Source organism: Patella vulgata, chromosome 3, assembly GCF_932274485.2.
Source record: "Patella vulgata chromosome 3, xgPatVulg1.2, whole genome shotgun sequence".
Lineage (NCBI taxonomy): Eukaryota > Metazoa > Mollusca > Gastropoda > Patellidae > Patella > Patella vulgata.
In genome coordinates this window covers 52,488,686-52,632,864 of record NC_065881.2, presented here as the reverse complement: position 1 = coordinate 52,632,864, position 144,179 = coordinate 52,488,686, and the positions used below count along the sequence as shown (strand labels likewise).

At 36.1% G+C, this 144,179-nt stretch overlaps 3 protein-coding genes across 3 annotated transcripts; all 3 read left to right on the top strand.

The window, feature by feature from the left end:
• Positions 1-17,632: 17,632 nt before the first annotated feature.
• On the top strand, positions 17,633-18,908 carry LOC126816028 (uncharacterized). Its single transcript, XM_050542162.2, has one exon. The coding sequence runs from the start codon at positions 17,713-17,715 to the stop codon at positions 18,862-18,864; it is 1,152 nt and encodes a 383-aa protein (XP_050398119.1). The 5' UTR covers positions 17,633-17,712; the 3' UTR covers positions 18,865-18,908.
• A 6,084-nt stretch (positions 18,909-24,992) lies between these two features.
• LOC126816020 (neogenin) lies at positions 24,993-101,000 on the top strand. Its single transcript, XM_056099279.1, has 7 exons — positions 24,993-25,131; positions 49,209-49,568; positions 61,153-61,300; positions 86,273-86,436; positions 96,387-96,518; positions 99,487-99,651; positions 100,822-101,000. The coding sequence occupies exons 1-7, from the start codon at positions 25,062-25,064 to the stop codon at positions 100,998-101,000; spliced, it is 1,218 nt and encodes a 405-aa protein (XP_055955254.1). The 5' UTR covers positions 24,993-25,061.
• A 404-nt stretch (positions 101,001-101,404) lies between these two features.
• Positions 101,405-121,566, top strand: LOC130012140 (protogenin B-like). Its single transcript, XM_056099407.1, has 13 exons — positions 101,405-101,530; positions 103,914-104,069; positions 105,544-105,714; positions 106,342-106,533; positions 109,366-109,488; positions 109,646-109,831; positions 110,218-110,500; positions 113,727-113,854; positions 114,341-114,505; positions 114,807-114,932; positions 115,726-115,828; positions 116,160-116,286; positions 116,761-121,566. Exons 5-13 carry the CDS (start codon positions 109,398-109,400, stop codon positions 116,887-116,889), a joined length of 1,338 nt encoding a protein of 445 aa, XP_055955382.1. The 5' UTR covers positions 101,405-101,530; positions 103,914-104,069; positions 105,544-105,714; positions 106,342-106,533; positions 109,366-109,397; the 3' UTR covers positions 116,890-121,566.
• Positions 121,567-144,179: the final 22,613 nt, after the last annotated feature.

The window sequence follows — 144,179 nt, the reverse complement described above, 5'->3', positions numbered from 1 at the left end:
AAGGACGAGTAGGAAATTTTATTTATCACCCAACCCCTTCTTACATCCACAAATAGATAAATATAATTCTTTGCTGTAGATTTCACTGTTACTGAACATTACGGCGTAGTGATACATCATTTTTTGACAGCAATTCAACCATTGCAGAGTCTTTTATATTGACCCAGTGTTCCCATCAAGGTCAATTGAATAACAATAGTTCATTTTTAATAATAAAAAAAGCAATCTGATTAAAACACAGATCCAATTTCGTTTCGTTTTTACAGTTCAAAATTTCGATTTTACTTGTCTCTACCACACTTGGATCTGGAAGCGTTGTTATTTAACTCGTGTTCTGCTTGAAATGAGGGGCCAGCCAATCAAATGGTCTGTCGAATCGAGCGTTTGACCTTTTTTGCGCGGAACTGTGGGTAGACATTAGCGGCAATAGAAATCAAAACAAAGCAAAAGTAGATAAAAAATTCATGGCGGTTGCTAATTGGTTAATCGAATGACTGGCGTAATCGGGTCAAATGTCGCTTGCTTGGTACCTGACGTCATAGAACGTGAACTCCCACTATAACTTGTTAGATCTACATGTAGTGTAGGCCATCGAAAGTATAAAAAAACGTAACGAAATATAGATCTATATTTTAATTAGATTGCTGTTTTTGGAAACGCTGGCTACGAGAGTTCTTTAATATCTGGTTTCGGTATATCTGGCTCTGCAATCAACCTTCTCAGATCCTATTTAACAGATAGAAAACAATGTATTGTTGTCAGTGGCAAATCATCTGAAGATGTTGGCCTTTTATATGGTGTCCCACAGGGCTCTGTTTTGGGCCCAATTCTGTTCAGCTTGTATACCTCACCCCAGGGTAAAATAATTAAAAAGTATAATATCCAGTATCCAATTGTTAAAGATGGCTTCGTTTTAACTAAGTTTATTTTAGAATCTTGTATCAATGAAATAACGACAATGGATGTCAACCCATTTTTTAAAGCTGAACGATGATAAAACCGAGTATCTTTTAATTAGCTCACCAACAGTTCAAGCAAATTTTTTTTAGATAACATTGATATTTCTATCGGCGACGTTTCTGTGTAGCCAGTAAAAACTGCTAGAAACATTGGTGTAATGTTTGATAGTCACCTAAACTTAGAGTCTCGTGTAAATAATTTATGTAATATTAGTAAAATTCACAATAACCTCTCAACTGACGCAATTCAAACACTTATAAGTACCTTAATTACCTCCAGACTGGACAGTTGCAACTCCTTCTTGATTGGTCTTCCGGGTCGAACAATTGATAAACTCCAAAAAGTGCAGAATTCAGCAGCAAGACTGATCACACGCACGAAATATAATGGGCATATTATCGCAGTTTTATTTGAACTGCACTGGTTGCTTATTGTTTTTAGAATTAAATATACAATACTTTTATTGACTTTTAAATGTTTTAATGACATGGCGCCCTTTTACTTGTCCTGTCTTTTGGATATTTATAAACCTCGAACGTTACAGTCATCCAGAGACAACTTTTTATTAACGGAAAAAAGAGCCAACCTTTTAATTTCAAGTTGTGGAGAGCGATCGTTTTCGTTTCAAGTACCAAAGCAGTGGAATCTCTTGCCTTTTAGTATCCGCAGTTGTACCTCTTTAACAACTTTTAAATCTAAACTTAAAACTTTCTTATTCGAAGAGACCTTTAATTGTTGAATTAATTTTAAATCTTCACCATATGTATTTTATAGATATTTATTTATTTATTTTTGTACTGATTTTATAGATACACTCAAAGCCATTAAAAGCGCAATGCCTAATTCGTGAAATATTTCTGGTAAACGTTTTCTTGGGCTTTCCTATCTTGTGTCACATAATATGTGAAACTTGTGATTGGTCTCTTTTTGTGGAGTTCTGGGTTTGAACCCAATATCAGTTCTCGGTAATGAACTTTGTTCCTGCAAATGCAACACTTGTCTTTTTTCACGATTTTAAGCAGTGCCATGTTGCACGTTTTGCACGTACATTCCCTGCACTCTGGCCCTTTAAATACCAATCAAAATTTCAACATTCATCACTTCGGAAAAATGCCACGCCTTACATAAGAAAATAGGAACAGAGCTATTGGCATGCTGGATCAGGGGGCTTAATAGGTAGCCGTCGCCAGACACTTTAATGTCCACCCATCGACCATTGCTCGCCTCAGACAACGCTTTTTCGCCACTGGAAGAGTTGCCAATCGACCCCGACCTGGAGCACCACCTGTAACAACCGCGGCTCAAGATCGCCACATCTGACTATCTTCAATAGCCCGATTGGTGCAGAAAAGTAGGAAAATTGAATGAAATGAAATTGTGTTTAACGTCCTACTGTTCTGCTCTAACTGGTCTAATGAAGACGGGCATACGCTATACAGTGTACTATGAGGGAAACTTTGCTCGGATAGCGGCGCTGCGGCCTACTCTTATATTGAATTCCAACTGCCAGGGGGTCTTTTACGTGGTCGCTTATATGTACACGGAACCTCGATGTTTCGTCCCATCCAAAAGACTATACGTTATACCCTGTCAGGCCCTCTGTCCTGTACCACTGTAAAGTGGGATCACGCCGGAAAATTCCCGATGAGCTTTCTCGGCCAACGCGGTTATCGAACACGAGACCTCAACGTTAGCGGCGTGCTGTATCATAACGCCTGTCATTGAATCAACTGGCGTGGTTTCGAATCCCCGGTTGTACGTGACAAGGAGTAGGGTCGTCTGTCCAACCTCGTGGGTTTTCTCCGGGTCCTCCGGTTTCCTCCCACTGCTAAAGACCCCTACGCGCAAGCGAATTATGTAAATAAAATTAAACCATATGTTAGTCCCGAAATGACCTAGTTTGTGTCGAGTGGACGGTAAACCTCATTTCTCTCTCTCAACGTTAGCGAACCAACGTCTTACTCGCTGAGTCATCGTGACTACCAGAAAAGTAGGACATTAAACCCTATTCCCGGAGTGATTCCTCTTTGACAGTGGTGCATGACGGGGGGGGGGGGGGGGCTGGCATGGCATTAACGTATAGTCGTTCGGATGGGACGAAAACCCGAGGCCCCATTTACATATTGGCGTGTACGTAAAAGACCCCCTGTCAGTTGGAATTTAATGTAAGAGTAGGCCGTAGCGCTGATATCCGTGTAAAGTCTCCCTTATAGTACACTGCATAGGGTATGTCCGCCTTCATCAGTCCAGTCGGAGCAGAACGAAATGAATTGAATTGAAATGGAATTTAACGTTCTACTGTTCTGCTCCGATTGGGCTAATGAAGACGGGCTTACACCATTCAGTCTGCAATGAGGGACATTTTAGTAATTTTACTCGGAAAGCGGGCATACGGCCTACTGTTTTATCGAATTCCAATTGTCAAGGGATCGTTTACGTGCACGCCAATGTATACTGGAGACCTCGGTTTTTCGTACCATCCGAACGACTAGACATGCCCTCCTTCCTGGACCCCTGACAGGGGAAACCACGCCAGAAAATATTGATAAACTTTCTCGGCCAACACCGGGAACGAACCCGCGACGTCCAGGCTAGCGAGCCAGTGTCTTACTCACTTAGCCACTTACCAATCGGACCATTGAAGATAGTCATACGCTATGCATAGTGATATGACGGAAATTTCCAATGGACCATGGCATTTCTTCATCGAATTTCAACTGTGAGGGATTCTTTTATGTGCACGCTAATGTGTTCTTTGCCAGGACCTTTGTCCTGCACTACCGACATGGAGAAACCGCGCTACCAAATCCCGGGGAACATAATCATAGTATTGAGAGCAATATGGCCGATAACCCGACACCACGACAACCCGACACCTCGACAACCCGACATCACGACATTTTAACGCGACATTACGATATTTTTAATGTCGTGGTGTCGGGTGAAAATGTCGTATTGTCGGGTTAAAAATGTCGTGGTGTCGGGTTAAAATTTCGTGTTGTTGGGTTGTTGGGTTGTCGCCTTATGAAGGGCGACACCACGACATCCTGACATGATACTAATAAGCCACCATACACAGACGATCCACCGACTGCCAAGAGCCTCGAAAATTGGGAGCCGCCGGGGGATTAAATCTCCAATCGATGCTCTTAGTAGAGAGTCCACTTCCAATCCTTGAATTGTCCAACTTAAACAAATTTTAAGTTCTCGATTTGCTCCCACAAAGTTAGTCCCATTGTCACTCAAAAACGAAAATCGATTTTCCTCTCCTGCTAACTAAACGATGGAGGGCCAGTAAAAATGAGTGACTATCGAGTCCCCAGGCCATTTCCAAATGGACCGCACTAGACAACAAGCATGTAAACAAACATAGGTACCGTTTCGTCCTAACTTTGCCACGTCCTTGTTTTGTTACAAGAGGGTCTGCGAAATCAACACCAACTTCCGAAAATGGATGTGAAGGGGTACCTATTCGACACAAAAGAACCGGTGCCATTAATTGCTTTGCCGGCTTACATTTTCTCCTTCGACACTCGGGACGATGATGTTCTACGGATTTGATCACTTGTCTAACGCGCAAAATCCAATACCCTTCTCGAATTTTGCTGATACAATGAGAATTTCCTAAATCGTGGTTTCCTTCAGCATGAATGTGCGTCGCAATTAATCGCGCCACATCGTGGTTTCGTGGTAGTATTACAGGAAATCTCGATTCATACGAAATGTGGTCGGCTGGTCTCAAACAATCGTCGAAAGGAAATACACCCATTCTCATCGAGACAAGGATTTATACCCCCATTTCACTGAGCTGCGGAAAGCTGCGGTACTCACGGACGTCCGCGGAATGGCTCCTACGGAAGAGCTTCGGCATTTTTACGCGGAAAAGTGGAAACAAAATTATACGGAAAATGTCCATTTCACACGCTCTCGGAATACCTTCGGAACAGTCACGGTATCTTCGGAACACATACGGGTAAACTACGGTACAAATCACGGCGAAGCGGCGGAGAAACTGCGGAACATTTAGGAATGCGCCCGGATCATCACGGAAGATATTCGGACAACTTGCGGGCTACACTCGGCAATGGCGGAAAATACGCGGGATAACTGCGTTAGCTGGCGGTACTAATCCGTTTGGCAAGGTAGAACTTCGGACTGCGGAACAAGCGCGGACCATCTTCGGCAACCGCGTTTCGTCTCGGACCAATCGCAACGTACCTGCGGAAAATCGGTACAGATCAAAGGATGACACCGGATTCCGCCGATGAAATCACTGTTTTGAAGACAGAAAGCACGGACTTATATCCCCATTTCACTAGACCGCGGGAGACTTGCGGAAGCAAATCCGCAATTATACCGCAAAGTACCGTATGTCTTTCCTGTTGTTCCGCAAGGAAGCGCAGTGAATCCGTATTCATTCCATATCATCCGCAGCCTTCCGCGCGCCCAAAATTTTCCACAAACGTTCTTTTGAACATGTTCAAAAGAACGTTTGCAGAAAAATTTGTTCGTGCTCTTCCGCAGTTAAACCGGGTGCGATCCGTAAAATTCTCAAGTTTTCCGCTGTTATTCCGTATACAAACGCAGTTGCCGCAAGTTGTCCGCATGTAAAACGCAAGTAGTCCTCGCGTACCGCATGCAGTACGCAAATGACCCGTATATTAACCGCGCCTAATCCGTAACTAATCTGTCGTCAGGCCGGCTATCCCTCGTTCTTGTGCGTCTCATCCGCATCTTTTCCGTAAACATTCCGTGATATACCACGCTTTCCTTTCGCAGGCGAAGGTCTTCCGTATTCTTCCTTATATGAACGAAGGTCATCCGTAACCATTTAACACCCGCGGAAAGTGACGGAATGCCTGCGGTATACATGCGGACAACTTGCGGCAACTACGTTTGTATACGGAATAACAGCGGAAGACTCTCGGATCGATCCCGGTTTAATTGCGGAAGAGCACGGAAAATTTTTCCGCAAACGATATTTAAAGGAACGTTCGCGGAACAATTTGGGCTCGCAAAAATCTGTGGACGACGAGGAATGACTACGGAGTGAGAGGAAAGACTTACGGACTTTGCGGTACACTTGCTGTATTTCCTTCCGCAAGTCTTCCGTGGCCCAGTGAAATGGGGGTATTAACGACGCTAAAGGAGAACGACTGTCAACCTGTTTATTTGAAAGAATGGAGTGTAGTTCACTTGGGAAACAATCATTCTGCGCGACTGTATGCCAATAAGTCTGTGAGGCTGATAACTCGTTTGTTTTCAAATATTCTTGAAAACATCTATCTTGATGCGAAACACGAATGTTCTTAATCAAGCGAAAAATCCAACTATTTATTCGCAACAATTTAATCCAGATTGAATATCAAGAAGGCTCTAATCTACCAAGATCGCGCGGTGGATCCGCGTCAAGGAATGACTTCTGAGCTGAACGAGGCTCCAATTAAGCATCTGCAGACGGAATAGAGCTTGTATTTTTAGTGAGGGGCCAATTCTCGGACGAATGACTTAGAAATAAAGGTCAATGCCATTGACGTCATATATAGATAGACCGCTCACGCCTTGTGATTGGCCAGGGCCGCCATGACACACAGCTCGAGATTTCCCTTAAGGGCAGAAGTCGCGAAAACCAATGTAAAGTAAACAATCGGCAAACTGATGGTGAACGTATATCAATTTTCGGAGGAATTTAGGGCCCCAGTCAACAAGCCCAAAGGATTAATTTATTTGATTGATACCGTAGCTATATTTTTCTATAGTTTTATTTGAATTATAAAGTGTTAAACATTTTTTCATAGGAAAATACAGACCGATACAGTGATGATAGCGCTTTTAAAGAGTATTTTTAGAATACAATAAACAAAAAATCTAATATTGACAAAATAAAATTCATTGCTTTAAAAACTTGTACTCTAAAACTCTGTATTTACAGAAATGTTTAGTTTGAAATTTTAGAACTGGTAGTTTTTGTTTAAATCGAAATTTCAATGTTCCACGCCCATTTTTTTATGTTGAAAACTTGGTACCGATATTTTATTCTATACTAAACAGCACCCCCCCCCCCCCCCAAAAAAAAAAACCCCAACCTCAGTACGATTTCAAAATCAGAGAGACATTAGTGATTAATTCATCACCATTCCAAGACATTACGAGAAGCTTTAGGGTCTGAACACAGTCTACACATCAGTATCCGGTGTATCCACCGCGAGTGTCAATAACAGCAGCGCAGCGTCTGTACATGGAGTGGATCAGACGATTGATGAACGCCATTGGCACCTGGAACCACACTCGGCTGTGTTTGGTCTCGTTACGACGTTATTAAGTCTCCTCTGAATTTCATCCCAAAGATGTTCAATCGGGTTTAAGTCCGGACTAAGGGCTGACCAGTGCATAACGTTGACACCGTTCTGCTGTAGAAAGCCCCGAGTAACTCTGGCGGTGTGGGCACGGGCTTTGTCATGCTGGAAAACGCTGTTTCGATGACGTGCGAAATGTGGTATGACGTGGGGCCTGAGAGCTTGATCGATGTAGCGCACTGCTTTCATGCCGCCTCCTCTCCCTGGATCAAGATTTTGGAACACCACAGGGCCCACTCTCTGGTTCAAGGCCGATTCCACCCCAAACAATTATGCTTGGGCCTCCCCATGAGTCTCGTTCCATGACACATTGGTCAGAATAACGCTGGCCACGTCGACGCCATATTCTGGTCTGCCATCTGCAGTTAATACGCAATACCGAGTCTCATCTGTGAACAGAACAGTTCTCCATTGCCTGTGTCGCCAGTTCTGGTGTTGTTGGGCAAACTGTAGATGTTCACATCGATGGCGAGGGGTGAGGATCGGTCCACAGTCAGGTCTACGGCAATGGATGTTCTCTCTGGTGAGACTGAGACGTCGGCGCTCTGTATCGGTACTGGTGGGTCTTCCGTGTGTTCCCACTGTCTGACGTGCTGTCTCAGATGCCTGTGTGAAGGGATTCTGCACGTGCTGACGCACAACATGGCGGTCTTGTCGCCTTGTGGTTACCCTTGGTCTACCAGTTCGATGGCCCGAAAGAGTTGCTGAAACCTGTAGATGGTCCGATCATTGACCTGGAAGTGATTGGCAACGGCTTGCAATGTGGCCAGTGTCAAGTCTTCCAAGTGCCTGGTTCCTATGAGCTGAGCTGACGTTGTAGTGTAAATTATTCAACCAGGTACGGAGGTGCATTTTATTGAGCTGGCCCCGGTGAACAGCACGTGCAGCATACCTGTAAGTTACATGAAAATCACGGAGAACACATTACGTACGATATCATCTCAAAAGGCAGGTTGCGTTTTTGAAAACATTTCCTAGGTTCAATTCTGTGTTTGGGAAGGAGCCTTATTGCTCAGGTAAAGTTAGGGATGTGGTCACAAAATATATACAATAAAAACATTTGGCAAGTTTTATGCAAAGCGTCTATTCAGAGTAACATTATACCAACCCGACGTTTCTTTTGCTGCTTAGTATATTTTCTTTTGTAATAGTAGTAATTGAGAAAGCTATTGGAAATTCTGCAACAACTTTCATAAGTATATGAAATAATTATAAACATGAAGATCGTATTTTTTTACTTATTATTTATATTTTTAAAAAGTATGCGAACACAGATGTTCTTGGAGAAAATAACTTGGAAGGTTTAGGGTCGATTAACGGAATTTTATTTTCTAGAAAAACATATAATTTAGATAACTGTGAGATGTGAGAAATGAAAAACAGCTAAGTTCTTTGTTGCAGTTTCATATTATGTTCACACAATATTTCCAACAAAGAGATGTGAGAAATGAAAATCAGCCAAGTTCAAAGCGGAGCGATTCCGAGCGAACTCAATAATTGTTTTTTTAGGCCTTTGAATATTATTAATTACAAATATGCTGTTCCTTTTTTTATATAATAAACGATATTATATTTAATATATCTCATGAAATTGTATGTAATTGGCGCGCAGTTGTATGTATAAAAATTGCAAAAGCAATTAAATTAAAATCCATCGAAAAATGAAATAGACACAATTTGTGTTTATATAATTACATGCAAAGCGAGGCGATGCGAACAACTATATTAAAAATGATAATTACATTTACATCCTTCAGGTGACCGGCCTACGTCTGGATTCTTATATAAAGGGTCGATCTGGACTATATTTTGGAGAATAAAACTGCTTAATTTTGCGTTAAAAGCCATTAAAATCTTCTACCTTTGGACCGAGCAACTAACGAGGCATTCTGAGGTTTATAGTGTCATACGTCCAACAATTGGCATGAATCCAATATGGCCGCCATTGGAACCTTAAAACTGCAATATATTGGGAATGGTTGAGTTCAGAGTTCTTCGAGAATGTTATGATAATTCACGAAAGGTGGATTTGAAATTCGACCAGAACAACTTTATCAAATCAGCAGCCACATCAATCTGCAGCAAGATTATTAAACAAAATCAATCACCCATCCAGAAAAGTATTACCTGGATCAGAAACAATGAAGTTTTTGAGTGGAATGACAAATTTTGCATCAAATTTGTTTACATTTTTTTATTTACAAGAGGTGATTGTAGGCGATAGACTGAAGAACACATCTCTCGGGCTATGTTTGGTAAAAGCGGCGAGTCCCCGAGTAATTTTATACCTATTTCATTTAGCGTTCGCGATACAGCTACATCATATTTATGGGCCAGGACTTCTGATCGGTACTTGGAATGCATACGGCTTCTGTACCTCTAACTAACAACCGACAGACCTTCTGGAGAAGCTCCAGGACTAGACACGCCAAATTTGTTAACCAATTCACCCGACACCAACTTAAAAATTCATAGTCAACCCTTCGCATGAACCTGAACCAATTGCATACTTGATACTACAGTCCCTGAAATCGTCAATAAAGAAGAATTGTTAGTAGAAGAATTCTACAATCCATAATTGAAATCCGGTCTATCAGAAACCAAGTAAAATATGCCTTTCTTGGCTGTATTCGTAGCCGTTGAAACCAGATATACCACTCTGGTCAGTCAGGCACTTTGTAGGCTGTTGCGACTAGAGACCATCTCCGAAAAAAGCCACTATACGAGGGTGTCCAAAAATAGACATGGATCCAGCCAACCTTAGCTATGTTTACTCAACCCTAACATTCATTACTGATGAATGTAATTGTCATGGTTGCACATTTTCGACCAACCATTATGATGGAAGTCTAGTACTATCATTGTGACGCGTTCTGTGTGATGTCAAAAGGCCCTGATCTTCGCATTCTTTACTTTGTAAATTGGTAAAACTCTTTAGCATTGTATTGTTCCAAGAAATACAGGAATCTGGGTTCGACGCACTTAAAACCCTGTCCTAACTTCTGAAATGCTACATGGTCTTTCTATGGACTTTGAAGGATGTTATCCTACGAATGACCAACACTGCCTAGTCCCAGCATCTAATCCCGAAGTGGCTAGTGAGAACACCCACTCCAAGTTCTCCATTTGGCGACGAAACATGTACAGTGTCTGAATAAATTGGAAGCAGGAGTCTTAGAAATAGAATAGTCCCCGGATATTAAGAGGTACCAACAACCATCTGCTAATATAAATCTGCATGCCTAGTTTCCTTAAAATTAGCTCTCAGCGGAAAGGAGTCAAAGGAAAGGATTAATGGTTAGATATCAAAAACAACGACCATAATATCTGACAATTCAGCAAACAATTTTATGTTATTGACCGAGTTTGTTTGCAAGGTACCTACACTTGTCCTAAATCTAAATGCCAATCGTTTGTAGGTAACGACTTCAATACACTGAACAGAACAACATTCTGCGAACTAAATACCCCGCATAGATACATATAGTATTGCATTATGAATAATGAGTTATCCGACTTTAAGCTGAACCGTATAGTGTTCTTGTTTGGAAAGTTTCCATACGGTTATTAGTTTTCTAGGTTTTTTTGCTGACCTTAGGGGCAGTTCTGTGATGAGACAAATTTTAAAGAAAATCTACTGAGAAAACACCGTTGGACACATTTTGAGTGGGAAGGCAGGCAACACGTGGATATTTTAAACACACTAACACTATTTAGGAGATAAACACCTCCTGTTTCGCATTTAGAGGGGTGTTATTGTCCAATAAAAATGCCCTGAGATCATTAGGACCCAAGACGCGTTAGCGTCGCGGGTTCTAATGTAAAATCTCAGGACATGTCTATTGGACAATAACACCCCTCTAAATGCGAAACAGGAGGTGTTTATCGACATTGTAACATGCCATTTTTTTAGAATTTTAAAAGAACTTATTTTATTATGTAAACTTCAAAATTCGTCTCATTGCAAATCGGTTTAAGTGACGTAAAAGCCAAAGAAATCAATTTTGACGTAATGAAAACGTCGTGACGTAGCGGGGTAACTGGCTGCTCATGTTACATTTGGCTCGCTTATCGTCTGGTTGCTATAGTAGCCGTATGAGTATAGACACACAAAAAAAACCCCTAAAATTCTCACTTCATTTTTTTAAAAGTACTTTTTGAAACAAAATTTATGTTTTTGTAATAGATTTTTGAATATTTTGTTGTTTGTAGCTGTTACCTGACAAGGGGGTGGCGTTTCAAGTTCATCTTCGGACATATCTCCAAATATTTCATCTAATTATTTAGTTCTATGATCTAATGTACCGAGATCAAAATTGAGTATCTCCATTGTGGTTATCTCCAGTGATTTTTCTAATTTAGAGGGGTGTTATTGTCCAATAGACAGTGTCTAATCAACCAATCAAAACGCAAGATTCACCCTTAAGCATGTTACAATTATGGATAAATGTTGGGGCTTTCTTTTGGTTAGATTTTTAAAATTGTATTTTCCAAGTATGGATCTTTGTTTCTGTTAAGTTTCAGCCATGTAACTGATGACCATATTAGCCCCATTTTTAGGGCGTGGTCGGGCAGACTTTAGAGCGATCTGACTTGTGGAAAGCTCCCAAAGTTTTGGTTAGATTTTTGAAAATTATATTTTCCCCGAATGGATCTTTGTTGCTGTCAAGTTTCAGCCATGTAACTGATGACCACATTATTAGCCCCGTGAGAAGATACTGGGTGTGGTCTGACTTGGGGAAACCCCTGGAAATTTTGGTTGGATTTGTGAAATATTTACTCCAGCTATGGATACCTTTGCTTCTAGAAACGTTCAGACATGTAACTTATGACTAATTTTTGGCCCCATGAGGGACTACTATGATAATGGTTGTATCAAAATCCATTCACTAGTTTCAAACAATCGTCTATAATCAGAGTACTAGTCCGGTAAATATAAATAACCTATAGAACAAATTGCAACAGAATTGTTCTCAATGGAATCTGGTAGAGTGGTCCCTGAAGATCTCCCAAGACAAAATCGTCCAAAATAAAAATATAGGTTTTCGAGTAATTGGCATAAATCCAATATTGCCGCCATTTGCACGATATAACTCCAATATCTCGGGAGTGGTTGAGTTTGGAGGGCGTAAATGTATTACGGGTAAATAGGAAAGTGGTACAGATGACTCAGAAAAACGTAGCTAAATGACGTCACTGTGACAAATATGTGAATCTACTAACTTGCCAGAGATATTAATTAATACGATATAATGCTATCATTAATTATAAGAGCAAAAATTTTAGCAATATTAATACAATGATGGCAAATCGTACCAGCGCATAGTCTCTATCATCTCGAAAAAATATTCTACGAATATTAGTCTGGATGCGTTGTGAACATTTGAGAATAATAGGTCATTGGCTAGATTATCCGGCCTTTCAGATTATCTTAAACAAAGTCTTGACGCCCATGAAATTAACTTAAGAATGCCATTCCAGAAAATCCATTTGATTGCATTGTCAGTTCAATATCCAACACACTTATTTTTTATTGTAAAATTTCTTTCATGGGCCATATCTATGTTGTTTTTTTTTGTTTTTTAAAAATTAACCCTAATTCGTCGTCATGTTAGTTTATAATAATGCAAGAATTGTGGGAAGGGGCACAACTCTTTCTTGACTTGGCGAAAAATACTGGATAATCAACCACATATAAAACCAAAATCCCGGTTACGCATGGCGAATGGAGCTTTTCGTTAAAAATTGACAACGGTCCCAGACCCTCCGGACGTTGAAGATTAGGAGGTTCTGGGTGACAGAGACTAACCAGCGCATTAACACATATATAGTCCATTACAAAATATCCACGTCTTCTTCTTCTTTAAGTGGCATTTAGTAATTGAACAGTAAACACACTAACACTATTTATGGATAACAATCACTGGTTTATTAACATGCAACGTTTGCTTGATAAAGACGAGAGTATCATCGTCGAAACGTTGCATGTTAATAAACCAGTGATTGTTATCCATAAATAGTGTTAGTGTGTTTAAAATATCCACGTGTTGCCTGGGCATATGCCTTCCCACTCAAATTTCTTTAAAATTTGTCTCATCACAGAACTGTCCCTCAGGTCAGCAAATAAACCTAGAAAACTGATAACCGTATGGAAACTTCCCAAACAAGAACACTATACGGTTCAGCTTAAAGTCGGATAACTCATTATTCATAATGCAATACTATATGTATTTATGCGGGGTATTTAGTTCGCAGAATGTTGTTCTTTTCAGTGTATTGAAGTCGTTACCTACAAACTATTGGCATTTAGATTTAGGACACGTGTAGGTACCTTGCAAACAAACTCGGTCAATAACATAAAATTGTTTGCTGAATTGTCAGATATTATGGTCGTTGTTTTTGATATCTAACCATTAATCCTTTCCTTTGACTCCTTTCCGCTGAGAGCTAATTTTTAGGAAACTAGGCATGCAGGTCTATATTAGTAGATGGTTGTTGGTACCTCTTAATATCCGGGAACCATTCTATTTCTAAGACTACTGCTTCCAATTTATTCAGACACTGTTTCGTCGCCAAATGGAGAACTTGGGAGTGGCGTGTTCTCACTAGCCACTTCGGGATTAGATGCTGGGACTAGGCAGTGTTGGTCATTCGTAGGAAGACATCCTTCAAAGTCCATAGAAAGACCATGTAGCATTTCAGAAGTTAGGACAGGGTTTTAAGTGCGTCGAACTCAGATTCCTGTATTTCTTGGAACAATACAATGCTAAAGACGATTACATTCATCAGTAATGAATGTTAGGGTTGAGTAAACATAGCTAAGGGTGACTGGATTCATGTCTATTATTGGACACCCTCGTATAGTGGCTTTTTTCGGAGATGGTCTCTAGTCGCAATAGCCTACATAGTGCCTGACTGACCAGAGACAGAGTGGTATATCTGGTTTCAACGGCTACGAATACAGCCAAGAAAGGCATATTTTACTTGGTTTCTGATAGACCTGGATTTCAATTATGGATTGTAGAATTCTTCTGCTAACAATTCTTCTTTATTGACGATTTCAGGGACTGTAGTATCAGGTATGCAATTGGCTCAGGTTCATGCGAAGAGTTGACTATGAATTTTTAAGTTGGTGTCGGGTGAATTGGTTAACAAATTTGGCGGGTCTAGTCCTGGAGCTTCTCAAGAAGGTCTGTCGCACACTGATCCGCAGTGAATATTCGCGTGGCCGCTACAATCACTGATAAGGATGACATCGATGCCACTTAATGACTACAAAATATTAACTTTTTTCTTTCGACAAATTAAATTCTGAAACATTTTTTTCATTTATTAGAAAAATAAATAAAAGTCGTTTGAATTGTTTGTAGGTAAAAATCATTTCCTATTTAGTGTAAATGGATATTAAAATAAGTAAAATTCACTATTTGGCCCGAATCCGTGACGTCTTATGTAAACAATGCACGCGCTATTGAGCCAATGATGGACGCCGCGTGATGTGACGTCACGTGTTGAAACAGTCATCTGTAACAGAGATATTAAAAAATCTCTGTGAAACAGATTGGGTCTGTCGGTTGTAAGTTAGGCTTGTGTTGCTGTTTTAATTTCAAATAAGTACAGAAGCCGTATGCATTCAAGGTACCGATCAGAAGTCCTGGCCCATAAATATGATGTAGCTGTATCGCTAACGCTAAATGAAATTGGTATAAAATTACTCGGGGACTCGCCGCTTTTACCAAACATAGCCCAAGAGATGTGTTCTTCAGTCTATCGCCTACAATCACCTCTTGTAAATAAAAAAGTGTAAACAAATTTGATGCAAAATTTGTCATTCCACTCAAAAACTTCATTGTTTCTGATCCAGGTAATACTTTTCTGGATGGGTGATTGATTTTGTTTAATAATCTTGCTGCAGATTGATGTGGCTGCTGATTTGATAAAGTTGTTCTGGTCGAATTTCAAATCCCCCTTTCGTGAATTATCATAACATTCTCGAAGAATTGTCCCGGTTCTTTGTTTAACCATTACGTCCTTTCACATTGTCTGCCCATAATACATTTGCATGCTCTAAACCCAACCATTACCAATTACCAACCAGTTTTAAGGTTTTCAAGGATGGCCGTATTGGATTTATACTAATAATTGGACTGTGGCGTTATGACGTCACATGGACGTACTTTGGCAATGTTTTTTTCTGATTCATTGGTAGCACTTTCTTATCTACCCGCAATACATTTACACCCTCTGAACTCAACCATTCCCCATATATTGCAGTTTTAAGGTTCCAGTGGCGGCCATATTGGATTTATGCCAATTGTTGGACGTATGACACTATAAACCTCAGAATGCCTCGTCAGTTGCTCGGTCCAAAGGTAGAAGATTTTAATGGCTTTTAACACAAAATTAAACATACATTATGCAAGAGCTAAATCTGCCTATTTCAGGTCTTTCTTTAGGCCTGAAATGTTATCTAAATTATTAATTAGACATTAATTAACCTATCCAGGCCATAATCAACTCTAGATGGCAGCGCTAGCCTGCGATCTTTAGTGGATTGTAAGCCGATTTACTGCATAACTTTCCTTCTCGATTAAATGGATAATCGAGACTATGCTGTTTATCGTACTAACTTTAGTAATGATGACCGAGGCTTATGGGAATTTCAGTCGCTTAGTTCTCGGTTCATAGTTGATCAATTTGAATGAAATTTTCACCAAATTGCCTTTACATTACCTAGTTTTTAACTATTATAGTTAGAACTGCCAACTCGTTACCGAATCTCCCATAATGTATCTTTAAGCAGTTTTATTCTCCAAAATATAGTCCAGATCGACCCTTTATACAAGAATCCAGACGTAGGCCGGTCACCTGAAGGATGTAAATGTAATTATCATTTTTAATATAGTTGTTCGCGTCGCCCCGCTTTGCATGTCATTATATAAACACAAATTGTGTTAATTTCATTTTTCGATGGATTTTAATTTAATTGCTTTTGCAATTTTTATACATACAACTGAGTGCCAATTACATACAATTTCATGAGATATATTAAATATAATATCGTTTATTATATAAAAAAAGGAACAGCATATTTGTAATTAATAATATTCAAAGGCCTAAAAAAAACCAACAAATATTGAGTTCGCTCCGCTTTGAATTTTGCTGATTTTCATTTCTCACATCACTTTGTTGGAAATGTTGTGTGAACATATGAAACTGCAACAAAGAATGTAACAAACTCTTTTATGCAACGAATGTCATTTCTAGTCGACTTTGCCTTGTGGTTTTTTCTCAACATAATCGCTTGAAAGTGTCACCAAATAATGTTATGCTGTCCTCGCTACGCTCGACGAAACATTGGTTTGGCTGAATCCCACCCCCAACCCTTTTGAAAAATCATGTATCCAACCTTGTGAACAGCCTCATTCTGGTCAAAATACCTCGTTCCAAAAACATGGCAATTTAAAAGAAAAATACGTTTTGGAACTCCAGACAAACGTGGCATTTTGTTTTTACCACGTTACAACGTGGCAAAATTGTGGAAAAAATTTATTAGCACGTTTTTGCCACGTTTGGACTAAAATGCCGAACGAGGCATTCTGAGGTTTATAGTGTGACGTTATGCTTTTTTGGATTCTTTGGTGCCACTTTTATATCTACCCCTAACACATTTACACCATATAAACTCAATCATTACCGAGATATTAGAGTTTGAAGGTGCCAATGGCGGCCATATTGGATTTATGCTAATTACTCGAAAACCTATCTTTTTTATTTTGGACGATTTTTGTTTGGAAGACCTTTGGGGACCCCTCAACCAGATACCCGACTATACAGCATGATGCTTGAATTTAAGCAAGTGGTTGTGATAATTATAGGAACTATCAAGATACATTCACTAGAAGTAAAGTTATGGCGTTTCAAAGAATCAATCAATCTGATTGCACAAGTAGGTATATGCGTGAATGGCGTTGATATTAGAAGGGCGAGGAAAGAATTGAAGAAACCACGATTATTCGACCCGCTGCACTGAGCTCTGCCAGGCTCTCCAACCTGCACCACCGAAAGGGGGCAAGGCCGGAAAATTCCTAGAAACTTTCTATATTCTAGTCTAACACCGGACCGGAACTTGCAAGCCGCTAGTGAATGAACCATCGCCTTACTCACTGAGAACATAAGAGGCGATATGATCACTGACTTATCTTCGACCAATCTGAACGACAGAGAAGTGACTCTGACACAGTAAATAGCCATGTTCGAATTCGGGCGTTCTACGCGATTGACTCTCGGGTTTTCCAACTCGCGAGTTACGAGAGTTGATTACCCGAACGCTCTCGAGTCACTCGGGACTAGAGTTGATCGTACGAACGTTCTCGAGTAAATTTCCAATTCCAAAATGACAGCGCCAATAGACAGATTTGCAATTTATGCTTTTCTGGAAGAAATATTGAATGAAAATGATGACTATGAAGACAGTAACATAGCTCCAATTATTCCTGCATTAATTTCCAAAAGACCAAGTGTGCCAAAAGTGGAGGGTTTCACTGAGCTTGTGATTAATTTGAATGAAGAAGATTTTAGGTATCATTGCCGACTAAATAAAGAAACATTCATGCTACTTTTGGGAGAAGTAGAAGCATATCTGGTACCAGATGTTAATTACGTTGGTGGAGGTTATGATTCAGTTCCGCCTAAGAAGCAACTACTCGTGTTTGTGTGGTATTTGAGCAACCAATGCAGCATGAGAAATATAGCCTTCAACTTTAAGTTGTCAAAATCTACTGTGCATAGTATTGTTCATCACGTAGCAGGAGTTATATCAGCTTTATCATATAAGTTTATTCAATGGCCGAATAATCAAAGGAGAAGAGAGATAAAAGGAAAATTTACGAAAATACCTGACGTCATTGGTGTTATCGATGGAACACATATAAGAATAACGAACCCAGTTGGCAATGACCGGTCTTACTTGAACCGAAAAAAATTCTGCTCAGTAGTGTTACAAGTTGTGGTTGATGATATGTTAATGATTAATGATGTTTTTGTCGGTTATCCAGGGTCAGCACATGATGCCCGTGTTCTTCGGAATAGTCCCATTTATGAAAAGGCGGAGGACCATCGCATCTTCGAAGATGATGACCACTTGCTCGGTGACTCCGCTTACCCTGTGAAAAAATGGCTAATACCCCCATTCAAGGACAATGGACAGTTGACACCCCATCAGAGAAATTTCAACTACAATCTCTCTAGTGATCGACAAGTGGTTGAAAGGGCAATCGGCCACCTTAAAGGGCGATTTAGAAAACTCCGAGACATTCCATTCACAGATCAGTGTGGAGATAGGAGCAGGCTGATGCAACATATCTGTGAATTCATCATTTCGGCTTGTGTACTCCACAATATATGTGTGTTGGCTCATGATGACCTAGATCAATACATCGATTTAGAAGTACTGGGTGATGAACCAGGACACCAACCAAACGTCCTCATCAATGCGGCTGCTGGATATCAGAAGAGAAACCGTTTAGTCGCCATCGTAAATCGTTGATCCTGTATTGAAATTTGCTCCGAAAATACAGGCCTTATAAAGAGCTTCACAATAAACTTGTTTGGAATTTATTTAAAACATTTATTTTTAACTTTTGTAATAAATCCGATATTACAATAAAATAAACATTGAATAAAAAAGCTAAACTAGCAAAAATGTGAATTTTTCATCCACGCACTAAGATACGAAATACAATTATGTGGCCTAACTGGAACATCAACTAATTCAGAAACACCGTCAACGACTCACTGTTCAACTGACATGAACAATGTTTTTCAACAAATCTTTGAACATGATAATTATGAAAATTAAAATATGAATAAAACAATTATACAATGTTCTCAACGTATCTTTGAACATGATAATTATGTACATTAAAATATGGATAAAAGAATTATACAGTGTTTTTCAACGAATCTTTGAACATATGACCATTAAATAAAATATGAATAAAACAGTTATAGTTTTTGTTATGTATCGTTTTACGTGTACGACGAATATCGCAACAAATTGTGTTCATTCCTTATCCTTATTGCCAAAAAGTGAGAGGAGCTTATCAAATCGCTCCAACTTATCCTGATGTTGTTTTTCAGCTCGGTCTTCCCGTTGTTTGAATTGCTCTTTTTGATCTTCTTGGTAATTGGAAAGCCATTTCAGAACAGCAGTGGGTTGGCCTCTAATCCGCTTTTTTCGCCCTGGAACATCTTCACCCTCATCATCCTTCTCTAGTTCAATACTGGTATCGGCGTCCTCTGTATCTGCATTATTTTTACCCTGATTCTTAGCCATACACTTGAACTTTTGGGGGGCTGGGGGTTCTCGCTTTTCATTCGCCAAAGTAAACAGGGGTTTTGCACTGTCAGAGGTACCGAACACTTCATCAAACTCATCGTAAAATTTACAGGTTATTGGATCATTACCGGTTTTGCTGTTATGATCAACACATTGGACATACTGCTTTTTTATTGCCTTGAACTTGTTAACACATTGCGTTTCTGTAGCTTCAAAATCCGAGTCTTGTTTTTTCACTGCCTGAACAACTTTTTTCCAAAGCACTGAATGGGCGCGGGCTTTCAGAAACTCTTTATTCATCAATAAACGCATGTTAAGCATGGCTTTAGTTGCCGACTCGCTCCAAAAATGCTGTTCTATCCCACTTGTACTCTGCACTGGTGCCTTACTCGCTTTCTCATTACCATTTTGGATTTCATTTAGCGTGTCTGTGATAAGCTCACAGGCTTCACATTTAAAACAAATTTCGTTCGCCGCCATTTCATTCAGAAGATCACGTGTTCCGATTCGACTCGATTCGACATGCTCCTCGTGGAATGGGGAGTATTCGTGTAGGTCACTCGAGTTGGTCACATGACCCGACATCACCGAAACTCGGAACGCGCGAACGAAATCGAGTCGACTCAAGTGCCTCGAGTTGGACCGCCCGAATTCACCCCATGATATCCATATGACGTTATCTAAACGTCACAGGTCATGAGGTCACATCAACAAACAAATGTAAACACCATCATTATGATCATTATCAACATTACAAGACACGATGTTACATTGTAAACAATAGCCTTCTTGTAGCCTTTAGGACTGTATAATCCGTACAGAACGTCTTATCGCTTCTTCCAATGATTTTTCACAAAAAAAACATCATCTACAACTCTAGATTTGATGTCGGCATATTGGCACTATTTTGTGCTCCGGTCGTGTCTATTTCAGATATACACAATCAATTCTGTTAATGTTTTTAGCGTGGGGATTGACTAAAAGTTAATTTATTTCAGTTCTAAACCAAAATTTAAAACTTTAACGCAATTTTAAAAAAATAGCCAAATTCTGGCTGGGATTACTGAGCAAAATGGCCATTCACTGTATACGTGCGGAAAAAAAAGCCAGCTACCATTTAATTTTCGTACGTTAGTTACGTACGATCTTCGAGGGCAATAAATTCATAAGACACTGCTTCCGGATATAGTGGTAGTATAAAAAGTAAAAAAGTAGCGAACACGCACACCAAGCAACAATGCAACTCGAAAAGTAGAAGTTAGGAACTTGCATTGGTGTGTGTCAGTGTCGGATTAACGCTCTTATGACCCGAAGGTACATTTTGATAGGTGGCCTGAAAAATACAGATATTTTGGGTTCACCGATAAAAAGGAAGAAAGTTAAATTTACAACAGAAAATATATTACAAAAAATTCAGAACCATTTTTTTTTTTTGACAGTATACTGTAATTACTATATATAAGATTTCAGTAGCCTGGATTTTACGCTGGCCCTAAGGCACGTGCCCTATTTGCCTAATGCTAGTTTCTTACTGTCGTGCGATGAGTCCACGATCTGCTCACCCGATTCAACTGAAGTTAGCCACTTCAAGAGGGGTTGGGTTAGTGATGTTCACCGCTTCAATAGAACCTTTATTAATGTTTCCAATGGGGATCGATTCGAGGCCCTTAGGACATGTCTCCATAACAAAATGTAGGGTGCACGCCCCATAGGAACCCATATATTGCCATAAAAGTAATATTCGGATGACTCGGGGTCAATGTTGATGACCCTGCCATTTCAATTGAGGTGGAACCAGGTATCTTAATACCGAGGTCCCGGTCTACCGATCTTCAAGAAATCGATTAATTTTGATGCATAGGTGCTGAGATATAGGGCCGTGAACATGGCTCTCCGTTTCAATGACCGCCCCACCCCCAGACGCCAAATTTGATGAAAAATACCAAATTTCCCTTTGCAAACACCTAGAAGGGCCCACGGCCGGGCCCCGGGGTTTGGTACACGTGAGGTATATTGACCCCGGGGAGTTGTCCGGTACCCTAAAAAAAAATCACTTTCATTTGCAGTGACCGGAAGTGGCTCAAACCGATCCCAAATGGTAGCCTAGGTTGACCTTGACCTTTGATGGTCAAAACACGGCCACCACGCGTTTCCCAAGGGTCGGTTTTGTTTAAGAGGCCGGGACCTCAAAATCGACGGATCTGGTTCGGGATTGCTGAGTTACCTCCCCTTTGACCAGCCCACTCATAACTCGGTTATTCTGTCTTTTGAGGTCACATTTACCAAAAATTTCGTCCTATCGAGCCAGGGTATTGTGACAAGATAGATCGACCCCACATTTGTTTTTATTTAAAATGGCCAACCAAAAGACGTGATCTTGACCCGCTAGGGTCCCCGGAAATATTTCGGTTTTCGTCCCCTATCGGTCCACCAAATAAGGCCACGATCACCGGACCTTGACATCCGGATATGTTATCTCGGCCTGCGTGACCCCGGTAGGTCAAGGTCATCTGAAAGGTTCAAGGTGACCGATATATCGACCTAACCCGGTGCGCTAGGCCATCGGCCCCAGGCCCGCGCGGCAAGCCAACGTTCACAACCTTGGATGGACAGGTCATTGATCTTTGCCATGACACTTTGACTTTTGATCTGACCTTTGACATTAGGGACAAAGAACTCCCAAAACTTCGTGATCTATCTAACCTTTAGCCGCAGAGGTTAAGGTCGAGTTGAAGGTCATAATCCGGAAGGTCTGTCACGGGGCTGTCGTGCTGTCTTAGGTCATGACCCCAATCCACCGTTGCCCTTGACCTCTGGCAGTCGAAACATGGTCAACACGTGTGTCCAACCAAAAGACGTGATCTTGACCCGCTAGGGTCCCCGGAAATATTTCAGTTTTCGTCCCCTATCGGTCCACCAAATAAGGCCACGATCACCGGACCTTGACATCCGGATGTTATCTAGGCTTAAGTGACCCCGGTAGGTCAAGGTCAAGGTGACCGATATATCGACCTAACCCGGTGCGCTAGGCCATCGGCCCCAGGCCCGCGCGGCAAGCCAACGTTCACAACCTTGGATGGACAGGTCATTGACCTTTGCCATGGCACTTTGATTTTTGATCTGACCTTTGACATTAGGGACAAAGAACTCCCAAAACTTCGGGTTCTATCTAACCTTTAGCCGCAGAGGTTAAGGTCGAGTTGAAGGTCATAATCCGGAAGGTCTGGCACGGGGCTGTCGTGCTGTCTTAGGTCATGACCCCAATCCACCGTTGCCCTTGACCTCTGGCAGTCGAAACATGGTCAACTCGTGTGTCCCCGTGGTCGATTTAGTTCAAGAGGTCGCGAGCTCCAAGAAAGGATTGTGTGATAAAATCTCCCACTCGTAGGAGATTCTCTATATACAGATAGAATCTTAACTAATAAGTATATTCAGACCCCCACCCCGGACCCCCATGTGTGACGCCCATGGAGACTGTTCAAGGTCGTCCGATCGAGCCTGGGCTTGGTGACCCGATAGATGGAACCCACATTTAGTTCATCCATTTTAAGAATGGCCAACCAAAAATATCTAATGCAACCTGAAACTCCAAATGACTTTCCTTAATGAAACCCATGCCCCATTCAAGATATTTAATACTCTTGCTGAAAAGAACGACCTTCCCCATGAAACACATCTCTTACTCCAGATATGTAAGAGCAACTTTTCCCAATGAAACTCATCCCTTACTCCGGATTTTTAATGCTTCTGCTGAAAAGATTTCCCTGGTAAAACCCACCACTCACTCCAGATATTTATGCTTTCCCCAGATACTTAACGCATCCTTTGGAAAGAGCGACTTTCCAAAATGAAACACACCCCTTACTACAGATATTTTTAAAATGCTTCTGCTGAAAAGAGCGATGCTCCCCTATAAAACCCACCTTTCACTCCAGATATTTAATGCTATACTGTTGAAAAGAGCGACTTTTCCCCAGACACTTAACGCATCCTTTGGAAAGCGCCACTTTCCCCTATAATACCTATCCCGTCTATCAGATATTTAATGCCTCTGCTGAAAAGACTTTCCCCAGATTTTAACGTATCCTATGGAAAGAGCGACTTTCCCCAATAAAACCCATCCCTTTTTCCAGATAAAGAGCGACTTTACCCTATAAATATAAAACCCATCCCTTATGCAGTGGACAGATCAGCCGAATCAATCGGCGCCGAATTTTATTCTGCCGAATGGCTGGACACACTAGCCTAGTGATTCTCAACCAATGTGCCACGGCACACCTGTGTCGCAAGATCTTCCTCAATGTGCCGCGAAATTTTGAACGGCACACTTAGAAAATTTCTCACTAAAGAAGCCAGCTATTTAACTGATGAAATTCGAAACACTGCAATAAATTAAGTTCATAGCTGTGTGGTTTTTTTTTTTATTAGTTTGAATCATATTATGTGTCTATGACTAGTCCGAAGGTTGTATGCCGTCTATGACTTGCCATGTTTTTTATTTTGCAAAATTCAAATATTTTTCATATATTTAGCCAGGTGTGCCGCAATTGTTTCGTGTAACGGAGGGCCTGACAAGGACAGCTGTCTAGTCCTTCGGATGAGACGAAAAACCGAGGTCCCGTGTATACATTGGAATGCACGTAAAAGATCCCTTGGCAGTTGGAATTCGATATAAGAGTAGGCTGTAGCGCCGCTGCCCGGGCAAAATTTCCCTCATAAGCACACTGTATGGCGTATGCCCGTCTTCATTAGCCCAGGTTAGGAGCAGAACAGTAGGATGTTAAACCCCATTTCATTTCATTTCATTTTAGTTTTAGATAGTATTTTTCCTCTTTTTTATATTTTTTAATATTTTGTAAATACTATAGGCCTATATAGATTTTCAATATGTTAAAAATTCCAAAGTTCCTAAAATTAAATAAAAAGATTAGCAACTTCATTTTTGACGTCGATCGGATTTATCTTTAAAAAAAAACAAAAAAAAAAAAACAGTTGCCGGATGAATAAAATTTAGTTCTGGTTGGAATAAGACTAATAGTAGTAATAGTCACGGACCTACAACGATTAATATGTCTGGGTCCGTTTGAAAAATCAATGACATAACCGATATTTAGGCAATTCGTTGAAGCTAGACGGCCCATTATTCATATTGCCAGGAATGACTTCTATAAAATTGTACATCTGTGAGTTGTATTATGGACAACACTTGGCGAATATAGTTCAACGCCCTGCTATGGATAAAAATACTGTTAAATAGCTGTACAGGCCTACTCAGCCAAACGTTTGTTTGAACAACTCAGTTTGTTCTGCATATCAGTGAATACGTCATAGAGTGTAATCGCTCCACGGTAATCGTACTGCAGTGCACCATGTCTAACAATTGCATACATGTTGTCAAAAGCTAGATGGCGAAAAATTATCTCTACTGGTGTTCCATCGCCGCTGTTTTTATTTTGATTACGGATTTACTTGGAGGTAAGTTTACTTAGGGAAAGGGGCTATTTTACACTGTTATTTTAAAATGCTATTTTCAGTGACCTATGGGTATGAGGTAATACCAAGATGGCGCGCAGCAGTATTTAGGTCAGATGTTATGAACTAAGACAAGCCTCGTCAAGATAGTTCAACTTGAATTGATCCACTTATCTTTCAAGATGTCAAAATGACAGCTAAATTAGTTTTTCATTTGATTAGTAGTACTAATTATTGTTGTCAATGAGCGCATATCAGTTACGCTTGATTGGTCGCTGTCTCGTTCAAGACCTCGTCGCTTCGAAAATTCTTATTCAATGGCAAACATTGGATGTAATACGCAATCCCGTGGTCCGTGAAACAGGTGTGCACGGGTGTTGCAAGGGGTGGTATTGTTTGGTATCGCCTAAAATTCTTGTCACGACTGACGTTTAATTCACCCACGATTTTTTGAGACAGTTTATGTAAACAAACCTCAGCTGGCCGAGGGATGTAACTTATGATGTAATAAATAATGTAAACAATGTGTATTTTTCCCCAGCTTTATTTCCACAACAAAACATTGTTCAATAATACATGTTGGTAATATCATTTATAATGGAATTAATTATGCACATATATTCTTATCTGTTAAATAGAGCTTGCATTTATTTGTGAGATGAAAATTTGATTTTCAGGGGGAAATGAACATATTGGAATTGTAAGATTATAGAACATCATTGCCTCTGTTCTAATTGACTTTCATATCCATATAAATTTAATGTCAGTATTTTCAAAAAATGGAGAAATTCAATTTTGAAGTTTTAAAATTCCCTTCACTTAAATAGGTGTTACTCAATGTAACGTATTTTATTCACAGGCATTCTGATAAAGAACTGTTTCTTTTATGAATAAGATCTTTTTATTTTAAATGAGTTGCTAAGGGTGGAACACAGATAGATTTATAAAAGAAATGTCAAAACTTATTTTCTTCAACATACCAATATTGACATTTCTTACAAGTATGCTGGTCATATATTGTGCAATGAATCAGTTGAATAATACAGTATGTTTTTTTTACCAATTTATTTTTGTTTCTAAATTGTTAATTTTAACCATTAATTTTGAACACTTTCTGAAATGTTAGCGTTTTGACGTTCTTACTTTATGCCATAAATTTTCAGACTTACTATTGTTGTCTAGAAAATGTCAATCAGCAAACGACAGCCGCGTCGGAGCTGGTCGCATCATTTTTGTTGCTTCTTTCTTGTATTCATTGCTAGGGTTTTCTCTGTTTTATAATTAGTCTGGTAGGTGCAGAAAAGTATGATGTTCAACCCCATTTCATTTATTCATTCAATCTCTATTTTTTTTTATAAAAATATGCACTTATGCTCTAACTTTGTATTTAATACACTTACACACACTTTTGAAATGAAATGATGTTTTAACACAAACTACTTGTTTGAAAATGTTGTGTTTCATCAATCTGATTAAAATACAGATCTATATTTCGTTTCGTTTTTTTATACTTTCGATGCCCTACACTACATGAAGATCTGACAAGTTATAGTGATATTTCACGTCGGGGGTCAAAAGACCGATTTATGACCCTATGACGTCAGACATTTGATTAACCAATCAGCATTGATGTTACTAGTGGATTACCCACAGTTCCGTGAAAAACATGTAACAGGCCGTTTCATTGGCTTATCCCTGACACCATTCAGAACACGAGTTAAATAACAACTCTTCCAGATCCAAGTGTAGTAAAGACAAGTAAAACAATTTTGAACTATAAAAACGAAACGAAATAGGATCTGTGTTTTAACCAGATTGGTGTTTGATAGGACAATATTGGTGTCAGTCATTATACACATGTGATAGAACTCGTTAAACAGGTTCCAAATATAATTTTAACACAGAGATCATTAAAGGAAGTGACGAACGCAAAAGGACATGAAATGAAATGGGGTTTAATGTCCTACTGTTCTGCTCCGAACTGGGCTAATGAAGATGGGCATATACGCCATACAGTGTGCTATGAGGGAAATTTTGCCCGGACAGCAGCACTATGGCCTACTCTTATATCAAATTCCAACTGTCAAGGGATCTTTTACGTGCACGCCAATGTGTACACGGGACCTCAGTTTTTCGTCCCATTCGAACGGCAAGACAGCTTTCCTTGTCAGGCCCTCCGTTTGCATCACTGACAAGGGGGAACCATGCCGGACAATCTGAATGAACTTTCTCGGCCAATTCAGGGATCGAACACCCGACCTCCAGGCTAGCAAGCCAGCATCTTAACTACTTAACCACCGTGACCCCCAAATGCAAAAGGAAAACAAAAGTTATCCTTCTATATAACTGACTGAAGTGACAAGTGATAACAGATACATAGGAGAATTTCTGCTCACTAATAATTTCTTCGAAGACCAAAAGTTGTTATGTGAGACTGTGAGAGGATATCTGACAATTCAAAAAAGTAATTAAATGTCACTAGATAAGAGAACACGAGAAAAATAGAAATAGTCCGTACATTCACTTGTTTTTATTCATTGTATTCTTATTTTTTTGTTTTCTTTTTTCTAGTGACAGTCAATTTCTGTTTTGAATTGTCAGATATCCTCTCACAGTCTCATATAACAACTTTTGGTCTTCGTAGCAATATGTTAAAATTATATTTGGAACATGTTAAATCACTAGTACTATTACATATGTGATAATGACTGACACCAATATTGTCCTTTAACACACCAAAATCATTTCATCTAAATCCATTCATAATTTATGAATATATATTCATGCAAAGTAACCAATATTTCTCTTGCCAAGAAAAGGATTTTGCCAATTAACCTAAATGCACTGAATTTTATCAAACACCTATGATGTCACATAGACCAAATGTTTATAATGTATATAAATTCTATTTGAAATAACCATGTGTACTGGTTTAAGGTAGCAATAAGTCTACTCAAGCTATCAAGCTAGAATAATTTGTGGTCAATAATCAGCCTTTTATGGTCCTAAATATTGAAGATTTTAAGGGTGCAATGTACTTGAATAATGTGCGTTGTTTATCTTTCTATAACATCCCTTACTATAAATTTACATTATTTTGTTAGCCAACCTATTTTAGTAATAAGTGTTTTCAAACTTTGTATTTGAAAAATGTGAAGATTTGTATGATTCAATAAGTCTGTAGGTGACTGTGGTCAGGGGCTGACTGGGCCCATTTGCCTGGATGGAAAGAAACCCTGACTTATTTTGTTCAAAATAAATAAAATTCTTCTTTTGCATCCACTGAAAAATATACTGACCAGAATCCGAGGAGAAATATGATCTATAAGTGGGGTGTAGGAAAGGTGAATCAAGCTAGTTTTGTTTTCTTGTCATGTCAGGTATTCTTGGCATACACTGAAAAATATAATGAATCAAGCTTGTTTCGTTTTCTTATCACATATTCTTCACCACGATGGGGGACCAAAGAAACCAGTTGGTCTGAGGGCCCAGAGCTACCCAATCCACCCCTGACCATAGTATTCTCTAACTCCACCATGTTGAATTGACAGGGATAGTTTTTACAAATTAATAACAATATGGCTATTTTGAAGTGTGAATGTTTCTTAATCCACATATTTCATTATTCTCTGTGTCATGTGCTTTATAAATCAGAGATTTCTATTTACTATAGAAATGAGCAATAAATAAATCAGAAACACTTAACACGAAGCTTATCTCCGGTTGCTTAATATCGATTTCACAATAAAATATTCACACAAATAAAAAAGCTATCTCTTGTAACATCCACAATTGTCTTCATAAATTCGTGTAGTAAATACAAACAACCCAGTGACTTAGGTCAGTAGGGGTGTGAAATATTATTGTAACTATGTGAAATTATTGGATTATCCCCTCCTTCTCTTTTCTCTTATTGGTGCAGAAATGTTTAAAACCCTATTCTAATTCATTTCTGAATAGGCCATAGACAGACATGTACATGGACTGATATGCTAGAATATATTCTATAATGCTCAGATTATGACTACTTTCAGTTTATAGTTGATCACCCCAACAACAGATTTCCAATAAATTTAAGTTTTGTAGGTCTAATGAACTTTATCAGAAATCCTACACTCAACTGAGGTTGTTTCAAAATATCGCAGCGTTCGTTTGTTATTTCTGTGTCTTGTTCGTAGATTTGTTTTGTGTAATTGTGTGTGGTGCATTCCCCCTGCACTTACTATTAGTGCACTTAAAAATAACATCCAACCTGCTGTCACAAGAATGTATGAGGTTGGGAGATCAAACATTAAAATGTTTGACACAGTCTAGAAACACTTCACATCCATTTATGGAAACAGAAAAAAAATATGAAGAAAAATTTTATTTGTTGGAAAATATTTTATTGTGAAATTAACTTTACATAACTAGAGATACATGTAATACCCAAGTTCTAGTGCTAAGGGCTTTAGAATTGCCCGGCTTTTGAGTAAATGAAATCTCAAATTTATAAACTTGATAGCTCTGCAGACAGTAAGCAGAATGCAGTGTAATTTGTTTTATATGAAGTAAGTGAGATAATGTAGTATAGCTTATTAAAAGTCCGGTTTTATTTTAGATGCTATTAAGAATTTGCTGTAAATGTGCCATAACATTTGATGCTCTTTTCGAAATACCTGATACTACTTTGACATCGATATATCAGTTATTTGGCACATTTCTTTAGTAAAGTTATATTTAGGCCTACTATTACAAAACTTTGTGACCGTATTTATGGATGTTCAATTTTTCTGAAAATCTGTGGCCACCTACAGCAAGTGGATTCATGGATCCATATTGAAAGTTAACTTTGGATACTAATTCCAGTATGAACACAGCCATGGATTTATTTACTGAATAGTTTTAGAGGCTTTGTAGACATTGATTTTTATACAAGAGCGAAGTAAATTGCTCGTCTAAAATAAGTTTGAATAAAAGAAATGACATACAAAGTGTATTTTCTTTCACCAAGAATATTGATAAGGAACATTAGCATATCTTTTAACTTACAAAAATATGCTGCCTGAGTCCCAGACTCATAAATATGGCACTGATTAAATTTGTGGTATGATATCAGAATATGTCCCACATTTCATTCAAAATTATAAGATAGAGAGTGAGAAGTAGGTTTTAATGCCAGTCATTTTCGTGAGTGACTAACTCAAGGGTCTTTAGAAGTCAGAGCAAAATAGAATAATCGAAAAAATCCTACTAGATTAGGCAGACGACCCTACCCCTTGACATGTACAATCAAACCCATTACTTGCATAGATAACATGCATTATCACCAGTTGTTTAATTGCCTCCTCTCTCTCTCCAAAATCATAAGAATTTCTAATCTCTAACCGATATTGACTGCACGTCAAGTACGTGTGATGTGCATGGTGGACGAATTCTTACATGTAAGTTTAGTCAAGTTTGGCTCTTAAATAATAATAATAAAGTTATTTATATATGCCGAGGCATCCTCTAAGTGCTTCTAATGTCACTCCGGATAAACTTGCTGAAACAGGGGTGTTTTTAACTTTTTCCTAAAGTCAAGTAATGTTTTGGCACTTTTGGTTCAAGTGTTTGTCATTCCACAGAGTTGGAGTAGCAATCCTTAACATTCGATCACCGTAGGTAACTGGGTTTTATGCAGGCAATTTTAGGATCTCTTTACTCGTCGATCGTGTACGGAGTTCTGAATCTTGCCGTTTTATGAGATCAGTAAGGTAGTCTGGGACAGCATTATTCATGCATTTATAGACCATGCACAGAATTTTGAATTTTACACGGAATTCAATAGGGAGCCAGTGTAGTGACTTTAGAACTGGTATGTTGTGAGCAGACTTTGGAGTTTTTGTAATTATCCGGGCAGCAGTGTTTTGTATTTTCTGAAGTCTGTTAATCTGGTATCTAGGTAGGTTATAAAGGACAAAGTTGCAATAGTCCCGTGAGAGAGCAAGGTCCAGTTTCTAACCACTCGAATATGGTCCACTTTATAATCTACAATTAGGCAGTATAAACACATTTAAGGTTAGACGAGGTCTCTCAGTCATATATACCATGATAATTTATTTCTTTATCCAATTCATTTTGTCCTATTCAGATTTGTTAAAGTCTGTGAAATGGCCTTTTTGTCTGCTCTGACTGGGCTAATGAAGACTGGCACAGAACATGCAGTGTGCTATGAGGGAAACTTTGCTCGACCAGCTGTGTTATGGCTTACTCTATACTCTATTTCGAATTCCAACTGTCAAGGTTTTTTTTTTTACATGCATGTCGATGTGCAGTACATAGGACTTAATTGCCAGGCCCTATGCCCGGCAACACTGACATAGAGAGGCCGGGGAACTTTTTTTGCCAACACTGGGATCGAACTGGTGACTTCCTGGTTAGTGAGCCAGTGCTTACTCGCTGTGTCACTGCAGCTGTCAAAAAGCCTCTGTGCTCATTTGCTTTTTTTTTTGAAAAATATAACATTTGATATTGCTTAATCCATGCTAAACTAAAATGTACTCTTAATAGTAAGTGCAGGGGGACTGCACCACACACAATTACGCAAAACAAATCTACGGACAAGTTACAATATGCAGAAATCACAAACAAATGTACATATCACATTAAGCGAATGGATCTGGCGGGGCTAGCTGTAAACGCCCAAAGCGCTGAAATTCCGGGCCAGTAGTGATACAGACTTGACTCAAAAATGAAAACTATATAACAATAAGGAGGAATATATCTCCAAAACATTTTGTAAATACTAGTACGAGTCATGATCCGCTATATGCCACATAAAATATGAATTTAACCATATTGAAGGAAAAATAATTACCTATACAAGTAACCATATCGACGAAATGTATAAAAAAAAACAGGTAGCCTACAACTAAATGGTCTATGTTATAGTGGGAAACATTATAAGCGTTTGAAAGATTTGAGGTGTATTGACTACAAAGTTAAGGCATATGTCCTATTTACCACAAAAACAGAGGAAAAAACAATACTGAATACAAAGAAGCAAACAGAGAAAGCGTGACCTGTCTCGAGGACAGTCGTCTGCTGAATGACGTGACGTAAAAGGCGGTAGTTTGCCAAATGACATCAAGAGTTAAATGTAATAAAAACCAACAATAAAAGGGGCGATAATCCAGATAAGACAATGCCAAAAGGTTAATGAACTATCAATTTAGGGCAGCTATGTAATTGCACAAAATTTAATAAGTACATGTAATACACCTATAAGAAATGCAAACTAGGTATGTTGAAGTAATCAAACTATAAAAGTGTATTTATATAAAGGCATAAACTAAGGGCGATAATCCAGACGGAATTAGGAAACTGCAGAAAATTTAAATATAATTATTCAATTAGATCATTACCCAATATGTAATCAGCTATATACTTATAAGAAATATCAAACTTGGTATGTTGAAGAAATGGAAGTTTCTAAATTTCTTTTTAAATACGTCATTGTGTGCTGCCTTTGGCAGTACACTTAAAATAAAGAGATTTTATTCCAGAAAGAAATAGTTCTTTTTCGTTACATATTGTTAAAAATTGTAATGCCTGTGAATAGAAAACATGATAGAGCGTGACATCTGGTATGTTACTATAAATTGACGGGAATTTTATAACTTCAAATCCAAATTTGTCCGTTTTGTCGAAAATATGGACATTAAATTTACTATTGATTATATTAATATCCAAGTCAAGAACAGATGCAGTTATAGTGCCAGAGTTTTCTTTATTAGGCTTTCGTCTGAAAGACTATTGTTTTTACTAAAATTATTATTATTATTATTTTTTTCCGCGCGAGCCTATTTCTCCATGATCGAAAAAAGATATCGATCTGGAACCAAATTTTCTATTGGGAAACCATGTGGTGGCTACTTGATAAAACAATTTCGAAACTTCTGCGCATACCGGAAGTAACCGAATTTTGTACTTTTTTCCGGAATTGAAAATCGGCCGTAGTTTCGTCAATTCTTTACCTATTTTCAAACAAATGACATTTTCGGAAACCCCGATACTTTTCCGAGATAATGGCTATCTCACATTTTTCAATTTCGAACATTCATCTCTGGCTTTTTTCGTTCGAATTTTAAAAATACGTTGTTTACGAGACAATTTTTGTTATTTTTCAAAATTTTCAAATTTGATCTACATTTTTGGATACCTGAAGACAATCCGATTCCAGAAATATAAGTTTCATTTCGAGTTGTCGCCCTTTATTTTTCGATTTTTTTCGAATTTTCTGCCCATTTCCCAACCCTTATATTTTTTGGAAAGGATAAATCGATATTTCTGAAAGTCCTGGAACATAAAGCTATTTAGTCAGACCGCTGCATAAAGCAATTTCAACAACGATCCTGAAACCGGAAGTAGTCGAAATAATGAAAGATATTTCGAAAAAAACGCAAAAAATGGGTGTTTGGGGGAAAAACTCGATTTCTCCGCCCAATATCAATGGATTAAACGAATTAAGCTTTCGTTCAGTGGCCCGAGGAATGGACTGTCGTATGATGCCCAATTTATACGGATACTATGACCAAGCAGCAAAATATGACAAGCTGAAAATCAAGTATTTTCTGATTTGGGGCGTTTTTGGACGCCTGTATCTCGAAATCTTAACCGCAACTTTTTTTTTAACTTTCTCTATCGAGAGTCCATTCGATAGTCTTGTGAATTATGCCATCCAATAAGACTTTGAAATGTCTGGAATACGATAAAAAAGGGACTGAAAATCGAAAAAAGTCGAAAAATCGTGAAATTTTGCAAAATGCTCTATTACTTTATTATTTAAACAAATTTTTACAAAAAGATTACAGATTCGGATAGCTGATCTAATTACGATTCTAACGATGTATAATATGTATTGAGTTATTGAAATTTAATTTTCGATATTTTGACATTTTTGCATTTTTGGCACCTTTGAACATAGGATTTGCCCAAACTGGTTATTAAAACTATTCCGACAATAATCTCCATACCGGAAGTATTCAAAAAATGAAAAAACAAGGTTAAAAAATTGTCGCTCTTGCGAAAAGCTGGATTTCTCGGTCAGATTTTACCGGACCAAAAGAAGTAAAGTGTCTTTGGATAGCCCCATTAATGGACTATTATATGGCATCTCAATGCGACGAGATTCGATGGTTAGAAAATAAATTGTGGTACACCGAAAATCTAGTATTTTCCGATTTTTCTGAAACTTTTTTAACGCAGAGTCCTATCGGTAGTCTGTGGCCTGAATCCGAAAGGAAAAGGTTTGAAATAATATAAGGGGTCCAAAAATGGCCTCAATCTTTGAAAAAAGTTGAAAAATCGTTAAATTATTGAAAATGTTCTTTTATTTATCTTTTTTACAAAAAACTACCTAATAGATGTTTCTGACACTTCTGTGACAGAAAGTTAAGTATCTAAACAAATTGTTAAAACTATCTCGACAATGATCCAAAAACCGGAGTAGTCGAAAAAATATCCGATATTTTTGAAAAAAAAACGTAAAAAGTAAAAGAAGTGGTGATCTTGTGAAAAAGTGATTACTATGCCAGATTTCACCGAATCAAAACAACTAAAGTATCATTGTATATCCTGATCTAAATGGTAAAAATTTGCTGTTATAGGCAATACATTATGGGACGCTGAAAATCTTGTATTTTCCTGTTTGGAGCCTATTCAGACGCTTTTATTTCGCAAACTACTCTTAATTCATTTCATAAACTTCTGTTTCTTGGAGTCCTAGGGTGGTCTAGCCTCAATATATACTCATGTCCAAAAGAAAGTATACACTGTGCATTTCATACTGCATCAACCAAAGTCGTTTTTCCATTCTATGCGGTATTTGGGTACAATTTCAATTTGTTTCACCTTTTATTTTGCAAAAATCGCGATTTCTCAGCCGGGTGTCACTGAATCAAAACAACTGAAGTATCGTTTGGTAGCTCAATTAATGGGCTAATGTATGACACACTTCCTGCTTGCAGGTCTAGTTTCATATTAGTTCTGGGAGAGTGGGAGATATATTTAACTTTTATATTTGATGAAAGTTCCAGTTATCATTGATAGGTGTTACATGTATGTCATCACTCATCAATGTATCAGAAGCTACATGTATGGTTTAGACTCTTAGCTACTTTGTAATCAGTTTTTCATTTGTGATCCTGAAAGCAGAATTAATATTTATATAAATGTGCATTTGCCATAAATGGGGCGGGGTCAAACGAAATCAATATATTAAACATGCATTATGCAAGAGCTAAATCTGCCTATTGTAGGTCTTTCTTTAGGCCTGAAATGTTATCTGAATTATTAATTAGACATTAATTAACTTATCCAGACCATAATCAACTCGCGATATGTCAACGCTAGCCTGCAATATTTACTGGATTAGGATGCCCATTTGCTGCTCAATTTTCATTCGTGATTTAATCATGAAATGGATTATAAAGACTATTTTTTTTATTGTACCGACTTTAATAATGATGATCAAGACTAGGTCCAAATTCAGTCCCTAAATTCTCAGTTCAGAATCGATCAACTTGACTGAAATTTTCAGCGAATTCCCTTTACTTCATCTTGTTTTTAACTATTATAGTGAGGGCTGCCAGCTCTTTATCTAATCTCCCATAATGTATCTTTAATGATGGATAATCCCCCATCTTGGTTTCAATCCAGCGAATTCCCTTTACTTCATCTTGTTTTTAACTATTATAGTGAGGGCTGCCAGCTCTTTATCTAATCTCCCATAATGTATCTTTAATGATGGATAATCCCCCATCTTGGTTTCAATCAAAACAAAAAAGAGACCCATCAAAGGATTTCAGCGATATTGCCCGCTTGGTTATAAGATTTATAGTTCTTTTACTATTAAAGATAGAGAGAAATGGGGTTTAATGTCCACTTGACACACACTAGGTCATTTCAGGACTAACATGGTTCAATTTTATTTCAAGAATTCACTTGCGCGTAAAGGTCTTTAGCAGTGGAAGGAAACCAGAAGACTCGTAGAAAATCCACGAGGTTGGACAGGCGACCCTACTTCTAAAAACTACGCCACTTGACTAAATGACAGACCTTATATGTAGCGCGCATGCATTATCCATTGGAACACCCAACCCTGCTTTTACTATTAAGGATTAAACTTTCGCAATGTTGAAATTTGCAAGGGATTGACAGTCGCTCGAATGATTTTAAGATGTCAATATTTCTTTTTTACAGTATATAAAACCAGTATTCTCAATGTAATTAGTTACAACTATAGGGAAGCTGTATAGCAGTGGTGAGCAAACTTTCCAGGTGAAGGGCCAAACACAAAGTTTTGAAACAAAGCGAGGACCAAACAATAGAATTATTGTCATTTTATTGAATATAGTAATACAGAACAAAACATTTTTTCTGCGCTCTTTATTCGGCTCCATAGTTATTGTACCTCCGTCACACTTTTTGGGACACAATAACTCTAATTGAGCTAGAATGTTCAAACTTAGTTTAGGTGTTTACTAGGTCGATGCCTTGTTGGCGTTTGAAGATGAGCATTTTTGCTTAGGGTAAGCAGAGATGAGCAATTTCATTGGTTGATGCTTTTGGACACAAAAACTTTAGTTCTGATTAAGTGAGAGTGATCAAACTTGGTGTATAGTTTCATTACATCAATTTCTTGACTAAGTTCGATGATGAAATTTTCTGCTCAGGGTAAGTAGAGCGATAAGCAATTTGATTGGTTGAGACTTGGGAACACAATAACTCTCCATCAAATTGAGTAACAATGTTCACACTTGGTGTAGCTGTGTATTAGGTGAATGCCTTGATGAAGTTTGAAGATGAGAATTTTTTACTAAGGGATAGCAGAGATAAGCAATTTGATTGGTTGATGCTTTGGGACCCAATAACTTTAGTTCTGATTAAGGAGAGTGATCAAACTTGGTGTATAGTTTCATTACATCAATACCTTGACTAAGTTCGATAATGAACATTTTCTGCTGAGGGTAAGCAGAGTGATAAGCAAATTGATTGGCCGAGACTTTGAAATAAAATACCCCCCCCTTCTAATTGATTGGTTGATGCTTTTGGGATCGATAACTTTGGCTATAATTAATTGAGAGATATGAAACTCCACGTATAGATTCTTTATATCATTACCTTGACTAAGTTTGATGAGAATTTTCTGCTTAGGCAAAGGAGCGATAAGCAATTTGATTGGTCAAGACTTTGGAACTCTTCTTTTAATTGAGGTAGAATGTTTTAGTTTGATGTTCATTAGGTGAATGTCTTGACTGAGTTCAATGATTAACATTTCCCACTAAAGCTAAGCAGAGCTAAGCAATTTCTGATAGAGAATGATGAAACTTAGTGTATAATTCAGTGATTCTCAACCATTGTGCTGCGAGATCTTCCTAAGTGTGCCACAAAATTTGAAAGGCACACTAAGAAATTGCGAAAACCACATGATCTCAGTTGAGTATTCAGTGGTGTCTACTGGTAAGTTCGTCATAGTTGTGTTTTTCTAATATATAGTTTGAGTCATTCTGAGTTTCTATGACTAGTTTGTGTCTACGGTTGTATGGCGTCTATGACTTTCCATGTTTTTATTTTGCAAAATTCAAATATTTTTCTTATCTATTTAGCCAGGTGTGCCGCTATTTGTGTTGGCCAAAGAAGGTTGAGAACCACTAGTATAGTTGATAATCAGTTTGATTGCTGGATACTTTTGAAAAAGACAAACCTGCAATTAATTAATATGTGCCATCTATTTATTTTGGGATTTCGGCGGGGGACATCAGCCTCACTGTTGGCTTGTATTCAGAGAAAAATCAAAGCATGTCAACAAATCAAACAATAATTTAAAATGAAAGTAGGCCCAAGTCAATTAGGCAACTACATTATTGAGTAATGCTTCAAGCTATAAGTTTGAGAGAGAAATGGGGTTTAATGTCCACTCGACACAAACTAGGTCATTTCGGGACTAACACATGGTTCAATTTTATTTCAATAATTCGCTTGCGCGTAGGGGTCTTTAGCAATGGGAGGAAACCGAAGGACCCGGAGAAAACCCACGAGGTTGGATGCAAGCTATAAATAGACCTACAAAGATTATTGATCCTCAGAGAGGAAGGCCTGTTTAGAGTTTGGGCCCAGCAATAAGCAATTTTGAATTTTTATTTCATTTAGAGATAAAATTACTCATAAATTTTCAGATGTAGTGGAAGTGTCTGGCGGGCTGAATGACAAGTACTGGCACTTGCCCATCACTGCTCTATAGCCTATAGGCAATGATTCCTACATGTTGTTCGAGAAAATAACTTTGATTTTATGAGTACAGAGGTTGCAAATGCTTGTTGTGCCTTTTGTATGTGCTATTATTACTGTTCCTGTTATTTATGAAGCAGTCGATTTGAACATTAATGATTTAACCCCACAACTTCAAAGCAAGTATATCCTAACAAAAATGTATTTTTCGTGATATGCTAAGCACAAAGTAGGTAATTAGCTGAACAAAAATAGGTGGATTATTAAATTCAAGTCCTTAAACCAGCTAATTTTGACACTGATGAAAAGGGTATATGAGTGGTCAATGGTCAGGCCCATTTATAAGCTTCTTGATTGGATTTTATGTTTTAAAAGAAAATCTTTTACTTGCAAATAACTATACATTTTATATTATAATAGATATCATGGTTGTGCGAAATGAAATGGTTTATATAAGAAGCCCAACAGTAGCTAGGCTATCTTTATACTGTAAAGGAAATAACAAGTTGTACATGTAACATGTATTATGTGTTGTATATTTTTATGACCTACTTGTAAATAACAGTCAAGATAGCAGGCTAGACATTCATGGTCATAAAGACAGCTATATAGTACACGTAGCATAAAAAAATTGTGTGCATTTACATAAGCTTGTGAATCAGGATAGTGTGTAGTTATATATAAACCACTCATATAATTTTTAATAACATTTTATTTAAATATCAAAATACTGGTTTCTGTTCTGGCAAACTCCTGATACTGTACAAATTTGATTCAGGATAGACTGGAAATCAGATCTTTGATTGGCATTTAGTAATTGAACATATTAACATAGAGTACAATTTTATGGATACACAATTACTGGGTTTAATACTAATTAGAGACGTTTTGACGAGAATATATTCTCGTTTGCTTGATAAAGACGAGAGTATCCTCGTCGAAACATTGCTAAGTATTAAACTCAGTAATTGTGTATCCATAAAATTGTACGTTTCGACGAAGATACTCTCGTTTGCTTGATAAAGACGAGAGTATCCTCGTCAAAACATCGCTTAGTATTAAACTCAGTAATTGTGTATCCATAAAATTGTACCCTGTGGAAATCAGATCTTCAGCATACTTTTCAATAATGATTGACCTCTTAAACAATTCATTGGTTCATGTCAAAACAGTGAAAAGAAACTATTTAGCAGGGACTTGCATTAGCAACAGAGGCTTGCTGTCTATTGTTTTATCAAAAACAAAACCCCAGACCATAATTTTTGGTAAAGTCCATCACATAACAAAGCAAAAGGTACAGTTCTTGGCATAAAATAATGAAATGAGAACTCTTAATGTGAAATGAAACTAAAACGAAACATAGCCGCTGATGGTCGTCATTTTCATTTTTCGAACAATAAATCATTTTTCTTGACTTATAGTCCCAGCTAAAATGTACTCAAATTAGTTATTAAACACTTGATTAAGAAAATAAAATAAAAATATCAACAGTAGGTGATCTCCTGGCTCAGATTAAAAAAGAGTCCCATCAAAAGATTTTAGTGAAGATTAAAGGTTTAGCTGACTTATTTAGACTATATGATGATCCAACTTTAACAATATTGTAGTTCACAAAGGACAAAATGCCCCAAATGGTGATCAGAGACTTTTAAATTAATGGAGAGATGACAACAGCTGATTAGATTCGTAAAGCTTTCAGTCTGACTCCATAACCAGTCTAATGGATATCCAGTTTAATGAATATCAAAAATACTGGTTTAATTTGCCAGCATTTGAAATTTGTTTACATTTTTCTATTTGAATGACATACATGTATATATGTACAGAAAAATCTATTTTTCTGCTGTCGTTATTAGAAAAATGACATATTCACATGAAAAAATAAATATGATTTGCTATTAAGATAGTATGATTGTTACTGTAGAAGAATGCAGCTGTCAGCATATAAAATGTATGAAGTATGAACCATCATTGTTGGACAACACACAGATTTTCTTGAAAATTGATATTGAAATAGCAGTTGTTCGGATGCTCAGGTTTATTGTATCAATTCTATGAGAAATATTGTGACTATATTAAGAGACTAAAGAATAGGCCCCAGGACGTGTAGCAGGTGACAAAATTATTATATGACAAAAATACAAAAAAAAAGAAAAAATGATAAAAAGAACAAAATCCATTAAAAAATGAAATGGGGTTTAATGTTCGTTAGAAACATATATTAGAAACCACATACATGTATTTCCATGAAGATTCTTTTTCATAATTAAAGTAATCTCCAGTCACTTTTGTAATTGATACTTTCAATTTAAATAGGCATTATGTTAGAGCTAAATTTGCCTATTGGGTCATTCCATGTCAAGTGGACCAAATTCCCAAAAAGTTGTAAAGTGACCCCCTTAGAAAATTGTGAAAAATGTATTTTATAATACATGCACATTTATGTAAAGCTGCTAAGTTATATGACTTTAGCTTTAATATTGACTGTTCAGATTTAATGAAAATAAAAAATGAAGGAATAAAATATCAAAGATGGGCCTCTCACCATTGATTGGCATATGTACGTGCAACATTATCCCAAAGTTTCATATTTTTTGGTGGAAGGCTCCAAAACATGGTTAGTATTTGAGAATGAGTGATTTTAGCTATTTTCCTTTGTGATTCGATTTTCAAAGCTAATTTTACAAGAAACCGACAAAGATATGGCTTTTAATAATGTTTCTTCAAACAATACACATTGATACATTATAATAAGTAACAACTTCTAATATAGTGTAGTAAAATTTCTACACTGTATTGAAATATTGATTTTTTTGCACAAGTATCAATTTTGGGCACTTAAGGCACTCCATACACAATTGATGATACTTGTTCTGAAAAAGTTGATGGTAAGTTCTTAATCTATATAACATTATTTTACAAACCCTACAATTTCAAGAATATAGAATGACTAGAAGGAATATAACAGTCATATACATGTAACAGTAGTATCGAAACTTGCGAAAGGGTACCCCTTTTCAAAAGGCCATATCTTAGTCAATATTAATGCTAGAGTCATATAACTTAGCAGTTGTACATAAATATGCATGTATCATAACATATATTTTTTGTCATACTGTTCTGAGGGGGCCACTTTACAAGCACTGGTCCACTTGACATGGAATGTCCATAGTAACAAGACCATAATCAACTCTTGATGCCATCTGATACTCAACATTTTAACTAGATTGGAATGGTTCGGCCATTTAATGATTTAATTTTAAAATGGGAAAGCGAGGCTAAGACTCGAATATACCAGTACCGTGATTACTCTAATAAACAATCAAACAATGCACACATCTTGTCAAAACTACAAACAGTGATAACTTGGCTTAGAATAAAGTAATTTGAATGAAATTTTCAATATATTCATTTTGTGAAGTTTTCAACTAAAAAAAAAAGTTTTCAACGGCTATTCATTTACATGTTTGTATCATGTGTCTGTGGTAAAGGGAGATAACTACTTAAAAGTTTGGGAATTGCAGACTTTGCATAAGTCGGATCTAAGTGGACTGACCAATTTTATCCAAGTTAAGCGAAGATCCGAGTTGGCCGAAGACCGAAATTCAATCTTAGCTTGATTCAAACTTTTGTTCGTATGAAAAGTGTCTCGTACAGCAGACAGCGAGTTTCGAATTTTCCGGGAAAATTCTATTATTGCGTAGCGTCAAATAGGCTGATTTGAGTCAAAATGATAGAGGAAAGTATTTTGGGGCTCTGTGCATGGAATACCTAATAACTTTTAGACCATCGGGACGAAACTGACAGTGAAATTCTGAACATACTGCCGATCCGACTTGGCGAAGGAAAAAAGCTGGAATTAGATCAAATGGACCAAACATTTTGATCCGAGTTGAGCAAAGATCCGACTTAGGAAATCTGACTTGCGTGCAGAAATTTAATAAGAAAAAAGTGCAGGATCAAAGGGTCCAAACAACTTTATCCGAGTTGAGCAAAGATCCGACTTATGCGAGGTTTAATGCTGTTGCTTCAGGAACATGGTGGTTCCTTCAATTTGTTCATGATTATAAGGTAAATACATGTCTTAATAGTGGGCAAAAAAAGATTCTACAAATATATTGTCTGTAAACAGTGTAATTATTCATTAATGTGATTACAGCTCAACTTAGACCTGAAACCTATCTGAGTAAGAAGAACATGCATTAGATAATAGCAGGATGGTTTACAGGGGTAGCTTTTAACACAAGAACATAATATAAAATGACTTCAAATTACAGGCAGTAATAAATGTTGAGAATTCTTTTCATTATCAAACAGAATGCAAGTATATCTGATATTAATATTATGAACATTGAGCAAATGTCATGAAATTGATATTTATCTGCCCTCATTTAGATTCGCTGAAACTGATAGCTTTGCTATAGCCTACTCTTACTCTGATTTCCAACTGTCAAAGGATCTACAACAAGCTGCCAATGATATAGTGGTACAAGAGACCTTGGTTTTTTGTCTCATCTGAAAGCAAGAATACGATTTTTGTTTGGCAGGACCTGACAAGGGCAAACCAGACTTGATTATCCTTAGGAAGCAATTACCAGGGCCCTGTTCCTAGAAATTCTTAAAGTAAGCACAAAGTTATGCTTCACTTTTTCTTACGTAAGAAACTTATAAAAATACCGTCCCTAGAAAATTCTCAAGACCATTCTTACGCAAGCTTAAGTCAAGTATAAGCCTAAGCACATTGTGACTGGTAAAGTTTACCATAAACTGAGACTACGATGCTCTTTAACGTCATAAAAACAACTTTGGTATGCGAATTACTTCATAAATTTTTCGTCTGCTTCATTGACGTCATATATATATGGTTGATTTAGATGCATATGACATGTCCCCTATACACATATAGAATGTGCCACAAGATAAAAAATGCAGACACATACAAACTAACTGAATAATTGTGAGAGCGCCTGATCTTAAAGTAGCCTGTGTGTCTGTAGCCTATTGTTTACTAATTGGCAAATAAATAAAATGGTTTCAGGGTAGAAGCGAAATTTTCTATAGCATTCTTAATTTCTTCTGGAGAAGGATTTTCTCTGTCTTGTAATCGTCTCTTTGGTATCAAAAGCTGTCGGAAATGCCGTCGAATAACTCTACGGTCAGCCATCTTTTTGAAGCAGAAACAGACTTAAGGTTGGTAAGCAAGCCAGATACCTTGCTTGGAACATGTGCTTAGATTGACTATGTTTAAGAACGAAGTTGTGCTTAAGTTTTGTCTTGGAACGCATAATAACGTTCTTGTGCTTACAATGAAGTCTACTTAAAATCTAAGCACAAGAACTTTATTAAGAATTTTCTGGGAACACAAAATAAGGTAAGTTTACTTAAATGAAAATCTACTTAAAATCTAAGCACAAGAACGTGCTTAAGAATTTTCTAGGAATCGGGCCCAGTATTGAACCCAGTGTGAGCCAGCACTGAGCATCTGCAGCTACTTGTCTTATAGCTACAGTTATCAACGGATTGATATAAAAGAAGACGTTAATTGATTTTCAATGAATTCTAATAAGTACTTTCAGAGTTATTGTCCTTGATCAATTTGAAAAATCTTGTAGACTCACTGTTTTAGATTTGTTTTGCAATGTCTTATATACGTATCCTAAACTAACTAGTAGCTTAGTTTACTCAGTAATAGACTGGCCAGAGTGGAATGCCAGTTGGTGCCAAGTAGATAATTTCTTCTAATTTTATATAATGCATGCTAAGTGTTAGAGATCTAAGCCGACGATTTGAACATTCAAGTCCAGCATGTTAATGATGAGGTTATGATTCATACCTCACATATCAGATAACACTTTTGGCACATTCACATAATAAATTACATATAAACTATTATTCACCAAACTTTTTATGTCATGTGTGGTGTAAAGATAATTGTTATATTGTTGACATTGGGCAATTTTTTGTTAAAGCCTAACAACTAGCTTAGATATTTACAAGTTTTTAGAAATCCTAAAGAATTTGAGATAATAACACTGTATCATAAGGTCTGTCTTAAGTCAACTGCTATGGTTTTGATTCACCAGTTGTATGTGACAAGGAGAAGGGTTGCCTGTTGAACCTAATTGTGGGTTTTCTCCAGGTCTTCCGTTTTCCTCCCACTGCTAAAGACCCTACGCACTAGCGAATTATTGAAATAAAATAGAACCATATTATGACCTAGTTTGTGTCGAGTGGATGTTAAAACCCATTTCTCTCTCTGTAGCCATCTTGATAAGCCCAGTTGATGCAGAAAAGTAGGATGTTATTTTATTAAACCCCATTTCATTTATTCATTCTAATGGAGGTTAACTGTGTTGTTTGTTGTCGTCAATAGTCTGGTGGCCCTCGTCCATTATCCATTACTATTTACTATTTCAAGTTTTTAAAACTTTATTTAAATTAGCTTAGTTACTAACTCAATATCGTCCAAAGTCTTCAACATTGAAAACACGAATTATTTGTCAATTTAAATCAACACTGATGTTGTGATCTTACCAGGAAAAAATGGGCTTCTGATATCCAATATTTAAGAAAAAATAGATATCTTACCAATGGTACACGAATGGTGTACCACAATGCAATTGAGCGCCATTTGTAACAAGGGGCTCGAAGATCGAGGCTAGACATATTCCACTAGTCATGTCAAACGGTGACGACATATTCTTATCTGGAGAGCATGCACAATAAATGATGTCGGTGTAGACTGTAATAACCAGACTCTAGAGATTGCCATTTGATTGAGACTTCTGGTGTATTTCGCCGACCATAACTGATTTGAAATTAAGAGTAAAAACGGAAAAAATTGAATGTAAATCAGTCAGTAAATATTATCATATGCGTTGCGACGCATTTGTGTCAATTTCTAGGCCCCAAATATTAGCGATTTAGCTTCTTTAAAGATACCTTTAGCAGCATCTGTTTACACCCCTCAATTTTTCCACAACTGCCTAACCATTAGATCAAGAAATAACAACCGATCCCAAAGCCAAGCTGGCAGACAATACGTCGGGTTGCCAGTTAGTGATACCCTGACATTTTTGCCCAGTGCTTGCCCCATGGGTGTTTTTCGGGTAATCCAGTATTTTTCTAGTGAGATTGGGCATCTGTACTTTCCATATATACCAAATTTGCCATACTTTTATTGGAAATAACCACCCGATAAATAGTTTTATAGGAATGTATGTTTAAGTTTCTTTAGTTTCAGTGTATCCTAAGGATAATTAACCCTATTGAAAATGAGTGCATTTACAGATATGCCCACATTTTCGAGAGATGGATAGAGAACAAGCTAAAACGAAAGTGATTTTTCCTACAATCAAGGGCAATAATTCAGGAAATTACAATTCGATATACGCAAATATCCAAAGGAATCAAGATCTTTGGGTTATAAACTTACATTTCAAGTTTCAACAAAATCAGATTAAAATTGTGACCTCTATAGGGTCCACAACCTTGATATACCATATTTTAACGCTATTTGAGAACGAGGGGCAGTCATTTTGTCTGTCAGTTTTGGGCCGATTTTCACGAAATTCAGACTCAGCCGTCCTTAGGGTGTAACGGTGATATAATAATATGTTTTTTTAAATCGGATAAAAATTATGACCTCTATAGGGTCCACAAGTTAAAAACGCGAAGTTACGTTCCAATATGCGCGAATATCGAAAGGAACCAAGATCTTTGGGTTATAATCATACATTTCAAGTTTAAACCAAATCGGATAAAAATTGTGACCTCTACAGTGTTCACAAGCCAAATATACGTGATTTTTCGTACAATCAGGGGCCACAATCCATGAAGTTACAGTCCGACACATGCCAATATCGAAAGGAACCGAGATCTTGGGGTGATAAACCTATATTTCAAGTTTCATTGAAATCAGATAAAAATTGTGACCTGTAGACTGTTAACAAACAATTGTGGACGGACGGACAGGGGCGACGACAATATACGTCCACATGAAAATGTGGGCGTATAAAAATATTTTGAAATCACACATTGAAGGAAGGATTTGTATTGTAGTTTATGGGTTACTGATGAAAATATCTGGTTTAAATGCAAATGAGGAACCCTTGAAATATTAGATATAAAATATAAGAAGCGTAAAACAATAATTTTACAAAAGGTTTTGTTCTGTAGACAAACTGGAATCCATTTCAGGAGAAATACATGTACTTATAATGTTTGTAAACACTAGACTGGCGACAATATTCTTCTCTGTATGAAGAATTTTCTCCAGCCCTGTATAAGCCAGTAGCTGACATCAAATATCTTGCCACCTTTGCTCCATCAAAAAGCAGTTTAACATTTTAGTGAAAGTATGTGTTAATTATAGCATTCTCATTCCAAAAATCAAAGTTCTTAGAGAAATACTCTGCAGTTTTGATAATAAAATCCATTTTTAAAGTTCGCGCTCCACATATATCCGCCCAATTGAACAAAGTTGAGTGTTTTGAATAGTTTAACATGTGCTCGTTTGATTGAGTTAAGTGGTGTGGTTTTAATTCCAAGCTTGTACGTGACAAGGAGTCGAACCTCATGTAGTTTACTCCGGGTCCTCGGGTTTCCTCCCACAGCTATATGTTGTCCATTGCCAGGCCCTCTGTCCTACATCACTGACATGGGGGGAACCATGTCGGAAAATACAGGTGAACTTTCTCGACCAACACCAGAATCGAACAAGGGACCTCAAGATTTGTGTTCCACCGTGGCCCCCATTATAAAATGTTGTTTAACATCCTACTTTCCTGCACCATCAGGCGTATTGAAGACCGATATACACAAGATTATAATAATATGCTATGAGGTACTTTTGCTGAACAGCAGCGCTATGGCCTAATCTTTTACGTGAAAGACATGTACACAAGTTTTCAGGCCTGATTTCTGTACCAACCAGGCTGATGAAGACAGGCATATGTATGGAAGCCAAAGGGTACTCTTTAACTCTTTCTGGACTTCACATGCTAAGCCAAAAAACTGGTCAGTCTCGTTCACTTCCCTATGAGGTTTAGCACAAAGGCAGGAAATAATCAGTACAAAGCCAAGAAACTTCTTAATTTCGCCTTGTTCATTTCTGTCTTTTGCGCTGTTAACTCATATTAAAGCAAGTCGCAAGAAATAAATAAGACGAAGCAGAGAAGTGACTAATTAATTCTTGCTTTTGCGCTGAACCTCAGAGATTAGGACCATTTGTCACGGATACCTGGCTTTACACTTAGTCAACGTGAAGGCAAGAATGAGAGAAGGGATACTTATCCATACATATGCTGTGTAATGTGCTATGAGAAAATTTTGCCTGTACAACGGTGGTACGACCTACTTTTATTATTTTGAATACAAACTGTTTAGGTTCTTTTATGCATCACACCAACGGATCTCCTGTTTAGTGAGGCTAATTAAAGACATGTGACCAGTACCTATGTCGAAATATGGGAGTAAGCTTCTGCAGTAAAATAATCGTCCAACTGTGAGCGCTAAATACAAATACTGCTGGGTTAGAACATCAGAACTATCAACATTTTTATTCAGAATACATATTTTTATTTGGCAAAGCAAAGTTCTTTTATAATTCTTGATGCTGGAGCAAAATTTTTTTTTTGATAACATTATTTGGTGTCAGCTACTGGCCTAGTAACATAGAATATTTTTTGTTTCGGTCGAAACACATATTGTTTTCGTAAGTGTTTTTATTATTTTTTTGTTTTTTTTTCTGGAATTTAGTCAATTTGTGCAGCCAAAACTGTACATGGTGCCAACAATCTGCCAACGGAGATGTGTTTGGCCTCTGTGCGTGCATCTATTTATTAAATATAAATTGGGTAATTTTTAATGAACGGGAAGTGTATTACGGATGGGACAAAAAATAATCCTAGATTGCCCATATCTCGGTTATTTCTCAACGGATCGTCTTCAAATTTTCATTTTTGGATTCTTTGAACGAATACCATCTGGGCTCTGACTGACGTTTTTTAGAAATTCGGAAGTTCGCTCGATTAATATTAGCATCAAAGATTTGCGATGTTTTTCTTCATCATTTTTTGACATTCAAGATGGCATATCTCCGTCATTATTTGAGGTATCAAGTTGAAATCAGGTAGGAATAAGGAACACACCGATGCCTTCAAAATAGCATATGAAAAGTTTTTGTGACGGTTTCCGGAAACTTCCGGAAATTACAGAGGTCTTCCCAAACACGAATAGTTCTCTCCATTTTAAAAATAGACAAAAAATGACATATGGTGGTGTTAACCCCAGATATTATCTTTCATTTTCAAAGACCTTGTTCGAATAATATTTTCAACCGCTTGGTCGCTATATTGGATTTTACAAAACACATTCAAATCAATATTCAGCCGCCCTTTTAATTCTGATTTTTGAAAACATTTTTTTGTATTGAACCTACTCCAAATGGCAACAATCCTTAGGGAGCCGATTTTTGAATTTCGATTTTGTTTACTTCCGGTTTCACTTTGAAGTTTGTTCGACTTTTCACCATCTAGATGGTGACCTAATCTTTCCACGACCCTTGACCTTTGTATGTATGATGACCCTGATGTCTACTAACAATTAATATAAAAAAGTTTGGTTATGAAGTATAACTTCCCGTTTTATTAAGAGTTCAAAATGACATGTTTTTCCACTATGATAAGTATTGGATGTTACTATACTCGATAATTTATGGTGTAACTTGAATGTTGATGTGACAAGGCGTGACATATCGAAACACGTCAGTTCTCCTTAGGAGTTCTAGTTCTTATTTGAATCCCATTGTATTTTTTTTCTGCTTTCAGTTTTGTGTTTACCAACCAAACTACCTCAGATAGAAGGATTAGATCCTGGTATAGTGATTATAGAACAGCCAAATGATCCAATTATAGCCATTAAAAAATCTAGTGTCTTAATCAACTGTTCAGTGATATCCAGTAGTGAACATGGGCAGGTTCATTATTTTTGGAAAAAAGATGGCATTCGACTGAATAACAAAAAACATCGATCCCGGTTAGAGATCATGAGAAATGGTTCATTGCACATACGCCGAGTTATTCACAAAGGGAAAGGCAATATGCGCACAGATGAAGGATTTTATGAATGTTTCGCAAGAAATAATGTTGGAACAGTTATTGGCAGACGAGTGGAATTAAAAGTCACTAGTAAGTAAATCTTGTGTATTGAAGATTATATTTTAATTATGATTCCACTTTGAGAACAAAGTATTGGTACATGCCATTAGTTTTCTAGAAATATCTGTAGATTGTCACTAATGTTTTTACCAGCCATTCAATCAATATAAGTCTTTAAGCAATAAAATACACATAAATGAAATTGGCACATATTTAATTCTCACAATTGGGACAAAATAATTATTCTTCTAATTGGTGTAGGTGTTTATTAGGCTGATGCCTTGATAGAGTTCGAAGATAAGCATTTTCTGCTTAGGGTAAGCAGAGATAAGCAATTTGATTGGTTGACGCTTTGGAACGCGATAACTTTAGTTCTGATTAAGTGAGAGTGTTAGTTTCATTACATCAATACCTTGACTAAGTTTGATAATGAACATTTTCTGCTCAGGGTAAGCAGAACGATAAGCAATTTGATTGGTTTGCACTTAGTGTAGGTATTTATTAGGTGAATGCCTTGATGGAGTTCGAAGATGAGAATTTTCTGCTAAGGGTAAGCAGAGAGAAGCAATTTGATTAGTTGATGCTTTGGGATACGATAACTTTAGTTCTAATTAAGTAAGAGTGATGAAACTTGGTGGTAGTTTCATCACATCAGTACCTTGACTAAGGTCGATAATAAACATTTTCTACTGAGGGTAAGCAGAGCTATAAGCAATGTGATTGGTCAAGACTTTGAAACACAATAACTCTTCTTCTAATTGAGGTAGGATGTTCAAACTTGGTTTAGGCATTCATTAGGTAAATGCCTTGATGGAGTTTGATGATGAACATTGTCTGCTTACGGTAAGCATAGATAAGCAATTTGATTGGTTGATGCATTTGGACACGATAACTTTGTGATAATTAAGTGAGAGCAAAGAGACTCCAAGTATAGATTCATTATATACTATTCAAAAAAAGTAGGGGATATTTGATTTTTAAGTGTTATTAAAGTCACCTAATGAAACTGACGAAGAAACAAATGACAAAATGAAATGAAGTTCACATTCATCGATTTATTCCAAATGATTGTTAGACTAAGTAAGGCACAGACTGACCATTATAAGGGTAAAATGATACCCGGGGTCAAACAGCAAAGTTACCACAGCATCACAACCAAGTCAGTAACGGGTAAATCCTCCTCTGTTTGCCAAACAAGCATTGATCCGACGTGGCATACTCCTAATGAGACGTCTAAGGTCATTTTGGTCCAGATTGTCCCATTCCTGTTGCAACGCAGCAGCAAGTTCTTGGACATTGGCAGGACGTTGTTGACGTTGACGTAACCTCTGTCCAAGCATGTCCCAGACATGCTCGATGGGGGAGAGATCGGGACTCAGTGCTGGCCAAGGTAATGTTATGATGTTCTGTTGTTGGAGGTAACCTGTAACGATCCTGGCCCTGTGACATCTTGCGTTGTCATCCTGGAAGATGAAACGGCGGCCATGACGTCGTGCGAACGGCACAACATGGACTGCCAAGATGTTGTCCCGGTAGTACTGGCCTGTAACACGCCCTGCAACAACATGTAAAGCCGTTCTTCCAGCAACAGTGATGCCTCCCCACACCATAACAGAACCACCCCCAAATCGATCATGTCTGATGACGTTAAAGTCTTGGAAGCGCTCGTTTCGACGACGCCACACCCTCCTACGTCTGTCTAAAAAATCAACAGTGAACCTTGACTCATCTGAAAACATCACATTGCTCCAGCGTCGATTATCCCAGTGTTGACGATCCCTACACCAACGACGTCTTGCCTGAATGTGATGATCTCTCAAACAAGGGATCACGCGAGGACGTCGGGCGCGAAGGTGACCCCTATGCAGTCGATTCCGAATCGTCTGGCCACTCACTCTCACACCAGTGTCTGTTTGAAGACGAGCGCTGATCTGATTTGCTGTGATGACACGATTTCTCAAGGCCAAGGTACGGATAAATCGATCCTGGGCTTGAGTTATCGCCCTTGGTCGACCTGAGCGTGGTCTGTCCTGTACAAAATTTGTTTTCTGGTCACTAAAACAATTAAACTGATGTTTCCACCCTGGAATTCAATGCCACAATGACTGTAACATTCAAAGTCAGAGTCGTGCAAATCTTGAGTTGGACCCCCATGATGATCCTAAGCATCACCTGCATTCCATGCGGTAGCTATTGGTGCGTTTGGGCGTCACATGTAACTGGAATTGTTTCTTCTGTTAGGTTCTATAGTGACTTTTTTCGTAGTCATTTGCATATTTTAGTATTATGCCCCCAAAATCAAATATCCCCTACTTTTTTTGAATAGTATATACTGAGCGCCATGGAAAATGCATCACTTAGTTTTTTGTATAACAAAATGATCCTGTAAACATATCTTATTTATTTTGCTTCTTATTGTGAACAATATTCAAGTGGGAACACATCAATAACAACACATTTGTACACTTATGGATGTTTAATCTGTAATCAACGGTACAAAGTCAGAGGTGTCAAAACCAAAAGTACGACACAGATGTTAGTAGCGCATGTGTCCTCCACAGGCTCTTACGCACGCTGTGCAGCGACGTCGCATGGAATTAACCAATGTTTGAAAGAAGGCCTGGGGCTAATTGTTTCATTCTTTGACAAGAGCAGCTTCTAAAGCAGCAATGGTGTGCATCTGTGGTCTCCGATACAGACGGCGTCCAATCTCATCCCAGACATGTTCTATCGGTGCCATGTCCGGAGACATGGCTGGCCAGTCCAAGACTTTAATGTTGTTAGCAGCCAGGTAGTCCATACGGTGATGAAATGTGAAGCCTCCCCACACCATTACACTTCCCCCACCCCATCGATTCGTTTTGAAGACGCAGCAGTCTGCAAGACGTTCCCCAAGACGACTCCACACACGTTGACAGCCATCAGCGTGATAAAGATGAAAGCGACTCTCATCACTGAAGAGCACACTTTGCCAGTTTACTCTTCTCCATGTCTGGTGCCCTTGAGCCCATACCAAACGCCGCTGACGGTGATGATCCCTGAGGATAGCTCCAACATAAGGTCGTTGTGCACAGAGTCCTACTTCTCTTAGACGACGTCTTACAGTGTTGGCAATTACTGGTCCTTGTCTTCCGACGACTTCTGCACCTGTTCGAGTCGCTGGGCGGAATCTGTCACACAGATGAGTGACCCAGATGTAGCGGTCTTGAGCCTGGGTTGTAGCGCGTTGTGGACCAGGACGTTGACAGTCACGTGTTGATCCAGTAACTCGAACACGTTCCACCAACCTTACAATAGTGGACTGATGACAATTGAAGTGTCTGGCAATAACACGTGTTGACATGCCAGCCCTGGACATTCCCATGGCTTCATTCCGTTGATTTTCAGTAAGTCTCGGCATCTCTAGCTCGATTCCTTCACACGTCCAACAACAAATTACGACAGATTGACATTTCACAGTTCATGTAATGCACATTAAGTTGGAAAAATGCTTTTAAAGGGCTCACACACAATGCTGCATGAGAAATGCCACATTCTGAAAATATCTCATCCACCTTTATTCTACAATCGGACATGATTAAACCCTCGTGACCCGTGCAACCATATCATCTGTAATGGCTTCAACAGGCCTTCCTGAACGTGGGTCATCGTCCAGAGAGCGGCGACCCTTCTTAAACTCAGCTGACCATTTTGCAACAGTAGAATATTGAGGGGCTTCCTTCCCATACACATTGGTTATACGTTTATGTATTTCGGTCACAATCACCCCTTCTTTCGTGAGAAATTTGATGACCGTATATTTCGTTTCGGTTTTTTTATACTTTTGATGGCGTACACTACATGAAGATCAGACAAGTTGTATGGAAGGTTGTGTTAGGGGTCGTACAAGCGGTTTTTGACCCTATGACGTCAGACATTGATTAATTAAGCAGCGTTGATGTTTCTAGTGGTTTACCCACAGTTCCGTGCATGACACGCCAAGAACTGTGTTTTAATCAGATTGGTGAATGCCTTGACTGAGTTAAATGATTAACATTTCCCTATAAAGCTAAGCAAAGCTAAGCAATTTCTTTTACTTTGATTCTATCTCATAGAGAGGGATGAAACTTAGTGTATAGTTGATAATAAGTTTGATGGCTCAATACTTTTGAAAAAGATAAACATGCAATTAATTGATATGTGTCATCTATTTATTTTTCGGGACATCAGCCTCAGTGTTGGCTTATTCTTCTTATTCTATAAAGATTCACATTGTGATTGCCTTTATGGAAGGTTTAGATGAACATATATTACTTTTCTCTGAAGTTTCAAAAGGAGAATTTTGAATTAATATTACAAAAGACCTGTAACTAGAATGTTATCCACCATTTTTAGTTGATGTTTTTTTGTGAAATTTAATGTCTGTTTTCAATTTAATATTGTCCTTTAATATTAGGTGTTATGAAAGAATATTGATTATCATAATAGTTGAATTTTGAGAAATTAAAAGAAAGGAGAATATGTATTCCATTTTCTTCAAATTTAATTACTTTGAAAACCAAATAGCTATATTGCTACCCAAAAACATAGTAATAATAAAGTGCTAAATTCACCAAACGTGCTCCTGTCTAATAATATAATAAAAACAAATAAGTTTTCAAGTCCCGATTTGATTGATTGAGTTTTGTACTTTAATGGAGGTTTAAAGGTGGTATATTCCACTTTGTAAATGCAGCAACTTGGAAGCGCTACCACCTATAGACTTGCACTTCAACTGAGGAACACAATGTTTTTTCCAATTAATTGATCGTAGATGGGATGTAAAATTTCAAGAAATCGCACATGGACTTTGGAGCATTTACCTCCACCACTGATAGGCAAGAGATAATATTTTGAAATCTATCTAGCAGCCAATGTAATCTTTTCAGTACTGGAGTGATATGAGACCTTTGACCTTTGAGCAGCTGTGTTTTGGATTCTCTAAGGTCATCCTATTTGATACTTTGGAATAACAACAGTTAGTGATGATATAACGAGTGGAGCCAATAATTTTGAAGTGAAAATAGCACTTTTTGCACAGATCGTGTAGAAGTGATGTTTAATGGATAGGAATTTAAGAAGATGGTAAACAGCAAGTGACCTAGTACAGACCCTTATATTAGGGAACAACACATTGTAATACAATTTCACATGAGGACTCTGAGTTTAACATTACATTTTTTTTTGTAAAAAGTATGAATTAGAACACTTTAAGAAAATAATGGTAATACCAAAAGTTATCATCCGATTCTTTTAAACTTAATATATGTTATTAACATTAGTGAGATGAAGAAGCCTATTTACTTCTAGACTTATGGCCCTTGTTTCACTTTGTTGCACCTTGTGAACGCTCAAACATCAAAATATATCTGCCAACGTGTCATTTAAATTAGTAAAAAGAAGAATCCTATTGACTTTCAGCAATTTGTGTTAACTACATCTGGAGTTATGGTCCTTGTTTCATTTTGTTCAATCTTCTTAATGCTTGATTGATGAAAGCTATCATCCGATAGATATGAAATTTATATGCATCATTTAAAATTGTGAAACAGAGGTCTATTGAATTTCAGCAATTTGCGTCAATTACTTCTAGAGTTATGGCCCTTGTTTTACTTTGTGAACCTTGTGAGCGTTCAAGTGACAAAAGTTATCTGATCTGTATGAAATTTATATGCATTATTTAAATTAGTAAAACGAAAAATATCTATAATTACTTCCAGAGTTAAGGCTCTTTTCTCAGTTTGTAGAACCTTGTGAACCCTCAAACAATAAAAATTATAATCTGATCTGTATGAAATTGTCTTTTAAATGCCCCCAATTACCTACAAAAGAATAAATATATGACAACCCTTATCGACCGCTCGGGCGATTTAGCTGCTGTGGGCGTATGTTTTAGTGCCTGACAACCTATCTTTTAGTCTGTCAAGCACATATTGACAGATTTTTAGCGAATAAGCGCAATGATTGAAGTTAGCTTTGTGTTAATTATGATCAGCCTTGTGTTAATTATGGTTGGCATTGTTTATTCATGGAGTTAGAATGCACACTAATTCCATGTGTTAATCTATTATTGTAGGGAATAAGTGCCAAGAAGTCTTATTTGATCCAGTGACATGTATCCAAATCCCTATAACTTTACAGCCGCAAGTGTCTATCAAATATCATTTCAAATAGCAAATCCAATTGTTTATTAAGACTATTAAAGCCATACATGAACGGGTATTGTTTTGGTTTTTTTTGGTCAATTTAATTAGGCGACTTTCTAGATCATCCGACCGCTTGAAAATGAATTATCAAGTAAAATGTATTTGACTTTTGAATGGTGAGGAGTCGTCCCAGATTTCTCTCATGAAGCGACTAGTTTCGTTCAGGTCGAACTCAACAGGCTTATGTGAGATTGTGCGGATGTTCCCTTTATATAGTCGTCGGGAACCGGAGAACAAAATGGGTCGCGGATTGACCGGCACATTCTTCATATTTGTATCCACTCATATGAGACTCCCCATATTCTTCATATTTATATCCACTTAAAATGAGTACATAGCTGTAAGAAAATTCCAGTTTTCCTCCAAAAGTTGTAATCCTGTTATCATAGTGTGAATTGAAGATTTATTTATTTGAAACTTCCTTAAAACTGGATTAATTCTCGTGAAATTTAGAGTTATGATCTGTAATGGCTGAAACTCAATCTTTTAATAAGACAAGGAGAATTGTTCCTTTAACTTTAAGAAAACATTCAGATTTTAGACAAAGTGTTGTCTGGTTGAATTTACCAAGTCTTAATATTCATTTTCTGCCTATATCGTATGTGTTTGTAATGGAAAAAGTATGATTTCTGACAAGTTAAATGAGTTATAATTAGATAAAGTCTCATATACTTAGAGATAAGCTTTTTATGCGTACAGTTAAAATAAATTATGGTGTGTTATTTAAAAATGTATTGTGATATTTTTTTTTCCACCTACACATGTATATAGTATGTGTTTGTAATGACAGATTGAATGAGGTACAAGGCTGATGTCCCCTGCCAAATTGAAAAAGTAATTAGACGACATACAATTTTTAATTGCATATTTATGTCTTTATAAAGCATTGATGATTTTCCATTGAAAATTCTAGCCATATTAGAAGCAGAGTTATTGTCTCCCAAAAAGTATGTGTGACGGAGGGATGGACGGACGGACGGACAGACAGACCCATGTTGATAGTCCCCTGATTTCTTCGAAAGGTACGTGACAAGAAGTAGGGTCACCTGTCCAGCCTTGTAGGTTTCTCTAGGTCGTCCCGTTTCCTCCCACTGCTAAAAACCCTACGCACCAGCGAATTATTGAAATAAAATTGAACCATATGTTGGTCTGAAAAAAGGCCTAGTTTGTGTCGAGTGGGCGTTAACCCCCATTTCTCTTTCTCTCTTCGAGAGGTTGGGGACAAAAAGTCTCATATACTTATGCCTATAGTTAAAATAAATTTATGGCGTGTTATTTAAAAAGGCATTGTAAAAATTTCTGTAATTTAAAAGATAAACTCAAGTCTGCAATAAATAATTTCCTTTTATGGTGATAAAATTGGTCTCCTAAAATTCAAGTACCTTATTTAAATTTTTTGGGGTGTATACCAAAGTGCGTAGATTAACACATATTGAAATATCCATGAATTGCATGTATTGACAACCTGTATCAAACTTTTGGATTTCGATGCCACTTTGAAAATTTAAATATGGTTGGCATAAAAAAATCTCTCCAATCCTGCCCATTACAGAGATTGATAATTCTGTTTCTAACCATAACCCTGGAAATTGATTGGTCAAAAGCCTTACAGATTTTCAAACATTGACAGTAACATTTACTAACATACATCTCACATGCCAACATGTAGGTGAGGTAAGAATCACAATATAAATTTCCGTTTTCGTATTGCAACCCAGCTACAAAAAATAATGTTTAACTCTTAACTGACCCACTGCGACTTTTGTCGATGCCTATAACGTTACCGTTATGCAAGTTTCTAGCGTAATGAGAGTTACTTCCCTTATGAACAGACGACCTTTTCTCGTTTGTTTACTTCCTGTTTGTTTACTTCCTATTTGACATTTTGACATAGAAACGTCTTACTATTTCTTTTTGAAAAACTATAATAAAAAAGTGATGTGCCTACAGGAAGACATTCTCGTAACGCCGGATTACCATCCTTTTTGAATGACGACAGTGATTCAGATGGGCTTTTGATATCCAATATTTAAGACAAAATAAACATTTTACCATTGGTACACGAATCGTGTACCATAATGTGCTTCAGCCCCAGTTGTATCAAGAGACTCGAGGGACGAGGCTAGACACATTGCACCAAATCAAACGGCGTATATAGACTGGAATAACCAGACGCTAGAAATTTTGCCGAACATAACTGATTTGAAATTGGAGTACAAAAGGGAAACCATTGAATGTAAATCAGTTTATATACATTCATATTACAGTATTATATGCGTTGCGACCCACTTTTGTCAATTTCTAGGCCCCAAATGTTAGCGATTTAGCTCCTTTAAAGTAGCTAAGTCTCTAACTCAATATCATCCAAAGTCTTCGATATTGAAAACACAAATTATTTGTCAATTTAAATCAACATTGGTGTTGTGGTCTTACCTGGAAAAGATGGACTTATGATATCCAATATTTAAGACAAAATAAACATTTTACCATTGGTACACGAATCGTGTACCATAATGCATTTCAGCTCGATTTGTAACATGGGACTCGAAAACCCAGGCTAGACATTTTCCACAAGTCATGTCAAACGGTGACGCCATATTCTTATCTGGAGAGCATGGGCAATAAATACTATCGGTGTAGACTGAAATAACCAGACGCTAGAGATTACCATTTTATTGAGACTTCTCGCGTATTTTGCCAAACATAACTGATTTGAAATTAGGGTAAAACGGAAACGATTGAATATAAATCAGTATATATACTTTCATATTACATTATTATATGCGTTGCGACCCATTTGTGTCATTTTCTAGATCCCAAACAGTGACAAAAAAAAGTGTTTGCAAGGTTTTTAACATAATAATCTTTATTTCATGAAGCAGAAGTTCTTTGTTTTTACATCCATGAATAAGACAGTGTTTTACAGGAGATGTTATGGTCCAATTTACAGACTTGGTAACACCTATCCCCAAAATATGGAAAAGAGTGCAATAGTTGCCTAAAACATCATTTTATATTTAACTTCTACTCTACTATGGTCACTTTAGATTTGCATGGAATTCATATTAGTTTTACTAATTTCTTGCAGTTAACACATGGGTTAAATAAATGAAGTTTACTGTCAGTATATTTGGGGATCACGTGGCTAAGTGGGCAAGACGCTGGCTCGCTAGCCTGGAGGTCGGATGTTCGATCCCTGCATTGGCCGAGAAAGTTCATCCGGATTTTCCGGCGTGGTTTCCCCTTGTCAGTAATGCAGGACGGAGGGCCTGACAAGGACAGCTGTCTAGTCATTCGGATGGGACGAAAAACCGAGGTCCCGTGTACACATTGGCGTGCACATAAAAGATCCCTTGGCAGTTGGAATTCGATATAAGAGTAGGCTGTAGCGCCGCTGCCCGGGCAAAATTTCCCTCATAGCACACTGTATGGCGTATGCCCGTCTTCATTAGCCCAGGTTAGGAGCAGAACAGTAGGACGTTAAACCCCATTTCATTTCATTTCATTTGTCAGTATATTTTTTGTGTATTGTAGGTTTCTAAAACATAAATCTTCAATTAAATATTTCTCTAATTTTATATAGAAGCACCAACTTGGTACATAAAATCAACATACATTTCTTGTTACATGTATATTTAAAGGAAGAGAGATGGAGTTTTGAGACACTAGACTAAACAAAATCAATATCTTCTCTTTAAGTAGATAGATATGGAATTTTTCACCCTCAAACAACTATTGGTTGAACTTGATTTGTTGATATTGATTGTAAGCCTACCACCTAATTCACACTTGTGTAATTTGTTCAAATACTATACACACTTTAAAAATGTATAGAAAAGCCAGACTCACTATCCAACAATTTTTAAACACAGTTTTAGTCATAATTATGCAATATTAAAGATACATTGCCAAAAAAGTATGTATAGGGTAGTTATTTCCATGAAAAGTATGGCACATTTGGTATACATACATACTAGTAAAATCCTAGATTCTGTGAAAAACACCCCTGGGGTGCCCCACAGGACAAAAATGTAAGGGTGTGGTGTCTCTAACTGGCAGTCTGTCTCTACAAGTGACATGAGGGGTGCTTGTTGATCTAATACCTAATTGGTATGCGAACATTGAGAGACTTAACGTCCATTAGACTCTGTGATGCAATTTAACGGAGGGCAAAAGATGTTCACAGAATAATCCAAGAATTTACTTGTGCTTCGATATTTATGGTAAATGAACAGTGACCAATGACAAATGCTAGATTCGCCCTCTATCAAATCATGTGACAAACAAGGCCTCTTAAAATAGATTTGTGAGACGTAGGCGTAGGGTAGTTTTCTTGTAATTAAACTGTTTTGAGAGGAATTTGAAGCAAACTTTTGATAGAAAATTAATTTGAATATGTTTTTAGTCCAAATATATTGTCTAATCACACAGTTTGTATGCTGGAAGGCATCTTTAAATGGCTCTGTTGTCTTAGCCGAGCTAAAAAAATAAATTGTTTTTGTCTTGTACCAATAAACTACTTAATTATGGCTTTTTAAAAGCTTACCCATGTATTGGAATATTAAATTATACAATGGATTTTGTGTAACTGGAGGTAATATCAGACACAAGTGTAAGCTTTTGATAATCATACTTAAGTAGTTTGTTCATACATGATGAAAATACTTTCTTTCTTTTTTTTTTAACATGGCTCAGACAATAGATTGTTTATAATTTGTAGTATGCCCGAATCTATGAATAAAGAAAGACTGTTTATCATGAATTTAATCAGATAGAAATCCAGTAGCCTGATTGTTAACAATGGATCCCAAGGAAGTAAAATGTTGTAATTGATTTTAAAATGAAAACGTGTTTCAACACAGGAAGTTCCTTTAGTTTAGTAATTTTCTGTTTGGTTTATTTACAACAGTAGGCCTACGTTATGGGTCAAGCAACTGAAGTAAGCTTGAATTAAATGTTAGTCAACATGGTGCAAAAAAGTAATTTTCATGTTGTTTCAAAAATATAACGGCAACAGCAAAGTACTGGCTCGTAATTTGGTTCAGGTCCATAAACACAGTTTCAAAAGTTAGGGGGCTAAGATTGAAACCGATAGATAGCTATAGGCAGCGAAAAAATGCTCTCATAGCAGCTATTTCTTCCGAGCAGCCCACAAAAGTAGTCGCACATTTAGTTTTTTTGTAGATAATTATGGCATTTAGAAAGAACTAAAAACTGATCAAGAGGTTATCAGTGCCCCTTATGAAGCTTATATAGTACCGGTAATTAACTTTTTCTTTGGTGTGTTTATTGATTTGGAATCTAATCCTTGAGTGGCATTTGTGTTTTTGTTTTGATTTGGAATACTTTATGTCCTTCTTAATTATATCTAACTTTCATTCTGATTTCAGGAATTGCCAAAGAATTTACAGAAAGTCCTGTCTCTCAGGCTGTAGGTGTTGGGGGTGTCGTGTATCTAGCATGTGAGATTGAAGCAGTACCTGAAACACTTTATGTATGGCAGAAAGACAATGAACCTTTAAACACAAATCATGTAAGGTAAGTATTTATAGATGAAGTCTGAAAGTGTATAAAAAGTCTTATATATTATTTCAGCTGTCAACGTTGTAAAGAACATTCCATTTTTGTATATACTTTGCTTATTTTCATGGTGGCTTTTTTGAAGTTCCTGATCCTACGAAGATCTGGAACAAACCTTAATTTGAAAATCCTATTAGTAAGTGCAGTATGTCCCTTCGACTCCTGCAGTACAGTTAATTAGAAATTGTTAATTCTCAACAAATGCCTTCTTTAGAATTTAATAAGCTTAATTATATATCTATTTTGGAAAACTACAATCATACAAAATGTTTTTAAGTTGGAAGGTAATCATATTCTTACTAAGAAATTCGTCAGTGCACCTAATCCAAACAGTTGTTTGATTATTGTCTGATCAATGTACAGTAAATACATTTACATTGAAATTTAATCCTGGAATATGAAATTGAACTAAAATAAATAGATAATTTTTATACACCTATATTTAAGTGTAGGTCATGAGAGGATAAGATCCTTATCAAATTTGGTCAACATCCAATTTTTCTTTTCGGATATGATGCTGTTGGGGCCTAGCCGCTGTGTAGGCATATTTACATGCTTTGCGTGACTATCTTTTGGATACATGGCAAATAGCTAGTGATGCTGAAAATTATTTCCACTCTTAAAGAAATATGATACTATGTTTACTCAATGATTCTATGCTGTTGTGCACACCAAAAGAAATCTGTCTTATCTTTATCTCAGTTTCTGTTAATTTTCATTTTTTTGTTCCCCGTCTTTCGAAGAAAACAGGGGGCTATTAAAATGGGTTTGTCCGTCTGTCTGTCCGTCACACTTTTTGGGACACTATAACTCTCTTTCTAATTGAGCTAGAATGTTCAAACTTGGTGTAGTTGTATATTAGGTCAATACCTTGATGGAGTTGAAGATGAGCATTTTCTGCTTAGGGTAAGCAGAGATAAGTAATTTGATTGGTTGATGCTTTGGGACACGATAACTTTAGTTCTAATTAAGTGAGACTGATGAAACTTGGTGTATAGTTTCATTACATAAATACCTTGACTAAGTTCGATAATGAGCATTTTCTGCTCAGGGTAACCAGAGCGATAAGCAATTTGATTGGCCGAGACTTTGTAACACAATAACTCTCCTTCTAATTGAGCTAGAATGTTCAAACTTGGTGTAGGCGTTCATTATGTGAATGCCTTGATGGAGTTCGATGATGAACATTGTCTGCTTACAGTAAGCAGAAATAAGCAATCTGATTGGTTGATGCTTTGAGGCATGATAACTTTGGTTATAATGAAGTGAGAGCGATGGAACTCTGAATATAGATTCATTATATCATTACCTTGACAAAGTTCGAAGGTGCAAATTTTCTGGTTAGACTAAGGAGCGATAAGCCATTTGATTGGTCAAGACTTTGGAACATAACAACTCTGCTTTTAATTGAGGTAGAATGTTTAAACTTGATGTAGATGTTCATTTGGTGAATGTCTTGACTGAGTTCAATGATTAACATTTGGAGCTAAAGCTAAGTAGAGCTAATCAATTTCATTGGTCATTGCTTTGGAACAAGATAATCTTGATTCTATCTGATAGAGTTATGAAACTTAGTGTATAGTGTGATTGCTCAATACTTTTGAAAAAAATAAATGTGGGATTAATTAATATGTGTCATCTAGTTATTTTAGGATTTCGGCGAGGGACATCAGCCTCACTGTTGGCTTGTTGGAATTGACCTTTACAAATACGATACATGTATATTTGTGTATATTTAATACCTCAGTATTATTTAGATTTGGAAGGGAAACGATTCTGCAGTGGTAACCGTACAATATACATTGTGCCATTATCAGTTATCAGTTATCATATATATTTTAAAAAGTAGATTGATAATGCATAAAACGTAATAACTTAAATCATTAATAATAAGTTAATGTTAATCATTATTTAAGAGGGTTTATGATCATGTATTTTGCATGCAAATTATTAAGTTTGGATTCTGATTAAAGTAGCAATGTACCGTTGACATTTTTCCCTACAATATCATATTTGTCTTGGCTTAATCCACACTAATATGTACTTACATTGACTATTTAACATTTTATTAAGAAAACAAAATCAAAAACCAACGCTAGATAATGTCCCAGCTTGGATTAAATCGTATATAAAACAGGCCTATCATTAAATTTTTGTCGACAACAAAATGGTGGCATGCTTATTACATAGCAAACAGCAAAGATCAATGAATTTTCAAATTCATATATCTTTGTAAATACTGAATGGAATTGGGCCATTATTGAAATGATATTCATCTTTCACAATATTTTATTTTGCAAGTGATCCCTATTTCCTATTGCTTAAAATGGTGCATCAGGACTTTAAGACAATTTTGTCAAGGCACATATATACAGTAGACTCTAAAAGGACATTGGAAACAAGAAACTATTATCATTCAAAGACTAGATAATATGAGTTTTTAGATATTAGATGCCACTATTGCCACATTGTAAAGAAACAGGTTAAAAAAAGGAAATGGTGTTAGTTGATATTAAGAGTTTCTTATGAAAAGCTTTGTCAAGGCACATATATACAGTAGACTCTAAAAGGACATTGGAAACAAGAAACTATTATCATTCAAAGACTAGATAATATGAGTTTTTAGATATTAGATGCCACTATTGCCACATTGTAAAGAAATAGGTTAAAAAAAGGAAATGGTGTTAGTTGATATTAAGAGTTTCTTATGAAAAGCTTTGTCACTTGATGATATATTGTAAAGCGGCTTAAACAGAATAAGACGCTGAATTTATTAAGCAGTTTCTTGTGAGAAGCATTGTCATTTAGGAATAACTTTGACATATGTTCGTTAAATATAAATCTGATATTATTTATTTATTAGCAATGAATGCTTTTTAAAATCATTTATTCATAGAAAAAGTAATTTGTTCCAAAAACGATTAAATAAAAAACATACAGAGTTGGGCACTGAAATCACATTTGGTAAATTGAATAAATTTGGAAACAGTTAGTTGAGATAGCGCTCTTGTTTTAAATTTTCAGTTAGGGAGGGAGTTTTTATACGCCAACATTTTCATGTGGACAAATATTGTCGTCGCCCATGTCTGCCTGTTTGTAGACACCCTACAGGTCCCAATTTTTATCCAATTTTGATGAAACTTGAAACATAGGTTTATATCCCAAAGATCTTGGATCCTTTCAATATTGGCATGTATCGGACGTAACTTCATGGATTATGGCCCCTGATTGTACGAAAAATCATGTTTTAAGTTTGTGGACACCCTAATGACGGTCGAGTTCTAATTGTGTGAAAATCAGTTTGGTACCTCCTGATAAGTTGACCGCTCCTTGTACACAAATAGTGCAAAAGTATGTAATACCAAGGTTCTTGAACCTCTAGAGGTCACAATTTTTTTCCGATTTTGATGAAACTTGAAATATATTCGCTCATATCAGACGGTCACTTCCTGGATTATGGCTCCTGACTGTGCGAAAAATCATGTTTTTAGCTTGTTCCTCTGTCTATCTTTTCCAAAATGTGGGCGTATCTTGTATTGCAACACTTGTTTTCTTTTAAGTAAATCTAAAATATAAAGAAATACAGGTCCGTTGGAGTACGAGCATGAGTGTGCTACATGTATCTATGCATTTTGGGATTGAGCTGGAGGACATCAGCCTCTCTGCTAGCTTGTTTTTTTTTTCCATTTGGTAGGCCTATCCATATATATATATTTTAAAACCAAAGCTTCTTTGAATTTCAACAATTTCCAATAATTACTGCTAGAGTTATTGCCTTTGCAAAATCACTATGCAGAAATTAACACAAAAAAGATATTCTGGTTCTTAATCTTAGACAATCCTTTCTAAAATTCTGATGTAGGAGGGAAATTTTTGTTTTTATGTGTTTATTTTGTGAAAGGATAATTAGTGGACTAAATGACTTCTCATAAGCATCATGTTTTAGGGCACTACATGTATCTGATCACATTGTTGATTGTAATATTATCCAGAATGATCTGTGATTGTCAATAACATCTATAAAAATTTTTTATATAGTTATTTCCTGTATCCTGGGGAAAAGATTTACTGTTTTTAAACGCTTACATTTTCATGTGGACATATTATGTCATCATTGCCCCTGTCTGTCTGTCTGTCAGATAATTATTGCCTGTACGATAATTATTGCCAGAGTTGTGGACTCTCTAGAGACTAAAGTTAATATCCGATTGACTTTAAATTTATACACAGTGTTTAAGGTCATAAGACATAAAAGCCTATTGATTTTCAGCGATTTCCGATAATTACTGCCAGAGTTATGACCCTTGATCACTTCAAAAAATCTTGTGGACGCTCTAGAAGCCAAAGTTAAGATCCGATTGACTTTAAATATATTTGATTGGCCAAGACAAAGTTTAAGGTCATGAGACAAAGAATCCTATTGATTTTCAGTGATTTCCTATAATTACTGCCAAAGTTATGGCCCTTGATCACTTTGTGACGCTCTAAAGGCTAAAGTTATCATTCGATTGACTTCAGATTGATACACAGAGTTTAAGATCTTGAGATGAACAAGTATATTGATTTTCAATGAATTTTTATGTCTTGAACAGCTAAATCCATGATATTAAAAGTTTTGTATACTAAATGTTAACATGGGGCAGAACTTTATAAAAACAAACAAATTCTAATGGTTTTCTGATAATTACTTCATGAGTTGTTGCTCTTAATCAGATTTTAGTGTATTATAAATGTTTCATATGCAACATATGCAACAACTTTTGTTGACTACCCGGACGATTTAGCTGTTGTGGGTGTAAGTTTCGTTGCCTGGCAACCTATATATGTATATATATGGAAGGTGCTGAGCCTCGTCCATTAACTCAAGTCAAGCATCCAAAGAGGAAACATCACAGGACTAAAAATGTTCTTGATTGCTTGATTCAGGGGCGTACATAACGATTTTGTTTGGGGGGGGGGGGGCTTTAGCCAAAATTCGACTGACTGATGCACATACTCCCGGTACGAGTGGCGCAGTTTTATAGGGGCCATGTTCAGTAGCGGATCTAGAAGCTGGGAATTGGTTGGTGGGGAGGGGGCGGTTCCAAATCTAGGGAGCCATCCACAATCCCACGCCACAATGAATGTCAACAAAATACTGGCTATAACATTAAGCGTCCAAATAGATCATAGATACATGTAGTATTGTATAATTATATAGTTGTTCGCCGATCGTTGTCTCACTGGAAAGCAATTTTATTTGAGTTGACATCAATATTATGTCCTATATGATGATTGTGCCTATAACACTGAGCAGCCTGAGAAAATTTTGAAAAATTGAGTCAATATCCTAGCATTTAAGGTCATTGCTGGGAGAAAGTCTTGTGGACGAGAGGACCAGAAATGTGAGTCAATTGGACAGAATCTTGAGATCTGCACCTGTCAATTCCGCCTGTGAACAACATACTCACAACAGAATAAAGAGTGACAAACATTTTTTCAAACATGACAAGCAGACATGACACTATAGTTTTGTGTGACGTTTTCAATTTAGGCTCACAGATTCACGCAAATACTTAGTATTTGGGATCTATTTTGGCATTGTTTACCTCATTAATTCATTAAGTCGCCGACGCATAATTTTGAGACCGATTGCAGTGACTGCACTTATTTTGAGACCGACTATTTTTCTATCTAGGGGAAATTTTGTTCTTAGACCAACATACTCACAACAGAATAAGAGTGAAACATAACATTTTTTCAAACATGATAAGTTGACAAGGTTATTTTATACTAAAGTTTTGTGTGAGTAGCGTGACGTATGCAGTGAGCACTTATTTTGATACCGACTGCTCTTATTTTGCGACCGACTGCACTGATTTTGCGTCTGACTATTTTTCTTCCTGGGGGGGTCCCCCCCCCCCAGATTTACGCCACTGACTTGATGTTTGTTTGTTCTGCTTTAAAAGTGAATGAGGAAGGGGTGAGCATGGCGCAGTCTCAATAGCCGTGGTGAAAAAGCATGTCGGTGGTGTGGTGGGTGAGAATGTATTCCGGTCTGATTGCGAGAACATGGTGGGAACACGGTGTGTGTAGCCAGAGCGTAGCCATGAGCGTAGTAAGATCTTAAGCGCGCTGGGGGTAGGAAGTGCATGGTGTGGTTGTGGCAGGAGCATGATTGGCTCGTGTCAGTTTCTTGCCACGCTTATTGGCGCAAGCCCCATACTGCCGTTATGCTCTCTTGCCTTCATGCCAGGAGACTGAGTGAATAGACCTTTCTTTCTCAGGAAAATCAATATCAGCTCAATAGTTATCTCAGATCAGTAATTTTCATCGTTTGATAATATACCAAACCCGGCTGTCAGGAATGTGCTACAAGCTAATAGCCTATGTAGCGGAATTGGACACAGAAACCTGTAAATAACAACAAGTAAATATATGATAATAATGTGTTTAGAAAACGTTCCACTGTCTTGAAAAAATGCTAATTTGGTGAACATACAATCATTTTAAGCAGTTGTTTATGGCAGAAATCGAATCTGCACCACCGAAAACATATATATTGACACCAAAGACGAATACTTATTCAAAATCAGCACATTGTCTGATTTTCCCGCCTCATATGGCAGCAATATTGGAAATACGCTAAATATGTGAGTATGTCAACATGTGATCATTTTACAAGGTTGTAAATGTCAGAAATGGAATCCTCGCCCCTGTAAACATATACATTGACACCAAACACTACTACTAAATCAAAATCTGCACATCTTCCCATTTCCGGTCAAAAATGGCCGCCATCTTGGAAATATGCTAAGTATGTGAACATGTGATCAATTTACAAGGTTGTAAATGTCAGGAATGGAATATACGACCCCAAAAACATATATGTTGACACCAAACATTATGGTACTACTTAATCAAAATCTGCACATCGTCCCATTTTTCCGCCAAAAATGGCCGCCATCTTGGAAATATGCTAATTATGTGAACATGTGCTCATTTTACAAGGTTGGAAATGTCAGAAATGGAATCTGCAGCCCCGAAAAGATATATATTGACACCAAACACTACTAATGAAACAAAATCTTCACATCGTCAGATTTTCCCGACAAAAATGGATGCCATCTTGTAAATATTTTCATGAAGTGATGGGAAAAAATCTGAAATATAGTCATGACCCTTGTCAATACTAATACAGTGCCAAATCACAGTTGATATGTGGTGATAAGTTGAAAATAAAAAAATAAGTTGTTAATATACTATTCAAAAAAAGTAGGGGATATTTGATTTTTAAGTGTTATTAAAGTCACCTAATGAAACTGACGAAGAAACAAATGACAAAATGAAATGAAGTTCACATTCATCGATTTATTCCAAATGATCGTTAGACTTACCACAGCATCACAACCAAGTCAGTAACGGGTAAATCCTCCTCTGTTTGCCAAACAAGCATTGATCCGATGTGGCATACTCCTAATGAGACGTCTAAGGTCATTTTGGTCCAGATTGTCCCATTCCTGTTGCAACGCAGCAGCAAGTTCTTGGACATTGGCAGGACGTTGTTGACTTTGACGTAACCTCTGTCCAAGCATGTCCCAGACATGCTCGATGGGGGAGAGGTTGGGACTCAGTGCTGGCCAAGGTAATGTGGTGATGTTCTGTTGTTGGAGGTAACCTGTAACGATCCTGGCCCTGTGACATCTTGCGTTGTCATCCTGGAAGATGAAACGGCGGCCATGACGTCGTGCGAACGGCACAACATGGACTGCCAAGATGTTGTCCCGGTAGTACTGGCCTGTAACACGCCCTGCAACAACATGTAAAGCCATTCTTCCAGCAACAGTGATGCCTCCCCACACCATAACAGAACCACCCCCAAATCGATCATGTCTGATGACGTTAACGTCTTAGAAGCGCTCGTTTCGACGATGCCACACCCTACTACGTCTGTCCAAAAAATCAACAGTGAACCTTGACTCATCTGAAAACATCACATTGCTCCAGCGTCGATTATCCCAGTGTTGACGATCCCTACACCAACGACGTCTTGCCTGAATGTGATGATCTCTCAAACAAAGGATCACGAGAGGACGTCGGGCGCGAAGGTGACCCCTATGCAGTCGATTCCGAATCGTCTGGCCACTCACTCTCACACCATTGTCTGTTTGAAGACGAGCGCTGATCTGATTTGCTGTGATGACACGATTTCTCAAGGCCAAGGTACGGATAAATCGATCCTGGGCTTGAGTTGTCGCCCTTGGTCGACCTGAGCGTGGTCTGTCCTGTACAGATTGTGTATCACGGTATCTGGACCATAGCCTGCTTATGACAGACTGAGAAACATTCATCGTCCGCGCCACAACCGCCTGTGTTGTGCCGATCTGTAGCATACCAAGGGCACGTAACCTTTCATTTTGGGTAAGCTGACGCATATCAAAATTTGTTTTCTGGTCACTAAAACAATTAAACTGATGTTTCCACCCTGGAATTCAATGCCACAATGACTGTAACATTCAAAGTCAGAGTCGTGCAAATCTTGGGTTGGACCCCCATGATGATCCCAAGCATCACCTGCATTCCATGCGGTAGCTATTGGTGCGTTTGGGCGTCACATGTAACTGGAAATATTTCTTCTGTTAGGTTCTATAGTGACTTTTTTCGTAGTCATTTGCATATTTTAGTATTATGCCCCCAAAATCAAATATCCCCTACTTTTTTTGAATAGTATATTATCGCAAAATGGCTACCCTCAGATAATGGCCTCCCATACTATGAAGACCTACTAAGAAAAAATGTCAATATTGTTTTTTTGTCATTAAATATTGAAACCTTCAAAATAAAGCTTATTCCACGATTTCTACCCAAAAAGTCGACGGATTTACATTAAGGATTGGACTATGTTCTCTATCCATCTCTTGCAAAATGTGGGCGTATCTTGCCTGGCGACTGCTGGTTATTTAAATTTTTTGAAATAAAAACAGGTCGTCCGGCTCATTTTAAGTGACACAGGAGTATCTGAGAACCAGAATATTTTTTTTTTTATTTGGGCTTTAATAACGATAATTGTGTTCATTCGATTTGCTTGAAATTTATATGCATAGATAGACTTAGTGAAATGAAGAATCCTATTGCAACAATTTCTGATAACTAGTTATTACCATAACTGATTATGCCATAGAAGCTTGCCAAAGCACCATTTATTCACAATGTAACAACCTTTGTAGACTGCTTGAACAACTTTCTTTTTTGTACAAATCTTTTTGTTGCTGGGCAATATACCTTCCAGTTTTCTCCCCTCAAAAACTTCCTAGAACCATGCTTGCTTAATGACCATGGACATATAAAAATGAAGTCAGAAGTCGGAAGCCATAATTTTGAAGTAGGAAGTTCCAATCTTCTTTCATGGAAATTAATGATAATCCATACATTAAGAAAAAGTTTTTTAGTTATATGTAATGTTTTCCTTCTTGCTTTATGATTGTTTGTTTTTGAAAATAGATTTTGAAAAAACAATTAGAGCCATAATCTAGGTGTAAGTTTAACATGGGTGTAAAATATGGATATGATGTTTAATCTAGTTTATAAACAATTTAGTTTATGTCAAATGTGAATGATTTAAATCTTAAGTACCTTGTGATAAATTTTTTATTAGTTTGTGCAGCTCATCTTTCTTCACGGTTTATGATCTTTAAAATAATTTTTCACAAACATGTTTTTTTTGGCATCAAGGCCTTCTGGTTGCACTATTATGCAACATCTGGCTCTGCTTAAGAGATTTAATGTGAACCATGAAAGATTTTGCATCCGGTGTGTTTTCAATTTGATTATAAAGTAGAATTTGATTTACTGCATCACAATCAAATCAAGCACGTACACAGACAAGTGTTTTAATTAATTATATTATATTTTGACACAGTTTATTTACTATTACGTGTGCTTGAAATTCTTGTTTGGGCTGTAATATGAATATAAATTGGTTTTGAAACGGTGGGAAATCAATTTACGAAATGTAGCAAGTAATAACATGAGAAATTATTTTGATCTAGACTGTCAGTGTGTCACAATAAATCAGTACTTTCGAGCAATTCAAACCTTTTGAATTTTAGACCCAAGAATTTCTTTTTGATTGTCATATTAATAGTGTCAGTTATAGGTTTATTACATTCACTGTTATTGGACCACTTTAACCGTCTGTTTTTGTTAAAGATGTCTTCCCTGTTTGATTTGATGATATATACTATTCAAAATCAGAGAGCCTGTTTAATCTTAATCTCTCTAATGTTCTCACAACATCTCGCCAATCGGTCAAGAAATACCAAGACGTGCTCCCATTGTCAGTCAAGCAGAAGCGCCAACAGGTTGCCATTTAGTGATACCCTTACATTTTTGACCTGTGGCGCACTATGGGTGGTTTTCAGAGAATCCAGTATTTTTCTAATAAGATTTAGTGTTTCCCCTTTCCATATATCAAATATGCCATACTTTTATTAGAAAGAACTACCTTATAAACAGGGTTCTTAATCCATTTTAAAACGAATCAGCCAAAATTGGGTCAAATGAGGTCCCGGTAGAAAATGGGTTAATTATAAGCTTCCATTCCCTTTCGTATAACTAGATTTCAACAAAGATAATACTTGGTAATTTGTTATGGAGAATTTTGTATTTTAATGTATGTGATTTCCACAAAAATAATGTCAAATAGGTACACCCCCTTGAAAATTTTCCATATTTCATTCACTTACAGCTTGAAGTTCATGTCAGTATTCCAGAATAAATTACTTATCTTCGTTTATTCGATGAAACGTTCGCGTTTCAGCAGTCAATGATCTAAAATATTATCATTTTTGTACTATTGCCAGCATCAGAAAATGACGTAGCCAAAATAAGCTGATACGACACCATTGCATTTCTTCATAAACAAGTGACTAGTCACGTAACTTGCAAAAGTATTTTTATTCACTCGTCGGTAATACATTAACGGTACAATTGTCACTGACAACCATAACTGAAATTGCTTTCAAATAAAAACTCTGTATGATTATGATATAGCCTTCAATAAAAAAACGACAATATTTTAAAATAAAAAAAATCATAACGGTAAATGCTATTTAAAACTGGTTTATTGACCTAATTCCAACTGATACATGTATGTCACGTGTCATTGGAATTTGGCATTGGAAATTCTATCAGGAAAATATGTTATTAATGACTGTTTCTTGGTGTATTCGGTGTTCCATCAGGGGATTATATTCCATGAAGATTTAAATTTATCTAACAACTGGTCAGTGAATCCATCAATGTATGATCCGGTTTTTATTTTAATATCTACCAGTACTAGGAATTCATATGGAGCATCGAAGATGCTCGATTGGCAAACCATGCCGAGATCGTCTTCTTTTGCCACATGGGTTGAACTTCAAGCAGCTAAAGCTGACAAAAAATAGCCGAGTAAGATCCCTGCTTATAAATACTTTTGTGAGAATGTATCTTTAATTTAACAACTCCATCAAGGTTGTTTGACAGGTAATCGTGTGGCATCCAACTGTATCTTTTAGGATTAAGCTGAAAGTTGTAGTGTTTAGATTATGATTAAATTAATATAAGCTGTGCACAAAATGGTATCTATGATTTCTGGTAAACGTTCAGTCAAACAATAAAACATTGGAAAATACCTGATTCACAATCTGTATAAAAATATCTTTTTATGCACATTTTGAACAGATATATTGATTTTATTAATGTCAAGGAAACAGAAAAAGATAAAGTCAATAAATAGATAATACCAGTTATCACAGATATTGATTTTATTCATTGGTATTCATCATAAAAATAAAAATATAAATTTAAAGATACATTATGGGAGATTTTAATAAAGAGTTGGCCATTCTTGCTGTAACAGTTTAAAAATAGATGATGAAAGAAGAATATATTCAAAATTTCAGTCAAATTACTTTATTCTGAACAAAGTTATCACCATTGTAATTTTTGACTAAAAATAGGAGTCAACTATCTCTTCGCGGTCTCCGAGAATGGCCGATCGTTTGATTGACAGGCGTTAACTCCACCTAGATAATCTCGATTATCAAGTAACATTTTCAATGATGGGGTTTTGCCCATATATTCCGGAGACCGCATTCAATTGCTGCCGTATAAACAAAAGAAATGTAATGCCTACTATTGTGAATTTGATGCCGAAGCAGGAATTATTTTATAGGAATGTTACTGACATAAATTTGATTACCGTATGGGAATTAAATATGAAAAATAGCGAGGTTCACCTATTTTTATTACGTACGGCATTTGAATATTTTGTTGACACATGATTTTTAATTGTGGTATGAATCCGTCTGCTTATATATCGATAAGAGTTATGCCCCTTTATTTTTGGTAAAATGTCTGACAAGGAAAATTTTGAAATCCAATCACTGGGTCAATAGTCCAATTAACAACCAATAGCTAACTCTGTGACAATATCATTATGCTTTAAACAGAGCTCCAAATTGGACCAAATATGCTTACATAACATTACGCCATGACTCCCAATTTTATTATGCCCAATTAACCAGTGCATAGCAGAATATTGCTGAAAAACTAATTGCGTGACAAACGAGGATATCAACACGGATACGATGTAAACAATACTGTTTGGAGACGAACAGTACTTTCACCGTTTTTAATACCTTAAATCACTGTCCAAAGTTTTAGGGAAGACCCCAGATTAAACGAAGGGCTTTTGACCCTATGACGTCAGACATTGATTAATCAATCAGTGTTGACGTTTCTAGTGGTTTACCCACAGTTCCGTACATTGCACGCCAAGTACTCGCCGTAACAGACCGTTTCATTGGCTGATCCCGCACTTCAACCAGAACGCTGGTATACAACAACTCTTTCAGATCCTAGTGTAGTAAAGACAAGTAAAACGAAATTTTGAACTATAAAAAACGGAAAGAAACGAAATAATTATGATCTTTGTTTTAATCAGATTGTTATTGTAGCAATGAAAATCAAGACTAAGCTATTCTTGTCAAAACTTCAAACATAACTTTGCTCAGAATAAAATAATTTGAATGCAATTTTCAATATACATGTATTTATATTTCTGTATATTGATCATATATTGTCGTCGCTCCTGTCTGTCTGTCTGTCCGTCTGTCTGTTCATCCACAATTTGTTTGTGGATACTCTACAGGTCACAATTTTTATCCGATTTTATCCGATATCTCTATCTCCCAAAGATCTCAGTTCCTTGGACCAGAACTTCCTGGATTATGGCCCCTGATTTTTATGCAAACTTACGTTTGTGGACACTGCTCTAGAGGTCACAATTTTCATCTGATTTTGATATTCAAGCATATCAGATCGTCCTGATTGTATAAAAAATCAGGTTTTTAGCTTGTGGTGGCTCTAGACCGTTTGGTTCAAATTTCGTCAAAATCGGACTGAAATCATACACAAATAGTGTATTTGATTGAGATGAAATTTGAAATGTATGTTTATAATGCATAGATCTTGGTTCCTGTAGATATTTGAGAATATCGGACTGTAAATACCTGGATTATGGCCCCTGAGTGTACGAAAAAAATTTTTTTTTTTTTTAGCTTGTGGAACCTCTAGAAGTCACAATTTATATTCAATTTTAGAAACCGTTTAAATATGTCACTGTTGCACCCTAATGATGGATGAGTTTGAATTTTGTGAAAATCAGACCGAAACTGCCCAACAGTATGTAGTGTAAAACTATGTAATACCAAGGTTGTGGATCCTCTAAAAGTCACAATTTTTATCCGACCTTGATGAAACTTAAAATATATGTTTATATCAAAAAGTCTTGGTACCTTTCGATATTCATACATATCAGACTGTAACTTCCTGGATTATCGCCCCTGATTGTACAAAAAATCACACTTTTTTTCTTTTGGTCTGTTCTCTATCCATCTCTTGCAAAATGTGGGCATATCTTATATGGCAACAGCTGGTTAAAATTCTATAGCAAGAACTGTCAGTTCTTTATCTAAATCTTAGATAATGCATCTTTAAGATCATGTGACGAACAAATAAGCCATCACATTTACTTGTCACTAAAATGGTTCCGTCCATTTAACTTTGTGTAATGTGGCATAATTCACACCTACTTAGTACATTCTTGGTTGATCTGTGTGAAATCAATCCTAATGAATAATGGCAATATCCTTGGCGACTGTACCAACTACTCCCTATCATGCCAAACATATTGTTTTCTTAAACATGATGATGTAAATATACAGTTTGAGGCTAATGACTAATGAGGAATGCCTGAAATATTTGGATTCTTTTTGAGGAAAGTTTAGAAGTGTAATTATAACAAGAATAAAAATACATATAATTTTAGAATAAAAATACTTCTGTTTAGTAGTTGCAATAGTTGCTTTACCACTCAAACATGTTCAGTCGATAGACATTCCAGTGCAGTACCAGGTATTCCTGAAAAGGTAACCATTCTCTACCTAGTGCATTACACCCACCATATATGTGGACTATAAAAGAGCCCGTCCTCTTTGATTGAGATAAAGTATATATAACAGTGTCAGTCTCATTTTATATATCATTGGTGGGAAGTCAAAAGGGTCGTACTTGTCATATTTTACAAAATTCACTTTTTATACACCCACATTGATTTTTTTCAGATGATTATTTCATTGGCTATTACTCTAGATCAGTCTTGTAAATGCTCTCATTGTTAATCAAAAAATACATCAATAAACCTGGTATTAAGTATTTTATATATTCAATAATTGCTGATTTTGAAGATAAGAAAAAAATTTAAACACTCTTTTCCTTTTTCTAAAAAAAACACCCACTGTACATTTTATAATAAACTTGCCATATATATTGTGTGATAATTTGTGTCTAACAAAGTCTATGACAGGTGCCTTATGTCCAGGCTTGCTGGCCACCTTATTTTGCTTCTATCGTATCAGAATTTTCTTGCACGTCTTTACTTCTAGTTGTCATTTTTCTAAGCCAATAAAAAGGGTTTTTATAGAGATTGTTTCAAAACATAATTATATGGGTTGTTCCAAAAAAATATAAATATTAAGAATAAAAATGTCATATGAAAATGTTAAAGTTTAATGAATTAATCTCCTTTGTGACTTCCCCAAGCATAACTGCAAGCAAACTTTGAAGTAGCCAATATTGTTTCATTAATTTCCCTTATAAAAACTGCAATAATAACCACGAGGGGTTTTGGCGCAAAGAAACTTTATTGATGCAAGGGAGATACATGTACCTCCCTGCAGCCAGAAAAGCAATTATAAAAAAGCAATTGAACAACAAAGTCCCAAGAAAATATCCTGCCTACGTGAGAGCTGGCACTCACTTGAGCTTGCAGCGCGTTGTGCCAAGGCAGGAAACTATTCCTGAGGGGTAAGACACTTGCACAGTGCCACCTAGGAGGCATGGCTAAAGAGCAGACAGCTAGATAAAGAAACCTAATTAAAAACTTAATTAACAATTAATTTCCCTTACTTCATAAAAAATGTAATAATAACAACCAGTGGCTTTAGGCACAAAGAAACTTTATTGATGCATGAGAGATACATGTACGTCCCTGCAGCCAAAGGAAATATTTAACATTTATAAAAAAGCCATTGGACAACAAAGTCCCAAAGTGTCCAGACCTTAAATAGACATATACAGGTGTGGTGGTTCAAAATGTTATTTAGGATAGTGACTGGGCCATGATTTGACTACTTCTGCACTGATTTGTGGAGTGGGGTCTAGGGATCTTTGGTAACAACAGTCACCATGGAGCCAGATGAGATCTGCTGGGATTTTACACTGTAAGGCAATGAGGCCCTATCCAGATGAAAACTTTGTCCTGCATAGTCTGACGTGTTGGAACTGTTGATGCCCGCCAAGGCAGAGTTTGCCAACAAAGATGGAGTAGGTGAGGGGTTTAAGCACCCCAATGTCAAGAAACGCTGGGGCAGTCGGTTCATCCCTTTAAATTTATACATAATGTTAAGGGCCATGAGAAGCCTATTGATTTTCAGTGATTTCCAATAATGGATTCCAGAGTTATGGTCCAGGACCATCTTGAAATATCTTGTGGAAGCTATATAGATACCAGAATGATCATCCGATTGCCTTTAAATTTATACACAGTGTCCATGTTCATGTGTTTAAGGTCATGAGACGAAGAGTCCTATTGATTTCAAATGATTCTGATAATTACTGCCAAAGTTGTGGCTCTTCATCAAGTTGAAAAATTGTGTTAATGCACAACAGGCTAAGGTTATCCGATTACCTTTGAATTTATACACAGTCTCCATGTTCATGAGACAAAGAAGCCTCATGATTTTCTACAATTTCCGATAAATTGAACAGCTAAATTCATGATATTACATGTTTTCTATAATAAATGTTTTCATCGGACAGACCTAGAAGCCAGACACATTCTAATGATTTCTGATAATTACTTAAAGATACATTATGTAAGATTTAGATAAAGAGCTGAACATTCTTGCTATAATAGCTAAAAAAAAGATAATGCAAAATGAAAATTTCGAAAATTTCATTCAAATTACTCTATTCTGAGCCAAGTTATCAGTGTTTGTAGTTTTGACAAGACATGTACATTGTGGTAACCAGGGCACTGGTATATTCAAGACGTGTTTCCCTGCCAACCTATCTTTCTTTACCTGAATCAAAGGGGGTTCTTCTCTTACAAATTGTATATTATACATATCTTCATCTTGCTCTGTTACATGTACATAAAACTTATATTTATCTTACAAGTAATAACTAATATATGTAGGTTTCGTCCCGCCCACTATTTCAGTATTTTGTAACCTATATGTGAGAACTTGATCCTTTTTTAGAGAGAATTTGAACTTTGATTGGTAACAGATTTATTCCAATAACATTTTTAGAGTTCTGTGCTATAGTGTAAAAATTATAATATAATATAAAAGATGTTTTTTCAAATAAATAAATTGATAATAGCACATACATGAGACACATTGGTATATTAAGGGAATACTGATCTAATGTCTACGGCCTGAACAAGATTGACCCACTATAATCAATAACCGTTTACTTCACCAACAAACTGATCAGCAATCCATGTCTGGGTTTATCTATTGCATTATAGATTAAGTCTGCATTTTGATATGGCTGGTTGGCTTATGGTGAAAGATATAAATTAATTAGAGTAATTACTGTAATGTAATATTCTGTGTTTCATATCCAGAATGCCATATTTACATTTCATTTCTGGATAGTTACAAACTTTCTAATGCAAACAGTCCCCAAGCAGGAAATTAGAGTGGTTGTGAAATTAGGGCTTCCACTTCAAAATTTTGGCTGTCGGTCATTTTTATATGCCCACATTTCCATGTGGACGTGTATTGTTGTCGCCTCTGTCCGTCCGTCCACAATTTGTTTGTGGACACTCTACAGGTCACAATTTTTATCCAATTTTGACTAAACTTGAAATATAGGTCTATCTCCCCAAAAAATCTAAGTTCCTTTCGATATTGGCATGTATCGGACCATAACTCCATGTGTTATGGCCCCTGATAGTACGAAAAATCATGTTTTTAACTTGTGAACACTCTAAGAGGTCACAATTTCCATCTGATTTAGATGAAATTAGAAATGCATGTTTGTAACCTGAAGATCTTGGTTCCTTTCGATATTCGAGCATATTGGATCGTAAATTCCTGAATATATGACCCCTGATTTTATGAAAAATTGCGCTTTTAGTTAGAATTATTATCCGATTTAAAAAAAAGTTTGAATATATTACCGTTACATCGTAATGTCTTTTGAGTTTGAATTTCATAAAAATCTGACCAAAACTACCTGACAAAATGTCCGCTCCTTGTGCGCAAATAGTGTAAAAATATGTAATACCAAGGTTGTGAGCCCTCTAGAGGTCACAATTTTTATCCAATTTTGATGAAACTTGAAATGTATGTTTATAATTCAAAGATCTTGGTTTCTGTCGATATTTGCGGATATCAGACTTTAACTGCCTCAATTATTATTATTATTATTATTATTGTTCGATTTATATAGCGCTTCATTACACGTGAAGTGTTTCTAAGCGCATATCACAAACATATACTTCAAACACACAAAAACAATCAAAATCAGGAGAACATAATTATGGCTCTGATTGTACGAAAAATGATGTTTTTAGCTTGTGGACCCTGTAGATGTCAAAATTTTTATCCTATTTTAAAAACAGGTTCACCATAATGATGGTTGAATTCAAAATTTTGTTAAAACTGCCTGACAAAATGGCTGCTTCTACTCAAATAGTGTAAAAGTATGGTATACCAAGGTTGTGGACCCTCTAGAAGTCATTTTGATGAAACTTAAAATATATGTTTATGTCCAAAAGATCTTGTTCCTTTCGTTATTTGGGACTTTTTCAAAAAATGTCAAAATTCCAAGGCACCAAAAACTAAGAAGATAAGTTTCTCGAAATACAAATTTTAATACCTCAATACAATAGAAATATACATATGGTTGCAAAACAGAAATATGCAAGCTTAACGACATTTGCAAATATGAAAATTACTATAATTTTTTAACATTCGGATAAAATAATTCCTTCCTGTTACCAACGAATCATCTGCGTAAAAAAACAAAAAAAGTATTTATTTCTAAATTTTTTTCACTTTTATTGGGATATTCTGTAATAGTTCTTCTCATTTATCCAAAAATTACTTTGGCAATAAAGAAATAAAATACTTTTTCGTGTTGATAACTATCTGCATTGTCATATAATTACCGTTGGAATTAGCTTTGATTTTAATTAATTCTTTCATTCAAGTGAAATTTTAATAAAAATAACCTTCTTATGTTTGATGTATCTTGATGATTTATTCCAATGCATTATGACAATGATTGTTCCTATATGATAATTTTAATGAGCAGTAACAGGATAGATTTTGTGGTAACAGTAAAGAACAAAAAAGTAACAGTATAGAACAATGCTACTGAATTGTTTACCATTAACATATATTAACATGAAAGATGAGAAATGATAGGCACTGGCATATCTTAGTCAGTATTGAAACAAAATAGAAATCTAAAACCTTTCTTAGTTGTTTACAACATGAGTAATGTAATGAAATTCTTTGCTGCAGTAACATGAAAGAAAACATAGTAACAGGAAAGAAGTTGTTCATCTGTTTATCTTTATCTACTCTCTGTTCATCATCTTCATCTACTCTCTGTTCATCTTCATCTACTCTCTGTTCATCATCTTCATCTACTCTCTGTTCATCTTAATCTACTCTCTGTTCATCTTCATCATCTGCTCTCTGTTCATCTTCATCTACTCTCTGTTCATCTTCTTTTACTCTGTTGATCTTCTTAATCTACTATCTGTTCATCTTCATCTACTCTCTGTTCATCTTCATCTACTCTCTGTTCATCTTCATCTACTCTCTGTTCATCTTCATCATCTTCATCTACTCTCTGTTCATCTTCATGTACTCTCTGTTCATCTTCATCTACTCTCTGTTCATCTTCACCTACTCTCTGGTTCATCTTCATTTACTCTCTGTTCATCTTCTTCATTTACTTTCTGTTCATCATCTTCATCTACTCTCTGTTCATCTTCATCTACTCTCTGTTCATCTTCATCTACTCTCTGGTTCATCTTCATCTACTCTCTGTTCATCTTCTTCATTTACTTTCTGTTCATCTTCATCTACTCTCTGTTCATCTTCATCTACTCTCTGTTCATCTTCTTCATCTACTCTCAGTTCATCTTCTTCATCTACTTTCTGTTCATCTTCATTTACTCTCTGTTCATCGTCTTTATCTACTCTCTCTTCATCTTCGTCTACTCTCTATTCATCTTCATCTACTCTCTGTTCATCTTCTTTATTTACATTACTCTCTGTTCATTAGCTCCAGATTTCTGTCTATCATCCACAAGATCACTGTTAATGAGAAGCACAGGAACAAAGTGATTGGGTATCCAATTTATTGGTCTCATGTCTGTCCTAGAGAAGTCCACATGATGTAACTCTCAAGATCTACTTCTCGCTGCCTGCTTCCTCTGACGTGATTTTGGAGCAGGCACAGGCATAATTGGAGACCCTGGGGGAGTGAGGATATTTTCAGCAGCTTTCTGTCGTGTTTTGAAGTCTTTTTTTATACTGCCGCCATTCTTTTTTCTTCAGCCTGTGTTCCCTTTTTGACATATCTTTAACCTGTTTTCTTCTTTCCTGTTTCTTTGTCTTTTATGCATTTGTCGTTCTCATCCTGTAAATATCTAGCCCTCCTTTTAGGGCCTGCGTCTCTCCTGTCGGTACCAGCGCTGCTTCTCAGCAGCTGGCAATGGCATCATCACTGAAAGAAAGGGGATAGAGCTATTAAAGAAAAAACTTGACTGCCAATTCCATCCTGTTACATGTTGTTTCTTTCCTGTTACCCGTTTTTGAATTTCAGTAAGATAACCAGAATTATTAGTTTTTGTTGATAATTATTTTAAGGACAGCCTTAAAAAGTCATTTCATCAGATTTATACTTTTTGGTTTTCTTTGAAACTGTTTTAAAGACAACAAAGTTAGCATCTAATTCTATTCTGTTACTTATTGTCTTTCCTGTTACCATATTACCATTACTACATTCTTTCCTGTTACCAAATACAGTAACAGGAGAGAAGGTAACAGGACAGGAATTTTTCTCTTGTGCCAATCATTATTGAGTGATAGTTAATCCACTCTTTAAACTAATTGATGGGAAAGTAATCTTACCCCCACAAAACATACAATGATGTCAATTCAAAATATGAGTCTACATAAGAAATCCTAAAAACATCAGTAACAGGATAGATAGACTTAAAAAGTACTACTCACCTATTTAACCTTTGATTGATAGGATAGAAAAAACAATCATTAATTTCTCCTTTCACTCTTCACCATGCTAAGGTTGAGGGAAGCGATCTTTGTTTGACACAGCCTCTTTTTGGTTCAGAGGGAGTGTTCAATATTTTGAGTGGAATTTTCCACAAGGTAACAGGAAGGAACTTACTTCTAGGGACAATCATTTTCATAATTTTTTTTCACTTTTTCAAGCAAAGTTGGATGAAAACAATTATAGAATCACAAACAGAAGAACAAAATTAAGTAATAATAACTTGAAACATACAGATTTATTTGAAATTTAGATCTATTTGTTTGTGTCAAAAGTCTACTAAAAAAATTGGGACATTGCATTTTGGCAGTACCATGAATACAGATTCATTGATTTTCCACAAAAAACAGTATGATAAATAGCAAATATGATTTTTATTCACTTATCTATTACACACCCTTTATAATAAAGTAAAAAAGTAGTTTCAAATCTTTAAAAAATTTTCCATACAACCAATTCTTTTCCAGGGACAGGAATTTTGACATTTTTTGAAAAATTTCCATTTGCGTATATTCGACCGTAACTCCCGGGATTATGACCCCTGATTGTATGAAAAATCCTGTTTTTTTAACTTGTGGATTCTGTAGAGGTCACAATTTTTTATCCGATTTTAAAAACTGTTTAAATATATCACCATTTTACCATAATGAAGGCTGAATTCGAATTTCGGGAAAATCGAAATGAAACTGACTGACAAAATGGCCACTTCTTGTACACAAATTGTGTAAAAGTATGTAATACTCTAGAGGTCACAATTTTTATCTGATTTTGATGAAACTTAAAATATATCTTTCTATCCCAAAGATCTCAGTCATTTTTGCTATTTGGCATTTTAAACCATAACTTTCTGGATTATGGCCCCTTTTGTTTTCTGCTTGTTCTCTATCCATCTCTTGCAAATGTGGGCGTATTTTGCCTGGCAACCACTGGTTTTTGTTTTTAAGGAATATTTATTCGCAGAAACTGGATTGGAAAACGGGCAGAAGCCTATAGACCCCTCTCCACAATAATATTATATTGGATAACTAATTCGAATGACAGACTAGCTTCACAGCTAGCGACAGCTGTAATACCGCTGTATACAATTTTCTTCCGTATATTTCTCCCGACATGTTGTTAAGGATTTACGTAATTTCTGTGCTGTTTTTTTATTTTTTTCAATACAATATTTTAGTTGAATTCGACAAGCAGTACTTTATTTCCAAATATCAAATTAATTTCTTTTACACTGTATGACCATAATAAGCTATAGCGGCTTGTTCTAGAAAATTCTTATGGCATGTGGACAATACATGGGTGCTCAAATAGAGAATGACGGAACAGTGGATCTCTTCTTGTTTAGGGTTACCAGATTATTCATTGAAGAAACCGGGACATTTGTTATTCTGATCAGACAAAAAAGCAAAAATGAGCAAAAAACGTCCGAAGGCGTGAATTTGGGGGCATGTACTCCCATAATTTTTTCAAGAAGTTAGGAGATACATTTCCCATTATTTTTTTTACATAGTTACACTAAACATATATGTTGAGTGGACCATTGACTGGTATTATATCGATTTGTCAACTTGTAGATTGTATTACAAGTCTTAATTACGTTTTTGTGGGGGGTGGGGGGGAATGGGGAATTAAGTCAGAGTTTGCAGCCAAAACTGTACATGCTGCAAACATTCTGCCAATGTAGATATTGTTGGCCCCCGTGGAACTGTTTATTAAATATGAATTGGGTCATTTTTGACAAACAGGAAGTGTTTACGGAGGGGACAAAAAATAATCTTAAGATTGCCCATATCTCGGGTATTTCTCAACAGATCTTGTTTGGGTTTTCTTTTTTGGATTCTTTGGACAAATCCCATATGGGCTCTGACTGATTTTTTTTCGGAATTCGGAAGTTTGCTCGATTAGTTATTGGATGTTACTATAGGCCTACTCATAATTCATGGTGTAACTGACATGACCTGATGTACTGAAACACGTTAGTACTCCTTTGGAGTTATAGTTTTTGTTTTTATTTTGTAGAATTTAGTCAGAGTTTGCAGCAAAAACTGTACATAACATTTTTAACAATTTGGCCGCCGTAATGGATTTTATTAAAAACCTTTAAATCGATATTCAGCCGCCATTTTGATTCCAATTTCCAAAAATATTTTTTCGTTTTGTACCTAGTCAAGGTGGCAACAATTCCTAGGGAGATGATTTTTGTATTTCGATTTCATTTACTTCCGGTTACACTTTGAATTTTGTTCAACTTTTTACCCTCTATCTGGTTACCTAACCTTTCAATGACCCTTGACCTTTGTATGATGACCCTGCTGTCAACTAACAGTTAACATCAAAAAGTTTGGTCTTGAAGTTTTATTAAGAGTTCATTATGACAGGTTTTCCACTATGATAGGTATTGGATGTTACTATACTCAATAATTCATGGTGTAACTTGATTGTTGCCGTAACAAGGCATGGCCTGACCTACCGAAACATGTCAGTACTCCCTCAGAGTTCTAGTTAACCAATAAAATTATAATCAAGATCATAGTCATTTTCTATACAAGCACATTGCAATTGCTGTTTTTGGCCTGTATTATGCACTGAATTATATTTAGATAATGAAGCATGAGTGTTTGTAGCAAATAGTATACATTAATCACTAGCCTATAGTTTATGTGTTTTGTGTTATTATTTTCAATTGAAAATTACCTGAACGGCATCAGGACGGGACAGCAAAAAAGACCCCCAAAACCGAGACTATCCCGCTAAAACAGGGACGTATGGTAACCCCATTCTTGTCATTGATAAGATTCTCACATAACTTTTATTGTTCTACTATCAGACATTCATCATTAATTATCAACAAAACACTCAATAATCCTCTGTTGACAGCTAGTTATACTATTCTACAACACCAATCATTTATAGCTTATATGGCATCCTATATTTGTACACTAATCTGTATAGGGTGTTGAATTTTATAGTTTCATGGCAGAGGTTGATAGTAGCCATGTTTGAAAATGGGTCCCAAGAAATTTGGATCAATTTTTAACACCAGCTGTCATGACCGGCATATATGGCTGAGATGGGTCCCAAGAAATTTTGATCAATTTTTAATACTAGCTGTCTTGACCGGCATAAAGGGCCGAGCTGGAACCCATTGTTGAGATTAACTGAATTTATCAATAAATCATTTTGATTGACTTTTCAATTGAATAATTCCGTGATTTTAATGATTCAAATTTAAAATTGAATGTATGTATGTATGTTAGTGTTAAAGTAGCATTCTTCATGCTATAATAGTTCAAAATAGTAAATGAAAATTGAATATTTTGAAAATTTCAAATAACCTTTATTCTCAGTGACTTCAAACTTTGAAAGTTTAACAAGATATAACGTGAATAGTCTTGATTGTCAAGTTACATTGCTATGATAATAATCAAAGTCTCGATTATCCATTTTGACATTAAATTATGAAATGGCACAGATGTTCTAAGGGTCATTCCATATCAACTGGACCAATGGTGTGAACATGACCCCCTGCAAAAATATTATAAAAAATATGTTATAGTATATGGCCTTAAACTAACAAATACGAAATTATACATCTCTAGGTCAAAAACTCGCTGAGATATGGCCATTTGAAATTAGGGTGCTCAAACGGATCTTAAATTCAGTTATTTTTTTCAGGTTTTCATGCGCTTTAAACTCACATTTCTAACATATATTTTTTATAATTTTTTGGGAGGGGGTCATGTTCCCAACTTTCCAAAATTTGGTCACTTGACATGGAATGAATGACACCTTTTCAATTCAATATCTTGGTAGAGAATGACACAATGTTGCAAAATTTTCAGTTCATCATATATAAATAGAAATGAACCATTTTTGTACTGATATTCATTTTAGAGATTCAACTTAAACAATATTAAAGTTTCCAAGGGATTCAGAATCCCTCGAACTGATCAAATAAGATCATTCAATGTTAAAAACACACAACTTTTTTTTCGTATCAAATGGTGTGAATATTTTTTTCAGATTTCGCCAGTATAAAAACGCGTTATTGATAACCAATGTACAAGCATCTGATGTCGGAACATACAAATGTTTTGCAGCCATCAAAGCTTTATTACGGATGGATGCCAGTTCATCACAACTACGATGGAGATTCACCGATGAGGCTGTCGTTAACATAACTCAAGGTAAAAATGGCTGCTTATTTTCTTCATGTACCAGTCTGCTGACATTGTTGCTATGAAAATGCACTTTAGGAATAATATTTATTTTGATAACGTTTAGCAAAGAAAAATACCACCTGTGTCTAATTATACAGAAGAATGAGGGTCAGACTTATAGATATATATGTTGAGAGAAATGCTGAGCCTACCATATGCTCTTAATGTTTGTGTCTGCTGTCTAAAAAGATTGAACTCTTCTTCCATGTTGCAACTGTTAACATATAGCATCAATTTATTTGAATAACATCTAGAATTAATTTGGCGAAAAAAGCCAAAGAAAAGTCGGTCAATTCTGTTTTTAATTTTTGGGTTGGTTTTATACGTAACTTTAGATTTATTATTTCAAATGCTTCCTTTTACTAAGATACAGATTGAGTTGATGGGTGTATTCATCAAGAAGTTATTACTCATACTATTCTTGTTCATTTCATTTATTTATGATGATGTCAGCATCATAGGACTCTGTGGAAAGGATTCTGGTTGATCTGACACTAAGCGGACAAGGGCAGAAATAATAATGGTGGAAGAAATGGTTTACTGGCATTCGAAGCATAATTTATTTTATCTTTGGCATGTCCAGAAAGATTTGATTAGTATTTTTGGTCCCCTAATGGTGAAATGGGAGGCGACTCTAGGTTTTTTTTCCATCTGCTTTTTATACACCCACACTTTCATGTGGACGTATATTGTTGTTGCCACTGTCCATCTGGACATCCGTCAGTTCACATTTAATTTGTGGATACTACTCACAATTTTTATCCAAATTTTGACGAAACTTGGAATATCGGTTTATATCCAAAAGGTCTTGTTTTCTTTTGATATTGGCATGTATCGGAATATAACTTCATGGATTATGGCTTTTGATTGTACGAAAAATCACATTTTTAGATTGGGGACACTCTAGAGGTCACAATTTTTATCTGATTTTGATGAAACTTGAAATGTAAGTTTATATCCCAAAGATCTTGGGTCCTTTCGATATTTTGGCATATTGGATTAACTTTTGATTAAAATTTGATATACTGATGTATATGTCAGAGTTACAGATCAAATTCACATTTCATGGGATTCTGTTACTGTTTCTGACTGAATTATGGTCTTTTGTTGAAAATTCTGTTTTCCGGAATTATTTGAAATTTTTGATTTGAAATTTGGTACACTTCTTTATATAGCAAAGTTACTGATGATTATATTATTTTGTAGGATTAAGATAATTTTGTACTGAATAATGGCCATTTGTTAACTTTAAATCGATGAATATTATTTTTTCCAGGATTATTTTAGGTTAAACTTTTAGGGATTTGATTGAAATTAAATACAATGTTCTATATAGCAGAGTTAAAGATCATTATCGTGTTTCGTGGGATTTCGTTATATTTTTATTGAATTATTTTCTTTGTTTTTCTCTGCCTTTTGAAAAAAAAGCAGGGGACTATGCCTTTTGAAAAAAAAGCAGGGGACTATTAAAATGGGTCTGGCCGTTTGTCTGTCCGTCACTTTTTGGGACGCAATAACTCTCCTTCTAACTGAGGTAGAATGTTCAAACTTGGTGTAGGTGTTTATTAGTTGTATGCCTTCTTCGAAAGGCCGGGGACTATTAAATGGGTTTGTCCGTCTGTCTGTCTGTCAGTCTGTCTGTCTGTCCGTCCGCCTGTCTGTCACACTTTGTGGGACACAGTAACTCTCCTTCTAATTGAGCTAGAATGTTCAAACTTGGTGTGGGTGTTTATTAGGTAAATGCCTTGATAGACTTTGAAGATGAGCATTTTCTGCTTAGGGTAAGCAGAGATAAGCAATCTGATTGGTTGATGCTTTGGGGCTTGATAACTTTGGTTTTAATGAAACTCTGAGTATAGATTATATCATTACCTTGACTAAGTTCGATAAGAATTTTCTGCTTAGGCTAAGGAGCGATAAGTAATTTGATTGGTCAAGACTCTGGAACATAACGGCTCTGCTTTTAATTAAGGTAGAATGTTTAAACTTGATGTAGATGTTCATTAGGTAAATGTCTTGACTGAGTTCAATGATTAACATTTCGAGCTAAAGCTAAGCAGAGCTAAGAAATTTCATAGGTTGATCTGGGACAAGATAAATTTGATTCTATCTGATAGAGAGTGATGGAACTTAGTGTGTAGTTGGTGATCAGTTTGATCGCTTGATACTTTTGAAAAAAATAAATGTGCGAATAATTAATATGTGTCGTCTATTTATTTTGGGATTACGGCGGGGGACATCAGCCTCACTGTTGGCTTGTCTATTTTAAAGAGAGAGTGATAATAATAATGTATATTTATAAAGTGCATATATCCATCCATAAATGCATGCTCAAAGCGCTAACATAATATACACTGTAAATAATTCACTATTCAACTGTCTTGGTCATTAATGGTCATATTCACGTTGAAATAAATACATTTTTAATCTAATTTTAAACGATTCCATTGAAGGAGCAGATTTAACACTAAGTGGCAGGGGATTCCAGAGATTAGGAGCACTGACTTTGAATGATTTGTATCCGAATGGTTAAAGGTTATATTTAGGAACTACAAGCATTTTTTGGTCTTGGGATTGTAGGTTTCGTTGAGGATTGTGCACCTGGATTAGTTCAGATAAATATTTTGCACTGGAACCGTTTAGACATCTATATACACAACATAGAATCTTGTAGTTGATTCGTAAGTGAATAGGCAGCCAATGCAGGTCTTTCAGAAGGGGTGCAGTATGCGTTCGTTTTGAACAGCGGTGAATTATCCTGGCTGCTGTATTTTGTATTTTTTGCAGTTTTTTTTAGCAAGGTTTGATTTAGACCACTCAGAAGACTGTTGCAGTAGTCCAACCTGGAGAATACTAGCGACCGAACCAATGTATGAGTCGAATCCTTCGTTAATAGATGTCTGATGTTGCCCATGGTTCGTAGGTGAAAATAGCTTATCTTACATAAGTAATTGACATGTTTTTCCATTGTCAGATGTGAATCCAGAAAGACATCAAGATTTTTCACACTATCTTGTACTTTTATGACGGAATCAGCAATGTTCACTGTTGGCGAACCAATTTTCTGGATGTTATTCCTGGTACCAACAATCATCACCTCTGTCTTGTCGTCATTTAGTTTTAGCATGTTTGACATCATCCACGATTTTATCTCCTTAGTACAAGACATTGTACTTATAAAGGCATTACTCCATTGATAATCTGTGTATCATCCGCGTAAGAGTGGTGTGAGAGATTATGGTTACTGATGACGGAAGCAACATGGTTGGTGTATAGAACAAACAGGACTTGACCTAACACCGATCCTTGTGGTACGCCACAATTTAATTGGATCCTACCTGACAACACGTTGAAAATTTGTACAGACTGTGTGCGGCCTTCAAGATATGAATTAAACCACGCCAGGGGCGAGCCTGTGTTACCACATATTGTTGATAAATTTTCTAGTAGCCTTTGGTGATCAATCGTGACACAAGGTTACCACTATCCACAGCACATCGAAGATCAATTACGACTCGTAACAAGGCAGATTCAGTGCTGTGATTTTGGCGGTAAGCAGATTGGTAGTCCTCCAAAGGGGAATTTGCAGCAAGATGATCTTTAAGCCGAGCATTGACAGCCTTTTCCAGGACTTTTGACAGAAATAAAAGATTTGAGACCGGACAATAGTTTTTCAGTTCGTTTTCATCTAAATTGTCTTTCTTGAGAAGTGGGCGAACCACGGCTGATTTGATGTTATCTGGAAACACACCTGTCGCTAAAGTGGTATTAACCAATAAAGTAAAAAATGGAATGAGCTGGTCTAGGAGTTTGAACACAATTGAAGTAGGTATAGGATCAGACAGGCAGGTTGTGGATTTCGATGATTTAACAAGATCATGGATCTCATTCTCACTGAAAGGCGTAAAGTTTAATAATTGTTGTCCATTGAAGATATCAGAAGTACCATCGTAGGGTGAAAGATTGCTTGCAATTAATCCATTGCAAATCTTCAATTTTGTCAACGAAAAACTTATTAAATTTCTCAGCTAAGGGAGGAAGGTTTTCTATATTGGGCAATTTGGCTTCAGATTTGGTACCTAAGAGAGATTTAAGGAATCTATGAGTCTTGCGAGGGTCCTTCCTGCAATCATTTTAGTACGAGTGATAATATTGTCGTTTGGCTTTCTTAATCACTTTATGTGTGCAGCATTTTGCCTGACAATATATTTGTCGGTGTACTTCAATTTTATTCTTATGCCATCGTCTTTCAGCCCTTCGATAATGATGTTTTGACTGATTGACTTCCTCGTTATACCATGGCAAAGAGTTGCGTATTATTACAGATTTAGTTACGGCCAGGGCATGCTTATCAAGAAGATTAGTAAGAATTTGGTTGTAAAGGTCAACTTGAGTGTTTACATCGTTGGTTTGAATAAGTTCAAGTTGAGAATCTGATAAGTCTGTTCTGAAGACATCCCAGTCAATGGCTTTAAGGTTTCTAAATATTACAGTTTTTCTGGCATTACGAGGTTTAGACAGATTAAGATCAACAGCAATGTGGTAGTGATCAGATATTTGTGACCGGCCGCAGCTAAATGAGTCGGAATGCAGCGAATCAATAATGAGATAAGATACAGATTTAGTTGCGGCCAGGGCATGCTTATCAGGAAGATTAGTAAGAGTTTGGTTGTAAAGGTCAACTTGAGTGTTTACATCGTTGGTTTGAATAAGTTCAAGTTGAGAATCTGATAAGTCTGTTCTGAAGACATCCCAGTCAATGGCTTTAAGGTTTCTAAATATTACAGTTTTTCTGGCATTACGAGGTTTAGACAGATTAAGATCAACAGCAATGTGGTAGTGATCAGATATTTGTGACCGGCCGCAGCTAAATGATTCGGAATGCGCGCGAATCAATAATGAGATAAAGACAAAATAAGTGAAAATATTGATTTTGATCGAAATCTATCGACACAAAAGATCAAAATAGCAATAAAACATTTTAAAACACCTGTATTTGAACGTTTTGTAAGAGTACCGTATTCTTAAATCTGTCCTATTTCTTAAAATTCTTGACGAAATTAGTTATTGGTCTTTGCTCGAAGCGGGACGACCGTTCATTCCTCTTGCATAATAATTGACATCGTTGTAAAGCGGAGCATCTCTAGTTTACAAATATGATCAAAATATTGTCGATGAATTGATTTTGAACGGATACAATCGAGTGTTACCCCCCTCCAAAAAAAAATATAAATAAACTCCGCCTGCTGTCTACACAACTCGTTTGCTGATTGACCCAGACACCGCGTGCAAGACAATATCGATAAATATTTGGTTTTGGCGATAATGTTTTTGGGTAACTTCATGCGATTCACTCTGATAAGTGGCAGAAAAAAAAATTAATTCTGATCGTATATAGATTGCCGTTGAGTGTTAATCGAAACCACGTGGCTGATGATGTAAATTAATCGACAAGCGGGTGTGTCATTGAGTAATACTCATGGGTCAATGATAAAGCCGTCAACAACTCATTATTTACTCCGAATAATTAATCCAAGTGGTGATTATTTGATATCTCAAATAATCTATAGGCCTTAAATGGAAATAAACAAAATGGCCAATAATTTTTTTTTCGAAGAGAATTTTATTGATAGCTGAATTCCGTTTACTGTCGCTTCTTCATACGGCATGCAAAGTAAGGAATGCATCTGGGATATTATTGTTTAAAATTCTCTTATCACCATGGGTCGAAAAAATGAGAACGATCAACGAGCCTAATTGCAACGATTCTCGAGTCTGCCATTGAGTATCCTCTGAATAATGTTGATATTGACATCAAAGTCAAATGCACGAAATTGAACGTAAGCATTTCTTGACTATGAAATTGACATTTCTATACGGACTCATATTTTGATAACTTCACGGTACCTGAAAATAATAATAGACCTATCGTACGTGCAAAATCTTATTTTAATTCACGTGTTAAATGAACACGCGTACAGCTGTGGCGGTGGTATGAGATCTAGCAACATGAATAAACGAATAGGATGGCGGTGTCATAGCAGCTATGAAATTTTCATCACCGGTTGGTCGTAGCCAAGATTCAGTGATAACGAAAATATCGTGATTGAAATCAATTAACAGATCAAAGATTTCGGTTGTTTTATTTCGGGAAGATTGCGTGCGTATTCCCAAGGCCAATTGAGAAAGGTTTGGATTTAAATGGAAGAGTTTGTTTTTTTGATTCACTTTTGTCTGACAATTTTGTCTTATTTATTTTGTGACGTTTCTTCGTTCCAGATGCGCAACCTCGTCTGGTTTTCTTGTATATTTTAATTTTGTCTTCAGATACTGTATACCTTTCCAGAAACCTTTTCTGTTTTGGTGAAAGTATGTTACTTGTGCAGTTTGATTTTGAAAGGAGTTAATCTGTAGAGTATTTTATAACACTATGATTAGCTACTGAAACAGTAGTAAACATAATTATGACCCAACAAAAGGTTAATGAAAACAGTTCAGTTTGTGGTGTAGAAAAGTTAATAACATGCTTCAGTGGTCACTATTTGAAACAAGTGAAAAAAATATATTCTTCAAATTCTCCCAAAATATCCAATAGTTCAGCATGAATAAGGTATCAATGTGTACACACACACATGGCACGGATGAATATCTAATCTATACTAATATTTGTGACTGTCCTGTGTCTGTCTGTCTGTCTGTCTGTCTGTTTGTCTGTCTGTTCGGGGTTGGCGGCTACACTAGGTCTGCCCCGAGTCTGAAATTTGGGGTAGAAGGGTAGCTCGGACCGGGGAGTAACATAGGCCAGGTGGCGTTAGTCTACCACTTCCGGTTTCGGGTTATGACCCCCGAGCGAAGCCGGGCATTCTTCTAATAATTCTATAAATTAAACCACATAAAACAATGTAAACAGTGAAATATGACAGAGCACATACTAGGGTAGCCACTAGCCACTCAGAGTAGCGCTCACTATTGATGAAACTTGATGTATACTTTTTTTACATCAATGCCTTGACTAAGTGTGATAATGAGCATTTTCTGCTCAGGATAAGCAGAGCGATAAGTAATTCGATTGGTCAAGACTTTGGATCACAATAACTCTCCTTCTAATTGAGGTAGAATGTTCAAACTTGGTGTAAATGTTCATTTGATTGATACTTTGGTACACGAAAACTTTGGTTCTAATTAAGTGAGAGCGATGAAACTTGGTGTATAGTTCCATCACATCAATACCTTGACTTAAGCAGTGGACACATTAGCCGAATCATTCGGCCGAATCAATCGGCGCCGAATTTTATTCGGCCGAATGGGTGGACACACTAGCCGAATGCTTCGCCCGATTCACCAGTCGATTGCATCACCTTTCACATCACATGATTAAATATGACATACCATATCGCATACCAACTCATTAACCGAAGGAAATCATGTTTCATGCATGACTGTGTCACATGCAATGACGCACTAGCAATTTGTTTTTGCAAAGTGGCGTCTAAGCTAATTTTGTTGATTAAGAGGAATATTGAGTACGATAAGCCAAGAAATACTTGCCACAACACAGGAGATGAAAATATGTATGCAAAATGTTTCAAAATGTTTTATAGGGTTTCACAATTTTAGTGTCGTAAAATGAACTATATCATTATACCCTCATGTTTGCAATCGTTGGAAATTTTGACTAACGTCAAATTGAAGTTAATTGTAATGAAGTTAATGAAACAGGTTCATAAAAGACAATACACATCTTTAATATATCAGTCTCGGTTACTTAAAATTTAATAAAATCCATGAAAAACTATAACCTGCACTGTTTTCAAATATTCCTTACTTTTAAATTTGAATTTCCTCTGGGTCTTCCTGCTTCCTAACACTGCTAAAAAACAAAAAAAAAACAACCTACGAGCAAGTGATTTATTGAAGTAAAACTGAGGGAACTGCAGTGACTCAGTGATAAGCCACTAACCAGGAGATTCTGTGTTAGAACCTGGTGTTGTTTTTCAATATTGTTTCCCCTTCGTCTAGTTGTTCCTATGCGACATGTGTGCACGTAAAAGAACCCTTGACAGTTGGAATTTGAAATAAGAGTAGACTATAGTGCCCTCCTATTCATTCTATTCTACTGATAATAAAAGTGTAACTGTAAACCATACATTATTAGAGAAAAATAATTTGGAATTTCTTATTTTGTTTGACTTTGATCAACACAAAACACTGAATTTCAATTGTATAAAGCAGTAAGTTAAAGAAATGTATATTTATATAGAAGTTTTCAAATCATGGTGGTCTATAAATAAACCTCTTAACTTAGAGTTGCCATTTATTATGTCAGCCTGTATTAATTTATTATTTCATATGAACTTCTTGACACACCCTTGGTGAGAATGACCTTGTGACCATGACCATATTATGTTCCTAACAACTGTAAATTTGTCTTTAACTGAAATTTCTATGTCATAATTTGAGCATGGTCTTAATTGCCATAAGAATTAAGGCTTTCAGTCAGAATTTTGTTTAGCTGTGCCAACCAACTGAGAAAGAGGACCGAGTAAGAAAAGGGTGTTTGGATCATGCTCACACCCTTTCATCCCATCATCTTTAAAGTCTTGCACAAAAAGTGCTAATTTGGTTTTCTTTTACTAATCACTACACATATATTTTTTAAGGGTTTAAGAGAGACGACAGATTGCTCTGTGTATATTTGATGTTATATATTATTGTTGTATGGGGAGTATTTTACTGGCAATATATACAAGCCAATATGTGTTATGAAGATGCATTTACAAGTAGAGTCTTCAATACCATGAGATTATGTGCCAAGGGAAGAAATATGTTAAAATGCTCTTTCTATTCAATCTTGTAGTATAGGTTTTTTTTTAGGTGTGAGTCATTAATTAGATTGACAAAATCAAAGGTTTATTTTTTCATAACTGCCATTTTATCAGGTGCTTATTGTAAATCAATGTTATCTGTCTTACACTTTTACAAATTGCTTTTCTGAAACAAGAAAAAATATATTCACTCAGCTTTTAGCTTTGATAAAAAAATTGATTGTTCTCATCTGCATTGATAAAAGAGTTTTATTAGAGTAGCTGACTAGGATTTCTCGATCAACCCAGTTAATCTGATTGCAATAAATGGCTGTTGGCCTGCAGTTATTGCTATTGGCTCTGAAATTGTTATTTCCAATTGAATTGAAGGAATCGTTTGAGTAATATGGATTCGTTTACATTTAAATTTGAGCCCGAAATTTCTTTGAAATGTGGTTATATATTGTTGTTACCGCTGTTCATTGTCCACAAAGTACTGTCAGTTATGTCCCTTGAACAATTTGAAAAAAAATTGTGGAACCTCTAGTGCAGGAGTATCAAACAGATCCAACCCGCCAAGAGCTTAAATGTGACCCTGTGTCGATATTCTTAGAAACTAGCGATGGAAATCATTTATTATTGTTTTACAGTTTCAGTAAATCTCTGACTTCTGTACTGTATGTCATAGATATCTAAGTTGTGTGTAGTACAAGAGAATGTTGTGTTCAATATTATATCTTGGCAATTAGGAAACCAGTCTAAACAATTACCTGTCAAGGATGTTTCGCTTTGTTTTTAGAATTCAATAAAGTTCAAGGATGTTTAGTTTTGTTTTTAGAATTTTTGTATATCTCTGGCATACATGATCATACTTGATCTAAAATTTTAGTTCATGATTATTTTTTTAAAGATTTCCAATCACTTGAACAGCTGAAGTAAGGTTACTTCTGATTATTACTCTTTAGTGTCTTGTAAATGCTCCCATACAAAATAAAAAGTATGCAATAACCTATGTGAACTGCTTGGACGTGGGCGTATGTTACATTGCCCAGCAATCTATATTGAAATGTTTTTTACATCTTTGTTTTAAAATCAATTTTGTATTTTTTCCAGCTAAAACTTTTTTACCTCTTAAAATATGGAGAAAACCACAGACAAACATAACAGTAATGGTGAATGGGTCTACCATTATTGATTGTGTTGTTAGCAGTCAACCACTTCCACAAGTTAGATGGACATGGAACGGTAATTAACTAATCATCTTTTGACAATTCTCCTACTAAAAACAGAAAGCAAAAAATTATCTCTCAATAAAATAATATCAAACATGTTTATCTCCTTAACTACAGGGAAGTCGATGAGCAGTGAGTAAGACGTTGGTTCACTAACCTGGAGGATTTTTTCCGGCATGGTTCCCCCTTGTCAGTGGTGCAGGACAGAGGGCCTGGCAAGGGACAACATGTAGTTGTTTAGGGATGGAAAACTGTGTACATTGGCATGTGCATAAAAGATCCTTGATCATTTGGAATTTGATATAAGAGTAGGCCATAACGCAGCTCTTCAGACAAAATTTCCCTCATAGCACACTGTATAGTGTATACCTGTCTTCATTAGCTCAGTGTGAGAAGAACAGTAGGATGTTAAAACCCCATTTCACTTCAAACCTGTGCCACAAGCCATGCTTACAGTTTTTATTGCTCTGTTGGCAAGCAGGTACTATTTACTAGCTCACATGCTATGAAACACCATCTCCCATTGGCATAAACTGATAAATGATGAAAACTGACCAACGAGGCAGGCTGCTCTTACAAACAAAGCATTTGTTGATAGTTTAATGATGGGACTTCCCAAATTGGATGTGTATTTTGTTAACAGCCAGCCAATCTATTAACAATTGTCATAGAATGGATAAATATGAAAGAATTTTATAGGAAATAAATCAGTTTGTTTTCTTTTATATTTATACCGTATATGGCATTTATTGTCATTACCATTTCTTGAATAAGTTTAGATATTTTAAGATCTTATGCTTAAAAAACCTGTAGACAACAATTTGTTATGCGGATGGGACGGAAAACCGAGGTCCCATGTACACATTGACGTGCACGTAAAAGATCCCTTGACAGTTGGAATTCAATATAAGAGCACACTGTATGGCGAATGACTATCTTCATTAGCCCAGTTCGGGGCAGAACAGTAGGATGTTAAACCCCATTTCATTTCATTAGAATTTGTTATTTTTGAATTTTAATGACTATTAGCAAAGTTATCATTGTATTCACAGTTTTTGTAGAAAAACTGTGTGCAAGATTTGATGCAGCAGTTTGTGGCAGGGTTTTTTGGAACCTTATCAATACTTGGTCAGTCCCTAAAATAGTATTTGTGTGTATTTTTTATTTTGATTTATATTTTTTTGTTAGAAGTGTATATTCAATCGGTTTGTTACCTGACCAACTTAATCCCAAAAAACAGATCTGATTTCTGATTGGTAAATTGAGCCCTTATCGGCAATCATGTTCACTAGGGCTTTATAGACATTTTTTTTTTTTAATATCATTGTTATTGTCGCAGCTATATGTAGTGCCTAAAGAAAATTTAGACTCGCTACTTTAAGTGTTTGGTATAGGGTGAGGAGAAATGATAATTCAAGAAGGTTTATAATATAACTATAATCCCACGAATGACATCACATGAACAACATCATAAGCATCAGAAACAAAAACAACATGCCCTGAAATAACAAAAATACATTCCATACTAAACTGTAATGATAAAATTCAATGTTACAATTTTGATCACATTGCAGTAAACCCAATGATTGACGTCCATCTTTGGATAAAGACTAAATTATTTCATAAAATCATAATATAGAATCATTTATTCTACATACTTTGTCTCAAAACCAAGTCACATACCATGCATTCATGTATTTTAAAGTTAAATGTAATGTAAATGTCTTACCAGTTTGTGGAAATGAGCTGTATGAATCAGGAACAATGAACCAGTCATCCAACCAGAAAATGAAGAGTGAAAGAAAATACTGATTCATATATTTTGATAAAATGTGCCGCCACCCAGATAAGCCAATCAGATTACAACAAATCATATGACCTGATAAACAACCTCAAAGTGAAATGTACAACAATACCTTCTAGAACAAAAGTAACTCCTCAGTATTTTAAAGTAAGGACACAAAGAATAAATTCCATCAAACATAAGAATCAAATCCTAGTTCCCACAAAACCAAGACCAAAACTTCAACAGTATAACTACAATAGAAAAGTATATACACCACAACCCATAAAACCCTTTTTTTTACGCCCACATTGAAATGTGGTTGTAAATTTGTTGCCCCCGTTCGTCCGTCCAGCAGTCCTGCGTCCACGCTCTAGAGGCTAAAGTTAATATCCGATTGACTTTAAATTTATCACAGTGTTTAAGGTTGTGAGAAGAAGAAACCCAGTGATTTTCAATGATTTCCGATAATTACTACCAGAGTTGTGACCCTTGATCAGTTTGAAAAATCTTGTGGATGCTCTAGAGGCTTAAGTTAATATCCAATTAACTTTAAATTTATACACTATACACAGTGTTTAAGGTCGTGAGACGAAGAAGCCCAGTGATTTTCATTGATTTACGATAATTACTGCCAGAGTTATGGCCCTTGATCACTTTGAAAAATCTTGTGGATGCTCTAGAGACCAAAGTTATCATCCCATTAACTTTAGATAAACAGAGTTTCAGGTCTTGAGACGAAAAAGGATATAGATTTTCAATGAATTTTGATAACTTGAACAGCTAAATTCATGATATTAAATGTTTTGTATATAAAACGTTAGCGTGGGGCAGAACCAAACGCCAAACAAATTCTAATGATTTTCTGATAATTACTTAATGAGTTGTTACTCTTAATCAGATTTTAGTGTATTATAAATGTTTCATTACAGACAATAGAAAAAATATGCGACAACTCTTGTTGACTGCTCGGACGACTTAGCTGCTCTGTGCGTATGTTTCGTTGCCTGGCAACCTATCTTTGATTTTTTAACTATTTAAAATTCCATTAATTAAATAACAAGATCAAACAACGAAACTGACAAACTGAAAAGTATCAAATTATACCCTGCTACATAATTTTATCAAAAGTATATTCAAACAAGTGTGAATTGTTCTCTTCATCATTTCACATAGCTTGTTTTATAATGGGTTTCAGGACAACAGATACCACAAAGGGCAGCTATTTTATCAGACGGCAGTTTATCATTATCTCAGATATCCACAAAAATGGCTGGTAACTACGAGTGTCTTGCTAAAGTTGCTGGTCATGATGACAAATACACCTTACTAGGAGTAACAGAGCTGTTTGTTGAAGTAATAGGTATTCATTTTCTATATTTGATTTTTGTAATTCTTTTTGTCTGTTTTTTTGCCCTTGTTCATTTTCGACTTGTTCTTCTGTGCCATTTGAAAGATTTCAATCGCATGTACATCTGGATTTTCCTGTGTGATTCCCCCTTGTCAGTAGTGAAGGACAGAGGGCATGGCAAGGAACAGCGCATAGTTGTTCGGATGGGATAACACTGATGTAACGTGTACCCATTGGCGTACACATTACAGAACCCTTTGCAGTTACAAGGCCATAACGCTGTTTTCCGGGCAAGCAAATTTCGAACAAATCTGGTACATACCAGTAAGATATTTGGCTTGTAAAGTTGCCAGACATATGTAGGCATATATAGACAAGACCGAGAAATATATTCATGGCCTAATCCAACGCACTGATGGCTGAGTGAGCCAATATTGACTCTTGTTTTTTGTTACTTGATATATTATGTTAATATCAAATGATTATGTATACTACGAATCCAATCAAAACCATTTAACCCTTATGCAAACATGTCACACGAAAAACCTTGTCGGCAACAAAGGGTAATCGAAGATCCCAAAAATTAATAGGTTTTTCGATGCATAATTTTATTCAAATATGATCAAACTAGAGCTTCATATAAAGACTGAAGAATAATCAATCATATGAATTATAAAGTATTTTTGAAACCATCAAAATATGCAAACAACTTTTGTCATTTCCATGTAGAATAGTCTTTTGTCGGGCTTAATAGAGTCCCTAGATTTGTTTGCAGATCTAGATTACTAGAATGATCAACACAAAATCATCAGTAAGAAAGTTTCCAAATACAAAGCTTGCACAGAGCGCAGCACAGATTAGGCAAGATATTTAAAGGGGAGAGGTCCACAAAGACCCCTTGTTTCCGATAATATGATACTTTTATTTTCTTGTCAAATGGTGAATGTTGCCACTGCCTCACTTCCGTTCTATTTGCAGCATTATACCCGACTTTAAATAGCTGACAATGTATACAATTCTCACTAAACAATTATGAACCAGTTCCCCACAAATGTTAAGGATATGGTCGTGGGGTCACAAAATACCCCTTGTATCCGCACAAGGGTTCAACAAACCAAAACAAGTAACGCCCAATTCTGTACATTTTATGTTACTCTGAATATATTTTGGGGTATTTTTCAGCACATTATTACCCTGCAATTACATTGGGTCCAGCAAGCTCTGCCCACAAAATAGCCAGACACAATATACTGAAGTGTGAGGTTACAGGTTATCCTAAACCACGGGTTACATGGCTTAAAAATGGCATGGTCGTACAACCAGACGGACGTCATGAGGTAATATTTTCTTCATCATCTTGAGGGAGCCATGGTGGCTCGCTAACTTGGAGATCTCATATTCAATCCTGGGCTGGGCAAGGAAAGTTCATCTGGATTTTCTGGTGTGTTCCCCGCCTCGACACTGGTGCAGGACAGAGGGCCTGGCAAGGGACAACCTATAATCGTTCAGGTCCTGTGTACACATTGGTCTGCAAGTAAAAGATCCCTGGACAGCTGGAATTCCCTATAAGAGTAGGCTGTAGCACACTGTATGGTTTAGGCGGTTTAGGCCTGTCTTCATTAACCCAGTCAGAGCAGAACAGTAGGATGTTAAGCCCCATCTCATTTCATTTTATTTCATCATCTTGAACCCTTGAAATCATTAGAGTTATGCATATGTGGTACTATTCAATAAGAACTATACGAATTGTCTGATTTTCAGATTTTAGAAGATACAAATTCCTTTAGAATTTTTAACAGTGGTACAGAGGACTCTGGATATTATCAGTGTTTAGTGGAAAATTCTGAAGGTTGGACATCAGCTTTAGCAAGATTAAAGATAGATCAAAATGGTAAGAGATCCGTTATGTCCAATTTTCAAATTACAAAAATATTATATGTATGTAAGAAATATATATGCTAATCTTAGAGTAATTCTTTCTATAAAAAATGATTGTGAGGAAAGGGAATAAAGCACTAGGATTTGAAAATTACAAAGTTATTTGTATATAAGCTTCTCTTAGTTCAAATATATTCCCCAACATCTCCAGAATAAATCTTTCTTTAAAAAATGATTGCAAAGAAAGGGAGTAATGCAGTAGGATTTAAAAAGTTCAAAAAGGTCATATGTATAAGCTTCTCTTAGGTTGAAGTATATTTCCCCGCATCTTCAGAATAAATCTTTCTTTAAGAAATGATTGCAGACAGATAATAAATTGAAAAGTAATTTTGCATCAAATGTAGCACCATGGGTCGTTTGTCAGACGCGGAGAACGGTCAGGGCTAAACCCGGTCCCACATCCGACGTATAACCCATGCATCGTTTCTTACTACATATTCTGGAACAGCCCATGATCGTCTAGTCGTATTGTCTCTGGCCACATTTGTTTCTTATTTTCTTCTCGTAGGACTCCACTTTAAATATTGTGTATTTATTCTGCCATTCAGTTTATGGTTACACACAGTAACAACAATACCACATTTCGTTTCTACATTTTATATTACGCACTGCTACATATAGGTTACAAAGTTACATTCATAATAACGTCATTCTCTCTAACCCGCTCTCATGCAGACTCAGCGAGTCTGCTGATGGAAATTCCTACATCTTCTCCTTACGAGAACTACATGGCCGTCTACCCTAGAACGCACATTCTATTAATTATATATTCTCAGATTCACACCCATTAATTATTCTATTGGCTAATTATGATGTAATTAATCATGTGATAGGTCACTCTTCCCAAATATGAAATGGTAACTTTCCTACCACATGTATTTCAAACAATAATTTATCCTTGAAAAATGCAAATGACCATCATGTTTACTAAACTCTAACTGCGTTAACGTATCTAAACAACCAGCATACTTTCTCTATTTTTGGTTATGAAGTTAGATTCAATAATTTAAAAGATAAAGCTATAGTTCTAGCCATCATATTTCTACATTCTTGTCTTTAGACCCCTTGAAAAATGCAAATGACCATCATGTTTACTAAACTCTAACTGCATTAACGTATCTAAACAACCAGCATACTTTCTCTATTTTTGGTTATGAAGTTAGAATCAATAACTTAAAAGATAAAGCTATAGTTCTAGCCATCATATTTCTACATTCTTGTCTTTAGACCCCATGTCTGGTTATTGTCACAATATTCATAACCAATTTTGAATTTGCGTTTCAGAATTAACTTATACCATAGCTAATATGACAATGGAGAATAATTAATCAAAACCCTAATATTATTTTACATAGATGTTTCAAAGCACAAATTCTTTCCCTCCATATTACTACACAAATCTATCCAGAAGAATAGACAACAGCTAGGTCTGAGGGACCTGATTCCAAAAATCTTTGTGTGAACCAACAATGAAGATGTTTGGATTATTTTGCTTTCAGTTTTTGCTTTTATACACAAACTATTAAATGTCTATAGGCAATATTGATACAATGTATTAAAACTTCATTGATTCTGAAATAGAATGGTTTTATCAATAGGTAATATGTCATCTAAATATGTAAAGTAGATTATGTGATATTTTAGTACATTGTAAATATATTTAGTTATAATTAAAGATATCTCTTCCTGGAAAGTTGTTTTTTCTTTTCACATTTTTTTTGCAAACAGTACAATATGAAAACACCAGCTTTAGGCCCTGTTAATTCAAGAACAGTTCTATGCAGAACACAATTTAATTGACAAAATTAAATAAACATGTTTTTCACATTATTTTTTTTTAACTTAGACTTTTTTATTCTTTGATTATCTTTTAAGAACATAAATTTTTGGCATTTTGAAACTGAAACACAATTAATTTTATTTACTTTGATCACCTGTTTAATGATCATAGAGAAGAATTTAGTACAACAGCTTTTCAATTATTATTAGTATAGCATATTAATACAGCACTCCTTTCACCAATTTGTTTTAGGACATATTACAAATTTATGAATCATTATTATAGACTATAATGGCCCTATATGTAAATTCTTTGATGTAATGGGGGTTTGAGTGGTCAAATGGCATGATTTGGATTACAAGCTTGTGCGTGACAAGGAGTAGAGTTGCCTGGCCAACCTCTTGGATTTTCTCAGGGTCACCCTTTTTCCTCCCACAGCTGAAGACCGAGACCCCTATGTGCAAACAAATTATTGAAATGATAGTCACAAAATGACCTTCATTATGTCGAGTATACCCCATTACATTTAATATTGATTATGTATCTTATATTACAGTTCATGCACCTAAACCACCCAATAAGATATATGGTGAAGGTATATCAGGAACAGAGATATTAGTCAACTGGACTTTAGATGAATCTCAGAAACCTACAGATCTGCCATTACATATTGTAGGTTTCAGTGTTCATTACAAACAGGTTGACAATAAAAGTAAGTATTTGGCATTTTAAAAAGACATTAATTGTTTGTCCAATACAATCAAAGCCATGTAATAACACAAATGTGTATTTTTAAAAAGTGATATCTTAAACCTGGCTCACCATACATGCTACTAAGGGCATTTGGACTTATTATTCTGTCGCTGCTGTCTGTCCGTCCCCAATATCTTTGTGGACACTCAACCATTTTTATCCGATTTTGGCGAAACTTCCTGAATTATGGCCCCTGATAGTATGAAAAATCGTGTTTTTATGCGCCCACATTTTCATGTGAATGTGGACACTCTAGAAGTCATAATTTTGATCCGATTTTGATGGAACATGAAATGCATGTTTATAACCCAAATATCTTGTTTCCTGTCGATATTCGCGTATATCGGATCATAACTTTTGAGTGTATTAAAAATCGCTTTTTTTACATTGTGGACCGGAACTTCCTGGATTATGGCCCCTGATTGTACGAAAATCATGTTTTTAGCTTGTGGACCCTCTAGAGGTCACAATTTTTTATCCAATTTTAAAAAATGTTTAAATTTATATCACCGTTACACCCTGATGATGGTTGTGTTTCAATTTCATGAAAATCGGATCAAAACTGCCTGACAAAATGGCGGCTCCTTGTAAGCAAATAGTGTAAAAGTATGTCATACCAGTCACAATTGTTATCAGATTTTGATGAAACTTAAAATATATGTTTATGTCCCAAAGGTCTCAGGTTTCTTTAGCTATTTGCGTATATTAGACCGTAACTTCCTGGATTATAATCCCTGATTGGATGAAAAATTGTGTTTTTTAGGTTGTAGATTCTCTAGAGGTCACAATTTTTTATCTGATTTTAAAACATTTTAAATATATCACCATTCCACCATAAAGAAGCTTGAATTTGAATTTCGGGAAAATCGAAACGGAACTTTCTGACAAAATGGCCTTTCGATATTTGTGCATTTCAGACCAGAACTGTCTGAATTATGGCCACTGATGGTACGCACAAAATCGCTTTTGTTTTTAGCTAGTTCTCTATCCATCTCTTGCAAAATGTTGGCGTATTTTGCCTGGCAACCGCTGGTTTAATTTAGCAATAATAGGAATCTTGAAGAATTAAATTGACATGTGTAGCCTATCGAAGACACAACTTACAAATTTGAAGCTCATGGAGAAAATTTTACATTGCATTTCTGTGTTTCGAAATTCCAAGGGGTGGAGGTTGTGGGGGTTGGATGGCCGAATGGTTAGCACGTGGACGCTATATCATAAGGTCTGTCATTGAGTCATCTGGCGTTGTTTCAGTTTCCTGCTTGTACGTGACAAGGAGTAGGGTCGCCTGTCCAACCTCGTGGATTTTCTCCGGGTCCTCCGGTTTCCTCCAACTGCTAAAGACCCATCCGCGCAAGCGAATTATATAAATAAAATTCAGATGTTAATAAATCTGTAATTAAAACAGTATTTAATTATGATCTGACTTTCAGACTCGAATGAACTAACAAGAGAAGTCAATGTATTTGTTTTATTTCCTTCCCAATCAACTAAGCTGGTTCACTTAAAACCTAATACCAACTACACCATTTATGTAAAAACATATAATAGGCACGGAGCTAGTGTTGATTCCAAGTCTATCGTTGTTAGTACACTCGGATCAGGTTGGTAATTTTGTTTTAATTATATGTCATTTAAATAGTGAATGAAATAAGATGGGGTTAAACTTGAAGCCGGGTAATGAAGACGGGCATACACCCGTGTGATATGAGAGAATTTGCCCAGACAAATTCCAACTATCAAGGGTCCTTTTATGTTTATGACAATTTTCTTTCCCATCCGAAGAACTAAATCCTGTTCCTTGCCAGACTCTCCGTCCTGCACCACTGACAAGATAAATATTTTAAACCATAGTAAGTTCAGTGCATATTATCTGTATTCAAGTAAAAGAATTCAAAATTGTTTTATTTTCATGTAAATTTTTTCTATCTCATTGAAATGTTTGTGCTAGAGATCAGAAACTTTACAATATTGGCATAGCTTACTGGGTTTCAGACACTATATTTTGACAACTAGATGGCATAATAAATTGGTTTGGAGAGATGGTCTGAGAATATTTGAAGAGTTCCAGTTCTTGAGTTTCTGGCAATTTTATTCCACTCTCTTATACCAGTATTCGACTATAAAAACACTGACCCAAGGCAGTTTTTATCTCAAGAATATCATCTTGGCCATTACATTAGAAGTAATTATATTTAGAAATGTTTTTATCTATTTTAATTCAATTGTAGTGCCTTTGTCATACCCATCTCCTACCATTATTAGTCAAGGAGATGGTGATCTGCTGATAGAGTGGGAAGCCTTAAAAGAATCAGAGAGAGGAGGTATTATATTAGGATATCAGATTTTGTATGGTAAAACATCAGATGATTACATACAGGTTATAAATATATCTGGTCAAAGCAACAGCTACCTCATTACAGGTTAATATAAAATATACATTAGCATTGTAGAAATTAAAATTGTTTTTGATACGCCCACATTTTCATGTGGACGTATTATGCTGTCGCCCCTGTCCGTCCGGCCACAATTTGTTTGTGGACACTCTGCAGGTCACAATTCTTATCCGATTTTGACGAAACTTGAAATATAGGTTTATCTCCAAAAGATCTTGGCTGCTTTCGATATTGGCATGTATCGGATTGAAACTTCATGGATTATGGCCCCTGTTTGTACGAAAAATCATGTTTTTTGCTTGTGGACCCTATAGAGGTCATCATTTTTATCCGATTTAAAAAAACGTATTATTATATCACCGTTACACCCTAAGTGCGACTGAGTTCAAATTTCGTAAAAATCGGCCCAAAATTGACAGACCAAATGGCCACCATTTGTTCTCAAATAGCGTAAAAATATTCGCGCATATTGGATTGTAACTTCCTGAATTTTGGCCCCTGATTGTACAAAAAATTGCGTTTTTAGCTTGTGGACCCTATAGAGGTCATAATTTTTATCCGATTTAAAAAATCGTATTACTATATAACCGTTACACCGTAAGGATGACTGAGTTCAAATTTCGTGAAAATCGTCCCAAAACTGACAGACAAAATGACTGCCCCTCGTTCTCAAATAGTGTAAAAATATGGTATATCAAGGTTGTGGACCCTATAGAGGTCACAATTTTTATCTGATTTTGTTGAAACTTGAAATGTAAGTTTATAACGCAAAGATCTTGGTTCCTTTCGATATTCGCACATATCGGACCGTAACTTCCTGAATTATGGCCCGTGATTGTACGAAAAATCGCGTTTTTAGCTTATGGACCCTAAAGAGGTCATAATTTTTATCCGATTTAAAAAAACGTATTATTATCATCGTTACACCCTAAGGACGACTGAGTTCGAATTTCGTGAAAATCGGCCCAAAATTGACAGACAAAATGGCCGCCGTTTGTTCTCAAATAGCGTAAAAATATGGTATATCAAGGTTGTGGACCCTATAGAGGCCACAATTTTTATCCAATTTTGTTGAAACTTGAAATGTAAGTTTATAACCCAAAGATCTTGGATCCTTTCGATATTCGCGCATATTGGATTGTAACTTCCTGAATTATGGCCCCTGATTGTACGAAAAATCGCGGTTTTAGCTTGTGGACCCTATAGAGGTCATCATTTTTATCCGATTTAAAAAAACGTATTATTATATCACCGTTACACCCTAAGTGCGACTGAGTTCAAATTTCGTAAAAATCGGCCCAAAATTGACAGACCAAATGGCCACCGTTTGTTCTCAAATAGCGTAAAAATATTCGCACATATTGGATTGTAACTTCCTGAATTATGGCCCCTGATTGTACAAAAAATCGCGTTTTTAGCTTGTGGACCCTATAGAGGTCATAATTTTTATCCGATTTAAAAAAACGTATTATTATCATCATTACACCCTAAGGACGACTGAGTTCGAATTTCGTGAAAATCGGCCCAAAATTGACAGACAAAATGGCCGCCGTTTGTTCTCAAATAGCGTAAAAATATGGTATATCAAGGTTGTGGACCCTATAGAGGCCACAATTTTTATCCAATTTTGTTGAAACTTGAAATGTAAGTTTATAACCCAAAGATCTTGGATCCTTTCGATATTCGCGCACATTGGATTGTAACTTCCTGAATTATGGCCCCTGATTGTACGAAAAATCGCGGTTTTAGCTTGTGGACCCTATAGAGGTCATCATTTTTATCCGATTTAAAAAAACGTATTATTATATCACCGTTACACCCTAAGTGCGACTGAGTTCAAATTTCGTAAAAATCGGCCCAAAATTGACAGACCAAATGGCCACCGTTTGTTCTCAAATAGCGTAAAAATATTCGCGCATATTGGATTGTAACTTCCTGAATTATGGCCCCTGATTGTACAAAAAATCGCGTTTTTTAGCTTGTGGACCCTATAGAGGTCATAATTTTTATCCGATTTAAAAAATCGTATTACTATATAACCGTTACACCGTAAGGATGACTGAGTTCGAATTTCGTGAAAATCGTCCCAAAACTGACAGACAAAATGGCTGCCCCTCGTTCTCAAATAGCGTAAAAATATGGTATATCAAGGTTGTGGACCCTATAGAGGTCACAATTTTTATCCGATTTTCTTGAAATTTGAAATGTAAGTATATAACCCAAAGATCTCGATTCCTTTCGATATTTGCGCATATCGAATTGTAATTTCCTGAATTATGGCCCTTGATTGTAGGAAAAATCACTTTCTTTTTAGCTTGATCTCTATCCATCTCTCGAAAATGTGGGCGTATCCTGCCTGACAGCCGCTGGTTATACAACCATATTGAACTTTTTCCCACAAATTCTAGTGAACACACTACATTCCACCAATCCTAGTGAACACATATGGGTCATTCCATGTCCAGGTGACTAAATTTCGGAAAGTTGGGAACATGACCCCCTCCAATAAAATTATAAAAAATATATGTTATAGTATACGGCCTTAAGCTAACAAATCCAAAATTATACCTCTCTAGGTCCAAAATGCGCTGAGATATGGCCATTTGAAATTACAGTGTGCAATGAGGTAAATTTTGCCCAGACAGTTGCACTATGGCCTACTTTTATTTCAAATTCAAACTATCAAGGTTTCTTGTACACAGGACCTCGTTTTTCGTCCCGTCTGAATGACTACATGTTGTCCCTTACCAGTCCCCCCTGTCCTGCAGAACACTCACACATGGGAATCACGATGGAAAATGTTGAGGTGTGATGATTGGTATCCAGGATCTGAGTTAAATCTTCTAATATAATTTTCAGGTTTAGAACCAGGTGAAGAGTACCGTTTGAGAATGTTAGCAGGAACAGAGAAAGGCTTCCCAGATTTTACTGATGGAGAGTGGCCATGGATTTACCATAAAGTCCCTGAAACGTCCTACAGAAGTGAGTACAATCTAAGAATAATGAACTTTTTATACCTGTATGTGTCGCAACTTTTGTTTTATTTGCTAGTCTGACAGAAAAGCCTTGGAAAACACGTGTTACAAGGAGTGACAGATTGCTTTCACAGATGTTCATCCACAATGTTTATTTTTTTCAGATTCTATATTTCCGACGGTTAACATCACAGTTATCAACAGCACTACTGTTCATTTCTCCTGGAGATACCACGGACCTATTGAACTATCTGAACAAATCATTTTCCTGAGAAATTTAATCCAAATGAAAGTGGAAAATGTTATCAACTATCAGCCTACCTCAAGACAAATTACTCTTTCAGATCTAGGTATATAGACCATATTGTATATTACACCAGGGCTTCATTATGGGATTCTTAGACTTATGTTACATACCGTTAACTCTGTTATATGGCGAGACCATTTTTAGCCTAGAAGCTTTGTTCATCATCCATTACCAACTTTACATTGCATTATAAATGGGTTTGCCCAGAAGTTGTTGCAAGACACTAAAACTTTGAAAAGTCATCCCCAGAGTGTCTGAGAGGATTGATGTTCATCTTATTATTTTTTAATGAAGTCATTATCTGCACATACAGATGAAGTCTGAGATACTTATTAGACTGATCAGCAAATTACCATTTCTTGATCAATATAAAACATTCCAGTACCACATCTGTCCATTGAAATATAACAAAATTATTTTTCTCTTCAGCTCAAAACACCTTCCATGAGTTTATTCTGGTAGTGAAATCAAAAAGCCTTGCTACAGGTAGTATCTCAAAACTGTTCCACACTTCCACCTCAATGTTATCTCAACCTACATATACCACTCGTCCCGACATCAACATCATCGCATCACTGCTGGCACCAGACCAAATTACACTCACCTGGTCTTATCCTGAAACCAATCAGGATATTATCCTCTTCAGAGTACGATGTGAAACCATTTTTGTTCCCAATGAATGTGAGCGCAAAAACATTAGTTATGTGAAATCGTAAGTATTAGTGATTAGAGATGCCAAAACTACAATGGTAGGATGATGGGGTACTGTGCAGGAATAGATCCCCAATTTACTGTAAATACTACTGTTTAATTATGTAATTTTATCTTGTAATGAGATTCTATGTTCCTGATTATCATGTTGGATAGGATAATCAGAGATATCACTATAAAAGACTGGTTTGCTTTTTGGTATTTAAATGTAAGAAGGTAAAAATGAGTTTGTTTGACCGTGCTATTAAATAATATGTGTAATCTATTTATTTTGGTATTTCGGCGGGGAAATCAGGCTTATTGTTGGCTTGTTTTTTTGTATTAGTTGATGAGATTTACAGGGATATACATGTATTATTATCATTATGTATTGTTTAATGGTCAAGAGCAAGACATTAAGTAATATATTGATATTGTTTAAATTTTTTACACAATGTCTTTAGCTCAAGACCATTAAACAACTTATAATACAGACACTGTCTAATTAAAATGGGTTCGTCTGTCTGTTTGTCCATCACACTTTTTGGGACACAATAACTCTCTTTCTAATTGAGCTAGTATGTTCAAACTTAGTGTAGGTAGGTCAATGCCTTGATGGAGTTCGAAGATGGGCATTTTCGGCTGAGGGTAAGCAGAGATAAGCCATTTGATTGGTTGATGCTTTGGGACACAATAACTTTTGTTCTAATTAAGTGAGAGTGATGAAACTTTGTGTATAGTTTCATTACATCTATACCTTGACTAAGTTCGATAATGAGCATTTTCTACTCTGGGTAAGCAGAGCGATAAGCAATTTGATTGGCCGAGACGTTGGAACACAATAACTCACCTTTTAATTGAGCTAGAATGTTCAAACTTGGTGTAGGTGTTTATTAGGTCAATGCCTTGATGGAGTTTGACGATGAGCATTTTCTGCTTAGGGTAAGCAGAGATAAGCAATTTGATTGGTTGATGCTTTGGGACACGATAACTTAGTTCTATTTTAGTTAGAGTGATAAAACCTGGTGTATAGTTTTATTACATCAATACCTTGACTAAATTCGACAATGAGCATTTTCTGCTCAGGGTAAGCAGAGCGATAAGCAATTTCATTGAACATTTTTGGGATGAAATTGAGAGGAGACTTAATAACGTCGTACGGAGACCAAACCTAGCCGATGGATTGCGCCATGCTTTTCTGAGAGTGTGGATCCAGGTGCCAATGGCGTTCATCAATCGTCTGGTCCACTCCATGTACAGACGCTGCGCTGCTGTTATTAACACTGACGGTGGACACAACAGATACTGATGTATAGACTGTGTCAGACTCTAAACCGCCTCGTAATGTCTTGGAATTGTGATCAATTAATCACTAATGTGTCAACATATTGTTCACAAAAAATTGCTTTGAAGAAAGCTGGGGACTATTAACATGGGTTCGTCTGTCTGTCCGTCCGTCCGTCTGTCTGTCACACTTTTTGGGACACAATAACTCTCTTTCTAATTGAGCTAGAATGTTCAAACTTGGTGTAGGTGTTTATTGGGTCACTGCCTTGATGGAGTACGAAGATGAGCATTTTCTGCTTTGGGTAAGCAGAGATAAGCAATTAGATTGGTGGATGCTTTGGGACATGATAACTTTAGTTCTAATTAATTGAGAGTGATGAAACTTGGTGTATAGTTTCATTACATCAATACCTTGACCAAGTTCGATAATGATCATTTTCTGCTCAGGTTAAGCAGAGTGATAAGCAATTTGATTGGTCGAGACTTTGGAACACAATAACTTATAATTAAGCAACAATGTTCGCAGTTAGTGTAGGTGTTTATTAGGTGAATGCCTTGATGGAGTTCGATGATGAACATTGTCTGCTTAGGGTAAGCAGGGATTAGCAGTTTGATCGTTTGATGCTTTGGGACACGATAACTTAAGTTCTAATTAAGTGAGAGTTAGGACTCTTTTATATAGCTTTATTATATCAATACCTTGACTAAGTTCGATAATGAACATTTTTTTCTGAGGGTAAGCAGAGTATTAAGCAATTTGATTGGTCGAGACTTTGGAACACAATAACTCTCCTTTTAATTGAGGTAGAATGTTCAAAGTTGGCATAGGTGTCGATTAGGCGAATGTTTAAACTTGATGTAGATGTTCATTAGGTGAATGTCTTGACTGAGTTCAATGATTAACATTTCGAGCTGAAGCTAAGCAGAGCTAATCGATTTTATTTGTTGATGGTTTGGGACAAAATAATCTTGACTCTATCTGATAGAGAGTGATGAAATTTAGTGAAAAAAATAAATGTGCGATTAATTAATATGTGTCATCTATTTATTTTGCAATTTTGACAGGGGACATCAGCCTCACTGTTGGCTTGTTATATTTATCATCTACAGGCTGCAATTTTGAATGCATCAGCTTGGAACTTGGCATATGTATCCTGTATAGCCTAAGAGTGGCAACTATTGATTTTGGTGCATGTCCCGACCCCCAGGGTTAGAGCCATGCCCAATTTATGTGTTTAGCGCCCAAAGGCCATGATTCTGAATGGATTATCTTGGAACTTGGTATACTTATTCCTTATATTCCAAGGACGGCAACTATTGATTTTGGTGCATGATTCCCCCACCACCACTTTTGGGTGGTGACACACCCACTTTTTGTTAATATTTTGTCTGTAAATGATATTTAGGCTGCAATTATTAACACATTTGGATCCAATTTTTAATGATCCATCATAGGGTTGTAGGCTACCTATTTATATTGGTCCATGTCCAACCCCCAGGGGCAGAGCCACGCTAAATTTTTGTGTTTTTTGTCTACATGCTGGAATTGAGAATGAATCATCTTGGAACTTGGCACATTTATTCCTGTATCGATAGCAACTATTTATTTTGGTACATGTCCTGACCCCCAGGGGTGTGGTAGCACACCCACTTTTTTTCTGTAAATACTCTACAGGTTGCTATAATTAACAGATTTTGTTCAAATTCAGCATATAATATCAAGCATTTCATTAACAGGTTGGTACCTATTTATATTGTTCCAACTCCAAACCCCAGGGACAGAGCCACGCCCAATTTTTAAATTTATCATCTACATGCGACAATTCTGAATAGATCATCTTGGAACTTTGTATATTTATTCCTTATACTGTAAAAAGTACTGTATCAATGAAAGCAGGAATGTGGACGTATATTGCAGTGATTGTAATCCTCTAGTTATTTTTATTTATTATTATTTTTAGCCACACAAATACTGCTGTTATAAGTAACTTACTGCCATTTACATGGTATAATATATCGGTTAAAGCTGAGAGATCAGATGGTCAAGGTGTATATAGTATACCTACACTAGTACTTACTAGGGAAGGATGTAAGTTTATTTATCTTAATAGGTATTACATTCAAAATATCTGTAGGCCTTTTCCTCCTACATCTTGAAATTGTGGTATTAAAAGGGAAGGGAAGAAGGGATACTAGTTAATCAATCTCAATTTTGACATTCTGGTAAAACAGTGCACAGCGATAAGCAGATGCAAATGAAATGGTGTATTGTGGATGTCATAAATTCTCATATTATGTTACCCAAAGTGAAGTAGTGTGTTACGGATGTCATAAATTCTCATGTTACCTCAACTTGTTATTTATTGTGTTTTTTCGTAATTTGCTTCCATTTACATAAATACGGATGTCATGATATCCCAAGTGAAGTAGTGTATTACTGATGATATAAATTTTCAAATGTTACCTCAACTACTCATAAACATTCATTAAATCAATTTCTTTGTATTTTATGCCTTTACCATTTCCACTTACACCTACTTGTCTCCATTTTAAGAATATGATTTTATTCTTCTAGTGCCCTCTCCACCAGAACATGTTCAAGCTAGAGTTGTTTCCCCTGATGAGGTAGCTCTAGAATGGAGTCGCCCAGCACAACCTAATGGTAACATTAAAGGGCATTATATATCATATAGTTATGATCATTATGATCCAGATAAATGGCCACAAATATATCAAGAAGGTTGGTATAAGTATCAGTATGTTTAATGACTCGGGGAAACTCTTGATGCAATTTTGTTATTTAGTTTGCTGTACAGATTATGTTTTTTTGCTGGGTCTTACATGTACATAAGTTATTTTAGGGTATGATTTAGTAAAAGTAAATGTCATCAGACACACTTTTTTGTATGAAAATATAATTAAAGACTTTCTTGAATATATTGGATAGTAAAATGTTGTTATGTAGTACACACTGCTCACAAGATGGAGATGTAAATTAATGTATGCTGTAGTTTGAATAAATAAAGTTAAATTTCTTTCAGGTAAAATGAATTCAACCCATATTTCTAATCTGACTCAGCCAATGTATTATTTCCTGATACGAGCCTGTACTCTAGCAGGACAAGGTAAACCTTCACGGATCATCAAAGTGTTTATGAAACATGATAGTAAGTAACATCTTTTATTATTGAGGATTATATATTTTTTAAATGATCATCATGATAAGATAATAGGGGGGTTGGATGGCTGAATGGTTAGCGTGCGCGCGCTGTATCATAAAGTCTGTCATTGACTCGACTGGCGTGGTTTCGAATCCCCAGTTATACGTGGCAAGGAGTAGGGTTGCCTGTCCAACCTCGTGGGTTTTCTCCAGGTCCTCTGGTTTCCTCCCACTGCTAAAGACCCCTAAGCACAAGAGAATTATATAGATAAAATTAAACCATATGTTAGTCCCGAAATGACCTGGTTTGTGTCGAGTGGACGTTAAGCCCCATTTCTCTCTCTCTCTGATAAGATAATCATGATTAATATGATTACATTGAAAGCAGATAGTTCATACTATTTTGTTTGAGTGGTATGCTTCCGCCTTTGGAGGAAAAATGGATATTAAATTTTCATTGCTATTCCTAGATATATGAATATTTGAATTGTTATGCAACCATGTCACATGTCTTAATATTAAATAACCAAAAAAAGAAGGTATGTTTATGCTTGTTTAAGCAGAATAAAACATATAATGCTTAAAGCCAATTGGACCACTAAAGTCTATCTGATAGTAATATGTTTTATATTATATAGCTAGAGGATGTCTGTCTGATCAGTCATATGATTTATCTTGTAGAGGAAGTCTGTCTGATCAGTGATATGACTTATCTTGTATAGGAAGTCTGTCTGATCAGTGATATGATTTATCTTGTATAGGAAGTCTATCTGATTAGAAGTATGATTTATTTTATATAGGTAGAGGAAGTCTATCTGATCAACATCTAGGTATAATAGGAGGTGCATCTATTGGTATTACCTGTATATTAATAACTGTTTGTGTTATATATATCAAACAAAGGTAGGTTATAAAGTTTAGAAATAGAAAACTTATAATAAAACTTATGAATCTGTCAATTCAAATGTAATTGAAGTTGATCAAAATCCTATTATATTCTCAAATTGACATTACATAAATATCTGAACAAGTATGGATGATTTTTTTAACTGCACATATATTGATATTTTAGCTTACAAGTTTATAATCTGATACAAAAACTAAATGTAATGGAAGTGTAATTTCCTTTTTATTTGCTTTTGTAAATAATTTACACATAATTCTAATATAACCATAGTGCATAACTTACATGTACATATAAACAATTATGTAAGAGTGGTATATAATATTTCAGACAGCTAAAGAAGAGGTGTATAGCTGCTCAGGTTGCAAATTCAGTGCCATGCCCCCATGGTTGTATGATCCCCCCAGCACTAACCCCTGCGGAACATCTCTCTCAACACCAGAATCACGTTTGTAAAGTGAGCATATTTTACTACTCATTTCTTTGTATAGAAGCTTATTAGATATTGTTTAAAGAATATCATCGGCAACACTTCAGTGGAAGTTGGCACGAAATTTCATGCCATGTTTCTATTGATTGAAACAATATACTCAGTTATAATATAGATATAGATTCTAGCAAACTAAATAAAGTTTGACGCAGTTGTAGAAAAAAATATATATTACAAAAAATTTGTAATCTTGAACTAAAGTTGATTGAACATTTATCCTTATGGTTAAACCTAAGCTTAATCTCTGTCTGAAATCTCAAATTATCCTGATTTTTGACTACTGTAAGTCAGAGTAGATTCTGTTATCATGTGGCGATGGTACGTAGACAGTTAAGAACATCCAATAATTTCCGAATTGTGAATGAAATGTGATTTAACGTCCTACTTTGCTGCACCGAATTGTAAATGAATATTAACGTCGGTATTTTTTATTGGTTTCAGTCGGAAGAGTTGTGGTCATTATTAACACCATCAGATAAAAGTACCATTGATAGTCCATGTTCCAGTAACGATACACAGAGTACAAGTACGGCCACCACAGACTTATATTGTCATGTGACTAGTTGTTGAATATACCTCACACATTTACACCTCAATTAGAACAAAAAAAGCCAAAGATAAATTTGACTGTGAAGATGTTGTTGATAATGACTTAGGTTTATGGTACCATGATCAAGAATAATACCCCGATTTCAGGACAATATATATTTTGCCTTCAACAACTTTTTACCTTTACTTTATTTTTCATTTTTTATTAAGAAAAAATAAGGATGGTAGAGAATGACACCTGCTGCTTTAAGGGAATTATTACAAGGTGCAAAATGATTGCTCAAAAAGCAGACAGATTAAATATTTTTGTAGACATGAAGAAATATATCAGATCTGATGGAATTCAATTGTGTTTGAGGATGTTGTGCTTAAAGCACAATTCAATAACGAGAGTTTATATGTGAAGAATCTTCAGGAAGATGAAGAAAATAATGTGAACATGCGACGTGTGAAAGATGAAAGGGACAGATTTTTTTACATATACCTTAGCAAAGCTGAGTTTTTGCCCGGTGAAATTTTTTATTAGATGTTTTCCAAGAAGATAATATTGTTTTATTGTTTTATTGACTATGTTATTGATCAGCTGTTATTAAGGGGTGCTAAATCCATCTCACAGTCCTTTTTATTTTTCTCGAAATCAAAAACACAAGAGATGCATATCTCATAACCACCGGTGGTATGATATTAATAGGACATAACAGTAACTTAGATCTGTCTCATTTACCATTTATCATTAAGAAAACAAAATGGAATATGGTGTGGATGCCACCATAAGTTTGATTTTTGAAAACTGTACAGTTAAAATCAGGGTTTATTAAATCATCATCATTCTTTTGTCTTCATTTTTTCCATTTATCATCATATGATTGATCTTTATTCATCCATTCTTGGTACAAGGTTATGAATATTCAGTTTTATGTCATCGTCTTAAATCGTAGTTATTTTGTTGCATTATAGAAGTATTTATTATGCTGAATCTTTATTCTATATATTGTCTTTTTTACATTAATTTATAGATAATTTATTCTTAATCCACACACATTGTTATATCTGTAATTACTTGAACAGAACCACTTTTATGTGAATTTTTACCTTACATTTCTTCTTTCAAACTAGTTATTATTTTTTGAGTGAACTATGGTGAACTATGAATTACCTCACACCATTTTGTACAGCAATTTCTCCACACATTTTATGTTTCTGTAAATTACATGACTTCCAAATCTCACGTTCCACTGAATTTTAAAAACAGGAATTTAAAGTTACCATTGTGTACTTAGCCGTTTACGTCATCACTGAATGCCCCTGATTGTTATTTACATGGTTTGGGCTACATTTAATTTTTCATGACTTAAACCACGCTAAATTTTACTCATATTTAATTAACAAAACAAAATCAAAATATCAGTGGTAGATAAAATCTTCCAGGTTGGATTCAAGCAGATCAAAAAGAGGTCCATCAAAAGATTTTACCGAAAATTGTAGGTGGTCTGCGGATGAGGCCTTATGTTGAGAAAATTTTAATTTACTATCTTTGTAAATTCTGAATGGAATTTACCCATTTTTGGGCCAATATTCTATTTGAGATTCAACTGTAGTTTGCAAGGGATTAAAAATCCACAACTGGCGATCATAGAGTTAAGAAAATGAAGATGGTTTGTTATGAAATCCTACCATTCTGTTATAATGTATGCGGCAAGTACAAGCTTGTAAATGCCTGTGATTTTATCAATATATTTATTTTCTGTTATACGTGAATGGTGCCAGCATAATCATTCACTTGGGTCCCTTCACCGAAATTGAGTTCTATACATTTCTTGAAAGCCACAGCTGTAGGCTTTAAAATGCACGAAAATTATTATCCGATTTGTGTCATTCGGACTATTGTTTGTAAAATTATCTGATGTTAAACAGACCAATAATTCCGATTGTTGTAGGGAGGATCTTGATCATGTATGATTCAACACCCCTTATTAACATAAATTTTTGAGGAATAATTAAAAATGATTTAGAATTATGAACGAAAACATTTCAATTCAAACTATTGTTTGGTGATGATGACTGAAAATCATAATCTCACCTCTGACTGCTGTATATAGCCTACAATGCAAAATGAATGAATGAGACTTCCGACTGATTTTGCTGGTACTGGTCACATATTCCTTTTAAATGCAATTCTTTCTCATCTATGATTGCAGACCTTTTTGCCATTTCTGCCTTATCCAAGTCATTTTATATACTTACAATTATTTCTTATGTAGGTATGTGTTTTCTTTGATGCATTTCTAACAGCACAAAAATATAGAAGTTGTACATTTTAAAGTCTATAAAGAAATAGTGCACAGTTTGTCCTATGATTGTTTGTATCTTATGTTTATTTAAAAGGTACTTATATTGAAACATATCATAGGGGTATGTCTATATATAGAATTGTCTAGTATTGTTATATAACTTCTATAGTAATCAAGTGTTACAGTATCAAATACAGGACTTGGAAATATGTGGTGCCTAAAGTGAAATGCGTAAACGTCAATATGTGATAGGTTACCTCCCCTCTTGATTTATACATATTTAGAGAACAATGGATCAAAAAATCTGCTGATTGATTTAATAACATTGGCCATTTCACTTTCTGTTACTCAAGTTTAATACTGGAAACCATAACTTTTATTCATGTATTACAAATTTTAATGCATGTAGTTTATAGCTAAATTAATAAAATCTCCATCGGTTTTAATGTTAAATGTCTCTGGCAGCAAACTATATTTATATTGATAGAGGGCCAGGCCATAACATAAATATCGCAATGCACTTAACAGCAAAGCCACAGTTCCCAACTCATTTTTGTAACACTAGATACATGAAGTTTTGTGTTATTTGTCGTTTTTGTGCCATCTGCCTATAGGTTGTTTTGTTTTGTGGCTTGTATTGAATATAAATAACTGTTAAAACACATATTATAATTTACTTATCTACCTTGTCCACATTATATAGTATGGGTTTTAGATTTCCATTCATACCTCAAAATTCTACACTTTTCTTTGAGTTAATCGGTCAGTATATGAATTCTTGTGGGTATATATATATATGTATGGGAATTACTATACATATCTTGCAAGGCACCATAATTAGGAACAAATTTGTCATTGTTCATGTAATCCAATGATTTTAGCATTTTGTTTGTTTAGTTGTTAATTATTAGGAGTAATTAGTGCTAAAATTAAGAAGTGCTTGTTGATAAAAATTTTCATTTGTTTGATTAAGTTTGTACAATATATGCATATATGTGTTTTACAGCCTGCAAGTAATCTTTCTCTCCTCTTAATACATGATAATACGAAGGCCCATTATTTTCCAAATAAAAAAATAAAAAAATATTAATCCGTTTGAATGAGTTAGTATCTCGTTTGACATTATCTTTACTTAAAACACAATTTCTGCATGTCCCTTCCACGCTTTTGTACAATCGAAATCTTAATTCGTTCAAACGTGATAATTAATTCCTTTAAACGAGATACTAACATGTTCAAACGAGATAGGAACTCGTTCAAACGGGATAATTAATTCGCTCAAACGAGATAATTAATTTGTTCAAACGAGATAATTAATTCATTCAAACAAGATACTTACTCGTTCAAACAAGATAATTAATTCGTTCAAACGAGATACCAATATGTATCAAACAAGATACTAACTCATTCAAAGGGATTAATTTTTTTTTTTTGTTTGGCACTAATAGGCCTTTGTATGAGAATTATTTGAATGAAAGCGGTTCTCTTTATGAAATTTCATAATTATTTACAAACGTATATCATTTTAATTCAGTAGGGCTACATAAACTAATTAAATATATCATGATGAACGAAGAATAATTTGGCATATTTACGGGTAATTTGTTTTTTCTGTTAGCATTACATTACATTACTGGTAAATTAAAATCAATTTATATGGGTATGTCAGTGTCCCGTTTCAAAATGCACACATAAATTAAACATCTTACTTTATACAACTAACTGTATTAAAACCTGTGTGCTGTAACTTTATACATGCCTCGTGAAACAGGTCCTGGATATTTTTTATTGTGGACTCACTGCTGCAAGGGGTATTAACTTAATTTCCCATTTTGTCTGGAATCTTAGTATGCTAATCTTGCTTTCTATCCCCCTCCAGAAAGGGAAGTAACTCTTCTATGACACTCGTCTGACAGGTATGTATGTATTTAGAGATCTTTCAGAGAACTAGAGATTATTATTTGTCTTAAAGCACAAACCTCTTTAGAGGGTGCTGAATTTGGAAGTAAAACCATAAATATGAGTCAGATGTTAAATGTGCACAAATTTTATGAATGAGCTGTTGATATTAGTGTAAAAAAAGTAGTTTGGTCCAGTAATTAATTTCAATTGAATTTAATATATAATGTTTTATCTTCCTTCTATTATTAACTTGTATGTGTATAACTGGTATAACTTTAGTAATTTTAACATACTGTAGGACTGTAAATAAGAAATGACAGTGAGACAGGTATTTACTATATGGCAAGTTACTCGCCAGTTGCATTAGTTTCAATTTATATGCAGTGGTGGACGCAGGAGATTCGTAGTGGTGGTGTCAGTGGTGATTTGTGGCATTTATCTGGACCCGGATATAACATTCATTTCATCAGCTACTGTACCCCAAACAACAAGCACAAAAAAGAATTTTTCATATTGGGAGGGAGGGGGGGGGGGGGTACCCAACTAGATCCACCACTGTATGTAGGATGTATGTAAATACCAAAATAAAGCTTGAAATAATAAAATGGCCCCAAAATTTCATGGTAATAAGATAATGACCATTTTAGGAATAAGTATGTTTCAATGGATTGCATTTATGTCTCTCTGCTTTAGTTAGCAATAATGTCATGGTGCATATACCAACTAGTTTCTTGTTTATATGGATATTTTAATTATATGTACAGTTCCGTAAATGAAGTATTACAAGATTTTTTTTAATTTTCTAGAATCAAAAATTGACCTGGCTATACTTTGATGCTATGGGCTTATCCTCAACTGTGAACCTGGATAACTTACCACAAATTTCAGACTGATCTCCCTTGGGTTAATAAACAAATAGTTGACTTTATTCTATATAAGAAATTTTAATTCTTGTTTAGAATATTATGTAAGTTTTGCAGTTATTTTATTTATTTATTTATTTTTTTGCAGACCTTGGGCTTAATAGCAAATCCATGTGCCGGCACTTAAAATCTTTTTGAAGTCATTTATAGTTTAAAGATGCATTATGTAAGAGTTAATCTGCCTATTGCAGGTCTTTCTTTTGGCCTCAAATTTAATATATAAATTATTACTTAGACAAATATTCATATGACAAACCCATAATCATCTCTATAGACCATCGGATGCTTGTGATTTAGAATAAAAAGGGATGATGGAGACTTTGTTTATTATTGGAACAACAGTGACAATGGAAATCATTCATATCCTTGCCCAGAATAAAGTAATTTGACTGAAATTTTCAATATATTCCTTTTTCATGATCTATTTTTATACGCCCACATTTTCATGTGGACGTATTATGCGGTCGCCCCTGTCCGTCAGGACGTCCGTCCGTCCACAATTGTTTGTGGACTCTCTACAGGTCACAATTCTTATCCGATTTTGACAAAACTTGAAATATAGGTTTATCCCCAAAAGATCTCGACTGCTTTCGATATTGGCATGTATCGGATCAAAACTTCATGGATTATGGCCCCTGATTGTATGAAAAATCACGTTTATAGCTTGTGGACCCTATAGAGGTCACAATTTTAATCCGATTTTGTTGAAACTTGAAATGTAGGTTTATAACCCAAAGATCTTGGTTCCTTTCGATATTCGCGCCTATTGGACCGTAACTTCCTGAATTATGGCCCCTGATTGTACGAAAAATCGCGTTTTTAGCTTGTGGACCCTATAGAGGTCATAATTTTTATCCGATTTAAAAAAACGTATTATTATATCACCGTTACACCCTAAGGACGACTGAGTTAAAATCGGCCCAAAACTGACAGATAAAATGGCCGCCCTTCGTTCTCAAATAGCGTAAAAATAGGGTATATCAAAGTTGTGAACCCCATAGAAGTCACAATTTTTATCCGATTTTGTTGAAACTTGAAATGTAAGTTTATAACACAAAGATCTCGGTTCCTTTCGATATTTGCACATATCGAATTGTAATTTCCTGAATTATGGCCCTTGATTGTAGGAAAAATCACTTTCTTCTTAGCTTGTTCTCTATCCATCACTCGAAAATGTGGGCGTATCCTGCCTGGCAGCCGCTGGTTAAACTATTATAGCGAGAACTGTGGGCACTTTATTTAAATCTTACATTAATGCATCTTTATAAGTGATTTTATGATTACAATGGCAATTAATGAACATGCCTCTAAAGCTTAAAGGAAAAATCAGTTGTCTCGACAGCCTGTTGCTATTATAATTCCAAAACTAAAAATAAATACTTACATTTCTGTTATTAGTTTGGATTTTGCAAAGCTCCTAATATATTGTAAAAATATATTAAAAAGGAATGAGCCTACATTCAGATTGTCCGTTATGTGGTTTAATTTGTGCATACACTTCTGATATGTATGTATGGAGTCTGATACCCCCCAAATATTTACAATTGCTTATGCACTATTTTAATCTACATAGATGTAAAGTCGCAGTGGTGTGTATACTGTATGTATAATTGTATTTCACTTCTTTACAAGTACGTTATAAAACACAAACATTCTACAAATGATCAGTCTGATCTGCAGATAATCAGCTTATAGTCATTAAATCTGCAAGCTTATCATTTGCAGAGGATGGGTTTGTAGAATGCTTGCATATTGTTTCACGATATTGTGAATGTTTTGAATCACTTTTTAAAAGAAAAAAATCTGTTGTTGCACTTGTTCCTCTAGTTTATCACCAGATCAAATTTTTAAAAATATTTTTAACAATGAAAACTGGTAACCGGTACTATTTTTATATGAGCTGTAATTGGGCTACCTCAAAGCAATCAAGAAGACAGCTATAAACTAATTTACAAGTTTTTAAATGAACAAACACGTTATATGGGAAATCATTAAAACTAGATTTAGGTGCATTTGATAAACCTGGTTATTAAATTCTACTAAAAAAGGGATACTTTTTTTATACATGTGGGCATATTATGTTGACACCCTTGCCACCAGCCTTTCCGTCAGTCAATAAGTGGACAAACCCTATTGATACTCGCCCGTCCCCACCAACCCACTTTTTCAAAAACATTGTTAACAGGACAGATGCTATAGTTTTAACCAAAACAAATCTTTTTCAAATTTGGTTGGAAGCATTGGGGTCATGAGAGGACTTATATACTCTATTTTGGTTCCTTTGGAAGTTGGTATGTGTCGGAACATAACTTTATGGCCACTGATTGTATGAAAACTTACTTTTTTAGCTTGTGGACACTGTAGAGGTCACAATTTTCATCCGATGTTGATGACACTTGAAATGCATATTTATAACCCAAAGATCTTGGTTCCTTTTGATATTCGCCCATATCGGATCTTAACTTCCTGAATTATGGCCCCTGATTGTACGGAAAAAATCACGTTTTTAGCTTGTGATCCCTCTAGATGTCACAATTTTTATCCGATTGAAAAACATGTTCGAGTATATCACTGTTACATCAGTATGTTGGTTGAGGTCAAATTTCGTGAAAATAGGACCAAAACTGCCGGACAAAATGGTCGCCCCTCGTACGCAAATAGTGTCAATATATGGTATATCAAGGTTTTGGACCCTCTAGAGGCCACAATTTTGATAAGATTTTGATGAAACTTTAAATTTATGTTGACGTCGCCAAGATTTTGGTTCCTTTTGAAAATCGTGCATATTGTTCGTAAAATTGCATTTTTAACTCATGGACTCTTTAGAGGTCACAATTTTTATCCAATTTTAAAAAACGTTTAAATTTATCAACGTACACTCTAATGATGGTTGAGTTTCAATTTTCGTAAAAAACTGACTTAAACTGATGGACAAAATGGCCTCTCCTTGTACACAAGTAGAGTAAAAGTATGTAATACAAAGGTCGTGGACACCGTAAAAGTCACAATTTTTATCCGATTTTGGTGAACTTGAAATGTATGATTATGATCCAAAGATCTTGGTTCCCTTCGATATTTTCTCAATCGGACGGTAACTTTCGGGATGATGGCCCCTTATTGTATGAAAAATCGCGCTTTTAGCTTGTGGTCCCTCTAGAGTTCACAATTTTTATCCGATTTAAAAAAACTTGGACCCTCTAGAGGTTACAATTTTTATCCGATTTTAAAAGCGTTTAAATGTATCACTGCTACACCCTAATGACGGTTGAGTTCGAAAATCGGACCGAAAATGCCTGAAAAAATGGCCGCTCCTTGTATGCAAATCGTGTAAAAGTATGTAATACTAAGGTTGTGGACTTAGCCGATTTTGATGAAACTTAAAATATATCTTTACATCCCAAATATCTCAGTCCATTTCGATATTCGTGCATTGCAGACCATGACTTCCTGGATTGTAGCCACTGATTGTGCGAAAAATCACTTTTTTTTAGCTTGTTCTCTATTCATCTCTTGCAAAATGTGGGCGTATCTTGCCTGGCAACCACTGGTTTAATCCTAGCCACTGATTGTGCGAAAAATCACTTTTTATTTTAGCTTGTTCTCTATTCATCTCTTGCAAAATGTGGGCGTATCTTGCTTGACAACCACTGGTTTAATCCTGTAGTGTTAGTAAAGGGGAATTTGATTACATATATACACTTACCTTCATTTTATTTATATATTTTATAAAGACCAAGGTCTTTATGTATGTTTTTACCTTTATCAATTCATGTATTCATATTCGTAGTTAAGAGATAACTTCTCTATGTACAGGTTAATCTAATCCTTACACTGATTTTATCAAATCATTGTAGAGTTTTTATTTCATTTAATCCATTGAATTTAAATTTATCATTCAATTCTTAAAAAAGTCAATCCAGAGCATGTAACTTTATGGCTGATTAAAAATGCTTTTAATTTGAAGTTATTAATCATTTTGTTAAATATAATTATGCCTATTTTTGTGTAATATTTTTTCATATTTATGATAATATGCATGTAAATAAGTTGTTGATTGTATACAGCCATTTGTCATTAGATCTCCCTATATCTTTCATCAAGCTTTATTCATTGTTTCAAGTTATAGTTCTTTTCATAGAACCTTTATGGGCGTCATTCCATTGACTGAAACTTTTAAAATGGAATTTTGTTTAAAATCCACTGATTAGAAGGACGGCATTTAATTAATTAATGTGGGTTGAAAAAATGGCTTCTGAATTAATACTGTTTGATATTTAAAATGAGCTTTGAATTTGATCCAGTAAGATGGTGTATCTTGTTACCAAAACCTAAACTCACCCTCTGTAAGTTCTATCGCTTAGTCATTATCGTGTTTCCATGTGTATTGAATGGGGAAAGTTATCCCCATTTTATCATAACCTTTCTTTTCGATCATGGAGATTTGGGATCTGCACACCACATTTAGTATGGGTGTAAAATATTATTGGAAGGCAAAGCTGAAACAAACTTATACCTCATGTCAACACGTCTACTTCACAGTTGTAGTATAACTTTATGCTGTATGTATGGCAGCTTTTTGTTTGTTTTCTTTCAATATTTGATGTCCTTATAGAATCAAAGTTACATACCTTTAAAACCCAGAGGTATCAATCGGTTTCGGACCAGGTGAGGGAAATGTAAATGGGCCTTTACAAATTAAAAGAAAAATACCTTGAAAATAGATAGTTTATCTGAAAATGAGACTAGAATTAGATTGCAGGGATTATTCTATTGGACCAGGCTCTTGTAGAAATACTAAAGTCCCCGATGGATTTTTCCGTCACTTATTTTTGTTAATTAGAACTTGTTGAATGATTTCTACCAAAGTTTGTAGTAGTAGATGTAGGCCACAGTCGTCCTCTTGTAAATGTTCTGAAATCAGTAAACATTATAGCATGGCAGGTACCTACTTTTAGTGACAGACGTGTATATTTGTTACTATAAAAGATTTGTACACCAATATGAATAGGGTTTGAGAATAAAATTGTTAAATCTAAATATTACTAGACAAAGACTGAGAGATTGCACACTAAAAAAACACAGGTATCAAGAACAATGTACAAACTAAAAAGAAAATAACAGTAAAATATTGTTATAACGAATTCAAAACTATTTCAACTATTATTTTGAATCTACTTTTAACAGATGTTCTATTAAAACTTCTGGACATTTTTTACACGATATATCTATTTATATTTCCAAGGTAATTTGATTAGCACTAAGTTCTAGTGCTGTGTCAAGAATATTGTGAAACTATGATGCCAACCCAACAAGTTCGTGAAAAGGGAGAATTTTTGTTCTCATTAGCATTTCTTCGGCAGCTTCAACAGGCAGAGTTATATTACACATGAAGCATCAGAAAATATTTTAGCAGTCAGTTTTAGACATATATATATGGAAAGTCTAATAGAAATAGAGTGTTTTAAGTGCCAACATCTGTCTAAAATATTATGCACACAAGATAATTTATGGCATCTCCACAATTTGCTACTGAAGACCCAAACATTCTCCCCAAACCAATTGTCATTGTTCTTTCTGCTTTGAATAATACCGGAGTGTTTGTGAGGTAATATTTAAAACCGCCAAAACCCAACCCATGCTAAATAACTAAGATCTGGGTCTGTATTCAAAAGATATCTTAAGTCTAAGATAGTAACTTAAATACTAGATTTTACTTAAATATACTTAATTAACTCCCTGTAAGTTAAGGGTAAGTGGTATTCAAAGGCAGTGTTAAGTATCAAATTTTCCCTTAAAGTTAAGCAGCCTTAACCTGTAAGTGTTTAGTCTATATTCAAAGGCCAGTTTAAGTGAGAAAAATACACTTAACTTTAAGTGGCCTATGGGAGGTACCTTAAAGTGAGATTATAATGACTTCTTTTAACCGGAGTACACAATGTAGTAGCAGGCCCGTAATGGCGATTTTAAGAGTTAGGGGATTGAGATGAAAACAAAGACAATGTCGCTGAGCATAGTTGGCCTCGGACTTTTTTTTTTCATTATCAGCTTTGATTTTGTAGAGCCATAATAGTGTATATGGTTACACCAGCATGTTCGTATCAAAGTTTGATATGTAAATTTATTTGTAAAATTTGACATTGCAATGATATTCCATTGTAGATTTCAACAAATATTAATACTGCCGCGAGAAGCAAGGCATCTTTTATTTTTTACAATTCATTCCCCCACATATATATATATATATATATTTGAAGTTTTGATTGCTACATGTTCTTGTCTTCGTTGTATAAATTTACAAATATATGATGATGACTACTTACCGAAGTGCCACCAATGATTTACAACTAATTTCTTAAAAATTTATGCTTTTTGGCTAGTGTTGGTATTCCATATTTTAAGTGTGCCGTTAAGTTTTTGACACATACAAGTATATGTAAAATAGAGCCTTTGAATACCGATTTAAGGTAAGACACTTGGTTAAGAGGAAAAATTAAGTATTTTTACTTAACTTTAAGAAAACCTTTGAATACGGACACTGGTCCATTATCTGTTAAGGTAAGACACTTGGTTAAGAGGAAAGATTAAGTATTTTTACTTAACTTTAAGAAAACCTTTGAATACGGACACTGGTCCATTATCTGCAGTGACTCTTTAAGTTATTTAATTACCAAAATTAAATCCAATCTCGTTGAATATAGGTAGACCCAACTTGTATCTTACACACTTTTTGACTGTTTAAGAGGAGAGAGCAGTTTTTGAATCTAGAAATGTGAAAGGAATCATGTGTACGGTTCAATTTTAAAATTTCTATGGTCTGTCAAACAAAACAGTGTTCTGTCCTACCTTTTTAAAGAGATAGTGGAATCTTGTATCTAGGAGAATATATTTTTATTAACCATAACCATTTAAGACGGGTATGTTGAAACCCCTTTGATGCTATTCTTCATAACGCAGATCTGTTTGGGGGCTGATTTTGAAACTGGAAGGCATTACCGATCTTTGTAGTTAGTTATATACAGTGATTAAATGGTGATATCGATTTGCAAGGTTAACTTCTCGTGTGTGATTGGAAGTACATGAGAACACCTTCTTAAACTTTATGTCGAAGAATATCTGATATTATTTTCCAAGTTAAGGGTGTGTTGTAGATTGGCGGGGGAGACAACTCCAACAGTTCATTCTGGTGGTTATGTCGAGGAGCCTTTATGTCGAAGATGATGTTCAGACAACTTTGTAGTTTTGTCAAGTCTGAATATGGCATGCCCAAAATTTATTGAAAGTTAGCGTTATTTATTTCAATATTTCTTGTAAATAATAAATAACAGTCACTGCAGTGCTCATTTGGTTCAATAATGTTCTTTATTTGCATTACCAAAAGTTCGTTTTATTTGGTTATAGATACGTGAATTGTACGGAGTTTTGATGTGTAAAAGCTATTTTATGAAATAGTGTCATGGTTACAGAAAATATGTAAATTGAAATTAATCTTGGGCCAACAAAAAGAAACAATCAAGAGTTTACGGTAACCTGACCACAAAACTTAGGGTCGGTCGGAAAATTTCCTGCGTGTGAAATAGCTTTTTTTAATGTCCGCTTCCGCCGAGGTGATATCGCAGACAAGGAAAATTTCCTAGAACATCTAGCTTGATTACCGAGTAAGATTATGGAAAAAATAATTGCGATTCGAACTGTTGTAAATACCACAAGACCGATTTATTAATCCGGGTAATGAGAAAAAAGTCTAGGGTTGGCGATTCGGACTAAAAATAAAATTTAAAAAAATATAGTCAGTCGGGTAACCGTAAACATGTTTTTTTGGCCCTATCAAAATATAGAAAGAGTTTTAGTCGTATCTGTATTATATTTTTGTTGTAAGGAACCAAGTAAGTTTGTGAACGAAAGATATTTTTTTTTTGATTATACTAGCCCCATGAGGTGTGATGAGTAATCAAAACAGTATGTATTTATATACAGTTATTGTAACTTTTAAACAGCTACACAATTAGATATCCCAGTCTATTTAACTTTCAAATACTTTGTGTAAAAACACATTAAGTGTTTACTTTGTATTGTGTTTATTTATATGTTTGTATATAATATCTATAATATACACATATTGGGGTAGGTACTAGGAGTCCATGAATAAAGAAAATAGAAAAAAATTAGATATAGTTACTTATGTGTATTGTATATTTTGAAGAAAGGTCCACATAGACTGGATTGACTTTAAAGCCCCTATCACACCAAAGCACGACCTAATGTGACCTAAATATTTTGAGTCGCTTTGTAAATATGAAATATGCCTTCTTGGCTCGTCATGGTCGCCGTCAGGTCTTGGTGAATCGGGAGTAGGTCTTGTTGAAAATGCCTCAACTCGACCAGTCGCATTGTAAAGTTGAAGAAGGTCTTCTTGGATTGTGAAGATCGCCGTCAGGTCTTGGTGAATCGGGAGCAGGTCTTGTTAAAAAGGCATCAACTCAACGAGTGACTGTGACAGTCCAGGTCATGCAGTACCAACTCGCCCCATCTCAGATCCAACAAGACCTTGATAGATCTACTCGACCTAATCACGCCCTCAACACCACGAACTGGCTTCAGTCCAGATAGTACAGATCCAGTCCAGATCTATCGGGACCTCTACAGAAGAGTATAAAATGATCAGAAATAGGCGGGGGTTAGATGGCTGAATGGTTAGCGCGTGTACGTTGTCTGCCATTGGTTTAGATTTTCGTGGGTTTTCCCCGGGTCCTCCCACTGCTAAAGACTCCTATGCACGCGCAAATCATTGAAATAAAATTGAACCATATGTTAGTTCCGAAATGCCCTAGTTTGTGTTCCTCCCACTGCTAAAGAATCCTATGCACACGCAAATTATTGAAATAAAATTGAACCATGTTAGTTCCAAAATGACCTAGTTTGTGTCGAGTGGACTATACCCCCCCCCCTCTCTCTCTTTCAGAAATATGCTTGTAGTTTCATATCGTGTCTGGATATTCAATAGTGAACTTCCCTTTATCTTGTTGCATCGCATCGGAATCGCGTTCTATCGTGTTAAGGTCTTCTTTGATGGCGTTGGTCGTGTTGGATCTGTTTGACCGTATCGACATCGTGTAGTTACTGACTCTGTGGGTCCCGGAGACTGGTTGAAGTAATTTCATCAAATTTGTAACTCGATTATACGTGACCTCCTTGGATCGCCTAACCCTGAAAATAAACAGTGTTCATCCTCTACGATCCCAATACGTCACATCAAAGTTGAAAATTAATATGGTTTATCCTCTTTCAGTCCTAAAAATCATTAAAAACTGTAGCCTCTATCACGTTCGCAACTCACAATGTTTTCGGAAAAAGGGGGCATAACGCTGGAAATCGGTAGGGCTTATGGGCATAATGCCCCTCACTCAATTCCAAAAAAAAATAAACCACGTTAAAGATACATTATGTAAGAGCTAAATCTGCCGATTGCAGATCTTTCGTTTTGTCTCAAATGTTATATAAATCATTAATTTTTATTAGACATTTATTCACATGGCAAGCCCATAATATACTCTCTAGAACATTGGATGGGTGAAATTTTCAACGAATATAATTACGATCGCAGGTTAATAATTTAATTAAAAATAGTTGATGAAGATTTTGTTTACTATGGTAGCAACAGTATCAATGACAATCGAGACTTGAAGAAATTTGACTAACATTTTCAATATATTGCCTTTTCATTATTTATTTTTTTTAACTTTTATAGCGAGAACTGTCAGCTCTTTAAAAGCTCATATAATTTAATCGATTTTATTACGTGTGATTATTAGTAAAATAAAATACAGCCCCTTGAATAAAGTTAATATTATATAATACAGTATATGTTTGTACAGCTATTGACAAATAATATAAATATAGTGTTATTGGTCGTTGTGTCACTACGTTAACTACTCACGTGTCCAATTAAGTTGTAAACTGATCTTTATTATGTAAATAAAACAGTAACGTTGATCAGGGAGTATATAATTATATGTCACACGTCATCGGAAAATTTGTCTACGATATCAAAGGCCTTTCTTTGATTAGACCTTGACCTATTTGTCCTTGCCCGTGGTATAACCAACCGAAATGTTAGTATACCACGCCTCATCTGTCAGTACTTTTTTTTAAAGGCTACAAACGAAACAAATTCAAGCTAGTCGTTGACATTAGACGCTAAAAGAAACACTGACCACTTTCAAGTAACTTTAATTCAGTTCTTCACTGCACCACTGTTGAATTTAAGTTTGTTAGATCCTTCTATTATTTTGCTAATTTTGGATTAGAAGGACGATTTGACCTAATGATTTAGGGGGATATTCGCTACCGTCTTCTTTTCTCGTTTACACAATAAATCTGGACATACAGCAACAAAGTTTATCAATCTTTCAATCTTTTCTTCGGTCTCCCATTAAGCCTCTATGGCTTGTTGACCACCTTAATTTTATCTGGCACTGATAGGTTTGTGCATGTCTGAACTGAACATGTCATATAAAATAGATGATGTCGATTTGATGATTAAGGTCGACTGCTTCCGTGATGTAGTCCAGTGCTTCTAATAGTTGTATGGTTGTTGTCTACCCGCTCGGAACCCAAATTTTTCTGTATATTGAATGTCGTAGGTATCTAAATGATTCATGATGTCATCTCTCAATATCGATTCTAGTATCTTCACAACAATGCTTGTGAGACTTATTGGTCGATAGTTGCAGGCTTTCTTCTTACTGCCTTTCTTGAATAATGGTGTAATTTTTGCTGCTTTCCAGTGGTCTGGTAAAACTCCTTCATCCACAAATTTCCTGTATAACTTTGATATTGGTAGTTTCAAGACATCGGCCAATTCCTTTAAGACTTTAGGATGCAAATTATCAGGTTCTGAGGATTTGGTTATGTTAAGTTTGTCTAGTTTTCTATAAACTATTTCTGGTGTTATTTCTAGGTCCTCTAGTATGGGTGTTGATGTATTTTATACAATCGGTAGGTTCATTATATTTTCTCTTCGGTAAAGACTCCACAAAAGAAATTGTTTAGTTCCACAGCCTTCTCTAAGTCACTGTAGACTGCTTATCCGTCTTCTTTCTCAATGGTGTTAATTCCCACTCTCTTTTTAGTTTTTGATCGCACATATTTCCAGAAGCTTTTTGGGTTATCTTTCACATCTGCTGCAACACTCTTTTCGTATTCTTTATGGGCTGTGTTTTGCAGACCCGTTGCATGGTTTCTATAAGCTATTCGGTATTCTTCGTAGTTACCACTTGTTTGATTTCTTCTGTATTTGTACCAACATTTTCTTTTCTTTTTAAATGCTTTCATCACAGTAGCTGTATATCATATTTTTCTGGACTTCTGCCTGGGCTTGTAGACTTTAATATGGCGTTTAATACAGGTATCTAACATGTCTAAAATCAGTTCCGAAGTATGTACTGTATCGGATTCTTTCAAATCCCCCAACTTAATAGTAAGTTCCCGTTTCATATCTCCATAATGTCCTCTGTATTATCTGTACTAAATTGTTTCTGTGGTTGAATTCTTTGACATTTTAAGGTTCATCGAAATCTTTAAGCTAACATGATCGCTTTTTCCTAATGGTTCCATAATTTAAATATCATTAATATCTTCTTTTTCATTTTTTGTGAACACAAGATCTAATATAGGAGTTTTATGATGGCGGTAGCGAGTTTAGTCTGTCACGTATTGATTAGGATAGCAATCTTTGATACATTCTAAAAACTCATAACATGGTGAACCCGGCTGTGAGTTGGTAGTTTCCTTTTTCCAATCTATGTCCCTTTAATTGAAATCGCCAACTATCAAAACTTGGGGGTATCTCAAAGTGTTTTCTCTCAAAACATGGTTAAGATTTTGATAAGTTGTCAAAACTACTAGAGGGACTGCGATAGATACAACGTACTAACATTTCCATTCCCTGTGTTAGCGATAACTTACACCATATCATTTCTTCGTAGTTTTCTGTAATACTATCTTCTACTTCAGCATGTAGGTTTGTAAGCGTGTAGGTAATAACTCCTCTAGATCGATCTAATTTATTATAAAACATCTCGTATTTTTCTATACGGAATTCACACTCACTTAAATCTTACGGGTTATTCTTTGGCAGAAATTCGCATAATGCAATAATGAAGGGTTTATATAGTATTCCCTATGAATAGCTGCAATTCTTTTCTTTTATTTAAAGGGACAATAACACTCTTGCTGGCTTGTGTACAGCTCCAGAAAATAAAAAATAGCCTTATTCTAAGTACTAGATGTGTTAGTGTCCTACCTGTTGTGTAAATTATCCATTAAATCCTATTTTACTTGTCCAGAGGGTTCGAAAATATTTTTAAATTGAAGTTTCATTTGAAAAGGTTTACGTTAGACGTTTCAAACCATTATGTTGAATTTTTCAAATTTTTTAAATTAGGTGTGTTAAGATGAAATTTGTACCATCAATTAATTGGAATATTGTAAAATAGTACAATTTGTTGACCAGAATAAAGATTGGGACATATTATTCAGTTACAAGAGTGGTATTGAGCCTTTAACAAACTACCAACATTGCTGTATAAAAGTGTAATTTCCTCAGTGTTACTATTTACAGTTAAATTGTGCTTGTTAAAACTAAACCCCTATGGGTTCGACATATCGTTTTCATCTTTGTCGTCTTGAGAATAAATTATCGTCTCGTCGTCAGTAGCCATGGAGTCATTTAGAAATTCTTGTCTGTTTCTGTATGAAATAATTCTTCTGGCTGTATGGATATGTGAACTAGTGTACGATTAGTGGTTCCAATGTTGGTTTGTTCTTCTATCTACTGCATGAGACCGTGGAGGTATAGACAATTTAATATTTGTATTCGAGTTCATGTCAGTTGCTCTTGAATTGGTATCAGTTACAATTTCATCACCTCTAATTTTTAACTTCTCCCCAGATTCTCTTCTTCCTCTTACCTCCTCTTGTAGATACTTGCATGTTTTCTTCCCTTTGTTTTGGTGTTTAATCTCTAGCGATGATGACATTACCGTACAATTTATGGTGGAGTAGCTTGTCCCTGTTGTCTCTACATGCGTCAAATATCTTTCTTCTGTCTGCAGGATTTAAAAGGATTAGTTTCATAGGTCGAGTTTTATTTTGTTGCCTCGTTCCAATCCGAATAATATTGGTAAAATCAACCTGTGGTGATTTTATGACATCGAGAATTTATCATAAGCTTCCTTCATCTTCAGTCTTTCTCAAATCTGGATTGTCTGCCTTCGACTCAAGTAAGTTGAATAACATAATGTTTGCCTCACGTCTGCGGCGTCGTTCATTATTTTCTGCGATCTGTTCTCTTAAAATAGATGAGAAAGATCATTCGCAAGCTCATTTGTTAATTCATGTTTGACTTCGTTTTTGATATTATGTACACATGCTTTCACCTGTTTCGGGACATCCAGTTTAAGTTGATCCATTTTGTCTTCTACTATTCTTATTTGTTATCTGTATCTATTTGTTTCGACTTCGGTCGATAGAATTAAATTTAGGGAAGTTTATCTTGCAAACCCTACATGTCCATATGAGATTAACAAAATTGTTTGTTTCAGTACATCGTAGGTTTGCCTACTTATTTTTGAGCATGAAAGATAAAAATATTGAGAACACATCTCACACTGTATGGCTAAATTGTCGTCATCAAGGACTGTCTTGCAGTTAGGGAACTGTATTGTTTCTATTACTGTCGGGACGTCACTTTTATTTGATAGTTCTTGTTGCAAACTGAGAGTAATTGTTGTAGGCCTACTGATGAAGGCTAATTATCTGACTAGTAGGCTGACGAAGGGATTATCTAATCTATATGATACTTATTTTACATATAAACGTTCAGTTAAACAGTATTAATAGCCTTTTTGTAAAATAAGCATATGGAGAAGGAATTAAAGAGTGTACATACATATTAACTTCATGTTTCTAGCTTCACAGCTTAACCTGTAGTCAAAACTTTCCTCCGTAAAGAAAGGCTACACACCACCACAATCACAAGTCAACAGATTCAACAGTTTGCAATAACAGTGCCATAACTTTTGTTAGATAAGTTCATTAGACATCATATGTACCATATAAACTCCATTAATCATCTCTAAACATCAACGGAAAGTAACTTTCCGCACATGTCTGTTTTGTTGATTATTTTTTTTTGAAATGGCGCCGATCGCGTCCCCCGTGTTCACCCTTATACAGCTGTAGTAGAAGGGGCTTATGACTGGCAAAAATGTAACTAACGGCGCTCGCCAATATACAGAGCTTGAGGGCAAGTTCGTCAAAAAATGTAGTCTTTTGGGACTTAAAAGTAAAAAATGTAGGTTCAAGTTCGCCAAGACCAAAATGTAAAGTAAGTCCCGCCCTTTTTACCGAACACAAAACCCCCAACTGTGGGTTTAATCAGAAGAAGCAGGGATTCGTATACTGGATTCCCAATGGTTTGACCCAAACATTAATAATTCAGAGAAACAAACGATTCTTTATTCTAAAAGTTTTATTAAACAAAGTGTAACCTCTGACAACCGTATAATAAATGAATAAATAAATAAATAGATGAATGAATGAAGGAGTTTATCTCTAACAAATTAAATGGGCCTCAAGTTTAGCTTTATCCCAGTGTTTACCAGATGAATATGAAGGTACGTTTTAAACAAACAACTAAATTAAATGTAATCGCGATATTCCATAACTATCGTACCATAGTAACTTTCAACAACTACGAATCTTACGCGTCTTTCCGCCTGCATTAAAACCGGTTCCACCCAGTCAAGACCACTTCCTAAATCCGGGAATTCGCTTCACGCAAGATAAAACTCAGACGGCAGGCACAGTCATTACGAACAAAACAATGCAGGTACCGGTTTGCACAATGTCCGCACCCCACAAATGACATGAAAAACCAAAACCGAATCTACTGAATGCAGACAAAAGTCCACACCTTAAAAAAACTCCGAGGGACCACACGCCAATGATCGACCAAGTATAAATACAAAGCAACTCGAATCGAAAGCGCAGTAATATTTGAAGCCACTTTAAATGCTGAATTTATAAGCCCGTAGAATTTATAACTAAACCTAACTAAATCACGACGGTTAAATACTTTTTAAATCATCGATAAATAAAACCAAAATTAAATATAGTTCATTAGCATGGCGGAAAAGCTACTTTCCCCGGCTAATAAATAGAATAGTTACTATTCCCATACCTATATTGACTTCGGGCCGCGGTACAAATACAAGTGATGAATTCGCTCGTGCGATCAGCGCTCATTGTCGACAATTCAAACGTCGATTTGATTGGTCGCGCGTAGCCAATCAGAGAGCACGTGGTAAAAGCTTAAATCAAGGATGGCCGATTTTTGTCAGGTAAATAATGAAAATTAACAATTATTTATGTTTTATGGTAAACAAACAAAATGTTCAATGCTCAAATGTTCCTAAACACGATAGTAGAGAGTGTTTTCAATAAATTACAAGTAGTTTTGAAGCATGTCGTTTGCTAGTTTTGTGATAAAGGGATTTTAGAAAAATGAAAATTCCCACACAGCAATAGATAAACGTCTTGAGACACTCCTACGAACCATTTGCACACTGGATAATAAACATTATAAACCAAATTATAAAAAAATATAACTAAAAAGATTCTAAAAACTATGAAATTGAACAAAATTCGCGAAGCTCTGAATCGACCTGTTACCTGCTCACGCATGCGCAAAGACACCAGTCGTGTAAAGATACCGAGTCTTGTCGTTGCTCCGCTTTGAATAGAGTGTATTCCTTGAATTTCTCCACCAAGCTACGGACTTTTCCTTTGTTTTGTTTTGTTTCGGGTATACATTTGCCCAAATATTTAACTTGATCGTCAGTGACTGGATAACGAGTAGCCATTGTCGCGCAGCGACCCATTTCAAATTCCGGGCACTACTTTTCAGCGACAGTCCATAGGTAGGGAATGTCGAAAGTTTTCACCGCTTCAAAACTGCTGAGTATTGAGTTCAGTAGGTTACTGACTAGAAAAGTGGAATAACGCGGATCAATCAGGTATGGGATGCACATTTCTGTCCACGATTTTCGTAATAGAGTTACTCCGCTGCGCACTGATGACTCCTACGCATGATACACTAAAATTTGATAATATTTGTTGAAGTGAACATCGAAGTTTGTTCTAGTTTTCTTAATCATAGGCCATAAGTTGGGTCAGATTTTTATGACTTTTTCTTCCACCCATCGGCGATGTGGCTAAAAAACAACGTCTTGCCAAAGACGAATTTTTATGTGAGCATGCCGCTTTAAGTTATCTTTAATTATGTCACGTGAACAGTCACCAAGTGACTCCTTTGTTGGAAAAACATCGAAGTGTGTGAGCGGTTTGTTTTTTCTCGGCACTGAGTTTGCCTATGTGGCCTCTGGGGTTTAGTAGCTAGGTTAACGTGAATATTGGCCATATCCTGGTAGAGGTTGGTGGAACTGTCATAAAATTGTCATTTTCCGTTTTCCTTCACGGCGTCTACCCACGGGAGGGGGCTGGATGGCCGAATGGTTAGCACGTGCGCACTCTATCATAAGGTCTGTCATTGAGTCAACAGGCGTGGTTTCGATTCCCCGGTTGTACGTGACAAGGAGTAGGGTCGCCTGTCCAACCTCGTGGGTTTTCTCCTGGTCTTCAAGACCCTACGGGCAAGCGAAATATTGAAATAAAATTGAACTATGTGTTAGTCCCGAAATGACCTAGTTTGTGTCGAGTGGACGTTAAACCCCATTTCTCTCTCTGCCCATGGGAAAAAATGGCTACCTTCTCCGCCATGAACAGGTCCTTTGTCACTCCCAAGTTTTTGTTTTGGGTCATTCTTTTATCACAATGCTGTCCCAGTATTTAGAAGAAAACAATCTAAATTTTTTTTATTATTCCACAGACTTCGTTTACGTTGTTGGACAACCAGGGGCTACTTTAGACAGATTGACTATATCCCTCCACCAGATATTGGGAAAGTTTTCACCGCCTTAAAATTGCGTAATACTGCAAATAGCAGGAACTAATTTAAGCATGCCTCACATTACACCTCTTGAAGTATACCAAAAGCTGTTGACCCTCATTTCTAAGTTGCAAAATGTTTACAAGGTTGAAGTGATAGGGGTCCGTGAAACATTCCACAGAGCACTTACTAGACCACGTTATTGAATACAATTCTAAAGTGTCTAATATTGAGGTAGATTGTCCAGGGACATTTTACTGGAACCAAAAAAGCTCACATTTGGGATGTATATGAATTGCTTCGTCCAAATGGGTTTCATTTATATAATAATAAACCATTTTACAAATATTTAAGGGACTGTATACTACAAGTTATTCACCATTGTAAGCCTGTAGACCGTCATGAGTAGCTACTATTTTGATGAACGGATCAAGTTTGGTTATTATTAGGTAGTTACTAATACTTTTAAAGGATATTTGGTTGTATAACTATACTGTCATGCATAATTTGGTTTATGTATTTACAATATATGAATACATGCATTAGCTATGAATCATTGATGATTCAATGGCAACGATTATGTTATGACATGCCATGTTCAAGATGCATTATGGAAGAAAAGATAAAGAGCTGGCAGTTATCACTATAATAATTAAAAACTAGATAATGTAAAGGGAATTTGCTGAAAATTTCAGTCAGATTGATCCCATCTGAACCGAGAATTTAGCGATTGCATTTTGGGCCTAGCCTCGATCATCATTACTCAAGTCGGTACGATAAAAAACATAGTCTTGATTATCCATTTCTTGATTTAATCATGAATGTGCGTTGAGCAGCAGATCGGATCCTAATCCAGTAAACTCGCAGGCTAGCGATGACATCGATAGTTGATTATAGTCTGGATAAGTTAATTAATGTCTAATTAATAATTTAGATAACATTTCAGACCTAAAGGAAGACCTGCAATAAACAGATTTAGCTCTTGCATAATGTATGTTTAAGTAGTTTTCATTAATAACCATATTGGTTGTCTAATAGTATCATTTTAATAACTTGAAAGCATCGGTTATGCTGTGAATCAACTTGAAAGCATTGGTTATGCTTTGAATAACAGGAAAGCATCGGTTATGCAGTGAATAAATTTTAATATGGAAACATCGGCTATGCTGTAAATAATCATGAAAGCATCGGTTATGCTGGGAATCAACATGAAAGTATCAGTTATGCAGTGAATTTGGAAGCATCGGTTATGCTGTGAATAACATGGAAGCTTCGGTTATGCTGTGAATAACAGGAAAGCATCTGTTATGCTGTGAATAACAGGAAAGCATCGGTTATGCTGTGAATAAATATAGAAACCTGGTAATAAACATCGAAGCATGAATAAACTGGAAATCATCTGTTATGCTGTGAATAAATGGGAAAGCATTGTTGATGTATGATATATTATGAAAGTATTGGTTATGCTGTGAATAAACTTGAAAGAATCGGTTATGCTGTGAATAAACTTGAAAGCATCGGTTATGCTTTGAGTTATATGATTAAAGGAATGCGTCAATAATGTAGGCCTACACATGGCGGTTCCCATATTACTAACTGTTCAATCTGTTGCAGCATAAAATGTCTAAAACATTTGATGAGTCCGACGTCTCCGACATGGATATGACATACACGGATATTCAGCCAGAAGAAAATCTAACCATCTCCAATAATGCTGATCCACATATTGTATCTATCGGTGCAGAGCCAAACGACAGTAGTACAGCTTTAGAACCGGGTAGAGCCGCCAGGCCTAAGCGGAGAGTGGCCTTGGACAACATTGCGGTATTCTTCAATGAAAAAAAGGATTCGTGTAAATCTGTCAGCATCAAAGGCAACAACTTCCGGGTTTTCCACAGACCATTCTGCCGGTAAAACATTTAAAGTTAAATCTCGCCCTTCTCGAACACATAAAGCAGTCTGTTCTGCCCTTTATGATGGTTTTATACATCACAAACCAGCTACAGCCTTGCCATCTACCTCAGCGCCAACATGTAACAATATAGAGCACCTTATTCAGGAAACTTACGATAGAGGAAGAAGGGAAGCTACTGTGAACAATATTACCAATAATGAGTCGTCAGCTACTGATATGATTGGTAGGTGTTTGACTTCCAATTCTAATTGTTCTGCTGTAGAATTTGCAAATAATTTGGTATCCGACATTCCTTCTAGGCACGATACTGAGAACCTCGCCTTCATGTCTTCCCCGGTCCAACTTCAAGACGTGCTCCCTAAGCAATTAAAGGAAAAATATTGGTCCAACCAATTTGTTGTCTTGAGCAGGCTTTGTATTAACGACTCACAGAATTCTTTTGATCTCCAAATGAGCACAAATGATGATGGTCACCCTACCCTTCATTGGGCTGAAAGGTCAAAACGCAAGCTTTCTCAGTATTAACAAGTGGACCAATTTGTTTCATATTTACATGGCTATTCGCCTTGAAAACTACCCAGCTGAGGCATGTAGTTTGTTAAAGTACATATAGTACAGGCAAGATAGCATATGTGCGGGCAGTTGCTGCAACAGAAATCCCGACCACGGTTTATGGTCAGTCTAGACGTATGTTATCACCAATCAAAAGTCCCAGTCCGAAATCCGTGCCCAAATGGTCAAACTGACAAAACTCCAAAATGGCCAGGGCCTAAAATAACGTGCCTTGAAGCACGAACGTGCCTCGAAATGAAAAATCCGTGCTTCGAAAATAAGAAAACCGTGCTCTGAAAAATGGTGTAGTGATCTAAAAAAGTGTAGTCAGCGATGCCTCCTGACCCCTAATTCGGTGTTTCTTCTTGTGTTCTTGTGGTGTGGTCAGTTGCACAGATCAGATCAGATCACCTGGCGCTCACTCGCGACTACCTCGGATGAGTGAGTGAGCGCCAGCCGCATCAGCTTACTAGTCAGGTTTTTCAGTAGGCTTGGTATCCAGTCCGCTCCGCTGCGACCTTGACCGTCATTTCACTTTATCACTTTGAAAAAGTTTGTTTTTGACTTATTTTCACGTATTTTCGGTGTTATCTGCGATTTTAGGTATTGAAATATGGATGGGGAACCGGAGCTCGATCCGCCGCCGCCTAAAAAGCAATGTAGGCAAGCGACATTGGGGTTTTTCCTGAAAAATTAAAAACTCCCATCCAGGGTCAAAATTGGCTACCTGTGTCCGTGGCGATCGCTCGTGTAGTAGCAGCGAAGCCACATTCATGTGATGTAGAGCGTTTAGTAAGCTCATACAACCAACGGCTGACTCCCAGAATAGATTTTACAGCTGGATTAATATTTCCATTATATTCAGAATCAACTAATTTGTCTTAGTTGTGTTTATTGATCTAAATGAATTTAGGAAAATTGCAACAGGGGCGACGGGAACGTTTTCGCCGGTTAGCATACACAAGGCTAATACGCTAACCGTCACCACGAACTTTATTGACATTTCATCTGTCACAGTACTTTAGGACTTAATCATAATCCCTTAACCAAGTGTCAATGTATGGTATGTCATGGCTCACATAGACGTCAAAACGTTTCTACCATGTACCACAGAACACGAATTTGCCCGCTCCTGTCCCCCGTTTAGTATTGAACTTAGCCCAGGGATCTTAATCGGCTCATTATTGTCGGCCTTCACTTCCAGTTATCTTTCCGTCATTTTCGGAATTTTCCCGCTCCTGCCCCCCCGCCCCCCAAAGTGCCCTAACTTTGGTCTGTCAATCCTCATTCGGAGGTCATATCACGACCTTGGCGCATTGTCGAACTTAGTCATGAATTTACACAAAGTTTTACTCTGTCCTAAATTCTCTGCCATTGAAATTGGTATCTCAGCTCAGTATTGAACTTAGGCCAGGGATTTTAATCGGCTTATTATTGTCGGCCTTCAATACCCGTTATCTTTCCGTCATTTTCGGAATGACGGCGGGCAGTTCATTATCAAATGGTTCACTGCATATCTGACAAACAGGCGATACTGTATTCATCTGTGACCGAAATCTGACACTCCCACGACGCTGCGTCCACATTGGACCGAGAATGGCACCTTTCGTCATGCCTGCTACGCTGCTTCCGAATTGAGCAGTGGTCGACCAGAGAGTCTAAATGAAATTTAGTTCATGCTTGATGAATGCCATTGTATTAAATCTGAGGCAGACTCGATTACTCCTTTATCCCCAAATCTCCAATAGGATTTCCACATATTTTGACCAAAGGGAACCAGTTAATTACCAAGATGAAAAAATGTGTCGAAAATGGAATCAGCCGCCTCCAAAAACGTATATTTTGACACCAAATGTGGTCATTTTGTAAAATTCGAATTTTCCCGCCAAAACTGACCGCCATCTGAAATTATTTCCCAATATTGACTCCGTGGCGTGGTATAACTAATCACCAAAATGTATATGGAAATGGGTTCAGCTACACCGAAAGGATATATTTTGATACCAAACTTGATCATATTATGATAAGTGGATAAAACTTGGCATTTTCCAGTCAAAACTGGTGGCCATTTTGGATTTTTGCCAATTTGACCTGTTTGTGCATGGATTTTGGACTGGGACTTTTTTGGGGGTGATAATATACGTCTAGACCTACCATAAACCGTGGTCGCCATTTCTATACCAGCAACTGCCCAGAATGGTGCGAAATTCAGTTAAAATGTCTGGACTAATAACTTTAATACGCAAAATGGCGGACATGGATGGAGACTGGAGATTTTATGATCAGCAGTTTCGCATGATGAAAGCCAATAAACCCAACCTGTCCTGACATGAGTGTTGTAGCAAGAATAAATTGGCCACTTTATCGAACCCTATCACCTTTTCCCCAGTCCAAAATAGTTTGGTATTTTGTATTAAGTATAATAGGAATAAAACATGTGTTGGAAATTGTAAATATAAACATTAAGTTTATTATGTTCAGGGCTTCATCCAAAGCTTTTATGTCACCTGGATATATACAGGTACCTCCTACGTCAGACGTTCCTCACCAATCCTCTTTTACCGTTCCGTCATTCCTACCAAAAAAATGCAACACAGGTATCGTTCATTTCGATTTTCTCCAAGATATTCAGGAAACTCCAGTTTTAGATGGCAACATGCTCAGTTCAGAAATCCCAGATCAAACTCCCGGTTTACAAATACCGCAACTACACTTTCCAT

What these genes read in the sequence shown, in the direction of transcription:
- LOC126816028 (XM_050542162.2), top strand. Translation starts at nt 17,713, where the DNA reads ATGACAGCGCCAATAGACAGATTTGCAATTTATGCTTTTCTGGAAGAA.
- LOC130012140 (XM_056099407.1), top strand. Translation starts at nt 109,398, where the DNA reads ATGTTAGCAGGAACAGAGAAAGGCTTCCCAGATTTTACTGATGGAGAG. An exon ending in AACATTAGTTATGTGAAATC is followed by an intron (nt 110,501 to 113,726) that starts GTAAGTATTAGT and finishes TATTATTTTTAG; the next exon opens with CCACACAAATACTGCTGTTA. An exon ending in AGTACTTACTAGGGAAGGAT is followed by an intron (nt 113,855 to 114,340) that starts GTAAGTTTATTT and finishes TTATTCTTCTAG; the next exon opens with TGCCCTCTCCACCAGAACAT.
- LOC126816020 (XM_056099279.1), top strand. Translation starts at nt 25,062, where the DNA reads ATGGCGAAAAATTATCTCTACTGGTGTTCCATCGCCGCTGTTTTTATT. An exon ending in TGTCGTTAACATAACTCAAG is followed by an intron (nt 86,437 to 96,386) that starts GTAAAAATGGCT and finishes TATTTTTTCCAG; the next exon opens with CTAAAACTTTTTTACCTCTT. An exon ending in GCTGTTTGTTGAAGTAATAG is followed by an intron (nt 99,652 to 100,821) that starts GTATTCATTTTC and finishes GGTATTTTTCAG; the next exon opens with CACATTATTACCCTGCAATT.